Source organism: Anas platyrhynchos, chromosome 8, assembly GCF_047663525.1.
Source record: "Anas platyrhynchos isolate ZD024472 breed Pekin duck chromosome 8, IASCAAS_PekinDuck_T2T, whole genome shotgun sequence".
NCBI classification, from domain to species: Eukaryota; Metazoa; Chordata; class Aves; order Anseriformes; family Anatidae; genus Anas; species Anas platyrhynchos.
In genome coordinates this window covers 2,191,084-2,335,262 of record NC_092594.1, presented here as the reverse complement: position 1 = coordinate 2,335,262, position 144,179 = coordinate 2,191,084, and the positions used below count along the sequence as shown (strand labels likewise).

The 144,179-nt window shown below is 38.1% G+C and overlaps 2 protein-coding genes and 1 long non-coding RNA gene across 6 annotated transcripts; 1 reads left to right on the top strand and 2 right to left on the bottom strand.

The window, feature by feature from the left end:
- Positions 1–30,105: 30,105 nt before the first annotated feature.
- LOC140003041 (uncharacterized) lies at positions 30,106–63,419 on the bottom strand. Of its 2 annotated transcripts, XM_072041768.1 has the most exons (21): positions 63,351–63,419; positions 62,373–62,426; positions 62,216–62,269; positions 59,193–59,246; positions 52,800–52,907; positions 52,552–52,605; positions 52,203–52,256; positions 50,917–50,970; positions 44,252–44,305; positions 43,727–43,834; positions 43,588–43,641; positions 39,286–39,339; positions 38,238–38,345; positions 37,631–37,684; positions 37,506–37,541; positions 37,345–37,398; positions 36,358–36,607; positions 34,159–34,271; positions 33,282–33,350; positions 32,384–32,617; positions 30,106–31,855 (listed from the first exon to the last, which is right to left on the bottom strand). In XM_072041768.1, exons 1-19 carry the CDS (start codon positions 63,351–63,353, stop codon positions 33,333–33,335), a joined length of 1,338 nt encoding a protein of 445 aa, XP_071897869.1. In that variant the 5' UTR covers positions 63,354–63,419; the 3' UTR covers positions 30,106–31,855; positions 32,384–32,617; positions 33,282–33,332. The 2 variants fall into 2 exon arrangements, with proteins under 2 accessions (XP_071897869.1, XP_071897868.1); XM_072041767.1 differs by lacking the exons at positions 30,106–31,855; positions 32,384–32,617; positions 33,282–33,350 and having other exon boundaries at positions 33,357–34,271.
- Positions 63,420–65,460: 2,041 nt separating this feature from the next.
- On the bottom strand, positions 65,461–114,514 carry LOC140003109 (noelin-3-like). 3 transcript variants are annotated; one of them, XM_072041924.1, is made up of 4 exons: positions 78,226–78,371; positions 73,452–73,598; positions 70,474–70,629; positions 65,835–66,626 (listed from the first exon to the last, which is right to left on the bottom strand). In XM_072041924.1, exons 1-4 carry the CDS (start codon positions 78,343–78,345, stop codon positions 66,378–66,380), a joined length of 672 nt encoding a protein of 223 aa, XP_071898025.1. In that variant the 5' UTR covers positions 78,346–78,371; the 3' UTR covers positions 65,835–66,377. The 3 variants fall into 3 exon arrangements, with proteins under 3 accessions (XP_071898027.1, XP_071898025.1, XP_071898026.1); XM_072041925.1 differs by lacking the exon at positions 78,226–78,371 and adding an exon at positions 114,283–114,514 and having other exon boundaries at positions 65,848–66,626; XM_072041926.1 differs by lacking the exon at positions 70,474–70,629 and having other exon boundaries at positions 65,461–66,626; positions 78,226–78,386.
- Positions 114,515–114,590: 76 nt separating this feature from the next.
- LOC140003110 (uncharacterized) lies at positions 114,591–119,093 on the top strand. The gene is made up of 3 exons (XR_011811089.1): positions 114,591–114,723; positions 115,593–115,690; positions 118,962–119,093. It is a non-coding gene; the product is annotated as an uncharacterized lncRNA (long non-coding RNA).
- The last annotated feature ends 25,086 nt before the right edge of the window (positions 119,094–144,179 follow it).

The window sequence follows — 144,179 nt, the reverse complement described above, 5'->3', positions numbered from 1 at the left end:
TTAATGGCTCAGTCCTGCTTAAGCTGCTGGTACATGCAACTCAAAAAAGTGGAACATTTGGGCTGGTCTTAAGTCAAGTTGGGCTATAGGCAACTGATTTAGTTCATCAAAACTGTTAGCCCAGTAGCCATTAAGATCTTACAGTTACTCAAGTTCCTATACATGCATCTCTGGGCACGCAGTGAAAGTGGTACTTTGCTGCAACTGGGTGAAAAAAGCACCACTTACCTGTTTCTAAACCCAGGTATGTCTAGGTTTCCTTTTCTTGGGGTTAGCAGGGCTTGCAGGGTCCACAGGAGAAATGCAGAGAGCTTTCGCCTGCAAAAGGCTTGTATATGCCAGACCACCTACAGCAACTTTCCACTGAGTTCCCTCTACAGCTTCACTACAACCTTTACTGGGAGCTGGGGTAAGGAAGGTCTCTGGAAACAAACACAATGTCCAAGACAATGGACAAACGGGGATATCTACTATGTTGGAAATATACTTAATTCAATTACCTACTTGAGTCTCAGCGGATATAAGAAAGAATTAGACTGTTCAATCTGTGTCAGGAAAAGTGGAAAGAAGCTGAAAAGGAAAAGAAAAAAGAGAAGAGTGGAATAAGAATGTTTAAGGATTTTTTTTGTTTGTTTTTGAGAAGATTCAAGTTTATTGTCTCCTGGACAAGTATATTAAATCCCTTGATGTTAACTCGAGTGGCTTGTGAAGGGTCAAAATGTGATTTAGAGGTGAACTTTTCCCTTTATTCAGGGTAAAGGGTGAAATTTCTGTGAGCTTGGTTTGATCAAGTCACAGATTAATATTATCAAAGATGTATCTCTGCTTCCTCTGCTTTAATTAAACTTTTGCCTTTCATGTTACAGGTGTATCAACTGTCATTAGAAGGTCATGGAAGAAGTTGGTGACAAGAAGCAATACCTACAGTTATCTGCTCTTGGGACAGAGATTTTCAGGCTAACAGGGAGTCAGCTGTGGACAAATGATTTCTCCAGAGAAATTACAGTGAGGTGATAGATATTTTTTGATTGGTTTTGTAGAGCAGGGTTTTGTAGAAGTGGGATAGAGTAATTCTCACTGTTTGATTAGGTTCACCTCTTTGTATTTGAAAATATTGCCTTCTGCCTGAGCATCATCCCATTCTGCTAGCAACTTATGTAGACTAAGTAAGAAGAATAGGGTTTCTGATGCCTTTTCTTTTATTGTGAAAGAATCCTGTTTATGTAGGTTTGGATCTTGTTTTGCAGTCAGCATGCTATAGGGCATACTGAGATTTAACTGCACCCCATAAATAGGACAATAAAATGCATACAAACTAGACAATTTAGGGAAAGATATAGCAAACTTATTTATGCATCCTGGCACGTCATTTCATGTGCTTCATCTCTTTGGAGCCTTCCTAGATTTACTTTTCTTTTAATGTATTACTCATTCTGGAAGTGCTATTTTTTGTGCCTTGCTTGCAGTTAATTTTAAAGGCCTATTTTTAACTTGTATGGATTGGAAAGAGAAACGAATGGGGGAACAAGGATATAAGCTCCTTTTACTCCAAGGTGAGATCTTTGAAATCCCACTAGCCATTTCTAATAAACAGCAAAAAGAAGTAATGGCAGATTTTGTCAGGATCAGCATGCAAAACACTCTTATATTTGCTTGCTGCAGATAAAAAACAGGCTAGTGAATTCAAACCAATGAAGTAATGGAAGGACAGTTGCTAAATGAAGAAATACATGAGAAGTATAACAGACTGCCAAAATGAAGATAAATGTATTTGAAGGCTGAAAGAATAGAGACTAATTTCTAATTTTAAATTAGAAATGCAAATATTCATTTATGTCTAAACTATAGATTACCATTTCCAGTTACTTAGATAAATAACACAATTCATACAGCTATTTAACAGCATCCTAGGGTGAATTGGTGATGAGTGAAGAGTGAGAGGTTCAGCTCAGCTTGCCTACCGTTTTAGAGTTTCTTCAATAAGCTTTACACAACCAGTCTGAAACTGAGAATCAGACTCTTACAGGAAAATGAAGACATCAAAAATCATTAGGCTCAACATGTAGTCTACCAGTCACTAATTGTCAGAAAAGATAGCTCTATATTCATAATGACATTAATTATTCTATAACATGAACAGAAATCTTATTCAAATGAAGATGTAGAAAAATACATTCTATGGCAAGAGATGGATTGAGTAGGAAGCCACAGCCCTGGAAGTGGAGGAATACAGTACTTGAATTGAAAGAGCAATGGCTTGAAAGAAATGTTGAGGGCTGATTCAGAGGCGTATTTTTGCCAAATAAGATAATTTCCAATCCTGTACTTTGGATATTGTCAACTCTATTATTGATTTGTAAGGAAAGAAGATAAAACTGAATAAAAAGTTTTGTTTGATAAAATCTCTCTGAGGAGTATTAAAGTACAATCAAAGTGGTTTTGCTCTAGACCTACCTCTGATTTTAGTTGTTATATACAGCAAATAGACAGAAGGAATAAAACAGCAGTTTTTCAGGAGAAATGTCTGTTTTAATAGACTTTGTATACTTAGCTGTATTTTTACTGTTTTGAACTTAGAAAGGACAGACTTTTGAGGATATTTCTAAAGTTTTAATTTCAATGAATTATTATTATTTTGATGATTTTTTTTTTTTTTTTTTTTTTTTTGGTAAGAACCAGTTACATTAACTGGATCATAAACTCATTTCTTGGAAGGGGTGATTTTTCAGACTATGCTTTTGGTAGCAAAAAATTGAGCAGTTAAAAACATCCACAGTAACCAGGTAATATATAATACTAAACCAAATGAACAAAATCTAAAAGCTGGTTTATACACTGAAATAATTAGAATAGTTCAGTAAGAGGTAAAGCAGAATAAAATTCCTAACAGTAGCAGTAGTTGCAAATTGCCTATCTAAACTTTAATAGAATAAATCATGGTAACTGAATATTTTCTCAATTAACTTTACCCCCTTTTCCCAAATTGTAAGAGAAGGGGGAAAATGCTTACTGAAAGCCTAGCAAAGTACCATGTGAAATTAAGCAAAAGGTGAGAAAAGAAACTGAGAAATAGTGAATCTGTCTTATAATATGTTCCACAAACCATGATCCTGGGACAGTAAGAGTCTGGGTTTCAGGCCTAATTTTCAGTTTCTGTGGAGGACATGAGAACTCAACATATGGCTTTTCTTTCTCAAAGCCCCATGAAACTTTTAAAATTAGAAGGGAAAATTAGTCATTTTGAAGGACAACGATAAATTAGAGACTGTTCGTCTTTTTTCTAGCTGTAGCTGACAAGCAGTGGTGAGAGTTACAAAAGATCTCTTTGTACAGTCAGTCTTGCTTCCTGGATGCACAAATTCTTTAGACTCCTTAACACTAGGAATACAAGTATGGACTTTTTTGTAGGAACTGGTAGATACAAGTAGATATAAAGGGCAGGGGGATGGTAGATACAGACCAAAATTTTTTAGGGAATTGGAGTCAGCTACACAAAGTTAAAATTCTGCAAAATGTTGGCGATATTTTGGTGAATTTTGGTTACTGTTGTCCAAAATGCCTTTCAGTCTCTCTCTTCTGTCCTTTGACTATTGTACTTGTATTAAACTGTAATATCTCCATCCTTAATAAAAGGTTATTTGTAGAAGTAATATGTGGTTGAATTTTTTTAATGACTTGGGTGCCACCTGGATTAATTACAACATGAAGGAATATTCTGGATCAGAAGGTCTTATACAGAAATCAGAAATCTAATCTGATAGTAACTTGTTTGTTCCTTGGGTTCATAATTTTATGTTTTCTGATTTTAATAGTAACATGCACTAGTACTAGAAATCACTATCACTTATCCCAATGGCAATGGATCGATGGAAAATGTGACCACAATATCATTCAGTATGAAAGCCAAACTGTGAGTATTCGATTGTTATGCAAGAAAAGAGAAGAAATGAAATGAGGGAGTAAAAAACTAAAACTTGAAAAGGGAAGAAATGAAATGCTAAAACTTGCAGAAGGAGGCTGGTGTAACGTGTCAGGGAAAGAAGATGCCTTTCTCATCTTTTTTTTAGCCTGCTGAGGCTTGTTCATGATCTGGCCTACTAGAATTGAGTGTTATTTGTGCAAGCTAAGTAATAAATCTGTCAGTAGAATTTTTCTTTAATAAAGGTAATTTACCATGTGTTTGAAACATAAACACAGAAGAAAGTATAAGACATAAAAGGATAGAAATCTGAATTAGAGCTTGATCTGAAGTGTATTAGATATACCTGCTGAATTCAGAAAATTAGGGACTAGACCCATATGCTAACCTGAATAGACTCTGAATTCACTTGAACAGAGTTCTGTTGTGAAAGAAGTGACCCCATCAACATGATACATGTATATGCCAGGCTGCAGAGCTTATACATTAGGATGAAATTCAGTGATGTTTTTTCAGAGATGCAGCTCATTACTCACACCCATGGAGTGGCCCTTGGGATAGTTCTGAACACCCCTAGGAGCTTTATAAATTAGTGCACTCTGTCTCTGCCTACAGGCCAGCACCACTGCCCAGATCTCTGTAGAGCTACCTGCTACGGTCTTGTTTTTGAAAAACTGTCCCATTCTGTCTCATCTCAGGCATATTCCTTTACACAGGGCTTGTGAGGGAGTTCTTAGAGAACCACTATCATCTGTCTATCTCATCAGTACTTTATGCCAAACCAATAATTTTAGTTAGTTGAAAATTATGAACAAAAGCCTCATCCCAGGAGAACAGTTTTGATGCCTTCACATATAAGGAGAAAAACTGAATGATACTGGTGTATTCGTACAGCAAAGAATAATTGTTTCTGAATAACTTATCAAATAAGATATAAATACTTAAAATACAGTTGTGTAGCAGATAGTAGAATGGTTCATGTTGCAAGACTAGAAACCTTGACACTTCGAGTTTAAGCTCTTGAAGAACTTGTATGTGAATGATCTGGTGAGATCATACAAACTGCAAACAGATCTAGGTCTCATATAGCCACAGTTGAATAGTAACATTAACACTGCTGTGGAGTGCTGGTCTCAAAATTCTCTGCACCTCTTGGAAGAGAAAGCAATCATTGTAAGAGACTTTGAGCTGTAGACTCGACTGGGGTCTTGTTAAATATTTATTTCCCAGGCTATCATGATAGATACTATCAACACCTTTTGGAAAGATTTTCTGTTTATTGTGTGATATGAACATCATGGACTTGTCAAATCAGGCTGCAAATAACATGATGGTAACAAATATCCAGTGCCTCCACAACAGATTTCATTTCCCCATTTCCTTTCTATTTACTTTTGAGAAAAAATAATAACAATATATATATATATATATATATATTATATATATATATATATATATATTATATATATATATATATATAATATATATATATAATAACAATATATATATACAGAGAGGGAGAGAGAGAGAGAGAGAGAACAGGCAAGTTATTCCTTCACAGGAATTTCAGTTCACAAATTCTGTAATTCCTGCTAACGGCTGTGAGATAGTAGGAGAGAAGAATCAATATTTAAAAGAATATATCATTCAGAACTGCTAAATACTTCCTGTCTGTATATTTTTCCTACCTGACAAAAATTTGCTTTCTACAGTTTAAAAACATTGTTCTGAAATTTTCTTAGAAAACCTATGGACTCTAGGAGATTGAGAAATGTATGGGAAAAGCAACTATTACAGGCTTCTCTTTGGGGCTCAGACATTCAAATTGATCTTATCAGCAACTATGAAATACTACTTGAGAGTATCTTGAGGTAGCATAGTATTGTGTCTTCATAGTGTTGGAAGAAAATACCCAGATCACAGATTATCTCAATTAGTCCTGAGACATAAACGCTAAGTATGATCATTGAGAGAGAAGTACTGAACATCTGGTATCTTGTCATAATGGTATCATTAGCTATGAAAATTACATGAGGATATTATGAAGTATATAGCACCAAAAATATTGAATGTTTAAAAGACAAACTTTGAAGGAATGGATGGAAGAGACTGATTAGAACAACCTGCTGTTTATTGTGGAATGTTAGAGATGCTTATGAAATAGGGAGAAAAGAAATCACATTTATTTCAATAAAAATAAGGATAAAAATTTTATCTGATGTGGCTAGAAAGAAATATAGGAATAGTTAAAAATGATAAAATTAAGTATGTAAAAGGTGCAGAGTATCTCGTACATAGCAAGGTAGGACAGAACATTAAAAAACTGCAAAGATGGAAAAATAGTAATGTATTACTACTCTATTTTATCATCACAAAGTAGCTTTATCATAAATGTTTTTCTCCTAAAAATAATCTAGCAAGATAATAAAAATATTATAATACTTTTTTGTTTTTTCAAAGAGTGAAGAAACAAGAGAAAAAACAATAAAGATTAGTTCACACTCAATGAACAGATAGTTGTCAAAAATAACTTCCAAATTGGCATGAACATCTATTTATCTCTTTATATCTAGAGTGAAATATTTGGAAATGGTAATACAGAAATTATGGAGGTCCTGCAGTGCTATTGCTGGTAATTGAAATCTGGTAATTTTTATAACCCAACCCTAAGAAATTGCAAAATGTTATATGTAAGGGCACCCTTTGTAATATTCTTTGAGGGGACTTGAAACAAAAATGAGAAATCCATTAGTTTCAATGCAGCTGTGGGTTTTGTTAACTGATCTGGAGGTCATGGGATAAATAAAATGTTACATGTGAAGACAGAGAATTCTTTGGAGCTGAGCTGTAGATAGGAGAACTCAGGTTACATTTTAAAACCTATGTAAATCACTTAAAGACATTGGCACCAAAACAACACAATAATTAAGCAGCAGCCAATGGGAAAACATGAGACAACAATGTTGATTCTCAGTCCCAGAAGTGATTTGGGCCCTTTGGACTGTATTTTCCATAAAACAGGTGAAGTAAATTTTTTTTTTTTTTTTTGAAGAGTCTACTGACTTTCAGCAGAAGTTAGACACTTGAAATACATTTCAATACCATAGGTGAACCATTTAGAAGCAAAAATGGAATTTTAGCAATGTTTTCTTTACGAAGATGGCACTTAATTGCTTCTTTTTCCTTGGAAAGATATCATTCTCTTTGTGAAAGAAACTTATGCTTAAGGATGCTTCAGTGTATGTTTCCTTATAATCAATATATATATTCAGTATATATTTCCTGATAATCTGTATCTCAAAGGCAGATAGGGTATCAGAAAAGTTGTTTCATGGGAAAAATAATGCATAAAATGAGGGAAGGTGCAACATCATAATGAAGCAATTATTTTGTAAATACAATGTGTGTAAATGGGGAAAAGTGATATTGCAATGGTGGAGATGCTGAGCTCATTTTATCTATTTACTGGAAAGAACAAAATAAAAGTACAGTGAGCAAAATATTCATGTTTTCAAACTGGGTAACAGAACAAATAATGAGAAAAATCCTATCATATCTAGAGGGATTAAGATAATTTATCTTCTCTCTTTCCTTTATGCCAATAAATTATTCTGCTGTGTGTCCCGAGTACTAAAGGTGAAGTTTGGCGAGATTTCAAAAATTGATTTCTCTGTACTTCATCATGCTTTCAGATCTCTTTAATGACAACTTCTTAGATCAAAGTCAATTGGACTCTTCTGACTGTCTAAAATAAGATGGTAGCTGAAGTGTTTTACAGAGACATAACCAATGCTTTCAGTGAGTATGTCACTAGTTTGTCCTACTTTTTTACAAATTAAGATTTCTGATTAAAAGAATGACCACATTATTATCATTTCTGAAGTATGTTCTATATATACAAGAAATCAGCCAGTGTATGAAAACCTGTTATCATCAGAAAAAAATAAAATCATTTTTGCTAATTTCCTTTTTTAACACTAGGTACCTACCCTATGTATCAGTATAATTTTCTGATTTTTCAAGAAAGAGGATGAAATTTTTTTAATCTCTGAAGGTGGTGAAGGTGGTATTACATTACAAGGTTGGAAAAAAAAAAAAAAAGTCCTTCAAAAATTGCCCTCTGAAAAACAGCTGCATCACAACTAAAAAACTAAAAAAAAAAAAATAATCTTCCGTAAGGATGCTCACACTCTCAAATATTATTTCACATTACATTGGCTGTGCTAGAAACCTTTTCTTTACCAAAGGCATTTCCATGTTTTCGCTTTCTCATACATATCAGATAAAGATTTAATTACATTGTGATTTATGCTTTTTAGGAGAGTCTTGATTTAGAGGGGAAAAATAAAACCTCAGGCTATCATCGTTGCCAAAACCAGCGACAGTTCATATTCAGAGAAGTGCTGTCATCTGTACAGTCACTGAGTGCTTCTAGTCAGACTTATTTGCCAAAATGTACCTAACTGGCCTGAGATGTTGGGATCCAGGAATCTATTTCAACATTTGCAAACCTATTCAAAATTCTGACTGATTGGTTACAAGTAGGTGAAATTCTGTGTTTCACACCTGCATGTTATTAGAGCTTTCTCCACTGACACAGCAAGGGAAGTTAGGCAGGCTCATAGGCTAACATACTTCAAATGCAATGCAGTTCAAAACAGATCTGTGTGAGATGTAGGAGTTTTAAAGTATCGTTGGCAGTCTGGGCTTCGAATCCTTATTATTTGGCAATTTCTGTTCTATTATGTCGCTAGAGCCAGCCATGTCTGGCTTATTACATGAAAGCTGGCAGCTTTTAATGAGCGCTCCAATCAGAATGGCAGCTGCTACTCAGCAGTTGGGGCTCCAGTATTGTCCAGCTGGGTATATTACACATTTTTACGCTTTTCTATGTAGCATGTTTGCTGGAATGAATTTCCCTTGCTGCATTGCCCTGCCAGAACCCATTCTTATGACAAAATTTCTAGTACCTGGCATTACAGTTTCTCAGGAAATGTAAGCCTTAAAGCAAAATCTGAATATTTGATCATGGGAATACAAGACAGATAACCTACATAAGAGGGAATAAAGTGGTTGAAAGGAAAGGCTAATTCCATTCATGTGTGATCTTTATATAACTTCCCAAAACCAGCAACATGGTGAGAAGAAAATTGCTGAGTTGCTTGCTGAGAGGTAATTGCAATTCTAGATTTTTCATCACTTTTGGAAAAAGCCAAAATTATTTGCTAATAACTAGTACAGAAATAGTGTCTGAAAGGCATCAACATCAACAGATAATGCTGTCTCTTCTGGTACATAGTGAAAGTAAGATGTGGCATTCCAGGTACCTGTGCATTCTAGGGTTCACAGTCAAACTTCAGTTATTTAATTATCTTAAAACTATGAAATCTTCAGCTGGGTTCCCTTCTTTTTATACTACATTTCTTGTAGGTATACTGGAGATCATATGAACTGAGTTACAAAAAAACTGATTTTTTTGTAACTCAGGTGTACATGTGGGTTTTACCTGTCTTCTAGTGTAAGACTGAAAGCATGTTCCTAGGAAATGTTGAGATAATAACTCATCATGTTGTACTAGTGCGCTACTAAACAGCTGATATGTTTCTAAACAGAGGTGGCTACAGTGGTGAGGTAAAATCCATTGCTTTGGTGAAATGATCCCCAAAGTTTGATAATGTTATTGTAGCTTTGCATGATCTTTTGCTTTTCTTTGGGACAAAATGCTATACAGAGTTAAAAGGTTAGTACTATCTATTAACAAGGCACTTGTTTTTTAGCACTGAAATTGTCCCAAAGCAAAGCAGAAGTTAAGAGAGACAGTGAGATGCAGATGAATGAAGACTCTTTCCCCCGTCTCTCTTGTCATGGCTTCCTTTTCTGTTTCTCCTTTTCCTTTGGCGATAACACTTTATTTTCTTGGTCTGGGAATTTGTAAAGGAAAAGGGGAAACACAATGCAGGCTGGAAAAGTAATTAACTACATAAAAATGAACCAAACCCATCATCTCTATCATTGCTTCCGTTTTAGACAGTATTTATTTTAGGTAGAGACAGCATGATATGGAGAAAAAAAGAGCAAATATTAGCATAGTAAAATCAGTTCTAGGGGAAGATTAATAAAATCTCTGTATCTATCTCCAGACCTCACCTCTGTGACAGGATTAATTTAAACATTACAGCTTAGCAGTGCTATTTGCTTGATGACAACAATCACAGATGTCTCCAGGGCTAAATATAGTAGTAGAACTAGTTATTTTCATTTATTTACTGAAATCATAATAAAACTATGTTTTTATTAACTTTTTATTTATTTATTTATTTATTTTTCCTACAGGGAAGCTCACATAAGTTTCTCTAACCAGTTCTTGTATACAGGTGCTTTGGAATTCTTTGAAGGAACTTAACATAACAAAGCATATCTACTGTTGACATTGTTTCGTTTGGTTTGCTTACAGACATGAGACAGATAGCAGCATAAAAGCTAGCACATCTTTAATAATTAACTTGACTGCCCAATTAGGAAATCTCTTTCACAAGACTGCTACTAATACTTTGTATTGTACTATTTTAGAGACTAGAAATCACCCATTAGATTATATAGTTATACAAATTCTGTAATCTACCCAAAGTGCAGCTGGGTACCAGAGCCATAATGCATAGCTGCACACACAAAAGCCTTGAATTAATTCAATGTGTAGCATTTCAGCTCAATATATCCTAATGCAGATTTGAATTTTCAGGGAAATAAAACTTGATTTTCAAAGTAATGCCTGGCTGCTTGACATGTCGATACATTTTTTTTAAAAGTATTCATATTTAGAGTTTAGAGTGTATTTTAATTAACATTGCATCTGTATTCACTGCAGCTTTATTTTTCTCCAGGGTTTGCAATTGTTATTAAAAACAGCAACCACAACAACAAAAACACAAAAACGACAAGGTATTCTGACAAACCCATCTGCAAGAAGTCCTAAGGTGCAGGAGAAAGAACAGTTAGAAAAGCTCAGGTGCACAGTCTGCATTGTTTCTTGGCTTAGATGCATGAAGGACTTTACACATTTATGTAAAAAACACAGCATCATTATTGAACAGCTGTGAGACTATCACTAGAGACACAAATTTCAGCAAGGAATATCCTCCAAGATTACAAACATCCTTAGATTTTGTTCTTAGAAGAGAACAGTCATTCTGGGCACTTTTCTAACTGTGCATCTGAAATAAGGAGCCTAGTATTCCAAATAAAGAGTAGAAATGTACCTTTCCTCCTCTTTTTGAAAACAAAAACAAAAACAGAAACATAATTATTTTGTTTATGAATAATAAAGAAAAAAAATGTTTTTGAATATAAGAGAAATTTCCAAATCATATGGCAAATTCAAGGTTAGAATGGGATGATTAGAATGATGATGCCAGACAGATCATTGAGCTTTACTTTAAATTTTGAAAATATAATCTACTACACAGTAAATAAATTTAAGACCAAATGTACTAAGTAGATCTGGATAATTCATTGTTGAGAATATTCTGAGGTGGTGATATTTTGTAATTGCTTCTAAGGCATGTAATTAACTGTGCCAGTTACAAAATGGTACATTAATCAGTCCCCAGATACGAGGTCTGTGCCACCAGCCAGCAGAGCTACCATATGTTGATGAGATGGGCAGCCAAGCAGTAACTGGAAGACATAAATTAAAAATATGTGGATAAGGAGGAGATATGTGTATAAGGAGAAAGGATTTAAAGGCAACATGGAAGAAATAGGCACAGAAATAACATGAGATAATAGTATTGCTTATGGACACGTTTGTGCACATAGGGAATGGATATGGTCATTGAATTCTGAGTCTGGTTAATACAGATCCTGTTTTCTTGTTTTATAGTGAAATTGCCACAATTCAAGTATTCTTTCTGAGATTCCAGTCAACAAACATGGGAAAATCCCAATGCAAGGAAAGGATTATTGCTACATATGTGGTGCCTTTGATATTAACCAGTTAGACAAGCGGAACCATAAATCTCCAGATTTTAGAAATATGAACCATTACAGCCTGAGCCAATTCTTCTCACACCAAAAATGAGTCTTTTGCTGTAGTTGAAACTGCAGTGGACTCATGATTTATTTATTCATTAAAGAGGTAGAGCATTCTTCTAAGCTGGTTGCACATGTGCCTATGAGGGAAGAAAGCTGAATTTCATGCAAGGGTTCTCTCTACCAAGTCTGCATTAAGGTGTGCTCTCAGGTAGACAGAATTAAGTATCAGTTTCTTGGCCGCTGGCAGTACAACATTGACACAACTATTAGAGAAGAATTTAATAACTATTATAATTTTACTTGCAGAACAGACGGGCTGTCCAACCAGTTACAAACCCTGTCAGCTTAAAAATTTTAATACAATGTCTTAATATAAAGGGTGCTGTAATGAGAGAAGTAAAAGAAATGTTCTTGTTATAATTTAAAGGATTGAAGTTGAAATTCTAGGGAGGAAAATCCCCAAAGGATAATATCTTTAAAAGAATTGTATTACATCAAATTACCACACAGATTATAAAATTACATTATTATTTTTGAAAAGGAAATTACAGTTGATGCAGGGAGCCTTTTTGAAATACTCAACCTTTGCGCAGAGTTTTGCTGTGATAAAGTAAATATATCCCACTTCTTTTAAGGTGACTTGTAAGGAAAAAAAGGTATGGGTCTCCTTTTTTTCCATTAAGTATGTATAATTCAATGGAAATGCTGAAATTGTAAAGAAGGTTGAGGATTGCATATGTTTTCTTACTTGAATCCACCCCCCCCCCCCCCCCCCGTTTTTTTTCCGTTTTTGTTTGTTTGTTTTGTTTTATCCTGTATTTTGGGGGCTGTGCATTATTTACACCTTTTTATCAGCACCCTATAATCTATTTGGTTGGATGATTCTTGCTTAATTTCAGCAGTGCAGTAGGGGGTCACTGAATCACAGACTTGTAAGGAACCTCTGGGAATCATCAAGTCCAGGCCCCTCCTTGAGGTAGGATGGTAGAACTATTACTAGGTTGGTCAGGTTAACCCTGCTTTGTGTTGCTGAGAATACCTCCAGGTGAGCAACCTGTCCCTGTGTGGCATTACCTGCCTAGAAAAAAATTTCCAAGTAACTGTTCTCCAGCTTGTTTTTCTGCTTTCAATCTCATGTTAAGCTTGAGCTTTTGAAGGGGAAAAATTCTTGCTGCTTAAATTTCAATTCTGTTGATCTGCTACCAAAAAGCCAACAAAATATTGTTTTGGTTTGGTTTTCTTTCAGTGAATATCACAATATAATCAAGGAAGAAAACATTATTCGTAATAACTCTGTTATTTTATACAGACCTCAAACATTATTTATTTATTTATTTATTTATTTATTTATTTAGGGAATAAATAAAGTGAGGTTTGGGGGTTGGGGAGAGGAAAATGAACAGATTTTCGGGATCCTTTAAACATTGAAAACAAGCTTTTGTTTCCTTATATGCAAGAGACATTCTTGATCAAATCTTTTATTTTATGTTTTCAAGTAATAGATGAGATAATTAAATAGTTGTTAAGAAAAACAAAACAAACAAACAAAAAACTTCCAAATTGGTATGAATATCTGTTTATCACTTTATATTTAGAGTGAAATAGCTGAAAATAGTAATACAGAAGTCCTATAATCTAGTACCAATTAGCTCTTTGGAATCTTTTTACATCTTCAAAGAGCAATGTATAAACTAATCCTAGCTGTATCCCATGGGTACAGTGTTCTTATGGGAACTGATTACTGGTGGCCTAAGGACTCCTGCTTGCAGTATGTGTTCTCTCCCCAAACTTAAGTACTTCAACAAAGGACTGTAGCTACCCGAGTTTTTTCATGACAATGAATGCAAGTGTATTAAGGCATCTGAATGACTTCAGAGACCCTCCCCCCCCCCCCTTACCTGTCTTCACAACAACCTAATCTCAATGATATTTATGGCTTTGTAGTACTCTGGGTTTAAATTAATTTCATATGTTAGAATCCCTACCATCTCAACATGGAGTTTAAGATAATTTCGTTTTACAAATTCTCAATCATTTTATATCCATAAAGACAAATCAAGAGAACCTTCTACTCAAGACTCAAATCTTTTAACACATTAGAACCAAGATGAGCTTCAACAAATGGTGGCAAGTCACTCAGGTGCTTGTTTTGCAGCTGAGTTAAGTCTCTGGCCAGGAGTTTCTGTCACTGGTTTTGTTTTCTTGAAGCTGAGACCCCCATATAATCTGAAATCTCCTGTGAGTTTCCCCCACAGAGAACCTAACGGTCAATCTGTAACTAATGTCAACTCTGAACATTCAACGAAACATGATAAACAGATGATTTCTACATATGAAGCCTGTAAATCCAAATAACTGTTTAAATGATTTAGTGACTGATATTTAAAAAAAAATCAGCTCCCTGTCTAATAACAAATGTGACTTTATTATGAATACTGTAGTGTACCTTTGAGCAATGAAATTATTACTCATGCAAACAGCTTGTAAACTTGCAGTTCTTTCAAAAAGAGAATTTTGAGAACAGGTACATTGGAAACTAGTTGCATGTATTTATTTTTTGTTGTTATCTGAGGGTTCTTATTTATAATAACAAGCAAATTCTATTTGACTGGTGAAACAGAATGAGAAATACAGGTCTGGATAATACATTCATCTAGTTTGTCAGGCTGAAGGCTGATATGAAGGTCAGTCATATGTGTTTTTTCATCTATAAAATTACTATTATTACTATAAAGTCTGTAATCTAATTTGGAAAGAAAAAGGGTTTTCAGATTTCTGGTTATAACTTAAAGGTTTTAAAATAAGTATGTGTTTTTGTTTGTTTGTTTGTTTTAAGTGATAGAAACAATGTTTTATATATTAGTGTCCTTGCACCATTTTTGATCAAAGTCATCAGAGCCAGCTCCATTTTTGCCTTCAGTGTAAATGCTGACAGAATCAGAGCATGCTGTCCTACATGAGCTTGTCCCTGGTTTGGAGAGATTACAAGGGTAGTGGGATAGAAATCTCACTATATCTGGTTGATGCTTTTATTCTCTCCACCGAGAATGGAATAGGCCAAGATAGTCAAGGCATGTAGATTCAATGCCAAAACTGGAATGAGTCATCAATAAAATTAATTGTTCAAGGAATCTAAAATAGCATGTATGTATATAGAAGAAGCAGATTAATTTAGCAGTTAGCAGTGTAGGAGATTAGGTCTGATTTATGTATTTTCATTTTGGGTTCAGAACTGTAAGTATAAATAGTTAACCTGGGAATATATTTCTTCAGAAGGGTGTGTGTAGGGGGGAAGCTCTCCAAAATGGTGTCTAGATTTATTTTATTTTATTTTATTTTATTTTATTTTATTTTGAGAGCTTCTTTTGGAGAAGGTCTCCAAAATGGTGTCTGGATGTTTTTCTGGATAAAACCAGGTTTTCATGGAAAATAGGTACAGGTTTTCAAGGAAATAGATACAGGTATATCATCCACTGGACAATGTTGCTTACTCACAAAAGCTCAGTTTGTGGTTGTTGTGGCTAGAACTAGTTGGGTGCTAGTTGGGTGCTATTTGTAATTTGATCCAGATGGTGGATTGAGGTATTCTGAGTCTGGGTAACATCAACTGTTATTTCCAGTTCTATGTCTGTGGTTGTCTCCCTGTACAGATATGTGACTACTATGCCAATAAGAAATTAATAATTTCTAGGCTACTAGTTCCTTATGCATTTTGTTGCAGAGTTCACTTTGAGCATTGTATTAACTCCTCTGTGGCTAATGCAGAAGAGAGTAAGGTATACAGAAAGGAAGGAGTGCATATAGGCATCCATCTTCAATGAAGATGTTTCTTGTTATGTGGACATTTTTAATCTTAAATGTATTTCAGTGAAAAATGAAAATGACAAATGTTTCTAAAACATGCCCACATCTGGTCTGATCTCAGCAAGTCCTTCGATTCCTCAAGTCCATCTGCTGCTGCATGGTGACGAAGCACTTTTTAGCTATGCACAGACCGCATGAGTTCTTATATACGTGAGCTGAGAAGCAAATCTGAGATACTGATAAAAGTTGGTTCTTTACTGAAGGGAGGAATATTTAGTCAAATTAGCATATTTCCTTAGGTGTGCATTTTTGAATTTATGAAGTTCAGTTCTGTAAAAAGCAAAACTATCTTCTTCCATTCATACCCTTAGGCCTCAGTAGTTACGTTATCTTCCATTATGAAAGGTTGGAAGCCAAGTATTCATAGTAAAAAATGCTGTAATGCCAAAAGAAGCAATGGATATGTTCACTATAATCAGTATTGGGGACAAATTTAATATATGGACTTTATAATGCTGAAGGGGATTAGGTTAGTCTAGGATCCTGACTCCTCAATGACTGACACGAGCTGCTTCAGAGTATAAAAACAGCGGCTGGTACTTCTGTGAGACAGTATCTTCAAGAAAAGTTTTCCTCTTTGATCACAGTGGCTAGACATTTTAAAGTTGCTTCCAGTGGCCTAGTGTTTAGATGTTTTGTTGCATCTTTCCAAGAACAGAATATCTTGAACATCTATGAGATATTCAGATACAATTCAAATGTGGTCTCAAAAAAGAATCTATGTTTTGTAAATACGGTCAACTTCTACAATAATCACTGAATACCAGTGCCAGTATTAATGAGAAAAACAGAAGGTGTCAAAATGATCTAGAAAGCTTTTAGGCCTACTAGTCTCTTTAGCAAATTAACAGTTTTAAAACAGAACCTTTTCTGATGCTCATGCAGTTAACACAGTATGTTATATGATGCTGGTCTTGTCAGAGAAATATAAGGATTTCATTATAACAGAACCACTTTTACTGAGAATATCTGATATTTTCTGATTGCTTAATAACTCAGATTTCTTCTGATTTTCAATCCTGTAACAAGAATTACAAGTGAAATGACATGTTTCTCATGTGTTATTTTTTTTTTTTCCTCTTTCTTTTGATTACTATGCAGCTGCTTCAGAAATTGTTTGTCTGCAATGGCACATTTGTTTTCCATCTGAGTGTTCCCTTAAATTGCATTTCATCCCTCATTTATATTTCTCATCTACATAATGTTAATGATAATGTTGCACACACTGATGCATTTTCTCTTGTTATCATCCACATGACTCTTTCTGATTTCATTTGACACTATATTAAGGTAGACCACAGTCTTGTTAACAGTAATAAGGACCAGAGATGGTTGAGTGCTGCTCTGAATGAAGACAAATGACCAGAGGGAAATGTAATGAATATCTACACTGCAAAGCAAAAGGTCTGTCTTAATGGCCTGAAATCAACTTGTGAGGATAAGATGTTTTCACTAACATATCATTGAGATGGATTTGATTGATTCAGCCAATAGCTTGCTAAAGGTACTTGTTTATTGTAGAGAACATATTTAGGCATAACATTTGTCCCTTCAAAACTTTGAAATAAATAAAAAAAACCTACCAGCGCATCCTACGAGAACAGATAGACATAGAAACATAGAACATAGAAAGTGGGCAGTTCAGAGAATTGTTTACAGTGAAACTGGCTGTGAAATCACAATAAGATTTTCTCTAGTCTAATATTTATGTGTTGCATAACTTAAAATGTCATCTGCTAGATAGCACAATACACTTTCCAGTTGCAACAAGCATTTATACAAACACTATATTACACACAAAGAAAAAAAGAATGATAATGATTTTATCATGGTTAATGGAGCTATAGATTTCAGCATGATTGTTCAGCATTTCTGTACAGAGTTTTTTTTTTTAAGTTACTAAGACAGGTGATGATTTGGAAGGAATACTAGTAGCAAATAAATTTAATGCTTGAGAGATGGTTGGAAAAAATACTTTAAATCCAAGGCAGCATTAAAAAAGGTGGGAATTCTCAAATATTTATTTTATACTTCTGCTAAAATACAAAAGCATCACTGACTTTATATTTTCAAATATATTTTCCTTATTATATTATTACTATGTTGTGTGTTTAGCAAGTGATATCACTGTCTACATGGACAATTTCATCCAACATTTTTACACAGAAGACTCGAGAGAGGTGTAGCATTAATGTATCAAGTGTTTTTATTCTGTGCCTCAAGAACTTTCTTAAGAAAGTTGGGCCACATATTTTCCAAGAATTCAATGGCAACACAGGATATCATTGCTGTGACTCATTTTTGACAACTTGTATGTGTTGGCCAAGGATTGATACAACCAAGAAGCAGACTTAAAAAACAAAACAAAGCAAAACAACAACAAAACAGTTTGTTTAGTTTTGTGTTAAGAGAAAGAAGATATACTGAAAATCTCTTTGTATATCTTTCAGGATGGGCAAATCACTTTAGGCAACAAAGTCTAGTTGGATGACTTCCTATGGCACACACACATTGACTGTACTTGCTATTAGATTAAATGGATTCTTGTATCATGTATAAGTGCAAATACCAGAAATTTTAAGACCCCACTACTGGAACTTCCTGTCAGTTTGAAAGTGAACAGGGAACTGATTCACATTCAGATGCTGAGAATGTCAGTAATTTAAAACAAATGGTGTTAAAGGTGGAACATCTACTCATGTTCAGCTCAGTCACAACATTACTTTCTAGGATTGCTATGGTAGTGTAGCACGATGAAGTGTATACACACTACTAGAGTTCAGGTTATCTGTGACTAGTGGTTATAAGACCCTATTGGTCCAAAGCAGCTTGTGTGTGCTATGTTATATGCAAAGAGACAACACACTAAAAAGAGAAGTGCAGTAAGGGATTGATAGTACTGAACAAGAAACTCTTGATTGATCTGAAAATAAAGACATTGTATAAAAAGTAGAAGCGCGCTTGAGAAGGAGCAGAGAGGAATGGCATAAATATGTGCAACAGACCCAGGAAATATGAAGTCACAAGTTTAATTGCATCTGGAACTTAAGGACAATGAGAATTTCTTAATAATTCCATTAAAAAGGAAAGAGGAAAAAAGAAAATATAAATCTGATGCTGAACAGAGAATGGGAGGAGTAGCAGATAACAGGGAGTAGACTCATGCATTTTTATGTCATTCCATATAAAAGTGAATTATGAAGTTCAGTTTTTCGTTTTATTTAACAGGGGAAAAGCAGACCAGAAGCAGAAAAGAACCTTTTGTTGTTGTTGCTGTTGATACTTTAGACAGTGGGGTGGGTTTGGCGTGAAGGCTGTAAAACAGAATTCAACAATAAGTGAAGTCCTACTCCTGGAAGAAGACATTCCCTGTGCAATACAGATAGTCTCATTGTCTGTGCGTTAGCAAGGCAGAAAAAGATCAGCACTTAAAATGAGTCATAAACTCAATATTGGCTCGGAATGAGAGGCTGTTTCAAGAAAGAGGTTGTCGTATATAAATCCTATGATATAATTATTCTCTGTTGTTACAGCTGAGATTTCAGCTGTCTAATTCTCTAATTCTAGCACCTCCTTTTTTTTTTTTTTTTTTTTTTTTTTTTTTTTCTTCAAAAAGAGGTGTGGATTAACTGAAGAGATAACCAGAAAAAAAATAAAGAGAAACATAACAAGATCAGGAACATTTCCTATAAGGAAATCACTTAAACATTGGTAGATATTCAAACCTCAGAAGAACCCAAAGTAATAGACACAAATGTTTTTGAGTATGGTGCAAGCAAATCTTTAAAAATACTTACATAAATTACATAAATTAAACTATTATGTTAATTTCCATTGCAAAAATAAATAAATAAATAAATACAGGTCTCAATCCTAGTAGAAATCACCTAAATCTGACATGTTGACAGAAAAACAACCACAGATACAGACAGTACTGAGTGAACACTGCTCAGACTGTGAATAACAGATGAGCATGACAAGCTCAGGGACAACAAGGACTTCACAACAATTGTCACTCTGCTGCACAACATGGACAACAAACTTCATGGAGGCAGTTGGAAATGAGCTCGTGTTCCCACCCCAGCAAGTTTTTCACTGCTGTAGCACACGCTGTGTCTGCACACAGGCTGGCAGCGTGTCAGCTCCTGCCTTAGGATGAGAAGAAAAATCTCTGATTAAATGTAGAGATGCCAGGAAGCAGGCAATTCTCTGTCCATTCTGTCAGCACAGGTCTGCAATTTAATGACATAAATTCCTACCCTGCAAATTTCTGTTAAAAAGGTATTTAGAGAATCTTTGCTTTCCCACTCAACTATCTCCCCATTAACACTCTTTGCTCATGCCCAAATGTGTCCCTTTTTCAATCAGGCAGGACCCATTAAATGTGTGGAAAGAGGGAGAAAAGAAGGGCCCCTGCATGCCAAAATGGATCTGCTCAGGGAGAGGAAAGTCTCTAAAAACAGCATTTCTATGCCCCAAAATTCAGTCCCACCTGCCTCTTCAGAGAGACTTTGGACTTGGCCTGTCTTTATTTCTGACCCTCTCTGAAGTTAATTTCTTCAGGTTCCCCATTCCCATTCCCCTGTTATCCCCTGATTTTGAGGTATCACCTATGCTTTTTTCCATAAAAATGAGAAACATAAGCTTGTATAGATGATTTTTCCTTAAAAAAAAAAATAACAGAACTCACTATTTTATTTTTATTTTATTTTATTTTATTTTATTTTATTTTATTTTATTTTATTTTATTTTATTTTATTTTATTTTATTTTATTTTATTTTATTTTTCTATAAAATCAATCATAATGCTAGTCAGATCAGAAGCTCTGGAAACCTTCACAAGTTTTCCTGGCAGGTCATAACTCAAAATAATTTATATTAGCAACAATTTATGATGATTATTACAGAATCATAGAATGGTTTGGGTTGGAAGGGACCTTAAAGATCATCTAATTCCAACCCTCTATGTTTAACATTTCTATAGAGTTGTGTTCTAATTTTTACTGACCCTGATCCAGTGGGAAAGTGTCAGCCACTAATGAGGAAATTTTCTTATGAAATATTTGTTGCTTTTAATCAGAAACAATAAATGGTTGTATTTCAGTTCATGGCTAACAGTTTCTATTCTGCAACTCCTTGATAAACTGATGCAAAAGAAAATCAATAGTAGCAAGATAGGAAGTATAAAGAATGGTGTTCATAAATGTCTTAATAAACAGAAGATTGCCAGTTACATTCAAATTATTCCTCTAATTGATGTAGATTTGAGAATGGGAAATCTCTATACAACTCCTGTGGTTTGTGTCATAGTGAAAATAAGGGTGAGCTTTGTAAAAAATTTAAATAAATTTTGATATTTTTGTTGTGTTTATGCATCAGATGCTACTGTGAATTCATTTTAAAAATGGTCCATGTAACATACTACATTCAGAGACCTATTCATAAAGTAACTGCCACGCTATTTCAAATTTTGCTAAATATCCCCCTGTTCCTGCTAATGATTCTGAGCAAGCAGGCTGCTTTACCCAGAGAATAAATATCAGAGACCTTAACTACCCAATGCTGTTCTGCTGTTTATCATTTGAAGTGATTTTTATTCCCCCTTCCCCCCTCCGGGACCACAGTCTTTGAAAATTTATTCTCCTTAGTCTACCTTTAAATCTCTAAATAAAACAGGTGATGTAGAGAGCTGCTTGCTGATTCTCCTTGGTACATAGCATTCCTTTGTTTGCTGAACACATCTGAAACGCTGAACTGCTGTTTGGGAATGTACATTTTTAGCAGATTTTCTTCTCCAAAACCTTAGGCCAGTAATGAGCAAGTAGTGGAGTAAATAAGCAGGTACTTGACTAGCCAGTAAGTGCAGCTACTGGTCTTTATGCTAGGGATGATTACACTGTTTCCAGCAAGTGTCGATTTTGAAAGTTATTGAGGGGGATTTGGACTTCCAGGCCACTGCAAAATGATCACTGAACAGTCATTTGCTGGAGACAGTCACTGTTATTATGACACTAATCCCACATCCCTTGAAAGCACTGAAGGATTGGTATTGATTTTTCAGTAGAATTTGCAAAGGGCCTGTGCACCTGACAGCAACTGGACCGTATCATTAGACTATCCAAGGGACTTTTCATCAAATATATTTCCAAAGGTAATGCTAATAGGAGAACTCTTAACCTCTGAATCAGAAGAAATATGTGCGAGGGGTTAGTATTTTAATGGAAAAAAACTCCAAGAAACAGCTGCTAAAAGGCTGTTTGAAGTTATGGATCATAAATTAATCCTCTGATTTGTTAAGGAAGCACAGTGACAGTTTCCTAATTAATTGATCTGATTGTTCCGAAGGGTGCTGGATTCCTTGTATTCACAAGAGTCTCTGAATAGGAAAAACCTAATTCCTGGCTCTAAAACAGAGTGGACTCCCAACAAAAAGAAAAGCTCCTTTACTTGTGGCACCTGTGGCAGCTGATGACACAGCATGCCAAGTTGATAATCACAGACTGATTAAAGAAAGCATTCCCAGGGTTCTATAATGAGAATCAAGTGAAAACATCAGAAAACAGTTTTGAGTTTTAGAACTTTCCTTTCCTAATACAATCTGGTAGTTATCTTGACCACCTTCTAGCTATTAAGTTTACTCAAATGCTAGTCACCTATTGTAACTGCTACTGAAAAAACGCTGATGAATAACTTCTACAAATTTGTGATATTTCTTGGCAAGTGAAAAATGTTAACATGAAAAAGCTGACAAATTTTTATGAGTCTAGAAATGCATTTCTGAAGAAAAGGATCAAAGTTTTCCCAGAAGTTTGCCTTTAAGAAGTCAAAAAGTTTAAAGATATTTACTTAAACCAGAAAGCTTTGCATGTGTTTTGCTTGTAAATAAAGGATAGTATAGCACAAAAGAAGTTTATTTAAACTATGCATACAAATTTGTATGAATGCCAGTTGGATTCAATTTATTCTGAGTTAATTTGAATTAACTTGATGGGTCTTTTGACACAAGCTGTACTGACTAATTGTTGCTTATTTGGGTAAGCTGTATCACTGAGCATGGCAATCAAAAGCTCAGCCAGATGTTCATATTTTCTTTGATTGCCCACAGACTTACGTTTGAAGAAAAGTCAATCAGCAAAATGATTCTTCTTAGCATCTGTCAAGGTATGGATCGCATTACTGTAATGGCATTTGAAATAAGCAGAATGTCTCTGATTCCCCTTTCACTTACCTTGGCATCAGCCTTCAGCAGTTCTCTGAAGTCTTGGTTTAATATTATCATAAAACATGGAAATAATGTGATATTAGACCAGATTTCTTTATCTTTATAAGTAGCTGATATCAGTACAGTGAAGAGTGAATATACTTTTATTCTTGTATGTACTCCTTGTGAATCACTCCTATAAAAGTATCTTTTATATGTTTTACACCGGTATGTATTTATGATGAGTTACTAACTATGTTTTCCAAACATCAACTAAAATCTTTTAATAAGCTGAAAAAAATGAAATGTATTACATCATTGTGTAGGAAACCTAAGCTTGCTGAAGTAGTTTCTTTAGATTTACATTGAAAGTTTTGGAGAAATATACACCAAGCTTTATATTTATAACACAAGCAATATTTTCAATTCAATAATGTTTTCATGAGAGCATACTAGAGAATTGTGTTTTTGTTTGTTTGTTTTTTCCTCCTTCTTGCATATTTTTTTCAGTAATTCTGAAAGCACCTAACCAATGTAGATTTTGCATTTTTAGGAGGGATACAGCTCAAAGCTATCTTAACTTTTTTCTTCTTTCCTTCCTAGGTGCTTAAAATGTGTGCTTGCATTTTCTGAATAACTAGATTCTAGTTCATTAAGAGTAAGATTTTTTTTTTTCTGCAGTTCATGTAAGAACAGTTGTAATATGTAACACGTAACAGGAATTCATGTTTTACAAATGTGTTAATGTAAATTATGCATGGTCTGGAGTCCTCTCCTGCTCTGTCATGTTTTAATTTACAATCCCTACCTGCCTTTCTGGCAGCCAGATACTTTAAGCAAGAATTATCATTTCGTGTCTCTCTTCAGGATAACCTTCACCTAAGACAATTCATAGCTAAGGGAAATGAGAGTCCAGAGCATACCATATCCATTAATTTATTGCTTGTCTATGGGTAGAACTGGTGCAGATCTCTTACTTTGTTGTATGTGTTACACCGAAATGTCCTAAAAGTGTGAATTTAGAAGAATCCTTGTCATGATCCTTAAAGTTGAGGGACGGTGGACAGATGATTGCTTATTCTCAAACATCTCTCTTAAAAGCTGTGATGAAATGTCATTTGATTTCAGAAGTGCAAAAGCAGACCTGTGAACAATAACTGGACTGTGTGCTTTTTCTTCCGTTTGAGTAATGAATTCTGTACTTCTATTTCACACTGTTTAATGGTGTCATGTCAAAAAGATGAATTTAACACGACAGGTCAAGATAATAGGGGAAGGATTCTGGAAGCATTATAATGGGTTATGAGCTCCAGCAGCAATTAATTTTGGGGTTGAGTTTACTGAAGGAAGCTCCCAGGCTATCACAAAACCCTGAATGTAGCTTAGTTTTCAATCAAAGCTTTCAGAGGAAGAGATTACATGAAACAGGAGCTACCACATTCACCACAAAACTGATTAATCTGATTCATGTCTCCATGGAGGACTTTTCAGTGGAAACGTCTTTAAACTGTTTCAAAACTAATGACACAACTTCCTGTTGAGTTTATGCAGAGTTGTTTAAATACTTGTTAGTATTTGCATACCTGCTGTCAGAGGTCACACAGCTACGGAGGCTTTGCAGAAGTGTGCAGCCTTTTCTACCACAGAAAGACCTAGGTAAAGGATTAATCTTAAAATTACTAATTACTCCTTTTTTTTTTTTTTTTTTTTTTTTCCACCTTTACTTTTAAAAAAGGTTTCTTGTGTTCATAGACAAGCCACAGATAGATGCTAACTCATGGGCTGCATGTCATTTGTTTGACGTGATAGGGGAGAAAACACAAGTGTGAGAGGTGCCACTGACCTCTGTGTGCCATGGGCAGCAAAGTAAGACTTGAAGGGAGGAAAAGAACCCTGCGAAATAACATCAGGATCACGGGTAAGAGGGAATTGGGGTGCATCTCTTTTACTCACACACCCCTGCACGCGCGGGGGCTCAGAAATTACCTCACAAGCCTTAAAGCTGTCGCCCCTGAGGCGAGCCCAGCCCCTTGCCGTGAAGCGGTGCAGACGAGGAGCCGGTAGGCGCCCTCTGGCGGCGGCTAACGGCCCTAACGGCCCCGGCTAACGGTCCTAACGGTCCCAACGGTCCCGCGGTTTTTACCTCCACGTAAAGTGAATTTTTTAGGAGTTCTATCCGAGTTACCGAAGCCTTGCTGTGAACAGGCTTTGCAAAAGTACCTCGGTGTCTTTGCTTCCTCAGAGTTGTGTGTCTCGTTAGGGTTAAACGTATCATTTCAGATACCATCGCAGCTGAGTTCTGCTTGGGTACTGTGTATCCAAATTTGCTGTATATCTATATGAAGTATTTATCGTTGTGCATATTAAGAAGGTTTTAACTAACTGCATGTGTATGTTTCAGCCTTCAGCTTGGCTTTCAGATTTGTGATTTTGCTTTCATTTTACTTTTATAGTAGATAATTCTAACTTACTCATTAAATTTAATGAGTAATCACAGTGGCTAGCTGCTGTTTCTCCATGGTACGCTTGTGCATACAGTCATCAGAAAGATTATGCAAAACATGAGAAATGAATGCACACATGCAGAACTCATAATGATTTGAAATAGTAAAGAATCATTTAATCGGGAAATTTTTCAGGTTCATGTGTACTTTTTCTTTTTTTTTTTTTTTTTTTAATTATAATTTACTGCTTTCTCCAGGGAAATTTTCACACAAAGATGCGACACTAGATCAAATGTGGTTCCTCAAGATATTACGGCTTTGTTTTGAAGCTGATGTGGTTCCATGTGGTTAAATGGACCAACTTTTAGGAGGAGGTTTCACAGTCATCAGCATGAACCCTGTTGTTTTCATCTGACTTTGTTGCAGAGACAGTTCTCAGATAGAGTAGCCCTGCCTGACCCACCTGCATCTCTGGTAAAACACAGGCAATGAAAAAGGCTGCTTAATTTCTGTTCCTAATGTAGATATGTGGATTACTCAGATTAGTTTTATGCTTTATGTGTCTGGTAGCACGTTAATGTCGCTCTGCGTAGATTTCCAAGTCTTCTCTTCCTCCCTTATTTTCCTCTCTTCCAAGTACCTGACCTTAAAAGTTAAGCCTCTCGTCCTCCATTTTAGATGCCCTGTGCTTTTCAGTAACACCATAAAATTGGCTGCTCCATGGGAATAAAGAGCTCTGACGAGGGAAAAAGCTGAGGGAATGCTAGAGGTGAACTTAGAAAGGGAAGGAGAGGAAAGCAAGGGACAGACAGGCTCCTGCAGACATTTGTGACACCATGTTTCCCACAGAGGTCTGTGATGGTTGCTACTCCTTTTAGGTGTGGTTGTTATGTATCAGTTTTGCTGCTACCTCCTAACTAGGTGGCAGGTGCACCTTTCTGCTTCATAATGACTGCGAGAAGCAAACCTTGACCGCTGCTGTACACCAGAAATCACATAAGATGCTCCCAGATAGGGCCATGATTTCTCACCCTGTAACCCAGGTTTGAGGAGAGGAGGGAGCCAAGTCCTGCTAACATCATTCATTCTGTTGTACATGGAGAACTATTTTTGCTTGGTTTTGTTGTACCTTTTATATAGACCCTTATTTAACTGTCAATACTGTACTCCTGTCCCCTTGTGACAATATTTGAGAGAAGGAAGCTCTTATGTCAGTAAAAATAATTCTAAACCTTTCTACTTTTCATGCACTTACCTTAGCTGTTTTAATGAATGGTGCCTGCTACAGAAGTCATTCAAGTCAGTGCTAATGATCTGCGTGACTTCACTTGCCTTTCTGTATAAGATTCTGAGTAAAGTAACAAATAGTAAATCAGTATGTTGGTTTCAGAAACAGTAACTATTAGAATGGTGTCTGTGATCCTGAGCTCTGTTGACAATCTCAACGTTTAGTAAATATTTCCCAGTTAAAAACTCAGGTTTGTGGCTCTACTCTATATTTATTTTGCTCTGGGAGGTACAGAGTTTGGAGGCTGGGCCCCTGCAAGCCACGCACACAGCATCAGGGCCTAGTGCTGTTACAGAACTTGCTGTGCTGTGACTTGAGTATCTCTGTGTATGAAGTATTTTAGAGTGAGATGGGAACTGAACAGGAGTCTTTGGTGTTCTTACCTTGTCACTGGGATGGCCTTGGGGCTCTGGACAGCTTTGTTGTTCCAGCCCTGTGGACTTGGAAAGATTCTTTTAATTATCTGTTACCTCCTCGCTACAGTGAAAACACAGCAGAAGATCTAGTTTAGAGAACTGAGACTAGAGCAAAAATGTTTTTCTTCTTGCAAAGAATTTTGCTGACCATCACATAAGGCACATAGCGAACACAGAATCAGTAGATGGCTTTGCATGCTGTAAAATAATTCTGACGAGTACTTACATTTTTCATCTTTGATGTATGCAGAGGGAGACATGATAAATGTTCCAGCAGCTATTCTGTTTACTGTATCATTTGAAGAGTGCTTAATTTCCCATTTTCTTGTTATCTGTTGAGGGCTTGTTGACAGTGTTTATGGCAGATATTTTTTGTTTCAGAATCATGGAGGAGGTTGAGTCTCCATGCTGAGTCTTCAGTTGCTCTGAAAATACGAGCTGAGTATGAGAAAAAGTGGTAACATTAGTCACTTGGGTGTATAAGGACTGAGAATCAGAAAATTGGAAGCTACTACCCTTATTAGATTGTAATATCTCATGAAATATATATTAGACGTTGAAAGGCAAAGAAGTGGTCAGCATTATCCACCATAATGCAAATTAACAAAAAGTGATGAAAGGAAATCTGATAACAGGATTGAGGTTTTTACTGGAGAATGAGCTCTGGTCTGAACAGAACAAATGGCATGAATAAATGATGGCATGGCACAACCAGGAGAGGGAAAACATACATTGACTGCTTATTTGCATACTTTATCATAACCAATTGACTGGTCCTTGATTTCTTGGTCATCTGCAATTTATAGAAATTATGTTTTAGTAGTGCATAATGTAATTGAGGCAAATTGGATCAACCAAATTTTAATTTTCATCTGTGGTTTAATCACTGGACTAGTTCGGTTTTGTTATGCTTCAGCAAGATTTAGCTATGATGTCATTGTGATGTTTTTGTTTAAAATAAATAAATAAATAAATCTTAGACCATACCAGGAATCAGTGAAGACAGTTAGATCCCAGTCCTGATGCTGAATCCTTAATCCTGTCTGTCTTACTGAAGTTAGCTGTGTTTTGATGAGGATAATGTCTCTCCACCTTTGGGAAACTGGAAACAAAGTCAGGGTCTGGCAAAAGTCTTGACAGAACCTAGACAAAATATGTCCATGGTAGTATTGTGGGCTTTGGTGGCAAAAGTCTTGACAGAACCTAGACAAAATATGTCCATGGTAGTATTGTGGGCTTTGGCTTCATCCTGTCATTAGAACAGAGCCTTCATTCTCATAGCTGAGAAGAAAAAAAAAGCCCAATTTTGGCTAAAGCAGCACATCTGCATGTCTATATGTTTGCAGCCTTCTTCACTGTAATAATCTTTGATGTCCTTACTGAAAAAAAAAAAAAAAAAGGAAAAAGAAAGAGTGTATAGCTTTAGAGCAGCCTACTTCTTTGCAGTATTCTTGGCATTGCTTTTTACCAAATCAACAATGAGACTTTTTGATAATTTATATGCCTAGAAATGGAGCACAAATATTAATGGTTTGGGGTAAATATAGTAGATATGACATTCAATATCCTGTCTTTTTCATTTTCAAGTTATTTTTGGTGTCTCATATCATAGTGGATGTTCATTCACAAGAAAATGTGTGTGTATAATAGAAAATCAGTTGCTATCATGGCATCTCCTACTAGTCATTAGCACATGAAGCTCTATTTTGTAATTAACAAGGTTGTCTCTGGGGGGAGGAGTCTTAAGTAAATAATTGTGCTCGCTTTTTAAGAGAGATTATAGCTTTTTATTTCACAAGATGATTATTGGTCTTAGGCATAATGACTGCCTGTTTAGAGTGAAAAGATTAATTGAATTTTAGGAAGTTTTACAGGAGATGTGCTGATCATGATGAGTTGATATTTTCCTATTCTGGATAAGGAAGAAGAAAGAGAGAGAAAGAGAAGCAGCTTTACGTCTAAATACAGGACAGTTTATACTTCTACAGGCATGGCTTGTCTTTTAGATCTCCATCATGTGTCAATGTTATGCTGGACAGAACATTGCCCCCGTCCGTAATTTTGTTTGTTGGCTTGAGGGTGCTGTGTGTCTACTTGCTGCATTTCCATGCAACATTACAGTGACATACTTGTTTGCAGTGAGGAAAATGTATGCCGTCTCCACTATGGCTTTTCTCTGTTTAAAGAGAGGCTCAAAGCAGCCTAAAGCAATACGTTCCAGTCTGGTCTGCGGTAGCATGAAACCTCAAGATCACAGAACATCCAATTTCTGTTTAGTTAGCTTCTAGAGGTAAAGTCCAGCTGTCATGTATTTCTGTGATTAAACAGGTTTTTCACTTGAAGTGTGAAAAAAATTGATCCTTATTTTCTTATAGGCTTGCTTGAAAACGGAATTTAACTTGTGTAGTCCCAGGTGACATAAGTCATGTCTCTACCTTGGACTCCTCACCAGTTCTGCTTGAGCTAGCTAAAAGAAAGTACAGGAGATGTGTTGCAGTATGTTCTAGGTCATGGTCTAGTTCTTGTCTTCTGTTTCCCATCAATAAATAGGGTCATTGGTCTACCGTGTGGGAGCCTATAGGGATAAGAATAAGATGATGAAGCACTCAGACACTGTAGCTTGCAAGACAGTGTCTGGGTAAAGAAGTTCAGGATTCGGTCTTGCATAAGACTTTTGATAGTACTGCATGGATTTGTAGCTGCAGCGGTCAGCATTAAGTAAATGTGAAGTTAGATAGATCAGCCCCTGCTGTGTACTGCCAATAAATAGCAGGATCAGTATCTCCTCTGGTAACATTTCTTGTCCTAGCACTATTGCTCGGTACCTGGCAGGATATGCAGTAAGATTGTTTTTTTTGAGGCTGGATGGTCTGGAAGCAGAGTGAAGTTACAGTAACGAGAGTGGGTGAGGTCTGGACAATGAAAAGAAAAAGAATGGCCAATCCAGGTAGACAAGACTTGATTTTATTAATAAAATTTGTATTTTCCTCTTTGAGGTGACAGTTACAAACTTTGGTTCAAAAATAAAAGAAAATATGAACAGCAAGAAGTTGACCTTTGAAATCTCACTTTTACATGTATAAACGTGCATGAGAAAGAACCAGTTGGAAATGAGCCAGCAGAAGCTAGTACTATTTAATTTAACAATTTATAAGAAATAGAAACAAACATTTATTTTCAAGTCTTACATATATTATGAAAAATAATTACAAAAGGATTTGTGTTGCAAAGTTAAAATGTAATTTCTACTTACAGCTACCTGAATAAAATATTCAGAGGGAAGGCCAAACCAACTTTTTGGGTGAGATTTAAGAGCTAATGGTAGCAGTTCGGGTCAAAGACAGCTTTGTAGGAAGCAGTCCCCTATGTGTTGCTTAGCAACTATGTAGAATCACATGACCTAGACATATTGCATCCCTGGTCCTCAGTTGAAATAACAGGAAAAAATAATTCATATTAATGGGACAGGCAAATATTGTATAGGACCATTCTGTGGAACTTCTAGTATCCAGTTCAAGAAGCAAACATCCATTATTGCTTACATAAAAATCTAAGTAAACACTGCAAGAAATCCATAAGTAACTGTTTTGAATCCAGTTTTAATACTTATGCAGACCAAATAAGCACAATGGAAACAAAATCAGATGAGAAACGTTAAGAAAAAAAAAAAAAGAAAGCTATATGAATGATTTAATTGATACAGATTTTAACAGAAATTTTTTGTTTATTTTTTTTTCTTACTTGTTTCCCCTACCCAAAAATATAAACTTGTTTATTTTAGGTATATACAGGATTCTTATGAAATTCTGGAATTAGAAAAGAAAAAAACGTCTGAGGTATAGCACCATGGAACACAGCACCTTTGAGAGTGCTTTCATTATTGAAATTCATCATCACGGAGTAATATCAGCAGAAAAGGGATTTGAGTGTGCTGCTCAAGATCTTCCAGTTTTGCCACCTTAAGTTTTTTTGGCGACTTCAAATAACAAAGCTCTTCAACAAAAATATATACAAAGGGATTTTATTATTAATCAAAAATGGAATTGGCTTCACTGGCAATTACATCTTTATTTTTTCAGAATACATACACGGTATTGACAATGTAGTTTTGTAATTATAAAATAAGAGCCAGATGCAATTCAGAGACACATGCAAGTTTTGGAAATGGACAGAGAAATAACAGTATAGTACTGTACATAGAATAATTACAATTTATTAAACACTTTCATAACACCTCTGTTGTAATCGAAGGAGCACCATGTCTTTTTTTTTTTTTTTTTTTTTTTTTACAGCACCAAAAGAATTCAAAGGGTGGTGTTGATAAAGTGAGCTCTATGTTGTCTGTCTGTGCCACAGCATTCTTGCAAAGTTAGTTTAAGTCATGTGATTCTGGCCCTACGAGGGCAACAATAACTTTCTAGATGAGACACACATACACAGCAAGACATTTTCTATGCCATCCTTATTCAAAACTTGCATGTGGCAGGAAGTGGGTTGGTAGCACCAAAGTGCAACATTTTTGTTGATTTGATCTTTGTCTTAAGTTTAACCAAGGAAGCAGACAGGACCAACCTCAAATCCAAACTTTTGGTTCTGATCACCAAAGTCATTGATCATCACATCAACTATAGGCACTTGGTCTATTTTGGGTGTGTTGATTTCAATCACGGTCTTTCCATAGCCCTTTCTTGACTGTTAAAAAAAAAAGTAAAAAAAAAAAAAAAAGCAAATGGTTATATATCAGAGGAGTAAACATGCTGTAGCTCTCCACACTGTACCTCTGTAGTGTGGAATTAATAAACGATTACCTTTCATGCATCAGATGATACAAACTGTAAAGTTTATATTTTCATAGGATTTTATTTATAACGTAAATATATTTTCCTCATGGACTGCCCCCTCTTGTTATGCTAGTTTGCTTTTAATATTGTGGTCATACTAGCAAATAGTCTAGTTTCAGCACATTGGTGCTGACAGCCTGTATTCATGCCAGGTTTGTTCCATTTCTGTTGCTTGGCTTACAAAAATAATAATGACTTTTGTTCATATATAAAAATTGAATAAGTGAACTGCAATTAAAAACTACTAAAAGGTAGTCTATTAAAAATAAAGCCTTTAGAAAGCTTTTTGTCAGGGGAAAGCTGTAAAATAAATGAATGTTTGATTTCTATTTTAATCAAAAGGTTGGTTTTGTAAAGAATATTCTGAACGTCTACTTACTGCACAGCCATCATGAAGCGCTTTGATGTACGGATTGTTGTCGTAAGACATCTCTTCATCATTTGATCCTAAGAACCTTAGTGCTTTGTCATAGCTGTCAGAAGATGCATCATGCCAAGCTACGGACTGATGACAATTGTAAGTGAAATTTTGTCTGGCAGAGGCACTCAGTAGTTTAAGGAATGTCATTTGGACCATATTAATGGAATTGCCTTCAACATCCAAATAGGAAAGCTGGAAAATAGAAGAATTCACATGAACATTTATTTGTTCCCTTTGTTAAAATGCAAAACAAAATTATTTTTGACAGAAGAACCACATAACTGTCCTTAATAAAAAGTAAACCGACACATATCATTTTATGGGGTTTTTAAGTTCAATGAAGCTATGACTCTGTAGTTCATGTCATAGCAATATATTTAGGACGAAGAACTATATATTTTAGCTTTGTTCTAATGGGCAAGACAGAGAACTACCCCTATATAGCGAAGAACAGCAGAATCTCTTTGGGAATCTGTTTTTAGTTAATTATAAAGTTATGTCAGCCTGCAGGCTCATTTTTGCATATTCAGTATATTTCCAGTTATTTAGACTGAAGCACGGGATTTGTGCTGCAGCTGCTTTACTTAGGTTCAGTGGTAATGTGTGGTCTGCCAGAAGCCAGATCACACTGTCAGCTGGGTGGGTGAGTACCGGGATTGTTGTGTGTTTGCTGCACAGTGGCAGGTGCCTGCTGTCCAGTGGCAAGAGGCCATGTAACTGCTACAATATCTAGGGCAAAAGAGCTGGAGCTGAGAAGTATTAAGTTTCTTATTGTTTATATTTGATCCTGCCATTGATTTTGAAGGATTTTTGATACTTGATTTGTGAAAAACTGGATGCTGTAATGGCCACTTACAAGTTTGCCCCGCTTAAATTCACTAAACCAAGATCCTGGATTCTCCTTTGGTCATGATGAAATTCTAACCTGTGTGGTAAAACAGTGGAAATATAGATATTTAGAACATATGTTAACAGATAAGTTTTTAAATTACCTGGGACAAATTTCACATAAGATAGTAAAGAATGGTTCTTTCTGAGTTCTCAGCCTCTGTAAAAACACTAAAATAGGATGTTTTTCTGGTATAGAATGCCTTCAGATTAGTGACTTTAAATGGAATCCAAGGTGATAGCTTATAAAGAGGGAGAATTCTGTTTAAAGGAGACACTGTTGTCATCTGATAAGATTCAGGTAAATTGTTAGTGTAAATTGTTCCTGTGAAGAGTGTCTACAGTAGAGTTTTCACTGGTGTTGATTCTGATAGATCTATCTCATTTGGATAAGCTTTTAGAAAGCCTTCCTCTATACCATATACCACTCAGGGGTAATTTATACCAATGACAGAGGACACTGTTTATATACAGCGTTCTACATATACTTATAAATGAATAGATATAAATGAACTCACAAAAGAAACATAGTAAGAGTTTAACTTTTATGTGACAAACTCTAGATTATGCATTTCAACCTGTCACCCAGCTAGGCTACATTATGTAATGCAGCGGAAGGTTAGCAAACAGGTGCACAAAAGCTCTATTTAAGCAAAAGAGTAGAAATGCTGTTTGTCAACTCAGTGTACCATTTTACTGCTTCATTCAAATTTATGCAAATTTAAATGTAATCAGAAAGACAGTTATATGAAAATGTGACAATGTAATTATCCTGTTTAGTTCAACATTGCAATAGTATAGTAGGATATGTCAACAGCCAACTGAAAACACAGATTGGTACTTACTCCTTCAGATTTCTTATCTGGGTAGATGCAAGTTTCCCCACCTGCTGTGAAATTGCAGTACACTTTGAAGGAGTCTCCAGAACAGCCCTGGTTAGGATCAATCCAGTATTCCCCTAAAACATAAAGAGAAGATTTGCCTTTGATCATAAAAATGGTATTTGGAAGATTGTAGTCAGATTTTACTACCTAATAGCCCTCCAGAGAATATGGTGAAGTTATCTGAATGATGTGAAAGCAACCTGTTCTTTTCAAAGAATCACAGAATGGTTGAAGTTCGAAGGGACCTTTGGAGGTCATCTGATCCAAACCCCTGTTCAAGCAGGCTGCCCAGGAACGCATCCAGGTGGCTTTATAATATCTCTAAGGAGGGACACTCCACAATCTTCCTGAGCAAGTCACCTTCAGTATTGGTCAGTCATCATCACAGGAAAGAAGTGCTTCGTGATTCTTTGATGGAACCTCCTACATTTGTGGTTTGTTGCTGCTGCTGTTTATGGAATATAACACCAGGATCAAAGTCTACTTTTATCTAACTCCTTTTGTTTCCTTCCTTCCCTTTCATTCCTTCTGTTCCCTTCCTTCTTTTCCCTTTCCTTCTCTCTCTCTGCTTCTCTCTTATTAACTGTTTTTGTCTCAAGCCACAGGTTTTCTGATTTTTGCCCTTTCAATTCTCATCTAGCCAGGTGGAAGGGGGCAGTGAGCAATCTGCTGTGTGGTTCATAGCTGCTTGCAAGGGTTAAACCACAACAGATTGGTATGATTGAGGATTCCGGCCCTAGAATGCTAGGGCAAGTAAAGGCTGGGGATGAAAGAGAGGTGCAGTCAATCTGAGGTCCATTTAAAATCAGCACATTTTAAAATCCACTATTCTAATTATAACGATGATTTCTGTGATGTGGATCCTTATCTCCAGATAGTTTCACAGCAGGAAAGCAAAGATTTTCTGACACTAATGTTCTAATCGACTTTCAGGCAAATAGTAGAGGTTTTGAAGAGGCATGACAAATCCTTTTACTGGTTCTGTATTCTGAATACAGAGCATAGAAAAATCATTTATCATATTTTTAAAATTCTATTTATTCAGGCTGTATTTATTGAAAACAGTCTTTCCTACATGCAAGCCTTGCCCATGCAGAATTTTGTATTTTAATGACTGCATTTACTTTTATTTTAACCAGAATAAAATTCCTTTGATTTGAAGAAAGCTCCAAACAATAAGCAAATACTGTTAAATGAAGAAGACAAACGTGTTTTATAAAAACCATTCATTATTACAGAGGTATTGAATTGTAAAATATGTACTTTTTATATAGCGCACACTGCTTAACTACTCCTCAAGGCAACCATCTGTTTTTATCTATCTAGAGTGAAAACAACAGAGTATTATTAAGCTGTCAAAATCTATTTTTTCTCCCATTTAAAAACAGAAAAATATTGCTCTGAACTGGGAAAAAATATCCATTGCAATAGAAAAAAAGTATGAAAGCTTGAAAATTGTGTGAAGGTTGGCTTTCATTGAAAACTTTTCCAAAGGGGGTAAATTCAGTTATAAAAAAAAGAAAACAGAATATAATGAAAAACAGTCCTTCAGAGCACAGTGAATTCACACTATTCTGCATTTTTTTATGCTAGTGCTTAGTAGCATTAAACAGTACTAGAGAAACTTGAATGTCCATTTGCTGAATGACATGGAACTAACAGAGGCCATTCTGGACTGAATTATTGTTTCTAAGGATAAAAGAGTAGTAACTTCTTGAGAGTATAATATCTGTGCTGCTTCCTATATTATACTAAGCAGTTGCTAAAATAATTGTCATTTCTTTTAAAAACTAGAATCTATGCAGTATGTCAGTATGCTGACATTTGTGATTTTACTTTCATTGATCTAAATGGCATCAATCTTTTATTCCTCTCCCGTTTAGATAATTCTGGAAATGCAAGGCCTACCTTCCTGAACAATCTTTTTTTTTTTTTTTTTCTGGTTTTGTATTTAAAGAATAACGGCTGTTACCAACAGAACATATCTATACTCACATTTTATAAACAGAACCCTTTTATACCTGCAAAAATGGATTTAGTGACACTGTATTTATTGAGCAACTATATTAACCATCTATCAATAATTAATAATTCTGCCAAAGTATCATAGCAGATCATAACTTCAGCCTTGTTTGCCTTCATCATGCAATATTAACATACCGTCTGGGAAGTCTGGGTGGCAGAGTTGCAAGTCTTTGCAAGTTCGGGCTGGGTTGTTCTGAGTGCCCATTGGATACTTCATGTGTTCAATGTCTTGTTTCAGTGAATTCAATGAACCAAATATCTCTTCCATGCCATCGGAATAATCCAGAATGTTATCACCAGCATCAGACACCATATAATCAGGAGATCTTCTAGTCTTTTTAGGTGACTGGATTGGCAGTGGCTGGATTACCTCACCTGGAGGACCCTGAATGGAAAACATATGTTTACCGTTTCTGTTGGTTTTCCAGATGTGTAAATACACAGAGGAAGACGAAAGAACATGACATGAAGATGCTTTGAACAGAGCTTCTACAATTTATTTATTTTACTTATTTCATTCATATTTATGCCAAAACAGATCGTGGCAGACCAAAACATTGTTTTGCTCTAAACTCATCCCACTCCATTGCTGTTTGGGGAAGAGTATGTTGCCCTCATGCAAGTGAAGAACTCATTTGTGATTGCCTTTTCATCCCCAGCAATTACCTGAAGCAGAGGCATAGCCTATAGCGAACAAAACTGTGGGTGTTCCCTATGATAAAATTTTAAAATTCCACTTGGGGTCTATAAAGCAGTACTTCATTTCAGAAAATTGAAACAATTCATTCAGATTTTGACTGTTTTCATTTTAGATTTTTATGCTATGGAGAAGAAGTAGTAGAAACAGGAGAGTATTAACAGCAGGAAACTGAAATCATTCTGTTTTCTGTGCTTCCATATGATACATTAAATCATCATTGCATTTTTTATTATTTCTAATGGATTTTTTTCAGAGCAGACAATGTATTTATATGTGTGGTGGATTTCTGTTTCCTGACAAATTTATTTTCAAACAATCATTAATATGTTCCTTATCTGCAAGTTCACAAGTGTTGTTTTCAAAGCCTGTCAAAACAGGTCATGTCAGTACAATGTGCTTTTATGTCAAGTAAGAGTTCTTACTGGAGGACCAGGTGGACCAGGTAAACCACTGTCACCCTTTTGACCAGCAGGGCCCTATAAAGGAATGAAAGAAATGTAATATTAACCATATTACATAATGTTAAAAAATAACACATGGAAATTAAGTACAAAGACAGAAAATATGGAGGAGAATTACTCACACTGGATCCTTTGGAACCTTTTGGACCTTGAGGACCCTATGGGGAAGAACATAGGCACATAGTTGGAGTATCTTCCACACAACATGTGAGTGTTTTGAACAGGAGGACTGGATGAAGTAACTTACAGGTAAACCAGGAGGACCAGGGGGTCCAAGTGGACCAGCAGGACCAGAAATTCCCTAAGAAAGAATAAGAGAATAAGTCCAGAAATACATTTTACATAGTAGACTGGATTCAGAAATGCATATGTATCAAAAAGGTAGTCCTAGTAAGTGTCCAGCCCTGGTGAGTTTTAATTTAGGCTATTCGCTAGTGTCCAAAATAGTCTTTGAAATATGATCTGACAGTTTGAGTTGCATATATTTGTTCTCATGCTCCAACATTTATAGTCACAACTCTGTTCACGTTCAGATCATCTTTGAAGCCTCAATTTTTACATAGAGGCTTAAAACATGACTTTATAACCAGGAGAAGAGAGGCTATTCTGGGTAGTACATAACAAGATTGGTGCTGTTAGTGTTATCTCATCCCTAACTTAGGTGTATGTTTCCTCCTCCTGAAATGCTCTATGACCTGGTTTTAAGTTGTATAGCTTCACTGTGTTTGTCCATTGTCTAGGAAAGCTTTAACCTCTAGGAGGAAAGTCTGGTGTTAAGTGTTTATAGTAACTTTATATGTCTCTTTCAAAAAAGACATGCATATAACTTGAATGAAAGCACATGTTTTACTTACTGCGTCACCCTTGGCTCCAGGAGACCCCTGTGGGCCAGGAAGACCCCTATCACCCTTTTCACCCTGTTCTCCTGGAGGTCCAATCAGGCCAATCAAACCAGGATGTCCCTAAACAAGATAGAAGAAAGAGTGAGAACTCAATATATATAAAGTAGATGTGCTTTGCAAACACACAAATTAAAACTTTCAAATGACATCACAGTTGCTAGTTATCAATTAACTTGAAAAAATTACTCTGTGAGCATATTAAATGTTAGTTGGCTTTTTAAGATTATTTGCAAGCTGTGAATGCTTATTCAGTGAAAGAGATCAAAGTGCACCATAGTCCTTTCTGAAACGGATGCAGAAATAATAATACCTATAGATACAGATTACATACCACCTTTTATATTTTGATACTTATAAGCATATTACAGAGTTGCACATTGGATTCCACAGGTAATAGAGCTGTATAAACAGCTGACCTAACCATATAAACAAAAATCATAATTCACAAGATATATTCATATCCTTTTCTCTATACGGTTCTTCCCTGATGAACAAGCAATCAATAAATTGTTGGGACTCTATTAGAAAATGGTATTCCAGATCTCTCGATCCATTATTTCAAAAAGAAAATATAGCTGAAAAATATTTGCATTTTGTTGTTATAAAATTAAATTCTCTAATAATTTTAATTTCCATTTATTTATTTATTTATTGTGAAACCAAAGGTTCTCTTTACATCAGTTTTTGGAGTTTTCATTGAAAGGAAAAAAATTTGTATGGTCATTAGATTACCATACAGGCAGTAATGTTTTTCTTTCTACATATCTCCAGGATATCAGATGTTACTGAAAACTTCACAATTACCACGAAAGCTATGGAAAGCTGATCGATAGATAGCTAAGGTTGTCTTGCTTTCTGATACAAAACAACAACAAGTAAAACAACAAACAAACAAACAAAACACCACAGCATTTCTTTCTCCTAATTTTATAGTCCTTTAGACTGGGCCAAAACAACAAAGGTACAAACAATGAATAAAAATATAGACATTCTCATATACCTTCTCTCCTTTAGAACCTGGATCTCCTTTCAGGCCAGGTAAGCCAGGTGGACCCTAAATAAAACAAGGGAAGAAATGTAAAAGTAAGTTTTTACATACTGCACAAATCATGTTTTCTTGAAATATTTTAAAGGCAGAGTAATTCAAACTGTGGAGGCATTCAGTGGTTGATGGCTGTGATTTAGGGCTCAAGATAATATTGATGTGTATGTTTAAAAAGGCATAAAGATGCTGCTGTAGCATTTAAATTTCTCTATAATTAGAAATCTATAAAGAAGGAAAAGGTCAATTAAATTTTTGAACTGCACTGAAAGCATTCAGTAAGCTATATGATATTCAAACATTTCAACTGAATTTTTGTTGATTAGCTTAATTTTGCTTGTGTTTACATGATATGCTTTATTTTTACTTCCACCTTAGTTGATGTACCTATCCAGACAGTAGTATGTATCTTCTCCAGTTTCTTATTTTAGCCCTTTATATCATAAGACAGTATAAAATATCCCTTGTTTTCTACCAGTTTACTACAGCTCAAAAATATTATTGCAGAATAAAAATCAGATTGTTTATAGTAACTGCTCCTCAATATTTTTTTTTGTTGGAGAACTACTTCATAGTTTGATTCCATACTTAAGGTATGGAATCATACCTTAAGAGGCTGAGAGTCTGATTAACAGGAAAAAAAAAAAAAAGATTAAAAGTGAGAGTAATCCAGTTGACATTGGTGGTTTTATTTCTTTCAGATTTACAAGGGTTTTGACTTAACTGGTCCTGAGAAGGTAGACATGCTGTGGAACTATCAACATACTTAAATTAATCAATGATAATGGATCTGTAGACTACAAACTCTTCTAAAACACATGCTTAAGTAGAGTTCATCTATTTCCCCAATCATATGAGAATATTCGGCTACATAGTATGCACTTGTAGGGTATCCTGGAAGGATAGAAATGAATAAAATATTCACAGAGCAGTATTTCAGTAGGCTTTCAGAAGTTCAGAATTTCTACCAGTCATTAGTTTGAATTAATGTTTTGAATATGATGTTCAGAATTGCAATCAGTATTTCTGACGTTTTAGCCTCAGCTAACTTAAGGGGTCTTAATATTTTCCTGTCTCTAATAGCAATCCAACCTATGACCATATTAGATTTTTAATTCCTTGACACTGTTTAGGAATTTTAATTCAATATTCTAAAAACTTTTTATGTGGTGGAATATAAGAGAAACATTATGCCCTATTTTGCTACAACCATTTTCTAATTTTTAAAAAGTTAGACCCCTTGGAAGTTAGAAGATACCTAGAAAAAAATTAAAACTGATGACATAAAATTATAAGAGAATTATAAAATTTTATAAAATTTATAAAATTCACATAAAATTATAAGAGAATTTGATAGTGTGTCATAAGCATGTACTTATATATATATATATTTATAGATCTTATAAATGATACAATAATATTGAATTTTGAATATTCTTGAATTACTGCTATACAGACACCATTCCAAGATATTTTCTGAGGTTCATATGAATAGCAATGATAGCTTTCTACAATTTGAACAGAATGAGGTGAAAAATTCAGGCTATGCAACGTATATGCAAGTACCAAAAAGATATTCATTTCTCAGAGGCTATTAATCTCACACTGAACATGTATGCATTAGGAGCTGAGCTGCTAAACTAAGTCAGTATCTCATCACTATTAGTCTCCTGCTGGCAGTGGACATCTGTGAAGTTATGATATGGATAGCAGTAATAAGTGACCTTTTCAACCTGGCACAAACTCAAAAGTGCCATAACACTTCATGTACAAAATATTATTCAGTGTGTATCCTTTCCATCTCTACTTCAGAATATCATTAGATGCAAAAGCCCAGACAAATACATAATTCATGAATAAAAGGTGAAATTTTAAAGCCTCTGGAATACAGAATCAGGCATTCTCACCTGCAGTGTATTGTGCTCTACTGTAAATCTACTCTCATGCTCTTCTCCTGATAGCAAACTGCTGGGGAGGAAGGAGACCTCATCTCAACAACATTTATGTTATAAATTTTACTTACTTAAAAAAAAAAAAAAGTTTAAGTTGCAGCAGTACATCTAAAAAAGTTCTTGCTGAGCTGACAAGAAGCCAGTGCATTTGGGATAGATAATACGCTCAGCTTCATATTTGAATTGAATGTTAAAAGGGAGATTTTGATTTTGATGATGTATTTGGAGGCTTTTGGTGACTGACGTGAGAAATGGATGTTTCTTACTGCCGAATAATGTTTTATTGGACTCTAACTTCTTACTGGGGAATGCTCTCTGGAAAGATTTTCAGTTTGTGTATATGGCATAAGAGCAAAAACTTTCAGTGTTACTGCTACCCAAAGACCTGTATCCTCTTAAGGCCATACAGGAAAAGAAACATGGGATTTCCTTCACATTTCATACACACAACCTTTCCTTTTGCCTTTAAGAATCATATCATATCTGAAATAGAGGATAGGCCCTTAACACGTAGTATCCTAAGGTAATCTTATTATCCATGTTAGCATAGTTAATCTTCAAAATAACAAAGAGTATATTTTACTAAAATTTAGTAAAATTTAATGTGATAGCACTGCTCGCAGACTGTAAGATGTCTTCAGAGCGTAACTTTATTTTTTTTCCACCTAACTTTAACAGTTTATGTTTTGTTTTGAAGTTACTTATTCCCTGTGTGTCATTCAACTGTGATAATATAGGTAAATTCTACTTCAGTGAATTTGGAGAGAAAGAGAGATAAGAACTTTTCACTAAATTGGATCACCTTTGTTTGACCTGTGAAGAAATAAAATGCTGGCCATATAGTTTGGATCTGAATTTCTACACATAATGATATCAATATTTTGTAATTCAAAATATTTTTTGAATATCATCAATATTTTGTAATTTGTGCTCACAGTGCTTTTTTTTTTTTTTTTAGTTTTGTAGAAAAATGTACTAAAATAGCAAGTGAAAATAGAAATAATGATATAATTTTATAGTATGTTATGTCATCTAAAAGCTTTCCTTGCTTTAATCATATTAATAACACATAGCAAAATATACTTGGCTAGTTTGCCATACAATGTTCAAGGCAACCTAACAAGAAGGTATTTTGTCCAAGTTTTACAGCAATTAGGTCAGTGCGTAGAAGTAATTTACAAAGCTACCAATAACTTGCCTTACAGTATAAACAGTTCTCTAAAAACATCTCAATATGCTTTTTAGGACTAACAGGTTGCTATCAAATTTATTAACCAGAAATCATATAAACTCAATTCTAGCTGAAATAACAGAAAAATTCCTCATGAAAGGTGACTTTGATTTTATCTAACAGCATGGTTAAAATTGGAGTTGCATTATTTTGCTCATAGGAACAGCCAATGCAGATAACTATTTTGTCTGATATCTTCCTATTTGATCTATACTGCTTATGTATCAGCAACGATATTTTATGAGTCTCACAGCTGCACCACTCAGTACCTTCTGCTACATTATAAAACAATGTTAATGTAAAGAGCATTAATATAAATGCTTGAGAGCATAAAGAAAACGAGAATGGCCAACAAAGTGTATGTCATTCTACTGGCATTGCTGTAAGCAAAGGGGGTTGAATCCAAGAGAAATGGGGTATCCAGCTCTAGCCAATGCTCTAGAAACCGGGAGCTTGGTTCATTCAGACTCTTTTAAATGCTTTGCTCATGAATTTTATTTCCTGGGTCTGCCACAATGAAAAACAGACTGGATGCTGCTGTTCATTTTTATAAAACTAGCATGTTTTCTTCTTAGGTAGAAGTATCTTTTTGGCCTTACTTCAGAATTAATCTTTTTCTTTCTCTAAAGAATAGATATGATCTAATCTTTTCCCTAGGAATAATGCTTTCATACACTGGCAGTCGTTAAAATCAATGGATGTATAGAATTTATCACTGTTAAGGAAACAAAATGATTTAATATATTAAGCTTTGCTGATGTGGACACTAAAGTAGATTTTTTTGATAGTAAGCTTCACTGGTTTTATTCTGAATTCTACTGCGGGGATTTCAGGAATTTGGTTTTATACTGCCTTATTTCACTCTTTAGCTGGTATAAATCAATATAGCTACCTACTGAAGTAGAGCACTAGAATGAAGGAAGTCATATGCATCAGTTTCTAACACGACAGAAGAATAGAAACTTTGTGCTAAGAACTGACTTATAAATTATTTTTTCTGTAATATACACAGACATCTTAATGATGTCCTTTAAAAGTTTCCTTTTCTGTTCTGATACTGAATGGAAAGGTACTCACCAGAGGCCCAGGAGGGCCATCCTGACCTGGTGCTCCAGGTAGACCTTGCTCTCCCTAGAGAGAACATAATATTTGTGTTACTGGAGAATATACGAGAAATACAACATTTAAAATATTATTATATGTTCAGTTTACTCACCACAGGGCCAGGAATACCTCGAAGACCTTCCGGGCCAGGTTTTCCTGCAGGTCCCTGAGGACCAACTGGACCCGTTTTTCCAGGAGCCCCTTCTGCACCAGGTTCACCCTAGAAAGAACATAAGCAAGAGGTCAGAAAGGAAAATTGGACTAAGATTGGCACAGTAGCTGCAAAGTGAGAACAAAGTTTCCTCAATCCATTTTTCAAAAGATATTCCAAAACAGTGTTCCAAAACATTTTTCTGAATGAAATTATGATAGCCTCATATAAGCAGGGGGGTTTCAGCAAAGCATGCTTATCCTTCTTTTCCACAGGGGTGAGCTAAGTTGGGCCTGTACTGGTCAGAGTCCACCATGGGCTCTGTTATGTACTGCTACTAATTCTGGATCCTAATTTGGATTTTACAGTTTACATATTATTACTTCAATAAGTTTCACACTCAGTGAATGATAAGCAACTTACTTTTCATTTATATATAATTTATATTTTCATGCTCCTACTAAAAAAATAAAATGTATGTGTTACCTTTGCACCTTTTTCACCTTGTCTGCCTTCAGCGCCAGTTGCTCCAGGAGGTCCCTGTGAAAGATAAAGACTGAGCTCATAATCTGTTTTCTAAGATATTTCTACAGTGAAAAAGGGCCATTTCCACTGTATTAATGAGTAATAAATGCTAAAAAATACCCACAAAATTATATTTCTTTCTAAAAGAATATGTATCACCTAATATCTCTGACAGGTAAGGTTAAAAACAAAGAAATATCTCGGAAAAAAATCAAAACAGGTTATAAAAGTAAAAGTATAAGAACAATGCTTCTTATACATATACAATTACAGTTTCAAATTTGCTTTGCATTGTATTATATCTATTCACTGTAATCTATCCACTGATTTCAAAAATCTTGCATTATACAATGCCCAGAATGGCACATACTTCTTTATTCTCAAAGTCAGTTATACGCCTTTTAAATGTGTTTGGAGAGCCAAAAGTTGATACATGCCTCAATATTATCCAGTAAATGTGAAAGAGAAAAAAATAAATCACATGACTAGTGGTTGTAAGGAATGAATAAAATACACAGCAAACAAGCAGTTCCTGGTAGTAGGTTTCCTGCTATTGCTCTACAAAAGCTCTATTTTACTAAGAAAGTAGAACTTGGTACTGAAGGAGGATGTAATAATGGGTTACATGTAAGTTTCAGGTGAAGGCCATAAGACAGGAGTTGCTGGACAGTAGTCCAGCAGCACTGTGTCTACCTATTGCTGATGTCACCCATCTTTAATTTTCTTAAGGTTTCAATGAAAAATAAAAAAGCATTTTTTTTTTTCTGCCAGAACATCACAGTTTAATTTTCAGGTTGGGGGATTAATACTCATAGCCTCAATTACGAAAAGAGGCAGTATCTAGAATCTAATGTACTGTTCTTAAAATGGCTCTCTTACATATACTTAGTTTAGAAAGATGCACTCAAGGTTATGGACCAAATATTTTCCTACAAGGTTAATTTTTAGCCTGGGAAATGTTTTTACTACAAATAGTTATTTCTTGCCATCCAATGAACAGCTTAAAGCAAAGGGATAGAAAAGGGACCATAATCAAACACAAAGTGATTTTCTGAATTTATAAACTAACCCTCTAAGAATAATCTATTCATTAATTCAACAGTTTGTAATGTAGAAATATTAAAAAAATGTTCTAAGCTAAGCAACAGAAAAAAAGGAAAGCCAGCTATTTCCATTTACTTAGTCCTTTTAATTTCATAATAGACAAAAAAAAAAAAAAAAAAAGTGAACTCAAGGCTTTGGATCTCAGTTTGATCTAATAGCTTTATTTATTTATTTATTTATTTATTTTTGGCTCAATTTAGACCAAAGCTTTTATAACCTGTTATAAATCACTGCCCACTATTATTTCCACATACCTTGAACAACTCCACCAGTTTTTCTTTCTACACATATTTCTTCTTTTTACATACGTTATTCCAGAAGAAAAATTTGCATCAACATTGTTACAATAATAAGTCTCTGATGTGTAGGTTGTGATAGGTTGGGTGGATCACAATTTGCCGTGATAATTTGAAAAACGATTATCAGGTTATAAAAAAAAAACACACAGGAATATTTTAGAAGTAGAGTGTATCTTTCTTACATGAATTAATTTACATGACCATTGTCTTTACTTCTAGGAAATTCCTTTAACTCAAGTTCACGTATCAGTTATAACCTATCTTGCCTAAGAAACTAAAAAAAAGTGTGATAGTTTGTACTTAAGAAACGTCTCTACATAATCTAGAAACGCAGCTGCAGCTTGAATTAACAGAGTTCAAAACACTGTGATCACTAAATTGCGAATACAATGAATCATGATTGCTAAACAAAGAGGGTACATTCATTATCAAACAGTGCCAGTGCTGCACCAAGCGCAAAGCAGCTAAATGAACTGCACTTTCTAACAGGCTGTGATTGCTGGCATGGCACAGATGGTGCTTCTACATTGAAACACTGCTAATTGTTATTTAATTTACCTTCCTACACTTGAGTTGTTGGAGTGTCTGGTAAATTTAAGGTGACAAAAGATCTCGATAGCAATAATTTACATCAATGCATGGCTCCCCAACCTCACCACCCAGCTACCATAGTGATTGTTACACTTTAGTTTGGATGTATTGCCTTATACAGAACTGAGAAGACAAAAGAATTTATATAAAAACAAACCTGTTCACAATTTTTGTTACTTGAACCTACTGGACATTTCTGTCTGTTCTTCCATATCTATGATTTTCATTAAAATAATTTCAACTTTTTTTTTTTTTTTTTTTATAGCTATCTGTCCTCTAACCGAAACCATGATTTCCAACACAGAAAAACATGATCACATTTCATCAGTCTGCTAAGATAGCAACCTAGTCTGCCATATTTTTAGGTATTTCATGTATTTTCAATCACAAAATGGCTTAATTTTTAAGTGGTGTGTGCATTCTGCTGAGAGAGTATGATATTATAGAACAAATATATGCAGAACTTCATAGAAATGCTTATTATTTTTTCTAAATTCTTCAACATAGTACATAAAGGGAACTAACCAAATAAGTTTCTAGTTCTCCAATTTTAGAAGTTGGTTATGGTGCAGTATTGACATCTGTTCCTTTATTGAAAGCAGGCAGTGCATGCTCCACATTAGAATAACGATGTATCTAAGACTTGAAATTCTTTAAATTCTAACTTCTTAGAGTAATATATGAACCTTAGGTGTATGTGATCTAGACATATAATTGAGTCTAATAAAATGGCCAAGCAGCTAATTACACAGCTGAATGGCCTAGCACACCGAAAGGCTGAGAGAAACGTAAGCAAAGCCTTCCTGTGTCGACTTTTATCAACTGGGTATGTTATTTGTTGTAAGAATGGATAAGAAAATGAATATTGTTTTATGGTGCCTTTTCCTCATGCTGTTTTTGTCATTTGTCAGATAGAAATCAAAGCATTCAAACTATGCTACCCATACTATGTTACCCAGTACTCTACAGCAAAACAAAAAAAGTGCGAAGAGTAGGTGCAAAGAATTAAGTTCCAGAAAAAAAAATAACAGCATCATGTTAACTGTAGAGTGATTTAGGTTTTGTGTCTACATTTCTAGACAAGCAGACATTGGATCAGGAAATATTGACCTACGGAAGCCTTTTCAGATGTTCCACTTTTCAGAGATGAGAACTCACTTATCTCCCACATTGAAAGCAGAAACTGAAAAACATTCTACCTCTCCAGAAATTCAGTCTTCATACATTGTGCTGTTGGCCAATGCTGATGCTGTTATCAGCAACAAGAATACAGCAGAGAACTCTTACTGCAATTTGTGAATTCCTTGGCTGATTCAGATTGCTCCAGGAACACAGTTAACTTTAATGCAGTTTTTGCCTTCAGAGCACTTAACAACACTTTCAGAATTACCCCATCCTTCTGTGGGGCAAGTTTCAGTCTTCTTTTTTTGGCAGACAGAGAAATTCAGACAGCAATACTACAAATGCTTAACACACATAATCGGAAAACAGTTGGAAAAGGGGTTCCTAGTACCAAACCTATAATAGACTACTTGTCTGTTCAGCTTGGAAGGTAATATGCATATATGCAAATGCCTCGAGTTTTCTAGAGAATCTAGGCTGACTTCCATCAGTGGAGAACTTAAGAGATTTGATGGTGTGTCTGACTTCAATAATAATTATGGCATGCTTTTACTTCAACACTACTTTCATTCACATTCTGCAATCGGTATTCCAGTAGCTGACTATTTTTAACTAATAAAGATCAGTAAATGTTTCTGAGTACATCCCTTTTATTTTAGATCTATATCCTTTGAGGTTATATAATACAAGACAACATTTTTAAACCAAAGAATATACATTTTCTCCAAATACTTCCAACATTTACTCCTGAACTTTCATTGTTAGAACTATCTCTTCTTAGAAGTTATAAACCAAGATAGAACCTACATAGAAGAAAACCTGTCTTGACTATCCAGTTAAAGCGAGGTGTGTATATATGTAGCTATATTTTTTTTCTTGTGCATTCAAAATATTGAGTAAAGCCTTTTGTTTCATTGACAAGATGCTCCTTAAAAGAATTACTATTTCGGAATTCTCCTATCATTACAGTTAATGGGAGTTTTATCGCTGAATTCAAAATCAGAGTTTAGTCAATACTAAAGTAGTTCCTGAAAGTCTGATCAAATTAAAATGTATTTTAAAATCTGTCACTATTTTGTTGCATTGATCCTCTCTTCTGTTGAACTGGAGAATATGGCCTTTTGGTTGTTAATGATAAAATCAATTTGGTTGAGTGTTTCCCTTGATGGATTTATGATCTAATTTTCTAAACAGTATGTGCACAAATCCATGGTAGATTTGCATGCACAATTGCTATAGTTACTTGCACCATAACTAGTTAGATGTATAAAACCTTCTGAACATGTATTTATCTGATTTGGTCATAGCACCTTCATTAAAATGGTGTGTCCTTCAAATCTGGATGAAAGGACACTGCCTGAGGTTTTTTTTGAAACTGATTCTACCATGCTGTTGTGAAATGAGTTCATCTGATTCGTGTCAATATGGAACAATGCTAGGGCCACAAGGTATGCTGGATGTGACCTTCTGTCTTACATACCCTTGTATAACCACAAGTCTAAGCAAAACAGAGTGGTTAATGTATACAGTTCTTGTATCTTGCAAAGGAATAGTCCAGCAATTTGTGTCAATAAGAGAACAAAGGGGTTTCAGAATAACTGCTAACTATTATGACTATTGCATGGAACATGATATCTGGCCAAGAGATTAAGGTGAAAGGGAAAGCTGAAGGATGACTAAAAGACAAAGCTTGCAGGGGACGCTGCACAAGTTTCTGACATCTGGCCAAGATGGACAAAGGAGAAGGACAAGAAAAAAAGCCTGGGAGGAAGACTACGAGCCTTCAGCACAAGAGACCCCCAGAGGGACCACCAGAGACTGATACGCATGCACCAGTAGGAGGGTTTGGATTCTGGGAACTAATTATAATAACCCTGCCTTTTCTAGAAGTAATAATGAATATGTAGTAGCCTAGGAGCATAAAAACCAGCTGCCTGATGTAACTTGTGTGTGTCTTGGTGGAGCAGAGACTCCCGGTGCACCCAGCGCTGTTTGCTTACCTCTATTCATTTAATAAATTGTAAACTTTGATTGCAATCCTATTTGGGACTTAGCCATTTATTACACTACTGATGAAAAATAATGAAGAACATTTTTTACTGTTCATTCTGCTAGCAAAGTATGAAGCCTTCAGTTATTCACTGTTTATCTCTAATATGACATCAATACCATACAGACTCTCTACAAGCTTGAAATGTTCGGGTAGTCAAGTAATGTAGAATGTGATTCTAAAAACTTCAGAATTTTCTTCAGAATACAGGAGTGAGATTACTTGGCAATATTTAGATGGAATCATAGAACAGTTTGGGTTGGAAGAGACCTCAAAGATCATATAATTCCAACCCCCCTGCCATGGGCAGGAACACCTACCACTATAGCAGGTATCTTACCGTACATTTTTCTTTTTTTTCTTCACAGTATTCATAAATTGGAATTGTGTCAAAGCCCAGGTGACAGATGCATTTGCATTTCTGAAGTGTTTTTTACCTAGCTAGAAATAGCAATATATCCTATCTACTAGGAATGAACTACTGCCTTCCATATAATAAAGTAGGAAGTTCTAATCTGATGTAGAACAAACATACTAATTGAATTATGGCTCAACTGAATATTAGCAGTTCTAGTGATAAGGTTGTTAATGCTACCAAAATAATTTATAATATTTTAAATGTTTTGCAAGCTTGTGGAGCAAATAGATTATTGTGTAAAATAGATAAAACTAATTAGGCATGTCAGTTCACTCAAGCCCATTAAATAGAGCAATTTAACACATTTTGTTAAATAGCTCTCAGCTTACATTTAATGATGCTCCCCCTATCTTTTTTTAAAGTGTAAAAACTGCATCTAATTGCTGCCTGAGAGAGATCTAAAGGTTGATACATCTACTACAGTTCTGTAAGTATAACATTATTTAGTGGTTTTGATTAACTGTATTTGTAAAGCCTGTGAAGCTTCAAAGATTTTAGAAATAATGAAATAGCTTCATAAGCTATAGAAATGTCTGCTTGTTAATTCTGCATGTGGAGGGGATGACATAGATTTGTGCAGAAGTTGTGTTCAAATTATTTTATTTCATAAGTGAAAGACACCAAAACAGGCACTTTCTTTCTGTTCTCTGCCAGCAGTCATATGTCTAAAGATGATGTCTAATATTACTCTCATTGTCACACTCCTATTAGCAAACCAGGAAAAATGCTAGTTTCTTACCCTTGCAGACACTGAATTCACTTGGGTGAAAAAAAACATGTTATTATAGACAAGTATAGACACTTCCCCATGTGTTTTTGTTCTGCTTGATGTTGGCAAATAAGGGCATTTGTGCTGATGGATATATACCTCTCGTGATTTGTCATGATCTAAATGCAGCTCTAAATGTAACAAAATTTACTTCTGACAATGCTTCTAGACCACCTTAAATTTACTTAATATTACAAGTAAACAAGTAGCTGAAGTACTCTAGAACATGTCTCAGAAAGGGAAATGTACAGGAGACAATGAGAAATGACTTACCCTCTTTCCAGGTGGACCAGGTGGGCCGGCTTCACCTGAAGGACCTGGTGGACCCTGCAGTGGAAAGTGGTAGGCTTAGTGGTAACGAAAGATAAAAGTTATAGTCCTTCTTAAATTCAACATACGTCTGCAATATGTTGATCCCCTTCAATAGACAGAAAGTCTGTTGAAGTTTATGTAGTCCATAAATATACATACAGAAATGATACTTGCTTAATCAGCAAATACTTTCTTAGGGTAGTTTTTGGAGATTTTAAAAGGTTTTGTTAGTGTACAAAATGCAACCACTCTTTTCTTTTCCTGCTTAAAACAAATCATTTCAGCCCAGAATGTGGCTGCACAGAAGTAGCATATGATCTTAGACTACTGCCTACCTCTATTAAGAAGTGTTTCTTGTGTTTTCAGGTGCTCAAGTTGCTACTTTTGCTACAGTTTTCACTAACATCTGTAAAATAAATGCCCCTATGTGGTCTTCTATTGAAAATCTTTTGTGCACTGATAAGCCATTTGCCTACTTCATTTAGGTTAACCTGTAATAATCTTTTAAATATTTTGGGGTTGCTGAACAGTTTTTTTTTCTTCATGAACACAACACTCTAAAAGTACTTATTCTTGAGTAAGACATACAGATGCTCATCCTGAAGTTTGCAGGTTAAACCCCAGTCTATAACTTAGTTGCAACCATATGTCCAATGTACTAACATTTTTCTTTCAAGCTGTACTGTATTGTACTGTATTTCCCTGATAACTAGAAATTCCAGAGCTGTTAAGAGACTTTCCAAAATGGAAGCCCTAGCTTTTTGCAACAGAAAATGAAATTCATAATGCTTTAACATAGAAATCTCCAGAAAGGTAAGAGCTTTTATGATTAATATGGGTATTACTCAGATAGCTTTAACATGAAATACAGCAGAAATTCCTAGATTTTGCTTCATTTCAACAAGTGGGCTAATGAAGACTATTTTGCTGCAGCATTACTTTCTTATGCTCAGAGTTGCTCTATTTTTAGTGCTTCTCAGCAGCTCCAGCACAAATTCTTAACACATCGTTTGTTTCTACTTCTAAAAGAAATTGACCTCTTGCTTTTGATTGTGTGTATTATATAGATACTTCTATCTCTACAAGGAAAGAATGAGATATTTTTTCAGTACGATACAAAAAAAGGAATCCATTTAGAAAATATTTTTTAAGAGCATGAATTTATAGAAACCACTGATTCAGCAAAAAGTACTTTCTTAGCGTAGGAGAGAACATGCAGCCAAATCAAAATGAATGAAACAACTCACAGGTTGACCAGGATCACCATCTTCACCCTTCTCTCCACCAACACCATCTTGACCCTACAGAAATCATGTGAAAATAAACAAAAGACAAAATTCAGACAAAATAAGTAATTTACTTTCATATATCAAGATAAGAATACAGTTTTTCTATAAGGAATTTTTCTAAGGACAGTCATTTTCAAAACTTTTTAAAGATTTCCAAACCTTTTGTTAGATTTAAGAAATATATGAACAGCCAGAACAACTGCTCTGACAAGAAAGACCTCATTCTCAAACAGAGAAGAGGTGAGAGTAACTAGAATTCAGTGAAAACTAAGACCAGGACCTAAAACTGTTCTTAAAATACACTTACAGCTGGACCAGGTTCCCCAGGGGGACCAGGATCTCCAGGAAAACCAACCGGACCCTAAATAAGTCAGGAAAAAAAAAACACACAGGAATATGTCATCCATTGAGAAGCAGACAGCAGTCAATAGAAATGTTTTGTGAAGAATATAATGAAGTTAATTCAAATGTAGAATTTAATTTGTAGCTCTGTATTTAGCAGAACTTCAGCAGTGCTTCACAATGCTTTCTGTTAAAATTATTAAGCTTACTTACTGGGTTACCCTTAGGGCCATCATCACCTGGAGGTCCTTTAGCACCTGGTGGTCCGGCTGCTCCGGGTGGACCAGCCTCACCTTTTTCTCCCCTTTCACCTTTTGGACCCTGTAGAAATCATGTGAACACAAAAAATATTGTCTAGGAATTGAATGCCTAAAAACACATTAGTGGCAAAACTGTTTTTCAGATCTGGACAATGTTATTCAATAAATGGTTTGCATGTGAATGGGAAATCAGGCCCTCAGCCTCAGATTGGAAAACCTGTGTATCTCAGGTCTGACTGCCAACATCTGCACCCAGATGCGAGTCTGAACCTATTCTGCATCAGTGAACTGTTTCCAGAGAGATAAATACGTATATAAAAGTTAATACTTTGGGAAGAACAAATAGGTACTCTTTTACGAAATCTTCACAGCTTTATTGTCTAATTGTTAGTTGTGGAGGAATCGTTAAGTGAGGCAGGACATGTGGATGTTGAGCAGTTTGGAGACAATGGGCTAGTGAAGCACCGAACTCAACTCACATGAGCCTTGGCACGTATGCAGCTGGCTGAGAGCCAATCAGGCTCAAGGACACGATGCCCTTGGGCCATCGGGAAAGTCCCTAAGGCGGGACAGGTAGCCAAAAGAAGGAGGACCAGACTGAAAAGCCCGGGAAGTGTTAACCAATCCTGAGCTTAGTTTCTGCAATATGTATGAGTTGATTATGTTCAAACTAGATAAAAGACGACTGAGCTATCCATTAGAGTTGAAGTTCACTGTTCACTCATATTGATGTGCTGGGTCTTCCTTCCGTCGGCAACAAATTGGCGCCCGAACAGGGACAATTCTGAACGGGATTTGGACACTGCTGGCAGTGATCCAGGGCCACGGTTGGACGGAATAAAGGAGAAGCCGGTCCTGCAACGCAGCCCAGGAGGTGAAAAGCACAAGAATCCCCGCACCCGCGCCGGGAAGGTGAAAAGGACGTGGAGTCCCCCGCACCCGGGAGTGGATCCCGCCGGTCGCGCGTCACCGAGATCTGCAGGTCGGAAGGTGGAAGGGAGTCCCCGCACCCGGGATGAGCCTATTTAGGGTCCCGCCGGAAAAGCGCCGCCGAGGTCTTTGCAAAGGCTGCAATCGACGTATATAAAGGTATGAAAAGATAAGCGGCGTATTATTTGCTCAAATGCTTTTTAGAAAAGCGGAGCATTTTAGATACAGATTGTAGAAAAAGATTTGCCAGGGTTATTAGTATATGGGATAGCTAAAGGTTGTTTTACAAGTCCTGATACAGTTTTTTGAACAAACAGAGTGGCGTAAATTTGGAAATAAATTGTTTGATGATGTTAGGAACGATGTTAAGTTTACTGGGAGATTTGATGAGGCCATGGAGAATAGTGGCTAATGCATTAGCCACACATAAAGATGAACAAAGAGTTGCCGCTGCTGCAACAGAGTGGTCAGGACCACCAAGAAGGGTTAATAATGTTAATCCACAGCAAATAAATATGGAAGGAACAGATTGCCCGTTGCCACCTTCCGTTAGAACTTCTACTATTGCACAGGGGGCCTCGGGAAAATTGGAGGTGCCTGTGACAATGTCCTCTGATACAGAGGAGGAGCTTTCATTACCAGCAGCTCCAACCGCTCCAATAGAAAGTGAGGAAGGAGCAAGTGAAAGGACCAGTGCTAACTCATTTCTATCAAATATAAATCCCTTCACAACGGGGGAGCAGGGAAGAGAAGGTCTGCAGCCATCGAAGGCCTTTGCTGTTACGCCCCCTGTTGACCTGAACGTGCCTTTTGACCCAGGCCCTATTGGCCTTGAAAAGGAGCGATGGAGGCAAATAGCAAATGAGGCAGTGCGTGGAGGAAATGATGAAACGGCAGCACAGTTAACACAAGCTTTTCCGGTAGTATACTCGCCACCAGATGCACAGGGGAATGTGACCATTAATACGACAAATTTATACTGGAAACTATTAACTCAATTACGATCTACAGTAAATGATTCTGGTTTAAAGGGGGAACCTACTCGGCAAATGTTAGATTATATTTGGGGAACTAATATATTGCTCCCTGGGGACATACGTGGTATAATGAAGCTGATCCTAACACAACATCAACAGCTTCTTTTTAATGCGCATTGGCAAAGTGCTTGTCAAGAGGCAGTAGCTGTGATAAGGGCACCTGGAGATCCGTTGTATGGTGTCACGTTGGAGGAATTGATGGGACTCGGACCATATTATAGATTAGAGACACAAGCGTTGCTGGGTCCAGACAAAGCCAAAGAATCAATGAGATTGGCTCGAAGAGCCTTGGACCAAATTAGAGAGCCAGGGGGGATACCATCCTATATGGGCATCAAGCAAGGAAGGGAGGAACCATTTGGGTTGTTTATTGATCGAGTAGCAAACGCAATACAAGCGGCTGGGGTACCTGATTATCTAAAGGGCACTATTCTAAAGCAGTGTGCAATTCAAAACTGCAACCCTTCAACTCGTAGTATATTAGCTACGTTACCGGGAACTTGGACAATTGAGGAGGGTTTAGAAAGGATGGCTCAGGTACCCGTGGGTCCGCAGGCTATGTTGGTAGATGTAATAAAACAACTAGGGAATAGCATGAAAGAACAGGCACAGGTATTCAGACAGACTGCACAGCAATCGCAGAATCAAGTATTCGCTGCCCTTGCTCCTTTGCAAACGCCCGGAGGCCGTCCTACTGGCCGAGGGTCTTCACTGCAACCGCGTTGTTTTCGCTGTGGGATCACCGGACATAGGAAATGAGAGTGCAAAACGAGATCAGTGTGGTGTCATCTGTCGGTATGGTGCGTCGGGAAACAGCCAGAGCAGCAGGAAGGACCGCCCCGCGATGACACAAAAAGCGGCCTTTACCACAGCGGCCGGAACAACACCGTTTACCTCCGACCAGTCACCAGAGGGAGTCTCGGCTTGGATTTGGCAACAGCAGTAGATGTAACGCTATTGGACTCTAAACCCACCAGGGTAGGAACAGGAGTTATGGGACCAGTTACTGTCAATGGTGATCCTGTAGGAGCTTTATTGATCGGAAGATCGTCTGCTACCTTGAATGGATTACAAATATTGGTTGGACTTATAGATAAAGACTATTGTGGGGAAATACAGATTATAGTTTCTGCAATGTTTCCTCCAATGCATGTGCCACGGAATACAAAGATAGCTCAATTAATTCCGTTGCCACACCTTGCGGCATCTCTACCACCGATGGTCAATAAGGACCGAGGACTTGGAGCATTTGGCTCCACAGGAAAAATAGCGTTATTAACGCTTGGCATGCAGCAGAGACCACGACAAAAAATCACAGTATGTTTAAAGGATGAGAAACTGCAAACTGAGGCATTGTTGGACACTGGCGCAGATGTGACAATAATCAGTGCGCAAAGTTGGCCACCACATTGGCCTACATTCGAATCAAGTCTACAACAGAAAAATGACTTAACACTGACCTTAAAACAAATGGGACTCATACTTGCACCGGAAAAGGTTCAGGAGACAAGTCCCTGGAAGTTTTTGGTTTGGAAAATTACAGATTCCACCATTCAGCCTCAAAAACTTACAATCCAATCAAATATCAAAACTCTTAATGATGCTCAAAAACTGCTGGGAGATTTACAATGGATCAGGCCAGTAGTCGGGATTCCGAATGAACTGTTAAATCCCCTTCGGCCGTTATTAAAAGGAACTGATCCTGCTTCAAAAGTGACACTATCAGAAAAACAACAAGAAATACTACAACAAATCGCATCTTTGATCACAACGAGTGTCACGCATCGACGTGTATCTGACAAGCCACTCGATCTTACCATTCTATGTGGCTCAAAATGCCTGATGGGTGCCATAACACAGCAAAAAATAAAAACGGGGGAGAAGGGAGGAGAAACTGTGGTATTAGAATGGATAGCTCCTCCGTTACAACCTCGATGAACAATTCAAGAAAAAATTGCAACATTAGCAGAATTAGTAAAGAAGGGGAGGAATCGAATATTGCAAGTGGATGGGGTTCCTCCAAATATTATCTGGTTACCCATGAAGCCAGGCGATTTGGAATGGTATATACAAAACTCTGAAGAGTTACAAGCTGCACTACTACAGGATGGCGCTACTATAGTAGCAAAAACGTTACAATCAACTGCTCTGACATGGATGGAAAACCAGAGATGGATAACTAAGCCAAAACGATCGTCTATCCCACTTAAGAATGCAGTGACAGTTTTCACTGACGCAGGAAAACGTTCTGGAACTGCTGCAGTGACTTGGAAGGATGAGCATGGTTGGAAACATCAAATTTTACAAGCCCAAGATAAAGACTCATTACAGGCACTAGAACTTCTTGTAGTAGTATGGGCATTTATAAAATGGAGAGATGTTCCGTTAAATGTGGTATCCGATTCCTTATATGTAGTAGGCATAGCAAATGGTATAGAAGACTCAGCCTTGAGAGACTTAAAAAATGAACGGCTGTCAGAATTAATAATCAGTCTACAGATCGCCATAGCTCAAAGAAGTGAACTGTATGCAGTAATACACATAAGGAGTCATCAGTGGGAAGAAGGCCTGGGAGAAGGCAACGCTCGAGCGGACCGACTAGTCGCCGCAACAGCCACTGAAGCACCACTGTCACCCTTTTGCAGAGCTCGGGAGGCTCATGCTATTTTTCACCAGAACGCTAAAGGACTTGCGCGGGCTTACAAACTGTCTAGAGCTGATGCGCAGGCGACAGTAAAAGCTTGCCCAACGTGTAGTCACTACAATTCGGGTGTGGGAATCGGAATCAGAACAAACCCGAGAGGGATTAAAACCAACGAAGTGTGGCAAATGGACGTCACTCATGTCACAGCATTTGGCAGATTGAGATATCTGCATGTAACGATAGACACTTCTAGTCACATGATTTGGGCTACACCGCAGCCTGGGGAAAAAGTTCGGGATGTACGACGTCATCTTGCCAGTTGTTTTGCAGTAATGGGAGTACCACAAACCATAAAGACAGATAATGGTCCAGCCTATGTTAGTGGGCCACTTAAGCGATTTATGGAACTGTGGGACATTAAGCATATAACTGGTATTCCACATTCACCAACTGGTCAAGCTATAGTAGAAAGAGCTAATGGAACAGTTAAGCAGTATTTGGAAAAGTTTAAAGACATTACAGATATTAGAGAGAGGGTGGATAAAACCTTATTTGTTCTCAATCATTTGTGTGTATTTGGAGATGATGAGGAACCACCCGTGACACGTCACTACATTAAGTCTGAAAATGATAATAAATGTATTATGAGAGTACTGTACCGAGATACGAAAACGGGACAATGGCTGGGGCCTGCTGATGTGATTTATATGGGGCGAGGTTATGTGTGTATCTCTTCCCCTACAGGGCCAACCTGGGTGCCTAGTCGGTGTGTTAAACCAGCCATTGAAGAAAAGTCATCAAGTACGAATAACAGCAACCATGGCTGATCTAACGGCACAAGGGATTCTGGTTGCGTTATCTTTGACAATGACGGTTGGACGTAATAGTGCCATCCTAAGCAAAATCGATCCTCAAACCAATATGTGGGTCACTTGGGCAAATTAAACCAGACAAAGTTCATTTTGCCTATTCCTCGCTTCTGCGTCTGATCCTTTTGTTGATGAGTTGATTATGTTTGAAATGGTTAAGGGATCATACGCAAAAAATTGTAGTACAAGATAGTTGGTTTGAAGGTTGGTTTAAATCTGTTTTTGGGAACATGGGTGGATGGTTTTTTCTTCGTCAAAGAGGAACTTCGTTTTCTACTTACAGTTATATTGATTATAGTTGCTGCAAAATAAAAACGGGGGAATTGTGGAGGAATCGTTAAGTGAGGAAGGACATGTGAATGTTGAGCAGTTGGGAGACAATGGGCTGGTGAAGCACCGAACTCAACTCACATGAGCCTTGGCACGTATGCAGCTGGCTGAGAGCCAATCAGGCTCAAGGACACGATGCCCTTGGGCCATCGGGAAAGTCCCTAAGGCGGGACAGGTAGCCAAAAGAAGGAGGACCAGACTGAAAAGCCCGGGAAGTGTTAACCAATCCTGAGCTTAGTTTCTGCAATATGTATGAGTTGATTATGTTCAAACTAGATAAAAGACGACTGAGCTATCCATTAAAGTTGAAGTTCACTGTTCACTCATATTGATGTGCTGGGTCTTCCTTCCGTCGGCAACAGTTAGTACAAGATGTGGCTATAATTATAAGGATACAAACTGCATTTCAAGTTCTTCACTGAAAATTTAAAGACAACATACACAATTAATCTGATTAAATGCTTTCTAAAGCAAGCACTACCAGATACCTTTGTTAACCATGATACAGGTTAGTAAGACAAAATCAAAGTACTCACGGATGTTCCAGATTCTCCAGGAGGTCCAGGGTTACCAGCTTCTCCAGGTTCACCCTGTACATGTGTAAAGATAAATTAATGAGTCATCAGGTAGAATATTTCTATGAATTTATTCTGTTACTACATACTGTTGCATGCTTATTCATGTTAACAGCTTATAGGAACTGTCTTTTATTGAGACTACCTAAAGGCAGTTGTTACATGTGTTTTTGCAGAACTGGAATCTGAAATTTTTGAAAGAATCTGTCAAACTAAGCTTTTAGTGAGACAGGAAGACAAACTTTCCCTGTGGGCTTTGGAAGTTCTTCCCTTTTATTATCCCATACATTACAAATTTCCTGTTTGTCTTCTTCTTTTCTAGTCACAAAAAAGCCAAAGAAGTATATTGACTATGTATATATGTATATTTTCCCTTTAAGATATATTTTTGCCTGGAAGTAAGTCCCTACAAATAAGAAAATACTATTTGGAGATTAATTTCAATTGAGTAGAGACATTATTGCTGAAGCTACTGTTAAAATAAATAATTACATAAAGAAAATCTATTAGGATAAAGTAATAGCATAATCGTTAGTAAAACTTTTACCACAGGCCATAAAATTTTTTTTTTTTTTTTTTTGAGCCAATACAAAATATTATACATGTAAAAGATTCTTTGTCATGGTTCATTTTCAAATTTAGTTATGACTGATTATTTTCTAGCTCAGTGGACTGATAAATAAACCTTTATATAAACTACTCTGTTAGTAGAATGTTTAGCTAATAGTGTCACAGATACACAAATCTGTGAAAGGATAACAGAACTTGCTTTCCAATTGTCATGGAGTGCTGCGGTAACAAATAGATTTTTATTCCAGAGGATTTTTTTCAATTTGTGGTTGTTAATAGGGGATTTTTCCCCTCATTTTCTCATTAAACTTGTGTATCCTTCATATCCTGTATGACCTGCATGCCCCTGTGACAGTTCAATTAATGCAGTGTGCATCTTTCTCATTTCTATGCAATGGAAAAGTATAAATCATAAAACATGAAATTTAAACAAACCTCATACTGTAGATACCATTTTTTTTTTTCTTATAGAAGCTAACGTCAACGTGATGACCTCACTAGGACCAAAACTTGGCCAAATGTAAATATTAAGTTAGATAAATGAAATAAGATATGACTACCCAGGTGAATTCCAGAATAAGGTAATTAACAGATTATCAGAATTTTAGGGGCAATATTAACATACCCTTTAGAAAGGACACTTCTAAAGGGTAAAGTTGCCTTTAGAAACTGTGGTATGTTTAATTAGACACACTTAATTTTACAGTGATCTTAATGAATGATCCCTCTTAGTACTTAAAATTGTTTATGTGATAAAGCATATTTTAAAATATGTCTGGTGGATGGATACTTCAGGTCAATAAGCACTGAGTATTCTTTGTAAGAAAATTCATAATCTTCATTTCCTTATTATTTTCTGAACAGTAGTTTTGCTTTCAACTGACGTAAACATCCAAGGCCCAGCTTTGCAAAGTTTTGAGCAATTTACTGGATATTTAGAATATCTTTATGTTAGGCTTTTGATATCAAATTAGAGATCAGCGTGTGCTGGTACATTCTGTTTTTCCCCTTTTTCTTAATTATAAGCAGAACAAAGAGAATAATGGCTGGGCGGAAGCTGGTTTTAGGTGGTTCTGGTTGAGTGTAAGTCTCAAAACTTCTAGACTGCTCCATGGAGGATACAGGCATTAATAATGCAAGGCTACATGCATGTTTGTGCTTCAGATTTCTTTGAACATTTAAACCTTCGTGTGTACAGCAGGTGAACAAACAAGCTAGCTAAAAATACATGGCACTAAATGTGTCAAAAAGTGTTTATAATTTGACAGAAGGGGTCTTTGTATTAATGATAAAAGATCTTCTGCTACTCCTCAACAATGACAGGAAGGATGCCAAAATATTTTTCCAATCAGCACTGCATTATATTATCTACAGTATGATATATCTCCTGAGGGGGGGCACAGGCCAAAGTATGCCGACATAATAAATAATAACAACAACAATAATAATAATACATTGGGGGAAAAAAGTATGTGGGAAGAGGAGGAAAAGGGAAAAGGCTTTGGTTTTGTTTAAAAGCGTGAACAGTCCTCCTATTGCAGTAACACAATGTGATAAAAACAAAACTCCTCCTGACAAAAACAACTCTCCATTATTTCTCAGCTTGCAGAACTCATTAAATGGAACTGAAATTAAGAGGAAAGGAGTCTTAACTAGGAAAACAAACAGTCATATGCTACAACTCGAGAAGGAGGAAGGAAGTAATTAGAAGAAATAAAACCTCCAAAATAATATATGTGGAAGCTTCTCTGTATGAATGCAGACAACACAGGAAATAAGCAAGAGGAAATAAAAATGACAACTAGGGATACACAAATCTGAATGTCATGTTGAATTAAATTTAGTGGGATGATTGTTGGGATTCTAAATCTGTTTCCAGATTTTCAACTAGCTTAAATCATCTTCAAACCTTTAACTTTATTGGAACTATATCTATTTCTATGGGGAACAAACACATATTGATGTGACTTTTGCTTCACCTCACAGATATGTTTACCACAGTATCTTATATTCTTGACCTTCCAGGTAGAAGGCTACATGATATTCTAAGCCACAGCAGTATAAAATAATACTGTTGAAGCCAATTATGTTACTTTAAACTGTGTAACCAAGGAAATCACCATAGCCTTATACTTACTAATCATTCCAAAAACTACATCTTCTCCCCCAAAGCTCTTGCCTAATACTTAAATAATTTTGTGATGTAAAATGTGAAAGAAAAAAAAAAACAAACAACAAAACAAACAACAATAGTAAATCAGCCATTAGAAGTATTGGTTGATTACTATTAATAATTATTAATGAAAGATATTTTGGAACTGTAACATATCTGTATAGCACCAAAGAAGAATCAAAATATATATTCCTATTCCAACGTTTTCTCCTTCTAGGTATGACATAATCAACATTCTCACCTTTTCACCAACACCTCCAACAGAGCCAATTGAGCCTGGTGGGCCTTGGGGACCCTGCAATGATACAAGATGTTATTTCAAGTACAGTTACCCCAAATATATTGCTTATTACTGAATTTCAAAAGGAATTTAAAGAGAAAAATAGATTAATTCTTACATCAGCTCCATTAGGACCTTGGGGACCTCTTGGACCTGGAGGACCAGGTGGACCCTGTATCAAAGAGACAATTTGGTATATTTAAAATCATAGAATAAAAGTCCAGTGGGGCTTCTTTGGCCAACTATAAATCATATCTTCAATCTGTAAGAGACTTTTAATCTTCACAGTGCTACAACAACAGCAGGGCTAGATTGCAGCCCACTGCATGAGTTCACAAAAATATCCAAGATACATAGTACATGAGCTGAAAATGATATAATGATTGTGAATCATGAGGACTTGTTTCCCTGTGCATTACCTACATATCCCTTCCACTGCACAAAGACCTCAGAGTAGCTTATCTGTCTGGTAGCACCCATATGGCCGTAGTGTACCATGGTGACTACAGATGGGCAGTAAAAAAGCAGGCAGCCTTGGCATAAGGTGTTGGAGGCACACACAAAATGTAGATAGCTTGCAATTCTGTCAAGACCAGCACAGAAGGCATTGTGACAACAGCATAAACAGTTGAAGAATGTAGTCTCAAGATGACCCAGAGAAACAAAACCAAATAATGTTTACCATCTTTTGTCATACAATTACAGTCCAATGGAAAATGTGCCATTGATCCCTGATGCTATGGTACAATGCCCTGAAGTTCCTATTTCAGAAAAGCAGTTCCAAATTCTTCAGTGCAGTGGTGTCTTTTCTCTTTCTTTCCTGACCCTGCTTGCCACTATCCTGTCAGGCAAACTTGGTTGCTTTGCTACCTACTTTTCAGAGTATTTTCTGAAGTTATATAAATCTTTATCTTAGAGTTAAGATGGATGCAGGAAAGCAAAATAAATCCCAGAGGCAGTTCAAAATGCACAAATGTTTCATGCTCAGGCAACAAATTCAGGAGTAAATTATCAAATTGTGAGCTACAGAGAAAATACAATAATATAAAGATGATACTCATTGCCCCCAGAGTGACCGATGGGGACAAAGTCTTACCATTGGGCCCACATCACCATTTTCACCTTTTTCACCTGGTGGGCCAGGCAGACCCTAAAACACAGGGAAGATATATGAAAACTATTAGTGGGTTATCTGGAATGATGAGATATAAATCAATATAAAACAATATATATATACATGTGAAACTTGGGCAGGGAAGGGGGGAACAAAAGAAAACCAAACCAAAACAAACCTATTTGTAATAAATAAATAAAATTAATTTTTCATATTACAGCAAATGTATATGTAGTCCTGGGATGTATAAACAAGGTGAATCAGAAAATTAAAAAAAAAAAAATAATGGACACACATAAATGCTAGGGTGGCTGACTTGAAAAAGTGTCATCATTATCCAAAACCCAAGTGGGCGTTTGGATAATTTGATTTATGCTATGATACATATATATGTCAACAAAACATGATCAATGCAGCACAGTGAAGTGGCATGCAAAGATGTCTAAGCTACCTCAGTATTGGAAGCCGTAAAACTGCTTTAGCAAGGTGTCCACTGGAGGTAATGAATCCTGCTGAGAGGCATTGCATTGCGTTATGCAAACATTCTTACAAGCAAAGTGTCCAAGTTTGTCTAGTAACAAACATCAAGAGAAGGAAACTGTAGATGATGCTAATACTGATACCTAGCATAATGTTCCCCCAGCTAGAAACACTATCACCACTAAGCTGGGCAATCCTAAATGTAGGTTACTTGGCTTCTGCATCAAGCCAAGGAGTCCAATAGCATTGTAGTGATTTACGTTATATTAAGGTCTGGTTTTAAGTTTCATCTCCAGTGTTCTGCTACTTCCAAAGTATGTATCAAAATATTACCCACCAGATTGGAAAGGGCAACTTGTCATCTTAGCTACAAAGCTGTATAAAAATTAGGAAGTACGAACATAGCCAACACCATATCTATTTCTCAGCTGCCCTCCTACTTTGACACAATCTGAACAACAGAAAGACTTGTTAAAATTCAGAGGTATACCTTTTCTAAAAATGATGTATGTCTCTGTTGTCTATTACAGTGAAAACTTGGCTGACCTGTCAGTGCCTTGTGGTTGTTGTGAAAACTTATTTATTATTAAACATTCAACATGAAAAAGCCAATGTTAACTCATCAGATACTGCTGTTTTTTTGTTTGTTTGTTGTTTGTTTATCTATCTATCTATATGTATGTAGGTATATCCATTGCTTGTTTTAAAAGTTGCAATCTCAGGTACTGATTCTTCTAATTGTTTCTGTAAATATTAAATTTAAAGCACATTTTACACTGCTTGCAGAGGCCATATTTATGAAACCTCAAAGGCAATTAAACATTCAATTGATATTTATGTCTTTGAAAATATTATCAAAAGCCATTCAATGAACACTTAATTGTAACACTGAAAATTTCCTACTGATTTCACTGAATTGCTATTTCATTCATTATTGGACATGGCATTTTGGGAGTCTTTTCAGTTCCTTTTGGCAAGATGTTGTTGAGGTGCTTGCTATTTTTATATTTCAATATTTAAGTAAAATTGCCATAAACTGTGAGGTAACTTAAATATGTTAGTAGAGTTTTTCAGATTTTCTTGATTTTCTACTCCTTTTGTCAGAAATACCCTTCTTTAAAAATACTATAAAATATATTTTGAACAGCAACGAAATTCATAATTAAGGTAATAAATATTCAAAATAACACATTTTCACTTTTATGAACAAAAATACTTTTCCTTAATGACCAATTTAAGTATTATCACTAGAATTTAATTGAAATAAGTGTAATAGAATTACCATGGAATATTATATATAAGAAAGAAAAAATTACTCCTCGATAGTTCATTATTACCATGAGAACTGCATTACTTGATAAAAGAAATTCCTAATTTCTCAGTGATACTTCATACAATTAGCATTTTGGTCCACATACATAAAAGACAATCAGAATCAGAAAAATAATTCCTCTCTTTAAGCTAATTTATTTTTATCAGGTTTCTCAAAGTCAGTGCGTGCATTCTGAGGGCAGACTTTGCATCATGGCTGCAAAGTGGGTGGGTACCAATTACCCTGCTTGCGTAATGGAAGTTAAGGTTGACACTTAACGATACTTCAGACTTTTAGTTTTGGTAGCTAATACTGAGCTAGTGCTGATTTTTGGAGATGCTGAACATCAACTTTTTCTAACAAAAGCCAGCAACATGAGCAATAAAGATGGAGGCTGCCTGATGTAAATCTAGTGCAGTGCTCATGATGGATTTTTGCTGTGTTTTCAAAAAAAAAAATCATGCTTCACTCCACTAAATTAGATATAATGCTAATTTTGTTGTGTTCCAGATGGGAAAGTGGCATATCTGTCTTAATGCTGGTATTACAGGTCTAAAGACAGTGCAGTTGGAGTGGGCTCTCAGGTGTCATAGCAAGATTTGTATCATGGACAGTGCCAAACTGATTCCAGTCTACTTCTGACTATTGTTTTTTTCACACTGATTAACCAAAAATGACTTAAATAGAAAAGCCCGTCTGAACTTTTTAGAAAGAACCTTTGTATCTCCCCAATGAGTTGTAAGTCTCTTAGATTTAAAGTTGCTATCTTTTATAATTTTCCATCTCAGTTCCTTTTGTATAAAGTAGGGTAGGTAATTATCTAAAATACGTTGGCGCAAATTTTGAGGGGTATGACTAACCTTAAGAGGAGTTACTCTTGACATTTTTTAGGGTAGCACAGATCAGAGTATGGAATTAGAGAGTCATTGAGATTGGAAAAGCCCTCTAAGATCATCTAGTCTAACCTTTTACCTAGCACTACCAAGTCCACCGTTAAACCATGCCAGTAAGCACCACATCTACACATTTTTTGAATACCTTCAGGGATGGTGACTCAACTACTACCCTGGCCAGCATGTTCCAATGCTTCACAACCCTTTTGGTGAAGAATTTTTTCCTAAATGTTTTCTTAATTTTCCTGAATATAGCTCAGACTTTCATCAAAAAAGAAAACTTCATCCTGCTATAGAGAAAACCAAAAATGTACAGCTGTGGGATCAAATCTGACAAGAAACAGTAAACTTACTGAGCTTTTTCATGCAGTCTCGAAGCCTGGTTTCTAAACTGAGCACCCGCTGGTGTAGTTCCTCATAGTCATAAGCACCAATCTCTTCTTGAATCCCAGTGAGTACAGTAGACAGATTCCTAATTTCTTCCTTGAACTGGGTGATTAGTTTGGCATCAGTTTTGTATTGTTCCAGAACTGGGATCAGTGGCAGGAGCTCATCCATCTTTTCTTTCAACTCCTGTTAAAGGTAATCAAATGCGTATTAGAGCAGTTTAAAGGAATTAAATCCTCTTATTCCCTGTTATGTAATATTTATGCCTGATTATTAAAATGACTCAAAAATGACTATTGATTTTAGTTAGAGCTATTATTTCAGTGTACTGTGAAAGTCTTAGAAATCTCAGAATTAATGGCAGTAAGCAGTAGACAAAATGTGTGAGATGATAGTTTATTTCTACTGAGGTATATGATTACCTTCCAGTGATCTGAACCAGACCTGTTGAGGGTCTGACTTTCCATCCAGAGGATATAAACCCCCATGGACTGTATCTTCCTGAGAAAAGGTGATTAGACCTGAACACCTGGTGACAGTCAAAAACATCACACCTGATCTATAGTGGGTAAGCTGTTCATTTTTATTTCACTCCTTAGAAATACTGAGTTCATTTTTTCCTAAATATCTGTTGGACCCTGTTTAGTTCTGATCTGGACACAGTGATATATACCTCTTTCTTCTGAAGTGAAAAATCCATGGTTCTTAAACTGTTTTGTACTTGTGGTACTTCTACATCACTAGGTGCCTTTGAACTTCCTCAGGCGTTCTTTGTTCTGGACTGTAGCAAATCATTTTATTGCTATGTGCAATTGGTATTTTGTCACCACTCCTGTTCCTAAATATCAATTAAGGAAAGCAAGGCTCCACTTGGGAATTCTTGGTTGCCCCTTTCTCAGACTTTTGTCATGTACATTGAGAATTTCTCTTTGTAACTTATAATGACTGCTTATATTTTGTTTTTGTAATAATTCTTTTAAATGCAGTAAACTTAATCTTTACTAAATTAGTCTAGATTGAGGTTATTTTTTTCTTTCTTTTTATTTTTATTTTATTATTATTTTTTTTCTGTAGATAACCTCAATAATCCTTGCAATCAAAAGGTTTTGCTTTATGAAAAGCTTGTAGGTTTGCCCTTGATTTGCATATCTGTTTATATTTTGAGAAAACAGCAGGACTTCTGTGAGCAAATGCCAGAGGCATGAGGAGATGCAAGCCTGGACAAAACAAGAAAAAGGGTGGAAATAGAGACTTGTTAGGCACTAATATTAGGTGATAGTAGAGACTGAGAATGGATGAGGACACACAGGGAGAGGCTATTGAAGAGATTAGAAAATGGAGTCCTGAAGGAATAGATGGAATAGTCAGCAGATTAAAAGGGAAAGCAGAAGAGAACTAAATGGATGCCCAAGCACAAAGAAGAGGTGCAGAAGCAAATGTGGTCATTAGTTAGTATAGTCAATGAGATGCACGGAGATACGTACAGTTTGTTACATCACTCGTATAAATGGATGCAATAAGCATGGTAAAACATTTTCAAAATAAATAACATAATGTCAAACAGAATGCTTTTCTACTGAGGAGATGTGAAAGAAGCTGATAGTCAGGGTTGGCATTAGATTTGCTTGAAGATCTGCCTCTGAGTTTTTACCTCTCAAACGTGTTCTAGAACAGCTTGAGAGTTTTACGTCTCTTCAGTGCTCAGCTCATCCATGCAGTTTTAACAATGGTTTTCATATTGGAATTATTATTTGCTCAAAATAAAGGCCTATATGTGGAGTTGGAAAGAATAGTTTGCATGCAGGTTATCTTAATATCTAGGAAGTGGCATTTTAAATTACAAAGAGATATGTTGTTATAAATGGATTAGAAACCATCAGAAGTTTTCTTTGTATCTTTGGCTCTGTCCTCAAAGGGTCTTCCAATTATAGAATATTAGCAGAATTATTGAGGTGGACAGGAAGAAATGAAGAGTTTTTGTCTACAGTTAAAACTATTTTTTATTTGACTATCCTTATTAAAAATTCATCTTGAGCCTAATATATCTGTAAAAAACAAACAGTTGTGTCTTTCTTGATAACGAGACTAGGTTTTGTGATGTGGAATGCACAAAAAGCCAAAAGTTTATATTTGATTTTGAAATGATGAACTTAGGCTTTGGTTCTAGGGGCAGTAAGCAGTCAAAAATCATGGGTAAATCATGGATGGAAAAACAAAACTCAGCAAGATGATGAGTTTAGGAGAATTAGTGGAGGTAACTTATTCCTGACAGAATTTATGTCAGATGAGGTATCATTTGAGCAAACTGCTGTAACTTTTTTGGGGGGGACCAAATATCTTTTGCCTGGCATGAATGCTGATTTGACAGAAATATGACCATATTCTCAAGTGTGACCTGGATCAAATTTGTTCTATTTGGCTCTCAGAAACATGGAACCATAGCATAAAACATCCCGCTTCAGTAAATGATATAAAGATGTTTTTGGCGTTTTCATGAAAAACAAAACAAAACCAAAACCATAGTGTTTGCTGACGTTCCTAACTTGTTGCTGTGATCCGTGGCACAGGAACTAAATTGTACTGCAAAATGAATGGGTGGTAGGCATATTCTGGTGCTTTGCACCTGCTGGTGTGAGGGGTTTTGTTATATCAAGAAGTTCCTGTGTCTCAGGTAAGATAAAGCACTGGAATTTTAGTAGGCTGAATTTCAGAAAGCCAGCAGCATGTTGTGTGATGTTGACCTTCTAAATTCCTCTATCATTTGATTGGCTGGAAATCTGCTTTATGCTCCTGGCAAACTATCAAACTGAGGTTAAATGTCTGACCAATATAAATGCTGAATATTTAAAAGGTTAGAATACTGCAGGAGTCTGCTACCTTTGACATCACATATCAGACAGTCAAATTTTGATATTTTGTTCAAGAAAAACTATTATGAGGATAAAGAATATATAATGGCATTATAGAAATGTGTTGTAGCAATGAGTGATAAAAGGAAAAATTGCAGAGCTTTACTACCTGAAAATTACTAGAAGAATGTGTTCAGCCTCCTATATGAAGAGTGATGACAAAGAATAATGTTTGGTAGTCAGATCATTAAAGTATTTAATTCCTGATGCTATTAAGTCCAGAATATTCAGTGTCTCTGGAAAATAAATTAGCTATGTAATTGTTTAGGTATGTAACTTTAATGCTGATTAGAAAAGTATGTCCATTTTGTGTTTCATGAAGGGTTTAAATATAAATTTTGTTAATGTAAGCTTTGTAATATATTTTTTAGATTCTACCTTGCTGTCTTGCAACCTGAAATACTGTTTATCAGACTTGATATTTGAAGAACTTAACTATGTTTTTGTAAATTTTTCTCCTTAAAAGTACTTCAGATAGGTGTTTTTTTTTTCCTCTCAGAATACACAAAGCTGTTTTGTAATCTTTGCAACTCTCCTTCCTCACAAAAAGATTGGCTTGTGTTTTTTTCTTGTCATTAAAATTCCTTAGAAGTCTTTTTTTAATCATACAGATGCGACTGGGAATGATTGCCCTCCTCCCCTATCCCAAACTCAGAATAGCAAACCTTCAGACACGAAATTAGATCTTAATTCTACTGGATAAAAATTACAACAACCTGATTTATTATAGGCTTTCTTCCCTTCAACTGCAGTGAATGTCAGGCAGCAGTAAAAGTGCAGAACTCTCTAGTTACTTGCTATTAATTCCATTGGATCTGCCCATTTATCACTGGAGCTTGAATGAATATAAATTTCTCAGTATGACATGTACAATGATACAGGAAAAACAGGAATCTGTTTCTAGTGACATATCTCCAATATCTTAATAATTAATGGTTACTTCCTAGTACAATTAAATTGAACAGAGCAAAAGATTATTATCATAAAGGAAATCTTATTACGCTTTTCATTTTAATGTTGCTCTTGTATGAACATTTCAAGCTGAGATCTTAGCAGTCCATGCATTGCTGCTTAGTACATCGCTTCCAGCAGGCTTTCAAAGTTATTGTTAAAATAAAACCTACTTGAAAATGCTTTGTCATTAATGTCTTCCGATCATCTTCAATTTGCCGAAACTTGGCCTTCAGCCCTTTCATTTGTGTTTCCATTTTTAAAACATACTGGAAATCCCTCTGAGTCCGTAGATTTAAAACTTCAATAGATTGGGACATATTCTGAACCTGTTAAAGAAGAACACTCTCTAAATGCACTTTTTGTTGCTTTACTTTTTTTTTTTTTTTTTTTTCCCTGCTCAGATAGTTAAATGTCAGGCAATAAAATGTACTTATGTCAAGGCTTTAGCTGTGAGCCATTTATACCACAGTATAGGTTTTAAATTCCATAACTGCATGACAGTACAAAAATTGGGGAACAGCGCTAACAGAGGGCTAGCGGGACTGAGATCTTAGAGCCACTTAGTATTTGGATAGTTTCTTTGAGGTAGAGAGGGGGATCCTTTCAGCACCATTTTCAATGGGCTGGAAAAATGCTGTTAATTGTTAGAGGCTACTTTGTCTTTTGTAGTAGATGCTGCCTGTTCTTCAGGATGCTCCATGCACCATGTGTTTCCTCCTCCACTTGAGGAACAGGACTAAGATTAGGAGAAAATTTCTGGGCTGTTACGAAGAGTGTGATTTTCATACCTAGTAGGCATTGGTATAATAATTCACTATAAGGAATACATGAGACTGTCCAGAGATAAGCTGGGATGGGGCCATCATTAAATTGGGATTTGCTTGTGGTTTTACAAGTATAAAATTAGAAACTTCAGCCAATTGTTTTAATAGTAGAAAATCATTTTTTATAGATAAGTGACTGTTCAGGAAACTGTAGTACTGCAAGTGACCTCATTTAGCACTTTCACTAAAATGAGGCAAGGACTTTTCATCTGGAGTTAATTATATATCTATATAATATATATGGATATATATATCTATATATAGATAATTATAATTATCTAGCAGTGCCTATTATAAAAGCAATGTTTTTCCCAGTCATAAACATGACACATTTTGCAAATGCAGTTATTATTTGACAGTAAGTGTTCCGTCCACTAAAACGGGAAAAAAGTGGACTATGAAAAAAAAAAAAAAGAATATTAAGTGCTGTATTGAAGTTTTGTCTCAAAAAAAAAAAATTGACCTTCCTAATAAACCACAAAAGTAGCAGTACTCCTGTTGTCTGCAAGAGCATGTAAAATTTAAACTAATATTTGTATTTGAAATTAATATGTTGTAACCTACAGACTGCGGGGATTCAGAAAAATATATACTTAAAATAGTACAAATCAGCTTTTGGACGGTTACCATTGGCAGTTCCTAGAAGTATTTTTAAGTGAAAAAGTAACGTTTTTATTTCTTCTTTGCTTTCCAACTGTTGAGCAAGCAAGTAGTTCTTCGGTTTTGTGGTGACACACATGGTCCACAGGTCTGTAGGTATTTTTGTTGACACACAAAGCCACAGGTTTTTCTCTGTGACTTCATTTTGTACCTGTTCTCAAGCTGCATCTGCTGAGTACCATGAAATCTGTAGGAATGGTGAGTAAGAGGGCAGGCTTGTTGTTAAAGATGAAAAACATTAATTAGGCTTAAAAATTACTGGCTGTTTGGCGGTCATAGCTAACACGTTTACTGAATTAGGTCTTATCCTGAATTTTGATCGTTCCTACCTCCTGTCATAGATGGTAAGTGGAAAGCCAACTAATTGAGTTTGGCTGGGATTTTTATCAGTTTTGGAACAATATGAAGGTGGTGTGAACCCCATTCTAGGAGACTCTACCCTCACCAACGTATTTAGCTTGGAAAAATTCTGATGTTTTATTTCCTTGGGACCCTGAGATGGAAAAATAGCTCATTAAAACCTGTTAATATATTCTGTGGAGGAGAGGGCAAGGAGAAATAACTGAAGATGGGTATCAGGAGCAAACATGACTGCCTGTCCTCCCATCTCCTTTACATTTCTACTTTCTACATTTCTACTTTTCTCCTTTACATTTTACATAAGTTGAAAAATTTTCTTCTGAGAAAGGGATTGTTTTTGGGAAGTTTCTAAAACTACTTAGTTACATGTCATGCTATGGACTCTGTCAAAAACTGAAATTAAGTCCCTCCTGAAGTTCATGGAGGTTTATGAAGGGAACATCTGCTGGATTTAGCATTGGAGTGATTTTTCTATAGCTGAAAAAATACTGAAAATTGTATGCTGAAAAATGCATTTTTTTGGGGGGGGTCTACATTTTATGTTGCTTTCTGCTGTTGCTGTTCAAATGCTCTGTCTCAGTCCCTCAGGGTATGAACTACTAGCTGTTACACAGTAACTATAAACTTGGTTACCTACACAGGGAATGCAGAATAATAGTTTGTGTTTTCATGGTTGCAGTGTTTTTTTCGGTTCATACAAAATAACAGTTTACCAATTTTAATATATAAACAAGAGTGGATAATAGTGGGAATAAGAATTGGGTTGTTTAGACAAAATTTGCACCACCGGAGAATGAAATAAATAGTATTAACTGAGGAAATAAGAAATAAAAATAACTTAGAATTGTTTCTCATCTGTACGGTCTGCTTTGATGGTGCTGTCATGTCTGTATCTCATTATTTGCTGATAAGAGACAAGGAATGACCTTCAAGAGACTTACATGTTTGAAGCAGGAGCTGTAGTTTAAATCCCACAACAACGAGGAAGTTTAAGGTGGGATTTGTAACTGTTTTGACACAGGGAAAGTCAGTCCTGTATGTGTGTAAGAAAGGGTTTGGGGAATGAGCAAGAGAAAACGCAACTTCAGTTTGCTAGATAAGTGGCTTGGGTTGACAGAGGTGTGCTATGAGGGAAACAGACAAATTACGATAAGTGGTGAAAACACAGGTAGGGGATATACCCTGAAGGAATGTTTTTATAGATAACGCTTCAGGGCACCATTATATATTAAACTTAGAGAGGCAGGAGTGGATTTCCAGGGAAGTTCAGTGATCAAAAGGAGAAATTCATTGGGAAGACTTACCTTCTCTAGCAGCTGTCTAAGTTGTCTGCTCTTGGCATCTCTTGAACATAGGTTTTGTTCAGGTGCAACAACAGTACAAATGCAACGGCCATCAGGATCCTGGGCTGAACTATAAACTTGCCACCCTTCCTTGGGGCTAATCTGAGTCTGTAACACAACAACAACAATAAAAATAAAGGGAACAGAATAGATTTAATTGCTGTTTGAAAACACCACCTATTTTTCTTTATTGTTTGCATTATATATTTGCAGTGAGGTTCCTCCTAGTCATCACTCATTATCCTCTTAACTAATTAGGCTGGTGATTTTGCACAGTTTTGCCATGTTGCACATCTGCAGCAGAGTCTCTGAGCATTGTTTCCAGTGTGGGTGAGAGCAGTTTCCTGTTAGTGATTCAGCACAAGTGGTTGATGTAATTCTTTGCAGAGGGACGGTAAGGCTTTTCATTAACAGAGAACAAATATGTCCTTTCAGCTTGAATGACTTTTACTTTAGACTAATGGAAACAACAAAGACAGAAAAGAACAAATACAAAATCCCAAAGAGAAAGCACAGTCTGTGTGACTCACGCAATAGGGAATTGGCTGGGAAGCGGTTCTGGAGGTGTGTTAGCAGGTTTGCAGCACAGAAAACTCTTCTTGGTTGACTTCAGCTACACGTACACCAAAGGGAAGACAGGGGCAGTACTGAAAAGTACTAGGTTAGTTTAGATGATCGGGGGTGATGGCAGGCATGGCACAGGGCAGGAAAGGCATCACACTGTCCTTTACTGGCACAGAATTTTAGGAATTCCGAACCTGTTCTTTTTCAGCAACCACCACCACAAACAAGAGCAAAGTAAAAAACTGTATTTCAGAGCAGGCCAACACTACACTGCCTTTAAAACTCATGTGATACCTTGCAAGAGTAGGTAACTGTCTGCTTAATGGGATTTATAGAAATGCACAGCATCAGAACGAGACAAAGCACCATAATCAGATGATCGAACAAATTCAGGTGAGGGAATGAAAACTAATTGGCACCAGAAATATTTTGACTGTTTTCAGGCTGTAATTTCAAGCTAATATTCTGCATTATTCTTTTCTAATAATACTATATTGGCTGCTGAATTTTACAGTGCAGTTGCTAATGGATGACACTGAAATATTTTTGGTCTGGATAAAGTTGGAATAAATTAATTTTATTCTGAAATTCTACTCGGTGTCAGCACAAAGAGTGATTGTTAAAATTGGCAAGCTTTGATATTGATGCTTAGTGAGGAGTAAGTTGCATAGTTCCGTGCCTCAGAAAAGGTGCAGTATCTCTGTAGACTGAGGTCAGACGGGAAGGTAGCAATATTTTTCTGAGTATCAGCGCAATGTTAGAGAAGAGCATAGACTTTTTGTCCCCCACAGTGTCTATTTTGAAGAAGTCATTGAAGACAGCAGTGACCTCTTTTACTGTGGAGTTAACTAAAACAATTCAGAACTGTATTGTTCCCTTGTTTTGGAAGGAAGAATAAGGTATCATAGCGTAGATGACTAAACAGAGGACAGTCAAACCTGGGTTTGACAGAAAGGCATATCCAAAGGTCAGTGCTAAATTGTTGTGCTCTTGCAGCCTTAATTTTTAGGGCACAGGTGATCTAGTTTAACACATGGAGAAGAATAAAATCTAACCAAACTTACAACTGGAGAGATAATTTAAATTAGATTTGAGCAGCTACTAAAATGGCAAGCTAGAACAATTGAAACCTTATAGCTGGTGACCCTTTGAAGTGTAAGCTCTGTTCACAAGTTTCCATGCTGCTCTGTAGAAAGGCTGCCCAGTGTGCCCATACAAGAGCAACCTCTTGTTGAAGTTCAGGAGCCTAAAGCTTGCAATCATAATTCCTACAGAACAGAAATACTCCGTATAGTTTATGAATAAACTGTGATATTTGCGATACCTGCTATTTTTGGTTGATAGCAACAGATTTTACTGCATTCAAGTGAATAGAGTTCTCTGCAGTTGAGAATGGATGCGATAGCAGGATTGTGCATGGTCTGTAGTAAAGCAATTACAGTCCACGCTGTGTTGTCAAAGGTATTTGTATATGCTAACAATATGTATTGGTGTGTTTTGTCTGAGAAAATAATGTTTATTGATTAATTTGGCTGATATTTTCTTATGGCACTTAACGTATATCTTGATTTAAAAAAAAATAAAAAATGCAGTAGCTATTTGGGAAAATATTTTTCACAGTGAAAGACCTTCAGGCATAATATGAATGCGTTGTGATGGGCTGCCCATGCAGAAATGAGTGCTGAGACACCAGCTCCAGTGTGGGCTACATTTTTTTTTCTGGTATTCTTTGTTACCTGTGTGCATGCTATTGGGGTACCTTTGTTAACTAGGATGGGTAATACGAATAATTACAGAGAAAAATAAGCATGTGCAGGTAGGTGCACTTAGCTTTTTTTTTCTCTCTCTCTTTTTTTTTTTTTTTTTAATTTTCTTTGTCATTTAATGCCTATCTCAAGCAGAAACTGCTGTGCCACATGGAAAGAGCTAGAATGCATCAAAACCTTTTGAAAGCTGCTGAATCTAGTCTCCAAACGCAGGCTTACTGCTGACAGGCCTTAGTCAACAAACGAGAAAAGAAATAACGAGTGGTGAACAGCAGCAATGAAGACAAATCATTCTAGTTCTTGGAAATCTGGGGAAAACAGAAGAGTCTCTACAAAGAGCCATATTAATCTGCCTTGGCAGGCTGCTGAGTTACAGTCACTTTACTTACCTTACAAAGATTAATTTTTTTCACTTGCACTCACATTCTGATAAAGCTGCTATAGCTGCCTCCATTGTTACTAGTAATTGGGCAAATGGAAACACGTATACTCAGTATCAGTGCTTAAATAGAACAATACTTGTCAGTCGTAGGATTTTGGTCCTGGGAGTGAAACGTTGCTGAAGAGGGGGGTCTTTCCCCTGACCCTACATTTCTTCCAGCAAGGGGAGGAGAAAATGTTAATAAAGATGGGGAGGTTTTGCTCTTTTTTCCTGGTGCAAGATGTGCAATTTTTGAGCTGTGTATAGGAGAGAACTTCTGGAGAACCGCTTGCGCAGCACTGTTCACTAGAGAAGCTGCCAGGGGATGACACTAACTTGACAGCTAACTTTAATTGACTGCTGCCAATTAAAAAACAGGTAGTGATGACCACAGCATCGCTGAGCACCTGGGCCATAAAGTCTCAGCTAGAAGCTGAAGTTTAGAAAAAGGCAGCAGAGTTGTGGTGCTAGTTCTATAACAACACGCCACCTGATTGAAGATGGTATTTTTTCCACTTGGCAGATGTTGCCAAGCTCAGATAATCGGGTTTTTGTGCTTGTGTCCCCAGCTCTCCAGGCACTCCTGCTAGCCCTCTTGAAACCCAAAATGTGCATATAACTCCAATGTTTGAGTTTGAAGAGCATTACTAAAATAATACTCAGGAGGCATTTGTAACATCAGTGTTCCGATGAAGCCAAGGGAGGCATGGCAGTTTACACTACCTGGAATTTGAAAATGACAATATATATAATCATATATTAGTGTGTAAATATACATATGCCTACATGTTGCAACAACAAGTGTGCACCTCTTTGCCACTCAATTGCAACCTTAAACTTGGATTTAAATTAGATAGGGAACCTTATTTCTTATAATATCACATTGCCACAAGAACTAGCAAACTGTATTGTAGGTCAGTGGGCATAAACTCCATTTATAGAAAACAAACTGGAGCTTTTCCTTGTCTTTTCACCTTGATGCTCTAAAACTTATAAGAATTGTTTCTTACAATATAATTAAATTTAAAGTAGTGGTATTTAAAGTCTAAACGAAGTGACTTTCTGCAGTAATGCTTTTCCTGTGTGCATATATTCAATTAATTAAATGTTGATTAGTTAATGCATTTTTATTTACAACTGAAAAATTAAGTTCTGTATATTGTGCTCTACTGTACAAACAGTTAACTATATCTTTTACATAACACACTATCATACAAACATCTGACTGCAGTTATAATAAAATTGTTTTACTAACCATCTAGAAAAAATGTGTTCTAGTTTAACTTACAGATAACTTATAACTAGGATAGTGTTCCTAGCTAAACTATTACTTTAATTTTTACACTTTTCATTAATAGCTAATCACAGCTTTTCTGTAGGTCTTAATTAACAGAGGCTGTTGGATATGAGCATCAAACATACAAGCTGATATTTGTTATTTGTACAATTACCTTTCTAAAGTTCTGATACCCAGCTTCCTAGTACCAATTTTATTTTATCAGCTATTTATTTGCTTAACCATGCTCCAATAAAGGAAAAAATAAGAAAGGATCAGGCTCCTTGAATATTGTAGTCAATAGCTTATGTATAGCACTAATCAGACAAAAATTAAAAAGAAATCTTCTGATACCTGTTTTCCTTAATAATGCAGTACATTTTTTTTTTTCTGGAGCAGTAAACAGGCAAAATATCGAAGCAAAAGAAATGGCATTGCTGTGCTATTTTTAGCATTTCACCCTCAAGATGAAGGCATTTGTTCTTAAATATTTAAGGATGCTATTTTAAAATCTTTTCTTTCATAGTAAGACCACAACATGCTCACCAATGTGCAGATTTATGATGCCCAAAAAGAAGCATGCATTAAGTGATGATAGGAAGATTAGTACTCTAAAAAGATTCACAGAGAGGCAACAGAGTAAAGCTTTTGCTGGCACTTATATTTGCTCAGCATTCAGATGGATTGCAACACATCACAGCTACTTACTGAAGTGGGTAGTCTGGTGGTATTTAGTCCTACCAGAGATGGGAGAGTTTGGGACATCCAGTTAGAGATCATTGCCACGGTACTAAGAACAGCACCAAGCTTCAGCAGTGGAGGGCTCATTGCTGTGGAGCTAATGAGTTTTCATAGTGACTGATTATCATCCCAGTGCAGGCTGGCGCTGAGAGGAGCACACGACAGCCTCAGCGGGGAAGGAGAGCAAGGTACCCAGATTGAATCATCTGTTAAGAACACTCTTATCTTTATTTGGTCTCTTTCTTTGCTCTTACTAACAATGCTTATCAGTATTTATTTGCTATTTATGACTGTAACACTTATTATAGGACTTGGCAGTCCTTTACATGCTAATAGCCATTGCAGTTTACAGTGGGAGATGGGATGAGTGAATTACCTCTTTATAGGTGCTGGAAAGTTAATTAGCACTTCATTAGTTTAGTCCTTGCAGAATGGACTAAAACAGTACATTTAGTCATCCTGTCTGAAATTCAAAAGCACAATCACAAAACTGAAACAAAGAAAACAAAACAACAAACAAAAAACTCCCTACTCCCCATCGCTGTTTTGGTAGAAATATGCTCAGGTATACTTCAAAAGATGATACAGGAACTATACTTGTCCCGGGGGACAGGGGAAGGGTGAGAGCTGTAAGCATGCCCATGAAAAGACAAAGGCAGGCATTCCCAGAAACCTCCCCAAATACCCCTTGATTTGTTGATCTCACATAAACTACAAACATCGGCAACTTTATAATTTGCAAGGCATGTTAAGATACATGTTAAGATAGTATTTAGTGTTTTGTTTTTATTTTTTTTTACTGTGCATGTTTTACACTGAAAATTTTTGCATTACAGGGCTGGCAGACTCAGTGTGTATTCACTGTTGTTAGGAATAGAAAATAAGTTGTGGGTTGCTCATATAGCATTTGGAGGCTTCTCTTGGCTCTAATCTGCTGTTAAATCTGATGTTCTCTAGTGCTGTAGACTGATCTCCAGGTTCAGTAGCAATTAATCTTTTTCAGAAACTTAGTAACTGTGGGGGAAAAAAGTATATAAATCATTGTGTTGAGGTAGCTTTCCTTTTCTTTCTTTTTTTTTTTTTTTTTTAAAGAGTTATTTTAAAAAGAAGAAATGCTGAGCAGGGATTTCTAATGGCAATTATTTTAGAAAGAACTTGCTTAAAAATTTGCAGAGATGGACTACTGTGTGTGCTTCCTGAGGCAATTATGGATTTAGTTTGTTTCTGAAGTTGTGTCCAAAGGAGTATATTTTTCTTAAAGAACTTTTAAAGTTTGTATGAAGGAAACCTGTAATAAAATGGAAAGGGTTGCATTTTAGAGCAGTGTGCCATCACAAATGCAAACTTCCTATACTTACTGTAAGTATAAACTTATAGTTTACGTGTAAACTTAAACTTGTAGTATCAGTCCTGCAAACAATATTTCAGATTCTTAGGTCTTGTACACCGAAGTCAGGCTAAATTTTCTCTTCCAACATTCATTTGGGATGATTTCAATCTCTTGTTTAACAAAGACACACGGAAAACTAGTTTTTAAAAAAGAAACAGAAAACCACGTGGAGGGCTATTATCTAATCTTACAAGGGGTCTTCAGGCACAAGGATTCAGCAATGGAATGAATTCACAGAGAAATTCCTCGCATCCCAACGTTATATATTTTCTGGGAGTCACACAGTAAGGTGAGCTGCAAAATGTTTCAGGTACTCAAAACAAAAACACGCTGAATTCACTGAAGAGGTGCACTTGAAAACTGAAAGAATGAGTTTATTTGTTTATATGCAGATTCTACACAGAAAAATAAGCTCTTTGCTAATTTCCATATACATATATAGACATGAAAGTAAAAGATCTATCTGAAAAGGATAAGTTAAAGTGTTAAACCTGTTGTAGATTTAATTATCTGATGCATGTTGAATGCACACACTTGTGTGCATTTTGACTTATTTCACATATTTTGGCAAAACTTTTGGGACAAAATAATGTACAAGGGCCATTTTCTCCAAAGAATTCAAATTGCTTTCAGATTATGAGTCAATAGCAAATAATTCTGATGTTTGAATAAGAAAGCGTTGTGATTCTTTTGTTCAGTTTGAAATAAACAAAATCCCAGGGAAAAAAAAAAAAAGAAAAGAGTTGCACTGGATCAGTCTCCTTGATTCATTTAGTTCCTTTTTTTAGCAACAGCCAGCAGCAGATGCTTAATAGAGGAGCGTAAGAGAGCAAACATACTGCAATACTTTTCTTGCTGTAGCCTTCCAGCAAAGTGTGGTGCTTACAAGGCCTGAGGTTGTAACTGTGTTCAGTGGCCTTTCCAGGAAGCTTTCCTCCGTGAATTTCTCATCACTTTTTAACTCATCGGTAACTTGGGGTGGCACATCATCTACTGATATGGAGTTCTGCGGTTTAATTATGTCCTTTGTGAAAAGTATACTTACCAAAAGTTGTGATTAGACTGCAATTTTAAGAAATGCTGTGTTTAATTCCAGTCTGCTATTTTCCAATGAAAAATGCATTTTTGGTAAGCATAACCTTGATCTAATAGCCAGAACATCTTTTGGTTACTTAGTAGAAACGAAAAAAAAATCATCAATGAGACTGAAAGGCTGGTCAGGCGTTACCTCAGCAGAAGGGCAGAGTGAGTGGAGGTGTTTGAGTGTCCAAAATAGAGTTCCTGTACCTATGGAGATACTTTGTGGCTCAAAGTTGGGTTTTGTCCTGTGGAGCAGATGGGCTTGTGTTCAGGCTCCGTTTTTCCCCTCTGAGCATGAGGTTGCTGTGCAAAGTAGTATGGCAGAAGTACAAATAAGATCTTTTTAACATGACTTGAAGGATCAAGCATAACATTTTCTTAGAGCAGCAAGAGACAGAAAATGTAATGGAACATCACTGAATTCAACCTTCAGCATTGACTTTTTTTTTTTCTCTTTCCCATTTTAGGGTGTAGTTACATAAAATGTAAATCACAAATACAGAAAACTAAGGCTATAGAGCAGATATGTGAGTGCCATGTCATCAGAATGTTGAAGACCAGAACAGCAGCGATGTTGGACCTTTAACACCTCTAAAGTTCTACGTAAGATTAGAAGGGAGTGAATTTCAGTCAAGTGCAATTGCCCAGGGCCATGATTTCAGTCAGCCTACAACATAGCATACAATGTAGTATCATGAAGAAATGTAGACAGAAACATAATAATCATTTTTTCTCTAATATGATTATAGGTGCAGAATTCAGATTACAATATCCAGGCCCTAAAAACGGAGAGAAAACATCTGAGACAGTTTTCTTCAACAAGAAAACTTAATGGTCCATGAGAAATCATTAAGACTACTGATGAAGGAACAAGAAAGATCTGCTCTCAAGAGGCCCCTGCATTGTGTAAAGGTATTTACAAACTTTGCAGTGTTAAAACTGTTAGAGCAGCTTGTCAGAGGCTGGGCATTGAGCAGACGGTAGGACACACATTCTAAATGCCTGATAATCCAAGATATGTGTACCAAGTGCATAAGAGAAAAGTAGAGTAAAGCCCTTATGGTATATTAACATGTGCACACCATAGTTATGTAGACATATTATCATGTCCCTATACTTATACATACAATTTATATTTATTCAATAATTTCAATGGTTACTTTTATCTCTGAAATAATGAATATCCTATAAATTTCTTCCCCTTTCCTGTATCCCCATTTGTTCTGAATGACATCGAGAGTCAGTCTCTTTGCTGAATTCTTGCAATTACTTGCCAGCCTGACAATTTCACAAGTAATTATTTTATTTTATTATTATTTTTTTAATTCAGAGCTGAATTATCATTTCTCCATGTTGTATAATTTTCTCATATAGGTTCTTCTGAAGCACTTCAGCATTCTCTCTAGATCTGACTAACCGCAAAAGATTCTGCTGTTCACCAGTTTTATCACCTTTTTTGTTCCCGTGTTCTTTAGAGGTTTAATATGCACACGAATACCCCCAGTTCCAACACATTTCCTAGAACAGTCATGCTACATTTATACCACATTGAGCTGCAGCTGTTTATAGTTTTGTTTTTCTTTTAAACATTTTCTGATCCACAAAAGACCATAGTCTGTCCCTTCCTGACTTAAACCTTTGACGAACTACATTGCAAAGACAGTAACTTTTCTGAAGTTCAGATGAGTAATTACTGCTAATTATCCTTAATCCCATGTATTGTCAGCTCCCACAAAGAATGCTGTTTGTTTGGGGGCACATGATTTTTTCTACAGATGATATGCTGCTTGGCTTTTGTGTATATTCATTATATTCATTACATACAGAATATTCATTAACATATTTTAGAATTTTATTTTCTTCCAACTAGTCTGCCTGCTGAAGTGAAAACCTGCTGATGTGTGGTTCACAGTATTGCTGCTAGATATGTCTTTAAAGGTAGCATACCAGGAGATTCTCCTCTAGTATTCTTTCTGGTTCTATAATTGCAAATTACCATGCAGGTGATATCTGGATTCCCCACGGTGCTGAAGTTAGATCTGCTGTAAGTGCATAAGGGCTTTAAAGCACATTTGCACTGCGGTGCAGTGACGTGATTGCAGATTGTAGAGAGATACGAGTCTCCTAAAGCAACCCTAGCCCAGGGATTGATGGTAGTGTAGCTTACACTGGAAAGCTGCAAAAATGCTTTTCTAGGACCTTAAGTATTTAGAAGCTGTGTCCTATGCTGCTGCTAGACTTTTTTTTTTTTTACATAGGCTACACCTTTCCCCTAAACATGGACTTGACTTGTGCAGCATCAGCATAGGCAATATTTCTTATGCCATGCACCCATTTGTCAAATAGCTACTCCAGAGTGGTATGCAAAGGAACCCATCCATGGGAACAATTAAAATATCATTTTTCCTAAACAGTGGAAGTGCTCACTGGAACTACATTTTATTTGTGTTCTTATTAGAACTGGAGGAATGCTTTAAAAAACCTTTCTGTTAAAGAACAGAAACTTTGAAATAATTTTAGCTTTATTTTGCCATAAACGTTTGGGGAAATTAAAAAATGGCAAGCAAATAGAAAATTTTCATGAGAAACATACTTGCAATCATATATACAAAGACCTTTTCAGAAACCATAGAAAAACTGAAGGGTTGTTCTCATCTAGTTAGATCATAAGTTTTTGTTTTATTTCCTATGTTTCACGGAAGCTCTGTTTTAAAGAAAAAAAAGTGCAATTTCACATTTCCAGTTCTTGATATGCTACTAAGAAATAGTCTTATGAACAAGAGCTAGAAAGCAATAATGCTTCTAAAATCTAAGCACTATTCTTTTAAAACAAGTTACTGGGATTTATTATTATTATTTTACTGGCATAGTAATTTTCTCTTTTTGGAGCCAAATTATCTTAGAGTGAAAGCTAAATTATTTATACAGAATGACTGCACGTGCCATATTTTTATCTTATATGGAACTGTCTAAATCTAACAATTTCAGTGTTGTCAGCTGAGATACTTGTATGCCAGCTTGGTACTATTCATTTATAAATTATTTGCAGTGTAAAAGGTATTACTAAGGATAGCATATGAATGCCCCAATTTATTGCTATTAAATAAGAGGTATAAGGCTTTTCTAGTCTATGATATTCAATTTACTTTGAGTTCCTGTTAGATTTTCATATGGTTTAAACAGGGTCTAATATAAATGAGAATACAGCCCTACTTTATGTTGTCACGTTGAAGTATGATAAACTCTGTATAATAAAAGTAATTAACATCAGTATTAGGAATATTAACAAAGTAAATGTTCTGAGAGTCATAAATATGGGAACACACACACAAATGCATAAAAATGTCTAATTATATCCTGGATGGAGGAAGAGGAATAGTGACTGTAAGAAAGAGGAAATAGCTAATTCAGTAGCAGTCACTTAACCCTCATATCATCTTATAAATGTGTGTGAAAAAATATGTTAGCCTCCCAAACAGTTCTTAGAATTGAAAGCTGTATTCATGGGTAAATGCTACAAAAAAAAAGTTTTATTTGGTATGAAAATATATGACTTCTGTATAAAAGCTTTGCCTAAAACTGCATTTTATGTAGACAGAGATCAAAGTGATTGCACAGTCACGTCTCAGATTTCTTAAATAGTTTCCTTTGAAGCAGAGCAAAGTCAGGAAACTTAAGCCACTCTAAGTTAGTACTTTGACAGGTTAGGTTTAGGAATTAAGCTCATGCATGGAAGTCACAGCTTCCCATGGTACCGTGGTGTTGTTCTGTAGCGTGTACTTTCTTTTTCTTCATGTAATGTATTCTGGTGGTGGCTCAGCAATATGTGGATTTAAAAAAAAAAAGTGCATTAGTCATGTTCCTGAGCACTGGTAATTATTCAAGTGAGGCTAATGTGTGTATAAACCCAAATTCTCAAAATTTGAATAGCAATTACAGTTCTTAGTCCACCTTCAGCTCAGTGAAAGCACATCTTTGCCCTTTCAGTTCAATTCTAGTTCTCTGAATTTAGAAACCCGGGGGAATCCCGAGCTGCTTCATCTAACTCCATTTATGTTCAACAAAAACCTCTGGCTCGGCAGTGTGACTTGTAAGTAGTAATGTCCAGGCTCTTTGCAAGAGTGGATCGAGAGGCGTGTGGCCTTTCTGGAGAACATTCTTACACCAGCCTTGTCTTTGCCTACATACATGGTAGTTACTCTGGTCAGGCATCTCCACTGACGGGAGGAGTATGAGGGGAGGGCTTATGAGAAGTCTGTTCTATCCTTATCCTTATACTGGTGCTCGAGGTGACATTCTTTTTAAAGTAAGTGGCCTTTGTTATCTGTTTGTTTATTTTTCAGGATGCTCTTAGTCCCTTTGAATGAAGGGACATTGTTCTTGGAGAGCATTTTCATTTTCTTTCTCACCTATTCCCTTGTGTTGTGCAGTTAGCAACCCCCAAGTGCACAGAGTAACGAAGCAGTGCGTCTGCAGGGGGCTTAGTGGGTGGTGTGAATTGCTAGAAGTGAGGACTAACATCTACCTAGTCGAGAATGATGAAAGATTGTGCAGAGTCCTTTCCCCCCAGCAAAGGCTGAGAATCTGCATGCTTTGGAAAACCTTGAGGTCCCTCCTCTTGTCGTGAGCGACAGGACACAGGACAACTGGGTGCGATGTGATATGCTCCTGGACCTGGCGTTGCTTGGGCTCAACACAGTACTGCAGTTTAATTCTTTTGAAAACCGCTATGGCTGCATATAAGGATTTATGCATAATCCCTCCTGCGGTAATCCTCTTGCTTAAGGCTTTTAACCACTTGTAATTTTTCCCGTTCTCAAAATACGTGTTATTCTGCTGGGGAGTGAACAAAGCCTCAGTGATGTTGGCAGCTGAGGAAGCTGGCTTTCACAGAAGGTAAATTTAAAAAGGAACTTGGCTCTTCTCAGATATTCAAAGGCTGAAATTCGCTGTGCAGGTAGATCATATAATTCTGGAGTAGGGCTTGTGCCATGAAAATGAGTGAATTTGTTATAATTTAGTAAATTCAGTGTTTTAGATGGTTCTGAATTCACCTGCATGTCAGAAAACAGAGGGAAGGTATTTTCTAAGAACAGCAGTCCATCCCTGTGAAAGTGGCTGGTATAACTGAACCTTCTTCAGGTCGATGTGTGCTTGCAGTGTTTGGCAGTCGGTGATTACAGGGAGCTGGCACTGTTTGCTCAAAGGCAGGAGTGTGGTGGCTAGGGGATCAAAATGGCAAATGTTTAAAGCTTCTATAATCCTATGTACTACAGGATTACAAACATTCGGACTATGAAAATAGTTTAACTGCAAAGAAGGATGGATACAAAGAGGGAATAGATATTTATACTCTATTTTAAGGGAACTCAAAAACCCTGTGTACATTGCAATTTGTGGGTAAGGCACTCTTCCAGTAAAGAGGTCTGACTTGCCATTCTGCAGTTTAATAAGCATAATGTAGAAATGATTGCAACTATACCGTTCTTTTCTGTATTTTACAATAGTCTGTCCTGGCCAAGCAAAAATTCTGTTCTGAGCTTTTGTCTTGCGTTACTACATTCCAAGCCAAGGTTTACGTTTTCTGGCATTGAATACATCACCATATACAGAATAATTTTGTAAAGGCACCAAGAGGTTAAACAATAAATGTAAAGACTATTAAAATGAAACTGGAAAAAAAATGCTATGTCTTAGCCAATTTGTCAAAGTGCTGGTGCTGTTAAAGCAATTAAATAGCAATAAGAAAGCAGTCATGTCCATCATTGTTAGTTCTGGAAATCACTTTTAGATTTATAACTATAATAAAATGATTTAAAATCTCTATAAAAAGAGTTGGTTTGACAGAAATAGGAAGAAGCTGAAGAAAATATTGCAGTGGTCGAGTGGGAAGTGGGAACCTGAAGAAACTACATTTCACAGATGCTTCTTTTCTTACTGACTTTTCACTTTTGATGGACTAGCAAATTATTGTTCATTGGTTTTCTTATGAATATAACCCATAGTCAGTCTGTCACAAATAAGGACAGATGGAGGCCACCTCAGCTAGTGCTTTGGGATGATGATGTTCATCATTTTCACACTAGATGAATGTCATTGGACCATTTGCAAGAAGTAGGGTTTTTTCTTTAATGAAACATAATGTAGGGGGGGAAAAAAGATGAAAGTACTTTCTCCAACTTGAAAACATGTTTGCTCTAGGAAAACTTTTGCTGCCTGTGTACTTCTCATAAGGTTTCTTGCAGTTAGGGGAAGAAAAGAGTAAAAGGAGCAAGGAAAGTAGAAATATTAATACATTACTTAAGTGATCAGTCAGTAATAACAAGAAAAGTTGCATGATGCATAGACAGTACGTAATTTTAAAGAAATTTGCTCTGTGAATAGTAATAAAATAAACAAATACTTAGCTGTTGCAGTTTCTCTATGTTAGATTATTTAGCAAACAAAGTTCTGCAGACTTTAAATTTGCAGTGGGCAATTTTTTTTTCAGGCTGAAGGCTGTTATTAATATTTTAATGAATTATCTCCATCAAGAGCTCTGTTTCTTTTACTACAACATGCATGTTTTACAGATAATAAAAGTCATTTCCTGAAAAGCACTTCAGCAAAACCCAGCTTGAATTTATGCCAGGTTTTCATGGAAGAATTTAAATGGAGTTTTAAAATGTGCTAAATTTTAGCTCTGGAGTAACTTAATTAAATGACAGTCACTTTGCAAATAGCTTTTGCTCATTATAGTCAAATAATCACAGTCAGTTTAAAGGAAAAGCGTGACTTGCATGATTTGCACAAGAGATACATGACAGTTCTTTTGGCTTGGATGAATTACTTAATTACTTTTTTAAGCTGTGCCTCTGGACACTGAGATCTTTGATTTGTTGTTCAGTGTGCTCAGGATGCAGATGACTTATCGCATGAAATGAGTTAAAGGGAAACTCAGTAGATAAAGTTAGCAACATGCACATTTTTTCATTTATAGTATGATGAATTAAAAATATTTTGGATTGGTACAGCCCAAAGCTGTTCAGCTCTGTAAGCTGTTGAATGGCTATAATACTATCTGCTGGAGGTGGACAAACATCAGCATCATAAATGTAACATGGAGTTCCTGAGCCTTCCCAAAAGGTAAAAAGAGCTTTGGGTGGCCTGAGCTATATTAGTAATAGCTCAGTAATAGTTTATTAATTAGCAGTAGCTCATTAGTAATGTTGGTGCTGAAATTCTCCTGAATGAAGTAGTAGCTACCTTTGATGATGTATCTGTATTTAAACATATGAAGTGTAATGTTGTTCTTAGTTTCTGAAAATCTCAGGGAAAAAAAAGAAAAAAAGATTGAACAACCTTTTTTTAAAAAAGCTATTATATCTAAACTATTGGATGTTTAAAATGTTTAACTTCTGGTTTTTTTTGTTTTTTTTTTTTTTTTTTTTTTTTGCATTTAACCAAATAATTTTTCAGAATATTGAATAACTCAGAATTGCACAAGGTCATTCAAATAACTGTTGTGACTTTCAAGTTGTTTTGGTGAGAATAATTTTGAGGAATCCAAGTAGGTGGTATGCAGAGGCTTAGATTAAGTGCTGGTAACATTCATTAGAAAATTATTATGTTCTTTATTAGACGAGCTGATACAATTAGGAGAAGCAGTCAAGTTTGTTTTTTTTTTTCTTTTTTTGTTTTTTTTTTAGGCAAGTAGCTGAAGCAGTAGCAGAAGTTGTCTCAGAAGCAAGAGCAATCTTCAAACTTCTCAACTGTTTTTAATTTTTGGAGTGGTTCTTGCTACTTTGGACTGGAAACTGAGCTTGTGTTCCCAAGAACTCCTTGAACACTTTTTTTTTTTTTTTTTTTCTTAGTGAAATAGTTACTTTGCAAAGACTACAGAAACATTAGAGCACATAGAAGGACAAAGCTCAGCCATTTGAAAATGCATTGAAACAGAAGTGCGCTTTATTGGGACTGGGTAAATGATTTCTATTATCAAAGAGTGGGAACACCAGATTTCCTCACAAAGTCTGTCATGCTTATTATGCTGTGATGGCTACAGCAACAGTACTGCTACAACATGGAAGCCAGAGTGGTGCTCGCTGCTGTTCCTTACTCATGACTTTGGTGGGCTTCAAGTACTTTCTCTGAAGTCACAAAATGCAAGTGACTTTAAATAGTGATATTTGGAAAATAGGCTGCTTTGAAATTACAGTACATGTTTACAAAGGAATCATCAGCTTAATATTTTAAGGCAGAATCAGAAGGAAGACTGTTACTTCCATGACCCTGTGATGAATATTGCTTCTTAATAGAAGAGACTGAGAAGTTGAGATCCCCTACTATAGAACATCGAGTAGCTTTGCTCACCAAGTTTAGCACAAGTAAAAATATCGTATTTCTTTATGCTGTCTGAAGGATTAAACAGAATTCTTCAGAGAACTGTCACCCAGTGTAACACCCAGCAGAATTTCATAGTGATTAGAGGTTAAAAAATAAAAATTCTGATCTTAAAAACACATATATGGCAGCCTATAAAGTCCTGGAGCAGTGTGTTTAGTTAACATAAATCAGGTGCTGTTCTCTAAATACCATATGTATCAACCGTACCAACTTGTAAGAGTTGCTTTAGGAAAAGGATAATCGCTACATGGTCACTATGTGCATCTATACTTTATAAAGAATAGCTAAAACTATACCACAATGGTATAGCCACCGTGGTGCCACCTCTGTGCTTTTACTTAAACCATTCCATCATTTCTCTCCAGCAATGCGAAGTTAGAAAAAAAAAAATCTCATCAGGTAATAGTTACTTTGCAAAGACTACAGAAGCATTAGAGCACACAGAAGCACAAAGCTCAGCCATTTGAAAATGCACTGAAACAGAAGTGCACTTTATTGGGACTGGGTAAATGATTTCTATTATGCAAATAGAGATAGTAATTAAATAAGGACTGTATATCAAATTAATAGAGGAGCACAGAAAAAATGGAATTTCAGGAGCAGTATAAATATAATTTGCAAAGATACACAGATCATTTAAAAAATATGTAAAAACAAATCTCTTATGGATCACTAAACAAGAAAAGCTGTGTTATCATGGTGACACAAAAGCAAATCTGTTCTACTTGATTTTTTTCCAGGCAAGGGGAACTGCAAGAATAAAGTGACGTGGGCAAATGCCATATGCATAGATGTGAAAAGGGATGATGAGTTACAGTTATTAGAATACAAAACAAAAAAAACTAGCAACAAGAGGAGAAAAACTAGTGGAGATGGTCAAAAACTAGTAGGGTGAAATACCAGATTGTGTGGCAAATATTCAAGTGATAGCTGGTCACATGGAATGTGGCATGAGGTTTATTCAAAACAATCAGTGAAGATCTTGTTAAACAAGTTTGATATAAAAACAAACATTTTGGAATGCTACCTTTGAATTAATTGCTAATACATTAAAGAAGCCAGTCCCTAGGTTACAAATGGCAATGATCTGGGGAAGGCTTTCAAATCAGGTCATTACACATACATTTAATGGTTTATTAATAATATGAATAGATATTTTGGGCTGAAAAACTTTCTCATTTCAAAGGGATGAGAATAAATATCAGTTTAGACACTTCTGTTCTTTTGACAAATAGGTAGAGACTTGAAAAATTCTTTGGTCATTGTACAACAGGATACTGGATATAGCCACACTATAAACACAAAAGTGAGTCTATGGGAATGGGTTAGTGCCTGGGAAAGCAGACCACAAACACACACTTACTGGTGACACTCAAGCAATCTTGTTTTATCCTGAAATCTAACTGAATGTTTTGCTGCTGGCAGTCTTTCATGTTTGCTTATTGTTAAAATACATGCTTGAGCTGCATAGAAGCTGATTGCAGTATGCGTGCTTCTTGATTCTTCAGAACTTGTGGTTATGGTTTCCTAAGCAATATAAGTTGCCAGATTTTTTTCCCTTAGCAAATTGTTTTATCCAACTCTATCAGTTAGTTTAATGAATTATATGACTTTTTGTTCGTTTTTTGCTTGGCTCATTTACATGCTCCTGTAACATGGATTAATTTTCTGTGCTGCAGTTTGCTTTGTGCTTAGAACAATTGATTTCGGAATCAGATTCCCAGGTCTAGATCTCTTTTCACATGACTCTCCAATTTCAAATCTGTCTCCAGATTTCCCAACTTTCCTAGCAAAATCCAATATGTTAATAAGGTGTTGTAGCTTGAGGATACCCGTATTAAGAAAGCATAGACTTAGATTTCCTAAAGCCCAAGCCTTCCTTATGTGGACTTCCCTAGTAGTTCCTTGAGGGTATGATTAATTACCTAAAAATGATTCTTGGACTGTGCAGTATGTTTAGAATAACAAAACATAAAGCAGAATCCCAAGCAGTGTGCCTTGATGACTTTCATTCCTGCTACAAATTTCCAGATGTTTACAGGAAAATGTCATGGCTCTAAATCCCTTGAGATGATTGTCAGTCCTAGAAGGAAATAAAACATGTAGAATTTGTAAGTATTTATTCTGAAATACAATAAGATATTGTATTTTAATGGAGCTCATGTGTTTGATGCTATCCCTTCTCAATGCGTATAGTTAACTTGAAACTTTTAGGAAATGAAATGTTAGTAAAAGTAAGGCTGAGGTAAACTGCTTTTAGTGGGCTGAAATAACAATGACTTGATTATGAGTATAGAAGAAAGTATGTCTGACTCCTGCAGCCTTAAATGGAGTATTTTCCTGAGCCTGAATTGTGGGATCACAGGCAATTCTATACCTGAAAATATCAGAGCAAGGAGGTAGAGTGGAGGAGGTAGAAAAGGACTGGTTTATACAGAAGATGAGAGGAACTTCAGCACCATTTCTCTCCGTTCTGTTCTACTTTAGGGATAAAGTTGTAAAGCCAGAGTTACAAATATAAATATAAAGGTTACAAATACTGTCTAGCTACAAAAGCCAGTTATTGTTTTTGTTCTTTCTTTTTGTACTTTGTGCCTTTGAGGAATTAGCGTTTAATTCAGAAGACTTTGTTCCTGTGTTGCTGCAAGTTTATGTTGTCCTGGACTTGGTAAGCAGGCCAGAGCCAAACGACACCAATACAGGAGTGAATGCTGGGAATCAGGAGATCAAATAGATTCATCACAGGAATGGCTGGATCTCTTGATTTGACTTAGAAGTGAGGTATTAGAAGTCAGATGCATTAAGTATGCATTTAAGAGGGAATGAATGGAGTCTCTAGTGCAGCTCGCTTGGCAGTCACAAGAATGTAATTATAATGGCTTTTTAGTAGGGTGGAAATATCCAATTTCCCCAAAGACCAATCTGTCTTAGCAATGCAGACTTTCTGACCTCACAGTCTAATGCTTACTTCACAAGATGCCTCATTTCTCCTTATGTAATGAATTGGAAATAACATTGTTTCAGAGCACAAAATGCAAGTACTGCTTCATTAGACAAAACAATTCTTCAGGAGCTTGCTAAACAGAAGAAGAGAGAAAACTGGCCCTGCAGTCTACCCATGGACTTAAAATTTTAAGTATTAGATAATTGTAGAGAAGATAATTAAACATATTACCCAGCACTGAGATAATCCGGAGAAAATTGGCTAAAATGACCACACAGACCCTTTACAAATGAAATAGAAACTGAAAGGATTGACAGTGGCAAATATCAGTGTTTTGGAAAAGAAAAGCATCCCTGAAGGAGAATATGGCTTATCAGATGTTGAAGGACAGATGATAAACCCCATATTACTTACAGCCAAAGGCATATGAACTGCAATGCAACTGTAACACGGTTTGCTGTTTCATGCATTGTGCATGTAGCTATTAGGATAAAAGCCTTCCAGCATTCTGTATGGACAGTTACATTAATGCACAAAGTCAGTCTTCAGTAATTTTGAAGAAACTAAGAAAATTCACAGGCTGTATTTGTACTTCAGTTTTAGCCTTCTGGGTCTGGGACACAGTCTGCCATCTATTGTAAAAGGGGAAAAAATATACTACGTAGGCAAAGACTTACAAGATTACATGAAAAATAGGGAAGAAGGAAAACAGAGCTATCCCAATAAAATAGCAAATTAAAATGGAAGGAGATGTATGCAGTAATAGAATAACCTGAGATTTAATGGATAATTCCCTCTTTTCAGCTAGAGGCAGTCAGGGTAAAGAAACAAGAGAGGCAGTAGGTGTATGGGCTTAGAGCAATTGGTGGAATGTAATTATGGAAAGCCAAATGAGGTAATATTCTTTATTCGTTATTATAGTGACCCTTTTTAATAAGATTTTTCCTCAGTCTGGCATAATATTCCCACTAGGTAATATATTAACAATCTACGAAAAGAAAACTACTGTAGCTGAAAATTGAACCCTTTCACATTGAGGCAGAATGAAACAGAAGAGTAAGAACTGGGGCTGACATAATTCAAGAAACAGACACCTTCTGGTTTGTTTGGATGCTTTGGGACTCTCAGGCTGTCCTGAGCCGGCTGAGGAAGGATGTCTCTGCATGAAGAGGTCTCTAGGCTATAATAATGTGACTCTTTTGCTCACTGTTTTCCTGGACCTCTAAGATGATCATTTGTTGGTGTTGTGTGCTTCAGTCAGCTCTGATTTATGTTATGACAAGCAGGTTCTCCTGGCAACACCAAGACTTCAGTAGTGCAAGTGATTTATTATTATGTTAGTCCTCCTCCTCTGGTCTTTTATTGGATATGTGTCAATGGTTCGTGAAAAAGCTGTAATCTTTAGGAAACTGCAGCGCAAATGCCAGGTTCTAGTGCTAAAATACAGTTTAGAAGGAAAAGGAACAGTGTTACCATTTCTTCTGAGTTCCTTATCAATAGTAAAGGAGTGTGCATGTGTCACTAAAAAGTCTTGTGTATAGTGTTGTTTTTTGATGTTTTTTATTCCATGCATAAAACAAACAACCCAAGTTAGATTTAGTTTTACTGAAGCATAAATTTAAATGTGAATAACATTTCCTACAACCAGTACCCAGTGAAACCTCTTTCACTCCTACGAAAAACTGGGGAGAGTTTCCTGCTACAAGTTGACTGTATTTCAAGAATCAAATTATGGCAGAAAACCTCTTATTTCACCATACAGAGCCATGACTATTATTGCTTTTTTTTTTTTTTTCCCTGCTTGTGATACAGTCTTTGATATCTTCTAATTAACAGAATATGCTCCAGAATGTGAAATACAAATTCTGCCTCTGCTCATAAACATAAATTATGGGTTACTCACAGGAACTGAAAAGAATACTTAGAATTGAGGAAACTGTGTATGGAACTTCCCAAAGCGTTTTGTAAAACACAATATGAATTTCTAAAAATATAGGACATTATTATCATCACTCAATATATTGGTATTTCAATGTCACATGATCAAATAACATTGGTTTCAAAGATGTGTACTTGTGTTTAGTGAAACAGAAGCACTGAGGTAGACCTTTCCAGGCACATGTGTTTCCTGTGCTGTGCAGGTGAGAAGAGCACTTCCAGAGGGCAGCAACACCCCAGCTTCTTGCCCTAGACCTTCCACGGTGCCGTAAGAGGGAGGATGCATCTGTGAGAGTGGCTGAGGTTGTTTTAATACAAGTAGCTTCATATCAATTGAAATATAAGTGCTCTAAGAAACTGTTGTGGGAAACAAATGGAGAGTCACTACTGTATTTAAAATAGAGTCATAGGATAAAGTATAACTATAAATATGGTATATCTTCTTTTATAATTCAGGCAACACTAATGAAGAAAATAATGAACTGGAAGTAACTTAAAGCCTAAAGGGAGCACAGGGTGTGCCAGCTGTGTGTTCAGAATAAAGTTTGTGAACTTCAGGCCACACACAATTTACAGCACTGACTGCATGACTGTTTTTCCTCTCTCTTCCATAGCACCAGCTTTTAGATCTGCTCATTCCCAGTGGCACATTCCATCACATACCCCAGTGCATAGTTACAAGTTGCAAGTGACAACTCTGTAACTCGTAGATGATAAATTCCATCAGGTGATTTCAGAGACTTCAGAGCAAAAGGAAAGATCTGCATGGCCTGAAGTCTTTGTTAGTTTGAGGCAGATTTGCTCATTTCCAATTTAAGGAAAAAGGTCTTATGACAGCCTCTGTCAGCATAAAGCACTCAAAGATAATTCAGTTCAGTTGTATTTCTAGGATGATGCAGGGCTCAGAGTTTAAGAGAAAATGTACCTGAAAAAGTCAAATAGAAAGACTGTGTTATCTTAGTATATGTAAGTTAGCCATGCCTCTTAGCTTCTCGTCAAACCAGTTGTTACATTTTTATCCCTTTAAGACTTTCTGGTTTGTGTTCATCTTTTCTTTGTGTTTGCATGTGTGCTCAAGCTATGAGCTGCAGAGATGGCATAATGAAGGTTAATGGAGCTCTCAGATTCATGTAACTCATATGAATTAGAAATAACTACTAAAACAGAGAAGGCTCAACAAAATCAATTCTAAAAATACTTCATGCAGAGCTCATAATGGACTAAATAACACTTCTAAACAGCTGCATTGTGATTTTGCCAAACTGAGATAAAATAAATGCCAAAGAAGTGTCAGAGTGAACAAAGGAAGGATTCCTCCTGTTTCCCTTTACAAATATTTTTTCCACATTACTCCTTTAGTTGTCAGAGATGGAGTAAGAATAGAAACAGGAAGAAACACTCAAATCCAAGCAGCTCTGGATGATTCCCTCCTTCCTCCAGTTGATAAAGGAATATATATTCCTGAAAACTCTCATCTGAAATCAAACAGTATTCTCTTCCTTATTTTGTTAAACACTGCAAGCATTAAAAACTCAGCCTTATATTATGAAATCAGCTATGTGCCTGCTGAAGGAAATAAGGAAGAATGAGTCCTGTTCTTCCCACAGAGAGCTATACAGAATTACAGAGCAGGGAGGGATTCAAGAACAGATATAGCTTTGCCTTTTCTCTCCCCAAGATACCTGCCCTTGCAGATGAGCCAGTGTGACAAGAATAATAAATTTTCTTATCACTAATAGCTATAATTAATGCCATTGAAAGGAAAGGGGGAAACAATTATTTCTTTGTGCTGTTCATGTAATAGTAAAACAACGTAATGCTCATTAAGAACTGCATCCTGACAGTGTAATTTAGATATAGATGACCTATATAGTTTCCAAAGGCTTAATCTTATAATGACAGGAAGAGTGCTCTTAGATCATCCGGAAATGAATTGTGCCCTACACACTAGAAAAGCTTGAAGGGTTTGGAACACAAATTTCATTAAGGATAAGGGATCAATTTGTGCCACTTGGAAAATAATTCTACTGCACTTTCAACTTCTCAGGTTCAGTCAGTAAAGAGCAGACTAATTTTACAGTAGGATTTCATGATAGGCATGCTGTGGGAACTCCAGGGAGGTGGAAGCTGGCCCAGCAGCCCAGTTAATGAGCCAACCTCCCCAGTACCATGGGATTTCCTCAAAGGGACTCCACAGAGCTACCGCATATGGGTTACTTGTAGGTTATCCAATCTCAGGTTCTTTGTTCAGCGAAATTTTAATTCACAGAAAGACATTAAGCATTTAAGACCAGAATAAGTTGGACTGAACTCTTACCATTTCATTGACTTTCACTTACAAATTACTCCTTAATTTCTCTTTGGTAGTAACAATAATTTTAATTTAAATATCAACTTTAACCTAAGGATGTCATAGTATTTCAAAATGGTCAGTCCAGCCACCCCCCCCCCCTCCGCCCTTCCCCCCCAAAAAAAAAGCAGTTCTAAAAGCCTCCAATATGACATGAACATTGTGACAATGTGTTCTTGTCATGGGGATGGAGCTACAGTTAAATTCCTGAAGCATGGGAGTGACTGCAATAGTGATAGAACTAAATGTCAAGTTTGTTGGTTGTACTGGAGTACTCCTGTGATGAAATCTAGCCCATAAGCTGTAGGTTTGGGATAGAAGGAGTGCCCTAAACATGATAAAAATGTATGCTCTGTGTGACTCTCAGCATGTCTATACACTACTTCATAGTGTATGAAGAATATATGGGCATGTGTGAGACATCACCTAAATGCGCTTTGTTTCTAAATTATGCAAATACTAGTCACTAATGACACCATTACCTTATTAAATGTGGTAAAGGCAGTCAGATATTAATAATGTGAAACAATTGTTATGGAGAGCTAAATCTCTAAACTCTTATTCAGTTAAGGATTGAGGATTTTGCTCCATATTGTCTCTCACTAAATGTACTTTCTTGACTGCAAGTGTGCCTGGTAGGAGAAATGGTGTTGCCTGTCACTGTGTAGAGAGACAAAAGATCCCATTCCATTTTTCTCATCCTGCTATTGCACTGTTCTCCAAATAGTCTTTGAAAATTGAGATTCAAAACCACCATATTTGTATTTCATGGATTTTCAGTCCTAGTGTTAGCAGATAGGGAAACAGTGCCTGCATGATAACTGACAGGAAAAAAGGAAGAGCAAAATCTTCAGTATCAACGAGCCTAGCATTGTAGGCTTTTCTGTGTATGAAACACAACTCTGAGCTTACCTTAAGGTGATCATCAGTGGTGCCTCTGAGTATTAAATGAATGCAGATTATGTAAGTTCATCTGTCTTTAAAAACAGAGCCCTGCTGTGTCTTTAGCTATTTGGGAGCAAACCTGAGAGCTGTCATCAGAATACTGCCTTGTTTACACACCCGTTTATGGGATGTTAGAATTTTGTTCTCTTGGACATTGCTTTTGCTTGTTGGCTCACCAGATACACAGAATGAAAACACTCTGGGTGATTTATCCCTTCCAAAGCATAACAATTCTGTTTACTGTCTAGGGGAAGAAAATCTTTATACATGTCTGGTCAGCTCAGAGCAACCTGTAATAATGGACAACTGTTTGTCACAAATGGTAGCATTGTTTTCTTTGTTAAAAATCTTTCAAGCAGAAGAGAAAAGATGATCAAGAATTTTGCCGCACATGAAACAGTCAGACTGCTCTTTAGTGCTAGAATGGGTGACAGAAATGCCTCCCAGAACATCGTTTTATTTCAGTGTAGTATTACTTTACTGAGGAGAAGGGAATGTGGGCTGGGAGGTTAAATGGTGGCCTGATTCTGTACCATTCCCTGAGCTTTTTAGTGATGGGTAGGTGTCATTCCACGTATAACCAGTAATTACTGGCTTGGGGATGGCAGGATCACCTTAGGACTTGGTAGCACCACAAAATTATGGCAGAGGTTGGTTAGGGTCAGACCCTCAACTGGTACAATTCTGCCTGCCTGACTGCTAACAGGGCTTTTGGGCTGGAGCACCTTCCAGCTAGAAGCAGAGGCCGGAGAGAAGAGAAGATGATTTTATGTTATTCTCTTGTACCACATACAACCTGAACGGCCAAAGCAAAAGGGCTTATCAGAAGGGTTACAGCTTCTGGCATCCTTAGTAAAATTCTGGTCTGTTCTTGGAAATATCCAAAGTCACAGAATGATTCAAGCAGTATGCTGTCTGCATTGATCTGCTGTGCCTGGCTTCTTCCCTTTGGGCACAGTCACTTCATCTGGTGTTAATGAAGGAATTAATTTCCATTCTCCCTTTCCTGCAGCACTCATATGTTGGCTTTTACAGTTCTCAGTGTAAGAGGGCTTCCCCGTCAGTCCCCCTTTTGAATCTTCAGAAATCCCAGAGCAAAAGTAACTAAGCAATCTGAAGTTTGAGAAACTTTCAAAAAGTTTTATTTTTTCAGGCACTAAAAGAAAAAGAGCTCTGAAATAGGAAAATAAAATCATTCTTTCCCCCAAGGACTTGCTTTGGAGTGCAGTGTGATTGTATTTTTCTGATACAATGTCTTTATAACTTTCCAGCATAAATAAATAAAAGCTGTAAAACAGCTCAGGCCTTTGCCTCCCTTGGGTAAACAGAACTTTTAGAATCAGATGCCTGTCTGATGTTCTGTGGTCATAAGTCAATCCCTGGTCTTTGCCTCTATTTGCCTGCTGCAGTGCAGATACTGTTTGCAACTATCGATCCTCAAGCAGAAACATTGGCCTAGGTGTTCTAATGCTTTTCAACTGTACCTCAGACTAACTTAACTCCAACGCACGCCTTTTGTAGCTACAGCATAAGGAAACTTATGACTTTGAAATTGTGCTATATGCATCCCCCATGGATCCCAAAATAGCAGTCTTCTTTACACTTTCTCATATGGAAGTTATCTGTAGTTTATTCTGCCTACTGTAGGATTTCCTCAGGAGGAAAAAAAAATTGGACAGACACAGAAGAGGATGGGTTAGCATCTCCCAGGAACATGATTAAAGATTTGGTTCAAGTTCTTTTAGCTTAAAGATTGAGTTCAAGACAAATCTACACACCGTATCCATTCATAATTATATATTCACTTACATATCCCATATAATAGTTATATAATAATATTACATATAATAATAATACATAAATATATGTTATATAGTAAGTCCATGGTATGGTATTTGTTTCCTAGATGGATGAGAAAACATAGAAGTTGCCTTCTTGCTTTTCTGCGAGTACTGAAGCTCACAACTTTGAAATTGTATGTATACATATTTTAGTGAAAATCTAATAGAAAAATGGTCTTGAAATAAACAAAATGAGTAAGATATAAAATAAGTAAGAATTTTATATATATATATATATATATTATATATATAAATTATATATATTAATATTATATATATAAATATTAATATTAATATTAATATTAATATTAATATTAATATTAATATTAATATTAATATTAATATTAATATTAATATTAAATTTTTATATATATAAATTATATATATATATATATATATTATATATATTTTGTAAATATTGGTGGTATTAAGGTATTACCTTAATGTTTGCTTAAGTCAGTGCAATGTGAGAGAATACTAAGACTTAGAAATGCTATTTCATGTCTTGGTAGCAGCAAAGAAAATGCCATTTCATCTTAAAGTAGTGTTTTCATTTATGACAACACCTAATGAGACTTTTTTCCTTCTGTTCATGAATATCCAGCTATCTATCCGTATAGACACTTCTTTCAAAGATCTATATAATTACAGAAGAAAAAAATAAGCAAATAAAAGTGAAAAAAAAATAAATTTAAGCAGCTAATTATTTCCACTTATCCTTGTAAACGTATTTATGTAATTGTGCACATTATTTAAAGGTTTGAATAAATGACTTCAAAGTCTATTGTGGCATGAAAGTAGAAAAGTAGCAGGAAAGAACATTTTTTTCCTTGTTGCAAGGTACTTTAAAGTGATGGCTAAAGAGAATGATAAAAACTTGGGAGCAGCTGTAAATCATACTGTGTAAGATTCTATTTCAAATAGATTGTAGCTTGTTCCTTGCTTTGTTTGTTTTTTGACACACTTCTCAGATATATTTTGAAGAAAAAGCAGTTACCCCTTACTCATTCACTCTTCCCTGCCACTGAATAGTACTTGATATTTTCCTGCAAGGTTTCAGTGACTGTACCTTTTCTATCCCTTTTTATCCTTGAGTCTACGCAATGAGTCAGAGACCCCTTGCCTATTTTCTCTGCTGTCTTCCATAATGGTATGGAAATACTTTTTAGCAAGAACTTTAGGAGAATACATTTCCCTTCCCAGCAGTGAGTAAAAACAGATATTGCTTTGTAAGTGTTACTTAAGTGATACTTACAGGTTCTGATTTTGAAACGTTAGATAGTGGAATGAGAGAGAGGTAATTGTTTCCACATAAACTTTGGGTGGTTCTGCTACAAACAGTAGTAGGGAATATTGAGTATTTATACTCAATACCTGAGTATGAATAACTGGGAAATAAAAATTGCAGTAGTAGAAGTGTTGTTGTATCATAGGCTTCTAAGAAGTGCTGAGAAACACACTGCCAGCAGAGTTAAAAATAGACTGCACTATATACTCAAAATAAATATAAAGATACTGTGATCTAAACAATTTAACAAAATTAGCTTCCTTTTTAACTAGAGTCAGTCTAAACATAGAGTACTATTTTCAGCAACATTTCCATAAATAGTTCCTGATGTGTAGCTTCTATGAATAATTCACAAATCTGAATACTAAAGTTTGAGTTACTCTGGGTTGATAAGCCATAAAATGTATTGATATTTCTTTAATGAGCAGGCAAAACTGTACATATGCAAGTACAAATTATAAACTCGTTGTCAAAAATATTTTACAATATTCACATAACGTTCTCCTCTGTCATTAATTTTGCTTGCTAAAAAAGGAGCACAAATATTTTTAAGCTATGCTTGTTTAAAACTGGAATGAGTATTTGTGGAAGATTTTATTTCTGGTTTTCTTCCTATCTACTGTGGACACTGCATTAGGAAAGGAAAACATTGAATCACTTCATCTTGTTCATCCTCATTTTCTTTTATAGGCATCTTGCACTGATGTGCTCGTCCAGTAGGAGATCATCTTTGATGGGCATGGGCTGGCTGACTAGTAATAGACACAGTAACATATTCTAACTCAGGATTGATTGATCTGGAAGTGAGAAGTGAACCTAGCTTTGCTACTGTGGCTATTTGCTGGCCAAACAGTAACGTATTTTTAAATTAAATAAATCCCAGTTCCAATTTACTTTGGTACTGTATAGACCTATTTTTAATATGCTCTTTTATTAATAGATGAGTACCTTTATGAAAGACAAAACAGTCCTGAAGATACGTTTTTTCAGATACTTAAAATTTCAGTGTTTCCAGCAGAATTATTTACTTTAATCTCACACTATGTCATTTGGCAGGACGATTCTTTCCACTGTTCAGTGTACTTAGTGCCTTTTTCACAGTGTGCCCACTGTTCAGAACAGTGTGCTAACTTATACCTGCCATCCTTCTTCCCATCACCAGCTATCACTGCATCACAGCCTGCTATTTAAGATTGATCTTGTAGTCTGCCCTATAGGATAGTCAGATATCTCATATATTTGGCATTTATAATGCAGGCATTGTTCCAACAACATGCTTCAGAAGAAAAAATTTCTATGTGCCATGTGACAACTGAAGTAGCAAAGAAGTGTTTGAATGCATTTTTCTGCTAAACTGACTTCCTAAGCTTGGGTTTTTGAGAGTGCTTGCAAGCTGTGAGCCTTGGGTATGTGCTATGGCTACAATGCCACATTGGACCAGTTACGGGCATTTCATCAGGCTGCCCTTGGACCTTGGTTTCAGTGGGTGACAAACCTGAGGGGAGCTGCAAAGATGTCTCACTGCTCACAGGCCAGGTCGTCTCTGACTGATCAATGAGCAAGTCAATCCTTTGGTGGAACCCTAAGCACTATTTAAAATAATCAAGGAGATTATTTAAGACATTTGTTAAGCTCGTGTTTAAACGGGTGGTGGTAGGTATGCTGATCATAAGTTCCTCCTCCTACGGTCACTGCTATTTTAAGCAGGCTTGTGTTAAAGCATGGCCTCCTCACAGCAACAAATATATATATTGGGGGCAGCGATACCCCGCCTGTCATGAGACATTTTAGTTTAACTGATATTAATTGGAGTAACAGTTTCAGAGTTTGGATACATGCCCTTGCAAGGATAGCTGAATGTCCTTCCAGTCCAAGGAACAAGTTATCAGATCAGTCTGTTTTGTCCTTTTTAAGTAAAATTAGACAAGTATGGTGCATGAACCAGAATCAACATGAATTCTTGACATCTTGGGATGTCTTTCTTAGCTGCACTTACATGTAGCTCAGAAGATTTGGTTTTAATTTTTATTAAAATAAATTTATTAAATAAATTAAGCACATTAAGTGACTTGGAGACAACTGGAGGAATTTGTCAAAACAAAATGCTTAGGGGTCTCCTAAAACTGAAAAAGATCAAAAAGATTCCTAGAAAATGAGGCCATTCTTTGAAGGCAACTGAATATAGCAGAAGCAAATGCTTAGCAGCTAAAAGGGCTTATAAGGAACACAGCTGGTCAGAAAACATCCCGATTGCAAACAAGGAGTATAACAGCATTCTGAAAGGTGAAGAAAGGAGAAAACTAAGGGCTTTGGTATGAAATTAACTAATAATAGCATATTTTGCACAGAAGAAGAAGAAAAAAAAAAGATAGAAAAGAAGGATATCACTTGTAGTAGTAGTTTATATTCCTAAAAACTATGAATGTTTGGGAAACCAAAGATGAGATGATATGGCAAGTCTTCAGAACCTGAACTGAAATACACGACAGTGGATAAGAAAACAATGATATTTTAACAAGAAAAATATTGCCTAAGAGACTAATTTCTGGAGAGAGCGAAAATAATTAGCAAGTGAAAAGATAACATTAGTGCTTAAGAGTTAGGGTCAATTAAAACAGTCAAATCACACAGTGCAAATGTTTTATGTCCAAGAATACTAATGAGAAGGAGAAAGTAAGCATTAGACAATACTTAATTGCATGTGCTTCAGGAAAATCCCCAAAGAGAAAAAACATGACTGTTTCTATTTAACAGAAGAATTGGGCAGTTAGGTCATATCAGGATTTTATCTTATTTATTATTATTATTATTATTATTATTATTATTATTATTATTATTATTATTATTATTATTATTAAATTTTAATTTATTTTTATTTTTTATTATCTACCACTATTGTTACATTCATTTGGAAACCGATTTGTGGAAGCATTTGAGAAAACATTAACTGGTTGTTCATTTCCACTGTATGGAGATGAACTCAGTAACTTAACCTGCTTAACCTTATGTCTTCATTTCTGCAGCATCCAGCCTCTCATAGGAACATGGTCAGCTAGAGCAGGTTGCTCAGGGCTCTGTCCAGTCAGGATGGACATCTTCAAGGATGGTGACTCCACAGCCTTCCTGGACAGCCTGTTCCAGTATTTGATCACCCTCACAAATAAAAAGGAAATATTTTTTTGATGGAGCACCAGATTGAATTTAAAGTGTAGCTGCTGAAAGGCATGTTAAACATCATACCCGTGGGTATTAAAAAGGAACAGGGTTTATCCCTCAGATACTAGCCAGGAGATGGATTCCAAGTCTTAATACTGATTTCCTACTTCTGGTGTGTGTCAGAATTATCTTCTATTGAATGAGTCAGAATGTTCAGTAAGAAATCTAAGATCTTTTTTTTAGCTCAAGATTTTATAGGAATGTTAGTAAAAAAAGGGAGTTTTCAAAGTTGAATGAATCATTCAAAATTGTTTAGAAATAAACATATAGAGATATAGCTTCAACTGCATACTCCTAAATAAATCTCATTTCTAAATGGAAGAGAGCTATAAGCAAGAGCAATTTATTCTATTTTTGACAGTCACCTGTGGATATAATCTGAATACCAGTAGCATCTGGTATTTTTTTTCTTCTGTATACACAACAGAGGTGAACCTTACCATTAGCGTAGCTTTCTGACTTGTCAAATCTAAAGCTTAGCAAATCCGAATACTACAGCTACTGCCAGTATTACATCAAGATCCTTCTTTCATTTCCCCCAAAATTTCAAGGCTCTCACTATTGCCTAGTCGCTTCTTGTACAGTGGTTGTATCAGAGACTTCTGCAGGGGTTTCTTTTTGCCCGGTGCAGAATTCCACGAACTATTTCCCGGTGACACCCACAAAAGCAAAGTTACTGGTCTGAAAGCACGTTGAGTAACTGCTGTTCAATATAAATCAGTTACCAGAATAGCAACGATGCCCAAACTGAATAAAGTGAATATAACGTTGTAACTGACACTTTGAACAAGGTTTTTTGTGTATCTGAATAATAGACACTGATTTAAAAAGTAAATCAATGTGTGTATTAGGAAGGGTAATTCAAAAGAAAAGTATGTCGAATGATGCTGATTCCATAGGACATGTAATTTTACCTAGAAGCCAACAACCACAATTTTGAACATTCTTTGAACAATGAAACTTATATTTTAAAATAATTCCTTGGCTAAGCTGAGGTGTCAGACTCAACTCTATTTTGCAGAAATCTTTTCTCCGAATAAGGTGTTTCCAACAAGCTCTCCATTTGTTGTCAGTTTGAGGACTATTTGTGCAGGGAGTGTTGTAAATAATGCACAAGGTCACAGTTCTCCAGGAATGTCAAAGCTTAGCAGTTCTGATTTTGTTGACTTTTTTTTTTTTTTTTTGCCATTCATTTCTGCAGTAATCTTAATGATAGACTAATGTGATTATTACTTAATAACATTTTTTTCTTTATTAATTTAGTTGAAGCTTTTTGTCATGTCTGAGCTTATGTGACTTTTGTAATAGGATACCAGACTTAATTGGTTGTTGATTTCTCCTGATCTGAATTACCTATTAGATATGAAAAGTTCCCTACTTTATGCTTGGGAAGGATCTTGTTCGTTACTCTGCCTGATATGCATCTCAGGCATAAATACCTGCGATGACAGCAAATAATATTGATCTGAAATCTCATTATAAAGGCAAACCAGTCACCTGAATTTTTCATACCATCATCTATATGATAATTCATATCACACTCAAAAGTTAAGATACTTACCTTCAGGGCACAGAGCTGAAAGGACCTTTACTGTAAAAACTAGAGGACAGCAGGATCTGTGGTCATGTTTAGTACAAGTACTATATATGTACTCTTGCAGTGGCAAGGTTGAAGAATTAGCCAGCTCTTGCTAATATGCAAGAAAAGAAGAAAAGCAAAGAACAAAACAAAAAAAAAAAAAGGAAAAAAACACCCTCCAGCATTACATGGCTTAGTAAATTATGATATGTAAGAGAGATCTTGCCTTTAAGACAATTTCTTTGTAATTTTTCTGCCAAGCTCACATGCCATAGCCTCTGGAAATTTTATGACCATGCAAACAGAATGAATGTCATAAGTACGATCCTGTGTATCTTTAGAATTATTAAAAAGTTGAGAATAGTGCAGAATAGTGAAAAAGAAGACCATATCTCCCTTCTAAAAAGGGCAGTGCTGTGTAGATTTAGTGCCTTAAAATGGACAGTGAAAGGTCTAATGAGTTTGGTGAAGCAGAGGTGGAACAGGGATGGGTCAGGAGGTGATGCTGGGCCTGGGGCAATTTGCAGTGTGGTGTTGCTGGGGAACTTCAGCTCTTAAGAACTTGGATTCAATGATGTTAACAATAGATAATTTGAAAATAATGATCTGCCACTAAGCTACAACTAATGGGCTGTCTTTACCTCTACAAAATAAGAACGATGAAATGCCTATTCAGTTCAGGGGGTTCACTTCAGCTCTGGTTCACTTAGACCCAGAGCAGCCAAAAATGAAAGCAAATTACTGATAGCTCACATTGAAAAGCAGGTAAGTTTCACTACAAAATTACATCTAATCTGAGAAAGCTAATGCAGTTGTTGGAATCGCAGTCTGTACTCCATGTATTGTTTGTTTCTTGGTAAAGTATCTTGGTGTTACAGCTACACTGTTTACTTCATATTTTCTTGGAGAAGTCTCAATACCGTATATTGAAAATGCTCAGAATCTTATTAGAAGGTGGATTTGTTAGAATACTGTGTAAAAGGCTATATGAAAAAATGAATAAGAAAAAAATAATTGCAGTACTGAGGCTAGGACTTGCACAGAACAGTTTAATTTGAGTAAATAATGATGTAGTAATATATTCTAAATACATTGAAGTTTGTATATCTATAAAACCAATTTTAAGACTAATGGCCAAACTCAAATAGCATTTACAATTTCGGATGTGGAAAATCATAGAATCATAGAATCATAGAATATCCTGAGTTGGAAGGGACCCTTAAGGATCATCAAGTCCAACTCTTGACACCGCACAGGTCTACCCAAGTTCAGACCATGTGACTAAGTGCACAGTCCAATCTCTTCTTAAATTCAGTCAGGCTCGGTGCAGTGACCACTTCCCTGGGGAGCCTGTTCCAGTGTGCAACCACTCTCTCTGTGAAGAACCCTTTCCTGATGTCCAGCCTAAACTTCCCCTGCCTCAGCTTAACTCCATTCCCGCGGGTCCTGTCGCTGGTGTTAATGGAAAAAAGGTCTCCTGCCTCTCGACACCCCCTTACGAGGAAGTTGTAGACTGCGATGAGGTCTCCCCTCAGCCTCCTCTTCTCCAGGCTGAACAGGCCCAGTGCCCTCAGCCGTTCCTCGTACGTCTTCCCCTCCAGGCCTTTCACCATCTTCGTAGCCCTCCTCTGGACACTCTCCAACAGTTTCATGTCCTTTTTATACTGTGGTGCCCAGAACTGCACACAGTACTCGAGGTGAGGCCGCACCAGCGCAGAGTAGAGCGGGACAATCACCTCCCTCGACCTACTAGCGATGCCGTGCTTGATGCACCCCAGGACACGGTTGGCCCTCCTGGCTGCCAGGGCACACTGCCGGCTCATATTCAACTTGTTGTCTACCACGACCCCCAGATCCCTCTCTTCTAGGCTGCTCTCCAGCGTCTCATCGCCCAGTCTGTACGTGCAGCCAGGGTTTCCCCGTCCCAGGTGCAGGACCCGGCACTTGCTCTTATTGAACTTCATGCGGTTGGCGATCGCCCAGCTCTCCAACCTATCCAGATCCCTCTGCAAGGCCTTTCCACCCTCATTCGAGTCCACAACTCCTCCAAGTTTGGTGTCATCAGCAAACTTGCTCAAAATGCCTTCTATTCCTACATCCAGATCGTTTATAAAAATATTGAAAAGTACCGGCCCTAAAGTGGAGCCTTGAGGGACCCCACTGGTGACCGCCCGCCAGCCTGACGCAGCCCCATTCACCATAACCCTTTGGGCCCTGCCCGTTAGCCAATTGCTCACCCATCGTATGATGTTTTTATTTAGCTGTATGCTGGACATTTTGTTATCACCTTGAAAGCAATACACTGAAACACATTTTATAGTATTTTCCTAAAGCAGGAGTTCTAAACAAACAAACAAACAAACAAAGAAGCAATGGGTTCATTAAAATATCTTTAAACTGCATTTTTTAATAACATGCACCAATAGTTTAACATTATTTACAATGTAGTGATAGGCACTTAATTGTAGAGCTCACGAAGATGCAGTCCTCTGAACAGAATCTTTTCCACTTGTTCTACCTGTTCCCCTTCCCTTATGAGTTACTTAACAGCTGCAGGAGGATGTTAACAGTATTTCCCCAAACCACAGGAGTGAAGTGGGTTACTTGCTTCCAGCATTTGCTTAAGCTATTGTTCTGCTGATGAACATACGTTTTTCAGTGAAATAATAAATAGAAGGAATAAAAAGATTAAATCTGCATTCCACAGTTGCAAGGATTTGTTTGTTTAGATGGCAGTGCAGCAGGCAGATGACTTTGTTCTTGAAGGAACTGAAGGATGAAAAAATTACATTTGTGTTATTTGGGGCTGCTTGAAGTGGTTTAATTTAAGTGAGAAAGGCTCAGAAGGGGGTCAGAATATTAAAATTATTTTATTTTTTTTCTTGAGGAAGAAGTTTTAATAAATACTGGATGTTTTGTGAATAATTTCATATTACATTTTTATTTTCTGTGGGGAAAAAAAAAAGTACATAAAGTGCATACAGAAGCAGCTAGGTAAGAGTTTACAAAATTCCTACCTGCAGGCCTGGTATTTCCTATGCAGCCTCCTTTTGGCTATAACTGAAGTTCCAAGTTATGATTGTTTAGTGAGTAACATACAAATATGCCTGGCTGTTTCTTTTGCTTTTGTGATAGGTCAGCTTCTGTCATGAAATTGAAGAGGGTATAGGATGGTATGGAAAAGCATATAGTACGTGTGATACCACAATGAAACTTCAAGGAATCAAATTGCTGGGTATACCCTATATACCTATACCCTATACATCATTAACAGAGTTCTGTCCTTAATGTTAACTGCTTATACCACCAACATTTTGTGTTCACTGTCACCTCCTCTAAGTATGGAAGTTGCGTGGTATGTTGAGTTCATTAATATGAATCACTCGTATTGTGAGAAAAAATATTAGGAAACTATTTCTAGAAGGTGGTCAGTAAAAATGAAGGCCACGGGTCATTTAGTTTTAGTCTACACAGAGCTAGCTAGACAAATGGTAACGATTTCCTTTGTCCGGTACACACAACACACGGTATTTCCCTGTTAATAAAAAATCTTTTAGAACTGCTCCCAACAGGGATAAAATAATCTGTGTTACTGTAAACAAGGTTACATGCCTCTTTTATTTGCATATTAAACAAGTTATCTGCTGGCCAGTAGTCCAGTTTGCCACAAAACAAGTTTAAAAATACTGAGAAGTGAGTAATAAAAGCAGGACACAGTAACAAAGGGCCTTATAATTTAGTATTCTGGTGTCCTTTCAGGCAGAGACATGAATTCTCTAATTTCAGATAAACCAAGGTTAGACCTTAAACACCTTTAATGACAGGAATAAAACAAAGACACTAAAAACAGTAACATTTTGGAAATAGTTTCAAGTGTTCTGATAAATTATGCTGCTGATAGGAGTGCAATTACCTTTAAGATTGGAACCACTTAATGAAAATAACTGAAGCTGCAGTCCATGCTCGGAGTGAAGTGTCTCTGATTTCTCTATGCTCCGACATAACAGGTAACATCTGAGTTCACTCCTTTTTTTCTGAGATACATCTCTCAACACTGTGCTCAACTTTAAGAAACAATCTAAGAATTGTCCTAGGCTTCACCATCACCCAGACATTGTAATGTGAATTTTAAATTCCCAGAGGCAAATGCTCCCTTAACTTGTCATGCTGAATTCCTTCATTTTGAATTAATTTTATCTCAGCCTGTGAAAGGTATAAAGTGGCCATCAGTGGTGGATCAGTGTCCTTCAGATAAATAATGTGTCATAATCAGAATTGTTAAAGTTGCAACTTTTTATCAATTTCTGAATAAGAGTTCTCCGCAAAGTTGTACACCTTTGCACTTTTGTTTTACTAATATTCTTACTTCTTGGGTAAGATGTGCCATTCTTTGCAGTTAATAGGCAGTGTGTCCCAGAGCAAATATGATGAACAGAAGAATCGACTTTCTGAATGGCTGGTAAAGATAATTTAGTACTGAAGTAAGAGGAGTTATGTCCTCTAGAAAACGTATTTCTTTCTAGTATTAGGAAAAATTCCCAGTTGACTGAATAAAGGAATGGCTAAGATATTTATCATCCATTTTTTCTTCTTAGCAAACTCACCAAAAACATCATTAATGCCAAGACTAAGTATATGAAGATTGATGTTGTGCACTTCAAGGGTTCTTAAGAGATCCCCTTGTGAACACATTAAGATCGTTACCTCTTAGAAAAATAAAAAGTCAGTAAAAAAAAGCTGAAGGAGGCAGATTCGGAGCTGTCATATTTTGAAAAAGATTTTTTTGAAAAATGACGGTCAGATCGATCAGGTGAACAGCAAATTGTTCTGTTCTGCAGGTGCACCAAGTGCACATTTATTAGCTGACCATGTGGAAAGTAGTACACATGACCTCATTATGCTAAACAAGTACAACATAAGCTCTTTGATCTTCTTTGGGCATTCTTGAAGTACATAAAAACATCTAACTCTTGAATGTTTTTCTATCTGTAAAGCTATCTGTGTGTTCCTGCATGCTGGCATTCTCCTTTGTGGAAAGAGTTCTGTATTTATACCCAGGCATACAAAGTCCTCACTTCTCTCAATTTCATCTTAGACAAGAAATCTACTGCCCTGTGAAGTGAAGCAGTACAATAGATTGACGTTTTGGTGAAAGATGGTCTTCAAAATACTATTGCTGCAAAGATTTACACAAGGATTTTTAAATTTTACTTGGTTTTCAGTGAAGATCCAGTAAGAACGCTGAAGTGATGCCCTGAAGCATTTGTGTCATACTAAAGTATTGAAAAAGGGTATTTCAGTGCCCAAAGTAAACTGGGGCTTCTCTGAGGATTTCCTGTTCATTTCTTAATAGGTCTCTTACGAATTGCAAGGATTTGAACTGGAAATTTATAATTGCTCAATCTGTAGGCAACTAGAAACACATTTTTAGAGTTATAGCTGGGTGTTGTTTCGACAGCTATTAAACTGCATTTCTGCAAACTGTTACCCATTGACTGAAGTTACTGGACTGAGAGTAACGTATCTGGGAGAAGACACGGGACACAGACAGCTCTGGACTGCTCTTCACTGGGTTTTGAATCACATTGCTCAGAAATGTTAAGGCAAGAGTTGACCATATATATTCAGCAATTCTTTATTTAGAGCATTCTTAAATCCTGTAGGTTAAATAATTCTATACGATTTTCATATTGACTAATGACTAATACTGTGGAAAACAGTGTCAATTAATTTCCAAAAAGATAATGAGATTTCCACACAATTTTGTGCTGTATTATAGTACTATGACTCAGTATTTCCAACAAAAATTGTGTATTACGGTAACCCTTGTTTGTACATAATATCCTTGTTATACACTCTCACAGTAGAGATGAATTAAATTATACTCTGAAGCAGTGTTAAAGTAATGCACTCTTCCTACAAACAAGTTCTGTTGGTCTCTGGGAAAAAGAAGGATTTTAGCAGCTAGTTGCGTAGTCTGCTGATGTGTGAAAATTGTGGATTTTTGAAATCTAGAAACATGGCTGTTCCAAAGATCAAACTGCAGAAGGTACGAATGCACTCAAAAACAGTTAACTTTTCAAATTTGCTTTTTTTTTTTTTTTTTATGTTAATGCTCCCAAAGATCCTATTATCGCAAGCAATGAACATAGACAACAGATGCTTTTTGCAACTGTCCTTAATGATACTACACATAGCTCCCGTTTGGGACTGGACCCACCAGTCTTCCTTTGAAACACTTCTTTTGGCAAAGTTCAAAGAATAGAAACCCACCAGGTGTAGGATATACAACCATTATAAAAATTAAAGACATAAATTTTATTGACTGCATTGAAAAATACCTATTTTCAGATCTGTTTAAATCTTCAAAAATCAAACTTAAAAAACAGCATCTAGACCTGCTGAGCTTGTTCCCTGTCTGGTGCAGCATTACATTACTCTAAAATGCTCACTTGGTTATACTGCTGTGGTTATTTGGATATAGCGATCAAATGATGGCCACCAAAATAACACTTACAAAAGAAATCCACTTTGTATACTACGAAGGTCATTTCAGAAAACTCCAGGCTTGCAGAAAAGCAGCACAGAGATGCCATCTAGCAGTAACTCTTAGAAATTTCCTAGTACTTAATAGATCATTCTTTCAAGATACTGCTTTTGCATGTAGGAGAAAGGAAAGATTTTATATTCCAAGTCTTTTTATATAGTTGGCTTCCTGCTGAATATCTAATCATCCTGCTGGAAATAAAACTTTACTGAAACACATTATAATGAATAGTTTCCTTGTATTTTTCAGTATAAATACAGAGCAAAATTAGAATCAAATTAACAGATGTGACATTTTAATAAGTGTCTTAAAATTGATATTCTACAATTAGCATTAAGAGTATTTAAAATTAATCATTAGTGAGCTGTCTTCCATTTGTTAAAGGCTAATTTCCAGAGCAGGTCAATATTCTACATCAAGCTTAGCAGAAAAAAAGACATAAAAATACAACATGGGCAATAAGTTACTGCAATTGAAATAAAATTTTAATGTGCCAGAAATTTAAGAATAAACTATACATATTTTTAGCATATATTACCATAAGATGGCAATACTTAAATACTTTACAATGAGTAGATAACACAGTAAGTTTAGCATAAAACCCCTGTCATAGTAAGAGTGCCTGTGGACAACAGTCTTTAAAGTCAGTGATAGCTAGTTCTAAATCAAAGCTTTTTTTTTCTTATTTTTTTTCTTGGAAATATTTAAAAGTAATAGATGAGTTACAGAAATTATTTCTTTATTACTTAGATATTATGCAGAACATTAATAGGAATGTACTGTGGCATGCTTTGAAACATCTGTCATGATTTATTTTCATTTGTGTGTGTCAAGGGCATCTAAAAAGTTGTGTCTAGTCATGAGCATGTTGCACAATTATTTGTAAAAGAAGGAAATAATCACCTCATTGTTTCCTAATACTAATTTCACGTAATATATTTGCTTCCAAACCTGCAGGGCAGAACACTGTTATTCCATTTAGCATAAAGTAAGCTAAATACCTGAGGATTGCTTCCATTTTTAAAGTGATTTCAATCATAACTTGTATTTATTTGCTGAAAACAAACAAACAAAACCAAACCCACAGACCTTGTAGTCATTTTGCATACATCATTTTTCACAGAAATACATCAACAAAACTCAACTATCATCTGTCATCTATATGTGGCACCTTTTCATATGCTTAAAGTGGAGCAGTATCTTAATCAAGGATCTGAATAACCATTTGTTCTCCTGTTTTAATTTCTGAAAACCCAATTTATCTCTGATAAAAAGCAGACTTGGATTAAGGGGCTCTTGTTTTTACATATTCTTAAGGACTTTAGAGCTTCTGGCTCATGACCTCTTCACGGAGTTAAAAGGGCCTGCAATGAACATTTTAATATCCCTGAAAATGTCACACACAGCAATGACTAAAAGGCCATTTTTCTGCCCTCTGCACAGTGTGCCACAGCACAAAGGACTAGAAGCAAAGTTTCAGAGATAATTTATGCAGTTCCATTCCAGTGGTGCATCCTGCTTTTCAGTGCTCGATGGTAACAGACACCTATGATGGAACATTTCTTCCCAGTGTTGTTATGGGGCATATCTCTGACACCTAAACTAAGCAAAATTCTGCCAGCTGAAGGTCATCCACTTCATTAGTGGTTTTACTCTTCTGTGGATAGACAGTGATACAAATTGTGTTTATCCTGTCTTCAGGCAGCCTCTTTGCCTGCAACAGATCTAAGTGTACCAGAAGACAGAGCAATGACTGGAAACCTGTGATTGCGATGTGGCCATGTGCTCGGGCTCACACAGCTGAGGAACTCCTGTTCCCCGCCTGATACGAGTCTCTGCAGAACACAGCGATAGCGATGCTGTCAAATAGCTGCTATTTAATATCAGATGGCTATAATTCATTATTAGCTAATGTTATTAATCATATATCATCTCCTTTTATGTTGTCACCGTATCTTATGATTACTGCAGCTGTAAATCTGTTTTTCACCGAATTGCTTATTAAGTTCTGTCTTTATATTTTCGTAGGAGGAATACCCTTTTCACGCTGTTGGAAATTCCGTGCGTATTTTATACGACTATGTCAATTATTTAAAAGGGAAAAGCAAACTGTCAGAAGAGCCAAATCCTGTCTCGCGGGGCTGCCTGGCACCCGAGCGGTGCCGCGGGGGGGACATTCACCCGCACAGCGGAGCGGGCTGCTGGGGGGCTGCCCGCAGTGCCCCGCGATCCTCTCCCTCTCCTCACTTTGCCGGGTAGGAGGCGGCACGGCACCAGGAGGCGGCTGGCAAGGTGTGAGCTCCCGCAGCGCCGCAGGCCCGCCGGGTTCAGCCCACCGCGGCGATTTCAGCGGCGCAGCGCGGTGCTGCTCCTCAGCCACCTCCTCCAGACCCGCACCGCCGCGGCTTCGGCACCTGCCCCGGGGGAGCCCCGGGGGAGCCCGGGGCCGCTCCTGCTGCCGCGATCCCCCCCGCCCCGGCCCGCCGAGCCCCGTCGGCCGCGGCACCCGGCCGGCTCCTACCTGGGCAGGGTGCAGGGCGGCCAGCAGGGACAGCAGCAGGAGCCTGGGGACGCTGCCGGGCGCCCGCATCCTGGCGCCGGGGCCGCCTCGCCTCGCCTCTCGCCTCGCCTCACGCCGCTCCCCCCGCGGGCACCGCGCCTCCCGCCGCAGCCCGAGTGGAAGCGGCGGCGGCAGCGGCAGCCGCCCGGGGGCCGCTCATTCCGCGGGCGAGCGAGGACGGCGCTGCCCGTGGTGCCGGAGCGGCTCCGCTGCCCTGCCCCGGCCCGCCTCCGGCCCGCCCCGGCCCGCCCCTCCGCCAAACTTCGGGCCCGGGAGGCGGTGGCAAGGATGCGACATCATGGCTGCCGCCCGTCCGCTGCCCGCCCGCCCTCAGGCGCCCCCTCGCGGGGCAGCTCCTGCGCGGAGGAGCTTGTGGCGGCTCCGTCCTGTAACAAAGCGCTGGTAAAATGGGTTACGGCTTTAATTAGTTGCCCTTACAGCGCTCGAGTTCACGACCCATAGTCAGCATAACCTTAGGTTTCATGCGTTAGTGGTTCTCAGACGGGCTGGGGCACGCCTGAGGTGCAGCTGGAGAGCAGCCGCCCGAGCCCGCGCTCCGCTTCACCCGGGGGCTGCCTGAGGTGGCTGCCAGAGCCCCAAGGGGCTGCAGAGCCCCGGTACCAAGCGGCCCCAGCGGGGTGCCCAGAGGCCTTGGGGTGTCCCCTTCCGTGCTTTCTCAAGGGCTTCTCTCCTACAACTGTTACTGGTATTCGTTAATTTTAAATACCTGTTTTATATGCATACAATACTGAGTTCCTTTTTTTTTTTTTTTTTTTTTTTTTAATCTGATAATCTGATTTGGCCAGAGAACTTAAGCCTAGCTGGTCATCAGAAAAAGCGAGTCTTCCTGCTCGCTTCATCCTAGTAGTTGATGACCAGGAAACATTTCTTCATTCTCTCCGCACAGCTCTATCCTATAGCAGCAATTCTAAATGCTGTTGTGAACTTAACAGTATTTGCTGTTCTGTTTGAAAGAGCCCCGGGTCCTGGATGCGGTGTAAGATTTACTAGCTTTTATTAAAACACATACAGCAGTTCCAGTATTCAGTGGTAGCAGACATCCTTCTCTTCACCAAAACCAACCTGAGGGTAATTTAAGTACTCACAGAGAGGAAATAAACTTGGAACTGATGAAAAGATGTCATCTCATGAAAAGATGTCATCTTTTCTGAGGGATTGGCACATTTTTACTACTTGGGGCTGATTGAAAAGGAAAAGTTTCCATATTTTCCTATTACAGTGTGATTGGAGCACCATTCCTCTCTCTTTAGGAACCTGCAGGAGGCTTCCTTTTCATCTTCCCATGAAAGTAGAGGAAGAAACAGCTGCTAACTGGGGACTGAGCTCCTGTGTGCAGGCAGTAGAAACAGTAAGTAGGTAGAGGATTATTTGTCTGCGTCCCCATTGTTTTGGTTTGATTTGGTTTTATGGGTTGGGGTCGTAGGAAGTGAAACGAAAAGAAGCTCCTTTTGTATCAGGCTTGGTATTAGGATTAAAGAGGAGAGAAGGGAATTGATTCAGGGAAACTAATAAGACAGACCAGTCGCTTCTGTTGTGAGATACAAATAAGTTTTCCAGTTTTGCATGGCAAAATGTATCAGCTTTACTGTTGGCATGTGTTTGTTGTTTTTGGTTGGTTGGTTGGTTTGGTTTGGTTTTGGTCTTGATTAGATGTTAACTTTTCTGGGGTCTACATTTTCCCTTTGTACTTTTTCAGCAGCTACCACAGAAAAGCTAATGCTGTCATGGATTTTCAGGTGCTGTGTAATCTTAACAAAGAAAATAGGATCAAAAATATTCTTAAAGAAAGAAGAAAAACATCACAATAAAAAACAAAATAGCAGTGCAAAATATTATTTAAGGATGTTTTTAGGTACAGTATGTTGGTGAGTTCTCAAGCCCAGGAGAGTGTTTTGGTTAAGTGCTCATTAGAATGAGTATGAAAATGGCACTGTTTTCTAACCTGTTTCCAAATCTACAAGATTGGTGTCTTATGTCTTCAGGAGTTCTGCTGAAAGATACATGTAACAGAATCTGTTCTGCCCACATGCTATCTGAAAGGATTGTATATCAGTGGCATAATAATTGGATCAAGGATGCCAGTTTTCCCTACAGTGATTTATTATCTTTCTGCGTTCTGAATTTTTTACAGGATAAAAATAATCAGGTTTGCTTTTGTGAGTGAATCAAAATGTATGTTTTATGGTAAGATGACTTAGAGAAGACTTCTTTCAGTCATAATTGTCTTTTTCAAAGATATGGTCTTAAATTTCTATGTAAGGTAGATCTGCAAAGTGTGGATCAAAATAATAATAAACTGCAGAATTTATGAATGAGTTTCTATTGAAATTCTATGAATTTACAATGGAAAGAGAATACCCTCTGATACATACCCTATTTTAGAGTTTCCATCTATAAAGAAAGTACAAAAAGATACAGAAAGGAGACTGGTTTCAGCCATTTCTATTCTCTATGAAATAAGGATAAGAGCCGATCAAGGGGATAGCTGCGTATATGTGGCTTCAAGCAAAGGTAAAGTAACAGTACCAAAACACCAAAACTCTGACAGTTCTCCAAAGGATGAAGTGAATGGTGTTTTCAAAATAGCCCATTTCTTACAAAAACAAAACAAAACAAAGAAAAAACACACATAGATTCTAAAACCACAAAGGTAGATATAAAGGTATTTAGAATTTTACTAGAATATGTCAGTGACTAGTTCTTTAATTTTCCCTTCTCTTTCTTCCTCTACACTTTATCACTTTACACTCTTCTTTTCCTTCCTTCCTTCCTCCCTTCCTTCTTTTTTTTTTTTTTTTTTATTGTAGATGAAATTGGCAAAACGTATGAACTATTAATCATGGCATGCAAACTTTCTGAGGAGCTTCAGAAAAGCTCTATGTTTGCCCACTTCCTCATGCTGCTTGGAACATCTGTCTATGAAATCAGTAAAATATTGAAGAGTACAAGTTAAAAATAAAACAAAAGCTTCCCAAGGCCCCCGAAAAAAAGTGAGACATCAGATCTCCTGAACTCTTCAGATACTTTTCACCTGTTATAGAAACTAATTTGTTTGGTACATGCAAAAGCACCAAAATGTGTTTTAAAAGAATACATAAGGATGACATAAAGAGACCCCATTCTATTCTGTTTGATTTTAATGGTTCATTACAGAGAAAAAGAAACTACCTAATAGACTAACTCGTCCATCCTCCTGCAACCTGACAAGTAATTTCTGAGTCAGAAAAGACTGCAATCAGACTAATGAAAATTACTGACAATTGCTACCTGTAATTGAGTAATAATTGAGTTTGTTAAAACATATCTGAAAAATTAAACAAAATTCAAGCTAATATGAGAAGGTTTTGTTTTTGCTGTGTCTCCTATAGTGGCAAGGGAATACCTCATTCTGAGCATTTCCTTCTAACAAAGCTTTTACTCATATCCTTAAAACCTATCAAATTCTATCTGTATGGCATTTCTTCTTGAATTCTTTGTATGGAGACAGTTGGCAGTCAGGGTAAAATACTCAGTCTTGAGAAAGAAGAAAAAGAGATATCAAAAGCTTTCCTGCAGGCATCAATGACGGCGTATTAGCAAAATGGTGGCAAGCTGAATACAGCTTGTCTAGACAGTGAAGGATATTCTCAGTGTGTGGCTAGAGTTATAACAACTTCTTTTTGACACCGTATTGCAAGAAGCATTGCTAGCACTTGGAATAAAGACAGATACTTGTTCACTTGGGTACACTGGAAACTGAAGTTGATAAATTGGAGGTAGGTACTGAATTATATATAAATATGTTCCAAGTTCTGCAATCTGAATTTGACAGCTCAAAAGTACTGACTGGAACTATGATAAAAGACGGCATATATACACATACCTAGAAAGATACTACTAAAATTATTTATGGCAGGTCATGTCTGAAAGCTGGTTTTAATTGCAGTGCTATCAAAGGTTTTTCTAGAAAAGAAAATATTTTATAAAATCTGTCTATCTTACACTCTCACTGATTATTTTGTGGGTGTTGAATATTCCACCAGTTCAGGAAGGTAGTCCAAAATTGGAATTTGAGGCATTCTCTATGTTTATGATAAGGATGAAGAATTTAGGAAATTGGGAAGAGAGGGGTTAAATACTGACCCTGTTGACTTTAATGAAGGTGAAATGTCCTTGGAGAGCATTATTACATCTCACATTAAAGAAAAGATTTTGATTCGAAGAGCTGAAAATGAGATAAAAATGAAAACAAAAACTACTATCGATGCAGAAGCTGAACTTCTGTGATAGGTGACTACATTTGTAATAAACATTAGAGACACAGATTGCTTAAAGTGTTGTAAACTTGGGTGAGTAGAGGATTCAGTAAAGCACTAATTCATTGAGTTTAGTGAAGAGTACATAGATGTTAAATGAAATAGAGAGACATTGTAGGTCTCTGGACAGAATTCTGGACTACTGTAAATCATTAAATTTGCCTGTGTAGATTTTACCATCATATATATATATGTATGTATGTATTATGTATTGACCAGCTCATAATTATTTAAAAGCACACATACTTAGAAGAAATATTCAGTCATAATTATAAATTATAATGCAAACATTCAGATGAATTTTGTGTTCTGATCTGTTTTCAGGTTATGTGTGTTATCTTCATACCTGTTATATTTCCCCCAAAAGAAGAGTCAGTGCATCTAGTGTCCTATGTATCTCTTCAGTGCAGAGATTTCTGCTGGACTGGAGAAAGAATAGTTTGAACAGGACTTGCCACAAAGACAAATGATCTTAAGATTTTTTTTTTTTTTTTTTCTGTAAGACAGTAAGCCATTGCTTTGATTTTTAATCAGTTTCTGTTTTAAAAAGAATATAGCAGTACAGAACTCTCTGCGGTACTATTGCAGTATTTGTGGTTCTGTCCCATATAGCCAAGGATGCTTGTTATAGCTGATGACATAAACTCAGGTACTGTAAGGTACTCTAATGATAATTTTTTAGTTGACATGTATTAGATATTTTAATTCCAGCTGAATGCTAGAATGTAACTGATCTAGAAAAAAATCATTGTGTAAGCTGATGCTTAACAGGCATTCCCCTGGTGCTTCTGTAGAGCTTGATTTTGAATACTGATGTAGGAAAGGTATATATTGGTGTTCTTTTTGAGATCAGTTTAAGAAGGAAGACAGCTTTTTAAAGATAAATGTGAGGAAAAGAATTAAGAGAAATATTTAAAAAAAGGTCTTTCAGTTTACTTCGTACAACATTTGTCAGGTTCTAGTGCAAGTCTCTCTGTAAAGTGAGTTGATATGTCTCCTGGCAGTTATCAAATGGTATCTACTATTCTTCATCTGTGAGGTTATCCAGGTGATACACTTTGTTGTGAATGAAGACATCTGCAAACTGGTGCCAGGCAAGTCTCAAGGCAGTGTTTGCTGTGCTCACTGACAGATGTACTGGGTTGTCTGAACAGCTCAGCAAATTCAGCGTCCCACAATGTACGGTGTTATTTGTTTTCTGTTTTCTTATTACAATACAAAATTTAGGAAACCATAACTTTTACTTTTTTGTTTGTTTGTTTGTTTGTTTCATTCATCCAGTGTTACCCCAAATACATCTTTACTGTTGGCTCTAGTTTTGTTTTGATTTTACTCCTACCCAGTTTCACAGCAGGAACAGAGGAACAAATTAAATGATTCTATTCATTTCAATGAATATATTCTGAGTATATTTTTATGGATCAATATAATATGTGCTATATAGCTTTAAACAGTTTTACCTACATACAGTTTTATGTATAAATAGTTTGGGGCCATTTTGAGGTATAATATTATTTACAGGAATAGTAGGGTACAAATCACTCAGTTTTCTAATCTGATGTGGTTTTGTTGAAAATCAAAAAGAAAAAAGATTATGGAAATAAAAAAAAAAATGGTGATAAGAGATATCTAATTTTTTTCTTGAAAAAATGGTAGCCTGTAAAAATGGTAACAAGTTTTCTCATAATTACTTTTTTTTTTTAAGTCAAGCCAGAGGACAGCTTTTTAAATCAGGGTGACACTGAAGCTTGACAAGTGAGGTGTATAAACTATGAACCCCTTATGAACATCTGCACTGCATGAGTGTTCCCGTAAATCTCATGAGCTTTTTGAATATACCCTAGCTCTTGCTGTTAAGCTGTGGGCTCAAAACCAAAGTTTTAATGAATACTCTAAGATAGTTTCCTTTTCCATTTTAAACATGTAGGTCAAAAAATCCTAAGATACTACCAGTTCTCTTTCAGAACCAGAAGACTGTCTTTATTTGACTTGTTAAATAAGCTGTGAATGAGGGGTTTGGTAGCATATTTCTTGGAAGGCTCTACACTACTTGTCTTCCAGAGTAGTACAAATCCCTGGCTGTCATATTCAGCAGATGGCAGCATGCATGTTAGTCGGCTGGGTATCTGCTCGTATCTTTAAGCTGCCATGCCATATTGACTAGCAAAGTAATTAATTTGTCAGTGTCTTTGAGGTCAATCGCACTGGAAGCTTCCTGTCTGTTAATGTAAAAATATCATCTTTACCCTGAGGGGGCACTGTCACAGCAGGTAGGAATTAATTGTGGAATTATATCAGTTTATTCCTAGGGTAGAACTGTACTGGGAGAAGGAAAACATATCAAACCACAGGAGTGCAATTCAGGACTACAGCATTTAAAACATTAAAACAAGGGTTTCATGTTTGCACTTGTGCATATCAGAATCAGGGCCTGAGGATTATGCAAAGCTCATGCAAAGCCATGCAAAATACATATGTCGTGACCAAACAAATGTCTGTGTGGGACTTTTTAAGAGCAATGCCTGTGTGCTTTGAATTCGGCCAGGTTTTTTGTGTCCTGCCAGATCAAGTGTGGTGTAGTTGCCATACTGTCAACCCCTGAATAAGATCAACGAAAGCATATGATAACTGTTTAAGACAAACTGCCAGGTAAAACAAACAAACAAACTTGTCTTTCTGATACAGACAGGGCATTGAGAGGCTTTGCATATTAGTGTTCATAGCCTTGCAGAGACAGGAATAATGAGATACTGAACAGAAAATCTGGAACAACATGTGAATTTTTCAGCTACGGTGAATTTTGGACAGTGGCCAGTGCAATGTGGGCATTTTATCACTTAAATATCCTTTTTGTAAATAGCACCATTTCTAGCCTCAGTATTTGCAATCATTATTAAAAATGAATCTTAGAAATGGGAGACATAATGTTGTTTTTTTGTTTTTTTTTTTTTTAACATAAATTTTTCATCTGTCAGTAACCTCATAGAAGTTTTGTGAAGAAAAGGCAATGGGGAGTTATGAATCTCTCTCTGTAAGTTACTGCATTGCAGCTATTGCTATAGAATAAATATTTACATTTAAAGAGAACAAGCTGAAACTTGGAATTTCAATTTCATAGGGAATTGACATTTGTTTCTTCCTGAAATAATCAAAATATATACAAAACATTTCATTCAAAAGTACATTTCAACAAACAGGTACAATTTTGTACTATTACTGAGTTTGGGAAGTTGTTTTACAAGTAGCTCTTATGGACTTTCTATTACTATGCACTTCCTTTTAATTCCTTAAATTTTTAATGAAGTTTTTAATTCTAATAATGCTTTTCATATATATATTACATATTATTTTCCCAGCCAATTGATTTCTGTAGTTAATATGGAGCGTGAGCTTAGCTGAATTTTCTGTAAAAGTCAAGAGCAAACTATTATGGTATCTTTGACAGCATTTAGTTTATACAAGGGAAAAATCAGTGTTCCTGTTTTTATACAAGTGTAATAGTTTCTTAACCAATTAAAGAATACTGGAGGGGAAGGAAAGCTTTATTTAAATAATAGCTTCAATTTTCCTTATACTTAAAAGCAAATATTTGCTTTCTCATGTTTGAGCCTGTTACAAAATAAATGCTACAGTTCAGAATATTAATGTAGCATTAGAAGAATAACATGAAGAAAAAAAAAACAACAAACAACAATTGCCTATAGACTAGGAATTGCTTAAGTCTGTTCACAGTTTTGGTTAAATCATTTGGCTAAAAAAAAAACCCACAACAAAACAAACAACAGTGTGGACCACTGCAAGCTTTCAGTTAGATTCTGTTAATACCTGTCCCTCAGAAATGCTGAGATGCTTACAATCAATAGGTTCTTGGCACTGATCAGTATTACTGAATATTTTGCTTATAAACCCCATTGTAATGGAAATTCTGTTTACATTATACAAATGGTTAAAACTGTCCTAATTCTTATAGTCAGTTTTTGTGCATAGACATTTGATACTTATACGCAATTAAGCTTAATAGGGAAAGAGGAAAAATTCCTGATTGGGCAGAACTGTGAGTTGAGTCAGGAAGAGAATGATAAAAGGCTATAAATTTATAATGTCCTAAAATTCTGTAAGTGAATTAGTTATTTGGAAAGTTACTGAAGTACCTGATGTGTTAATAGAATATTTTCTATGTGTATATATTATTTATTAAATATCTCAGTGCTATATATTACAGAGGAGACACACAATGGTTACAGAGAAATAAACTTCTAATAAGTATGACAAAGGTTAAGATAACCCTGAATCTTTAGTTGAGAAGATGCTGTTCCCATCTGCCAAGGAACATAGGACTTATGCTATTAAGGTATAAGGCTTATGCTTAATAGAACACAAAATACTTATAAATTATTGTCCAGAGAAAAAGTGATGCTTTTTAAAGAAAAAATTTATAACTATATAAGTATTCTAACTATATTAGAATGTAGTATTCAGTTGCATTTAAACACTTTTGAATTATGATTCAGATAGTGGAGTAACAGTACTTTTGAAACAGTAGCCTGACTGGGCTAGAACATATTTTTTTTTTCTTAGTTAGATGCTGTAAGAATGTGGTTAGGTATATTCTGAAACATAATTTCACAAAAAAAAAGTCTTCACCTAGATGAAATTGGTGGGCATTCTACGTATTTTAATTGTTTGAAAACAATGAAGTAGAGGCTCTTGATTTTATTATTCAGTCTTCTAAACTGAGAAGATGTTTTGTCTACATAGATTTAGAAAATTAATTATTTGAAACATTATTCTAAAAACTAAAACTACTTGAGACTACCCTCTTTCAATAAAAGCTCTGCAGATATCATGCTAAAAGTTTTATAATAGTCTTTCTTTTTTTCCCAAAGTGTTAAATTGTAGCTTTTGAAAACATACTCAGGATTTTAATGCAGCTTGAATATTAAGTTCATTGAGACTTGACTAAAACAAGAAGGTCAAAACAGGATCAAAGACACATATAAGATAAAAATCAGGTATAAGCAGTGTAGGTGCTTTCTCAAGAAGTTCTGCATAGGACAACAAAGATTAGTAAAGATGTCATAGCTATCCAGGCTAGCAAGGGGAGATATTAGAAGCACTTATGTAACATTTTGCTGTTAATATTTCAGCAGACTTCAGATTATAGACTCGGGCTGATTGAACACTTTCTATAAAAATTATTGTTTTGTGTGTATATATATGTATAACTTATGTACACACATAAAAGACCAAATGAAACAGTTTTCATAGTTTTGGTAAAGGACTTTCAACCTTTGTTAGGAAAAATATTGTTTGTTTGGTAATTAAGAGCACATCACATAGAAGGAAATTTTTCCTGATATTTTCTGACCTGGTCACTTAAAGATATTTTTTTTTCTTTAAAAAAAAAAAAAAAAAACAAAAAAACACACCTTTGAATAGAAATGTAGAAGATGTTTACACTGCAGATACTTATTAATTTTATATGTAGCAGTGGTAGTAGCAGTATTTATATGTGTAGTGTTAGACATTGGAACGGGCTGCCCAGGGAAGTGGTGGAGTCACCATCCGTGGAGGTCTTTAAAAGACGTTTAGATGTAGAGCTTGGTGATATGGTTTAGTGGAGGACTTGTTAGTGTTAGGTCAGAGGCTGGACTCGATGATCTTGAGATCTCTTCCAACCTAGAAATTCTGTGATTCTGGAAGTAGAATTAAGGTACGAGAAGGGGTGGGACTGTGAATGGTATAAAAAGAGGGAATGTGACTGAAGCAAAAGGTTTGAGTGATAAAAAAAAATCTGAGCCATAGTCAGAATAGTGTAAAGAATTGTGTACTGTTAGGGTACAAAAGCTGTTCAAGATGTCTTGGAGAAAGAAGCAGTTGCTCTGCATGAACACACATCCCCTGTATTACTATCGTAAAATAGCCTCAGAAAATACATGCAAGCTAAACTGTCAAAGATGTAGCCTCAGGTGTAGGTTTACTTAAATCTTGCCTTTTACCTGTGGTGCCAAGCTGATAAGTGCATAAGCCTCCCCATTTTTAATTGGTTTACATAATAGCTAATGCACTCTTGTCTTCTGGATTCTTTCCTAGGCTAACAGGCTCAGACTAACAGTTATAAAGTTAGTAAATTGGGAACAATGGGACTGAGTCTAACCATTTGCAAGAAGTTGAGGATAGTTTTTAGCAAGTGAGAAACAGTGCTATGCACAGATCCTGGGCATTATTACTATTATTATTGCTGTTGTTTTCCTATTCATTTCAGAGGGATAATTGCTGGAAAAATGTTCATTTCCTATCAGTCTTGCAATGAGCTGTCCATACTGTGTACTGTCCATTCACAGTTCAGATGTGTGCAAGGTCAGGCACGATCTAGTTGTAGTGGTCTCTGCACTCTTCTTCCAATTGTATATGTTGGTGGTGGTTTGGTACTCCTTCAAATCACAGTGGTCTAGATCACTGCAAATTAAATAAAAGATTAAATGAGAGCTCCTTATTTGTATTTGCTCTGCTCTCTAAGTGTGTCATGTTGACTTGTACAGACTAGGTAGTAATTTTTATGTCAGATTAAATACCCTAAATACAGACAGTATATGAAAACTAATCTAAAAGAGGCTTATAATCACTAGCAAAATGGAAAGCACAAAAGGTACTCATAAGCCTAAGTATATATCATTAGGACCTTTGCATTAGCAGACATGAGAATTCATATACTTGCTCTTTTATAGATGTTTAATGGCCCTAAGGGAGCCAAATTTTACCTTCCAAATTTGCTTGCAACTATGAAGTTCAGATTTCTTGCCTTTTCCAGCTGTGTTGTATATGAATCACCACAGGGCTATGTTAGTGTGGGATTTGCTAAATATCATGAATTCCTACGGGGAAAAAAATTAGGAGAAGGTGGTGATTTCATCAGCCCCACCTTTGACTATCTATAGCCTGCTCTTGTTGGGAGGGTGCTGGGGTCCTTTGGAAGGCATGTCCTCTCTTGCTTGGGAACCTGCCCAGGGGCTTTTGTGATTTCAGATCTACAAAGACGTGGCATGCACTTGCAGGGTTAGGAAGAAGAAATAAAAGTCATTGATCTAAGGGGTAGATAAGGAACATTCCTTCCACTTTTTTTCCTCTGAGTTGTCTGAGTGAGGAAGCAGATTAACGGGTTGCTAATATAGGGAGTAAGTTTCTGCACACAAGGTGGAGTATGTACAAAGCTTGTTTCTCCATCTTGAGAGAAGGGTGTAGCTTCCACCCTTACACCTTGTGATTTAGAGGTTGGCTGTTTTTTGTTTTTTTTTTTTGTCAGCTGTGTTGTGTTGGACTCTTTGGGGAACAGGAAGCTTATACCCTCATGTCCAGTTTCGTGCAGGTTGGCCACTTTGCACCACCTTGTCTGGTAGGAAGATAGTTCAAAATGTCTGTTTATCAGGCTGTCCCAGCTCGGCCAGAAGGGATCCAGAGCATTAATAAGCTATAGAACATGGCGTTAAAGAAGAGAAGTAGAGTTATCACACTGTAGTCAGAGGACTGTGCAGTCTTAGCAGTGGGTAAAGGGACCAATGACAATTCTTTAGCCAAGGGAAACAATCGAATAATAATCCACAACCTTTGCTGTATGAGGCAGTGATGAGTAGTTCCCTGATGAATTAACAATGTTTCTGCTTAGTTAACCATATCCCTTGCATGTTGTCTTTCTTTCCTCCTGTTTGGCCAACAATTTAACCCTAACTACCTTTTCTTGAAACTAGTGCTTATAGAAGAGGAAAAATTTTCAGCTACAAAAATAGCCATGGAATAAATGTAAATGTAATTTGAATTTTGGAGGAATACTTCAGGAGCTCTATCAAACATTTCAGACAAAAGTACCAGAGTCAAGGCCCACACCAAAATATGATAGAAATGGGTTCTTCATAATTTAACAAGAATACTTTTGTCTTTATTGTTATTTATACATAGGTTTGAGTGTATGTGAATGCACGAGTACAGGAATATCCAGGAATTTATTTCTGCTAAATGTAAATATTATAAACAATTATTTTGTACTCTTAAGTGAACATGGTAGTATAGTAAATCAAAACATAGACTTTAGTTCTGAAGGCATGCGATGAAGTGCAGTTCAGTTCATGAGTTGAATGTGTTGGATAAACTAGGATTCCTCAGTCCATTACTGAGCTGAGAGATCCAAGTTTTAGTATTATGTAGGACAGTACCTGATAAATTTTCTGATCCTGTACTATGCACATTAGCATTTTAATTCTAAACAGAAAATTGTAATTTAAATTGATTTTTTTTTCTGATGCTCAATGGACCAAACATTTCCACCATTGCTTGTACGTGGAAAAAAAATCTCAGTCTTTCAGCTTAGAGACGGTGGCAACAATGATGAAAAGACTGTATATATTCCAGCAAAAGCATTTACATGTTTAAATCTGGTAAATATTTTTTTATGATGAAATCGAGTTAAAAATTAAAGTAGAGAAACACTAAAAGGGGATATAAAATGTTTCCTCTCTGAAAACAGTGAAGTGTGTGCCACTGAAGAAAATTCAGTGGTTTTGATCTATAATTCAATTGTTGCTGCGTCATTGTTTCATGTGCATTTGTAAAAATAAACCAAAAGTCTTACAAATCAACTCAGAACTAAAATCTCATTGTTTAGATATACATGACAATGCCCACTATCTAATTGCTGTATATTCAAAAGGATGGTGGGGCCATGGAGAGAGAGAGAAACAAAACAACTTCATTATTTAGTGAAAACAATAACCTATAAGCAAGTCTGGTTTTTGTTTATTGACCGTCCATCTTAACAGCTACATAGCCACAAAGGAAATATCTTTCATTTAAGGCACTATAGAGAGAGTTCTGTTTGAACAGGGCTTATTGCTTACTATCCTTCATGAAAAAATGTGGCTTTTAATGAAATATGCATAAAAGTCATTTCTGATATATAACCTACATAATTATACCTGTCCTGAGAGGCTAGGTTCAAAAATTATTCTATTCAGAATAATTAAACTCCCCCTTTGTATTATTTCTCATTAATTCAATATTCTTCTGAAAAATAAAGCTCCCACAACAGTTTTAGTAATCAGCCTTTCAGATTTATGAGCTATTTTTATGCTGGTATTGTTCTATAAGACAAGGCTCCTTGATCAATTGCTAGGTAACTGTTTCAGTCTTTTCCCAACACCCTGCTAATCCAACACATTGACTTGTTTTTAATTGAGTAACTTCAATATGCAGAAAATCCCCTTTGTCATAATTCCAGAAACATGAACGGTATTTTATAAAAACAATTATATAAACTTAATAATTTTGCACCTCTTAGTCCCCAACTTTTTCCTGTGCAGAAAAAAAAAAAAGTCCAAAACATAGAAGGGAAAAATTAAAGCTTATGGTCATTAAAACTATTGACCGAAGTGCAAGAGTAATTTTAATCAGAGGTCCACAAATCGGAAAGCTGTGAGATAACTTTTTGAGAAACCTAAAAGTGATTCCAGTATATTCTTATGAAAACATAAAAATACAGATGTTTTTCTCATCTGCAAGGAAGTGTTACGTCTGAAAGATCATAAATGCACATACAATGTGAATGTAATAATAATAGCTAAAGAGAAGTGATTCAGGCAGTAACATTTTCAGGTTGAAATATGGAAGAGACTGCAATATATCTTACGTATAATTTAAATATTGACTTAAAAGTGCTCTCTAATCTGTCAGGTTTGAATGCAGCTAAAAATGTATGGAAATGTAAGTAATTTTGCAAGAAAAGAGAACTATTTCACATTCTGCCTCTGTTAACTAAAGTACTGTTACACTTATTTCACTAATACTGAAATGAATCTGACACTTGTTTACCCTTTCATCCAGTTAGTCTAAGGAGGACTGTAGATACCTCTGAAAATTTACTATTCATTACTGTCAATTTTTGCAGGAATTTCTTATGTTGTGTTTTTGTGTGTATGTGAAAGAGAGAGAGCGTAGCCTTTATTAATGAATTCTGGATCCCTTTCCACTCTTGTTTATATTATCTGGCATATTTGTATTTCTTTTAAAGTGAGAAAAAATTCATAGATGCTTAGAATATTAATCTTCCATAATCAGCTGAGAAATTTCATATTCTATACTGTTAGCTGTGTGTTGAGAGATGATGAACAGCTGCAGATAAAAGGCTTTACCTTTTTTAAGTGTAATATTCTTCCAGGCCTATAAATTAAGATTATTATTCATAAAAAGTAGTTCTCAATCTGTTCTTTTTTCAGCTGGCAGGCTTGGTGTATGCCCATACTTAATAGGTCTTAGCAGCTGTCTGTATCTGTGTAACAAGCTTAAATTCCCTACACATAACACCACTTACATGGTAATCCATGTAATGAATCCAGTTATTTATAACTATTTTTTTCTAAATCAAGCTTTTTTTTTTTTTTTTTTTTTTTTTTTTTTTTTTTTTTAAGCATGATAAACAGAAACATTTCAGACCTGGACAAGACAAGATGTATTCTTTGGTTGACGTTTTCTTCAGTGTATGTATCAAAGCTTTAAATGTTTTGCCTGTTGCTCAGTTTTAAATGAAAGCTTGTCTTAGATGCAATGCCTATTAAAGTGGATGTTTTAGTGCATCCTGATTTTTTCCATGCTTTCCCCAAAACTGCAACATTTCCCATATACACAGTGTAGTATGGCTTCCTGTGCTGTTGTTAAGTTGAAACTACTCCCTCTTCCAAGTACAGTTTCTATCTAGTATGTTTGGCATTCTTGTCACATGCTACTCATCTTTCCTGAATGATGTTGAGGTGGTATTAGGTGATTTTGTGTTTGCTGTATGTTACCATATGTTGCATTTTATTTTGAAAAGACCGGCAGATTAGTAGGAATGAAGTCTTCTGATTATTTTTTAATGGATGGATACTGTATTCTATGTCAGTTGGAATGCTTTGGAGGGAACAGAGTGCATTTCCCTTGATGCTACTGATATCTCAGCTGGGAAACTTTTTGAGGTGTAAATTGTTTCAAAGTTCTCCTTTTCTCCCATCATCATTGACAATTATTAAAAGAATTGTTGATCATCGAAAGGAAGAAGTAAAGTAAGAAATATAGCAGAAAACAAACAATAAAAGAAGATGGGGATAAAATCATATGTCATTTCTTTGTACTTAGTGGGAAAATAGGAACTAGAAGGAGCATCAAGTCCAGTGCCCACAGATGTAGGCATAGGCACAGTCTGAAGGCCTGGTTGGAAGATTCACAAAATACTTATGCTGCAGGCTCTAAACCAGCTCCCTGTAACAATGACAGTGCTGTGGTAGAGATGAAAGAATGTAACTCTAGTGTGCTACGAGTAGAGAATGTGAAGACTAAGTGAGCTTTGTAATTTTCTGAAAATACAGTAAATACCCTAAAAAGCTGTCAGATATGCTCATGCCCCATTTTGTGGAGGATGATGAAAAAAATTACTATTCTGATATGGAGACGGAAAAAAAAAACAACAACCTTTGACTGTAGCTGGCAAAAAGAATGCAAATGGGTATTGAATAGGATGTTATTGAAAGTAGTGATTAAGGAGGTATTGGGGAGGCAAGGACAAGGGGACACTGTGTAAGCTTTTGACATGCTGCCAAGGAGTACAAAGGGGAAGGACAAGAAAAAAAAAAACAAACTGAGAGGAAGACAATGTGCCTTCAGCATGAAAGACCCCCAGAGACCGCCAGGGGGGACCACTGGAGACTGATACGCATGCTCCAGTAGGAGGGTTTGGATCCCGGAAGTTAATTATAATAACCCGTTTTTTTTAGAAGTAGTAATGAATATGTATTAGCCTAGGAGCATAAAAATCAGCTACTGGATGTAACTGGTGTGCGTCCTGGTGGAGCGGAGGCTCCTGGCGCACCCAGCGCTGTTTGCTTACCTCTATTCCTTTAATAAATTGTAAACTTTGATTAGAATCCTATTTTGAAGACTGAGCCATTTATAACACCCCCACTCCTATATGACCCCCTTTCCCCTCACCAGTTCAACTCCTGTGTGCCCGCCAGACCCCCACTGTCACTCACATGTGCCCCCCAATGTGCAGCCCCATGTCCCCCACCCCAAGCTGCTCCCCCCACGTCTCCCCCACAGTTTGCAGAATCACAGAGTTGTAGGGGTTGGAAGGGACCTCGAGAGCTCATTGGGACCAACCCCCCTGCCAAAGCAGTTCCCTACAGCAGGATGCCCAGGTAGGCCTCCAGACGGGCCTTGAATATCTCCAGAGAAGGAGACCCCACAGCCTCCCTGGGCAGCCTGTCCCAGCACTCCGGCACCCTCTCTGTGAAGAATTTCTTTTGCCTGTTGGTGTGGAGCTGCCTGGGCTCCATTTTGTGGCCGTTGCCTCTTGTCCTGTCCCCACAGACCTCTGAAAAGAGGTTGGCCAAATCCCTGTCTCCCACGCTTCACATATTTAAGCACATTGATGAGATCCCCCCTCAGTCTTCTCTTCCCAAGGCTGAACAGCCCCAGGTCTCTCAGCCTCTCCTCCTAGGGAAGATGCTCGAGGCCCCGTATCACCTTTGTGGTCTCCGCCGGACCCTTTCCAGGAGATCCCGGTCTGTTTTGTACTGGGGAGCCCAGAGCTGGACCCAGAACTCACGAACTGGATTCAGTCCTCAGCACTGGATACAGTACAGTTCTCCCTGACTGTGTGCTCCAGGTGCCCCCAGCCCCATGTGTCCCCTTAGCTCTGTGGTGTTCCTCCCCCAGAACCCCTACATCATGCCCCCAGCACAGAACCTTCCAGAGTGGCCCTGCCCACCCAGCCCGGCCCTGCCTCAGCTCTTCCTCGCACCTGAGGGTGATGAAGGCTCTGCACCCCCACAAAGGGAGGAAGGCTTGTAGCTCCCGGGCCTTCCTTTTTCCCTTTTTAAAAATGGGGGCTATATTTTCCCTCCTGCAGTCAGTGGGAACTCCTTAAATGCACTTCCACAACTTCTCAGGTATGAGGGACAGTGGCTTAGCAAGTCCACCGGTTCCCTCAGGACCCGTGGATGTACGTTGAAGACATGATCGTGTGGGGCAACACAGGAGAGGATGCTTTTGAGAAAGGGGAGAAAATAATAAAAATGGGATGGGTGCCTTTTTCACATCAAACAGAGTAAGGCGAAAGGATGTGCACTGGAAATGCATTGTTTTAGGAATAAATTGGCAAGATGGAGGTCATCAGCTCCCTACGGATGTGATCAGTAAAGGAGCAGCTATGCCCATGCCCGAAGCCTCGCAGACAGGTTCTCGTTGCGCACCTGCGTGGGGGCTGCCACCCCCTCACCTCCCTCCTCTGCACCCCTTGTGCTGAGGCTGTCGGGGCGTATTTGGGGCCAGCACATGCCATATAAGGGCATGTGACGTCATCCCCCCTTTATGACGTCACAACCAGGCACAGTATATAAGGCCGCGCTCGCGCCCGCAGAGTTTGCAGAGTTTGCTGCTGTGCGGTGCTGGTGTTTGCTGAGGGCTCAGAGCCTGCTGTCCCTCTCAGGCCCAGGCCGTGCGATTGCCGGTAGCTTTTGCTGGCAGTGTTTGGTGACTGTTCGCCAATTTGTAATTCTTTCAACGATGTCCCGGGGTGGTGTTGGCCAGGGACCCATGGTGTCTGGTCACTCCTCATCCCGTCGGGGCCCAGCGCGACGCCCCAGCAGCCCTGTGCAGCAGAAGGAGCACGGGCAGGAGCTGGAGGAACTGCGGGCCCAGCTGGAGGCCGAGCGTCTCCAGACCCAGGAGCTGCAGCGCCGCTTTGCTGATGAAGCCCGTGACATAAAGAAGCGGGCAGAGCAGGAGCGGCAGCTCCTGGCTGACAAGCTACGCTCCAAATGGGAGCAGGAGCGGGTGCGCGAGCTGCAGCGGCTCAAGGAGCAGAGGTACGAGGACCTGAAAGTGCGTCTAGCAGAGATGACAAATGAAAATGCCAGACGTGCAGAAGAAAATTCTCAGCTCCGCGGGCAGAAGGATCGGATAGAGGAGGTCCAATCTGAAAACGCTGCTCTGAAGGCGAAACTTGTGCAAGTGACAGAGCAGCGAAATGCTGCCATTGGAGAGGTCAAACGTCTTCAAACACAACTGAAAGATGTGGGTTGTGAACTGAATGCCATGCGGCAACTGGCAGAAAAAAGGCAACAAGAGGAGAAAGACCTTGAGGAAACAAAGCGACTGCTGCACAACAAAGCAGAGGAAGTTGAGCATTTCCAGAGGGCTTGGGCAGAGCAAAGAAGGACACATGAGGAAGACATGCAAGTGGCTCAGGCGCAGCTGAGAGAATTCGAGAAGCAGTATCAGCAGCAAAGTCAACAATGTGAGCTGCTCTCTCAGCAACTTGAGCAAGAAAAAAGAAAAAAATCCAACCTTATCACCTCAGAACTGCTCCAGGTGACATCTCCTGCCACAGCACAGGCCTCTGCAGAGCAGTCCCATGACCTTTGCAACCATGAAGACTGCTATGATACTTCTGAGAAGGCAGCCGAAGCGTTGGCATCCCACACAAGTACCTCAACATCGGATGCCGCACACAACAGCCCTGGTTGCAGCCTTCTTTCAGACGAGGGCCCTGTGGATGAGACCGGAGACTCAGGAGTGGAGCATGTGTCCTTCGAACTCCCGTCCCTGGGACAAGGACTGCTAAAACTTCGAAGATTTTTAGCTCGCTTTAGCTACAATCCTTTTGAGGGTCCTAATGAGCACCCCGAAGCAGAGCTTCCTCTGACTGCAGGAGAATACGTTTATGTACTTGGAGACATGGATGAGGACGGCTGGTTTGTGGGAGAGCTGACGGATGGCAAACGAGGATTTATCCCCTCTAATTTTGTAGAAGAAGTTTCAGACGACGAGCCAGTGACAAACGTGCCTCCAGAGCTACGTGATCTCCTGCAGGATAGCGACGATGAAGAGAGGTTCTGCAGCAGAAGTAGAAGGAAGAAACGAAACAAAAATAAAGAGTCTTAACCAAGGAGTCTGTGTCTCTTTTGTCTCCCCCCTTCTCCCTCCCCTTCCACAGCTTTTATTGCTGAGTGTGACGTCGCCGTATGCACTATCCCTTTGGTCTTTTGGGGTCAGCTGTCCCGGCAACGCCCCCTCCCCACCTCCTGCCCACGGCCAGCCGACTGGATTTGGGGCTTGGGGGGTGGCAGAGGGAGGGCGCTGTGGGAGTCCTGGTGCTGTGCTCAGCAGCAGACAAAACACATGGGTGCAGTATCAAGTCAGTTCTAGCTACAAGTACAGAGCACAGTGCTGTATGGGCTGCTGTGGAGAAGGTTGAGTCCATCCCAGGCAGACCCAGAACACCAAACCCACCATGGTGGGGATGGGATGAGCAGGCAGGGTCTAGAGGGGTGGTTGGATCCCAACCAAAACAGTCGCCAGGGGGGCTGGGAATGCTGGGGAAGGTGCTGGATGCTGTGGTGGGAGCTCCTACGCTCACCCACCGAGGGGCTCAGAGGGACGGCGGTGTCAGGGGGAGCCCAGACAAGTCCCTGCCGGGCTCCTGCCAGGCCCATCGCAGGGGCCATCTGCCCAGCAAAGGCCCATCCACCCAAGTCCAGGGGGGCACAGGAAGGCACCATGGCAGCGGGAACCCAAACCAAGGACTCCAGCGGAACGGGCACCTTGTCCCGGTCCCTCCCGGGGCTATCCCAGCAGAGCCACCAGCCCCACTGCCAGGAACCCATCGCCGTGGGCCCTTGGGTCACCCTTCCGACTGGGGGGTGTAGTACACAATAAGTGTTTGTTCACTGTCTTTTGTATTATAAAAACAAGGAGTTCCCTTTGAGGAGCTGGAGTTGCGAAAGCTCCCTGCTGAAGTAAGGAGCTGTATAATGCTTGGCTAGACACTATGAAAATTCTTTTGCTTAATGTAACAAAAAAGAGAACCCCCTCCCCTTCTCTCCTTCTGCATCTCAGTTGCCTCTTTTGTTCAAAGACCCTGCTGCAAAGCTCATGTAACCATCTCCTGATAAGTTGCTAACCTAGTGTATCAACATCCTGCCTTCCTGTCTCACACTGGGCCAACATGACCAAATAAAAAAAGAAGTTGAACCACAAAGCCGAGGAAGACTACGGCCTTCATCTTCACGACCACCAGAGGGACAGAGACGACCCCCTAGCAACAGTGCGCGCAGTCGCAGAATATACCAGGATGTGCTGCGTAATCCCGGAATTACCAAGATATAAGAAGGGACCCTGGCGGGGGTGAGATGCGCGCCGTTGGCGGAGCCAAGACTCCCCGGCTGCCCATCGCATTTCTCCTCCTTGGGAGGTTGTAGAAAGCAAAGAGGTGGCCTCTTGGCCTTCTCTTCTCCAGCCTCGACAACGCAGGTGCCCTCAGCCTCTCCTCACAGGACATGGCCTCCAGCCCTTTCACCAGCTTTGTTGCCCTCCTCTGGATGCTTTCAAAGACGTTCACATCCCTTTTATATCGTGGAGCCCAGAAGTGCACACAACACTCAAGGTGAGGCTGCACACATAGTAAATACCACAAGATAATTAGTTATTAATTAATTAGTTAATATAATTAAATGCAGCAAGATAATTAACAGCTGGCTTTACTGGGTTGAATGCACTCCAGAGCAACGTGAGGGACAAGGAAGGGGGATGCTGGGGACAGTGGCGTGGTGTGACAAGGGAGATCCTGGGGTCTGGGGGCTCTCCCGTGCTGAGTTTTCACCTCCTTCCCAGCCACACAGTTTGGGCAGGTCCTTGTGCACATGGACACCACACAGCAGGAGATAGCTGGTGCTCTCAAGGACAACACCGTGCTGCTGGCAGAGGTGAGTCTCAGCAGCATGTGCTAGGGTGGGAGGGGTCCCCATCCTGTCCCCCCTGCTCACTCCTTTCCCCACTGACCCCCCTGCAGGTCCAGAAGACGATGAAGGAGAACCTGGCCATTGCAGAGGACAACCTTGCTGACATAGAAGCCCGCATCAAGCGGCTGCAAAAGTGAGAGCACCCTGGAGCACCTCCCTGAGCATCTGCATCCCCCCCCAGCATCGTGGTCCCCTGCCTGCAAGTAGCTGTCCCTGTTTGTGTGTACCTGGCAGTGCTCCCCTGCACAGAACGGGGCTGTGGAGGGGCCCTTCCCAGCCCTCCATTAGCACCCAGGGGTGGGTCACTGCCCCCATAGCTGTGGTCACACTGAGGTCTGTTTGATGCCCTTTGCTAGCCCCACACACTGGTAAGCTGCCAAGCAGACATTCAGCCGGCGTATTTGGCTTTGCTCCATCACTGTTTTCAGCAATAAATATATTGCTGCTTCTCTCTTACAAGGAAAGTGCACGATTCCTTTTGCAACACACAGAGAAGCACAGATTTCTGAGCTGGGATTCTTGTTGTTGTCTGATATTGCTCACTGTGGGGTGCATCAAACACCCAGCAGGCCACCAACTGCTCGGCAGCATCATGCAGTCAGCACTGGCCATGCAGAATGTCTGCCCTTCCCTTCCCCACTAATAAAAGACCGCGGATTATTGGTAGGGTTATTGATAAAGGGCTGCAGTTTATTGGTAGGGTTAGAAGAGAAAGGGTCGTGGTGGATGGCTTCCAAGGGCAGATGCCAGCCCTGGAGGAAGGACCCAGTGGAGGATGTCCCTCTTCAGCAGGACCAGGATGAGGAAGGCGAGCTGCAGGCCGGCAAAGGACAGCAGAAATCTCCTGCAGAACAGAAGGTTCAGACAGAGCCAGCGAAAAATTTGTCCCAGCTCTTTCCAACCATCCTCTTTAAGCCCTGCCATGGGACCCTGTGCCGTGCTGGGAGCAACAGATGCTGCTCAGGAGTGGGGTGAGGAACCTGCCTATCCCTCTTGGCTCTGTGGTACTTTGAGGGCCAGGGGAGGCTGAAATCCACACCCCACCTGCTTCCCCGACCCAGGAAACAAAGAAATGCTGAAGCAGTTCATCTTGGAGAAGTCAAAAGCTGCCTAATGCCTTGGGAGCCACAACCTCCAAGAGCAACTCACCGCAGCCAAGTAGTGATTCTGTGCCTCCTTGATGCCAACTGTTCATCCTACAGGACAAGGCAAAGCAGGGCCACGTGTTGGGGCACGCAAAACTGGGAAGGCACTGGGGGCACTCAGACCCCCTCCCTCGTTCCCACTGAGATGAATGGCCCCATGTCCTCTGGGGCCGAGTCCAGACCGTCCCCCCCAGCCCCACAGCAGTGGTATCTCTCCTACCAGCTGCACAGCCACAATCTCCTGCATGCAAGTCTTGGGCAGCTTGGCTGCCTGCATCCTCTTCCCCCTGTTACAGACACCACAGAGTTTCTGGGCTGCGATAAGTGACCTCAGCCAGCATTAGGACTTCCCCCTTGACTAAGGTGGCCAGGAGGGGCACAGGGTGCTGCCCAGCCTCTGCTGGAGCAGGGACGAGACATCTCATTGTCCCAGCACCGCTAACAGAGGATGCACTGCATCCTCTGCTTCCTCCCTGCCCCAGGCCTTGGGGGTGGGGGGGCTCTGACAAGAGGCTGGGAGCTGCTCACAGTTGTGCAGCATTGCTAAAAGGAGTCAAGAGTTGCTCTGAGATGCTTGGAGCTGCTTAGGAGAAGGCAAAAGGCTCTCCAAAGCAGGTGTGAAGAGCTGAAAGGAGCCCTCAAACTGTGACACAGGTGCCTGGATGCTGTGCAGATCCTCCCCACTGTCTACCCCTGGTCGGGGTCAGGGCCCTGTCCTCACTCACGTGGCAGTTTGTGTTTCAACAACCTCCTTTCTCTCCTGGAGGTGCTTAATCTCCTCCCTCAGCGCCTGGAGAAACAAAGGACCAGGTTGTGAGTCCATCACCTGCTTAGAGGGGGCTTCCCCCCCCCCCAAACATGTTGATCTCCCCTCCCTCCTGCCCTCAGGACCTTGTTGATCCTGGCGCTTTCAGCAACAGCCTTTTCCAGCTCTGCATGCGTCCGTTTGCACTGCAAAGCAACCGGGACACATGGCATGGAGTCAGGGTGGGAAAGGGCATCCCCAGCCTATCCCCAGGGCTCTGCAAGGCCAGGCCAGAACCAGGGTGGCAAGCGCTAAGGCATTCAGGGGCTCGCAGCACTCCCCAGCAGCTCTGCCGTGCCCCTGTTGGATTTCTGCCTTTGGGTTACAGACCTTGAAGAACTCCTCCAGCGCTGTTTCCAGATCGGCCCTTGCCTGAGCGACCTGTGCCAACACCTCTGCCATGTTCTGGCTGCAGTGCAGAGAACCCTTCACACCCTCTGCCTCCATGGCTTCTTCACCTGCACGTCACAAGCCAGCACAGCATGAGGAACATGGCCATGGGCTCAGACTGAAGCACCAGCAGCTCCCTATCCTTCGAGTCCTGCATCTCCGTCAGCTCTTAATTGCGGGCCTACATGTGCTCCAAGACACCTTCATGAACCCCGGACCCTGCACCTGCACAGCGTGCACAGGGCTGCTCGACCCGTGGGCCTCCCTGAGGCCACCTCCAGTGTCCGCATCCCACCCTGTGATGTTACCAGTGCCCACAGCCCCTGGGACCCCTTTCCTTTGCCCCCCTGCCAGCCTCAGCTGCCCCACACGGCCCTCCCTTGTGGCCCCAAGACAGCTGGGGGGGCTCCTGCCCGCCCCTCACTGCTTGCAGCCTCACACACAGCCCTGTTCACCCCCTTGCCCGCCTGCGGGCTGTGCGGGCTCCGGGGAGGTCACTCTGCCCTCACCCTCTTCTCCCAGTTTGGCGGCCTCACCCTGCGTGGCAGACACTGTATGGCTTGTCAGAAGCACTCCCACAACCCAGACGCAGCAGATAACCTCACCAAGCAGCCCTCCCTCTGTGGGAATAGAAATGTTGTTTTTGCAGAGTTACATTGTTTAGAAGGAGGGAATGTGGTACTGAGATATGCTTACAGTGATAAGAAAGTTTAGCAGGCGACCTAGTAAAATGCAGACAACCAGTCTCCTTAGGACAATTAGGTGAAAATCACGGTGTCAAGTCAAGTCAGATAAGTGAAGAAACATTACCACTTCAAGCAGTAAAAATGTCAAAAGAAATTTGAAATTTAACAGGCCGGCAACTGAAGACTATGCATTGTTTGTGAAGCATCAGATAGATTGTGAACCTGGATTACCCACTCAGTGGGGAAACAGGGGAGGGTCCTGCCATCAAAAGGTATATAAACTGTGTTTTGGAACTAGTAGATGCTCTCTCTCCTGATTGTGGGGCGCCCGCCATTGCAATCGCGAATAAATTACTACTTCACTGAGATCCTCGCCTGAGCCTAAGTTATTGGCTACGGAGTGTTTCTCACACCTCTACCCTTGGAGGCCGCTGTTTCACAATGACACACCATGGTGACACCATGGTGACATGGCCACTGCTGCCCACTGGGACATGGCTGGCACTGAGGCCATGGGGGACAATGGGACATGGCTGTCACAGAGATCGTGGGGGACAGTGCAAGTGCTTTGCACAAGTCCATGAAGATGATGTCCGTTGCTCTTTCCCTACTCACCAAAGCTGTAACCCCATCATAGAAGGCCACCAGATTTGTCAGGTACGATCTGCCCCAAGTGAAGCCATGTTGTCTGTCACCATCCACCTCCTGATTTCCTATGGGCCTTACCAACAACTTCTCAGGTATGACGGCCAGTGGGTGGTGAAGGCTCTGCACCCCCACAGAGGGAGGAAGGCCATGGGGGGAGCTTTGTTCCCCTTTAACAGGGAGGAGGAGAAGTCCTCCATTTTCACTCGTGTGTGCCCCTGTGATATATGTTCATCTGATTCGTGTCAGCATGGAACAGTGTTAGGGCCGCATGGTATGATGAATGTGACCTTCTGTCTTACATACCCTTGTATAACCACAAGTCTAAGAAAAACAGAATGGTTAATGTATATAGTTCTTGTACCTTGCAAAGGAATATTTTAACAATTCGTGTCACTAGAGAGCAGTTCTGTCTGTCTCTGGGTCCTGCACTGGCAATTTAATTCTTCCACAGATGTAGTTTCTTCCCTTTCCTCCCAGTGTCCCAGTCTCCCCCTCATTATAGTCAAATGATCAAATCTTCAGAAATATTCCTCAAATCCATGAGCCTATTTGCTTTTGTTATTCCGAACTCTTATTTCTAACAGTTACACCCTTTTTTGTCTTCTTTGTGGTTTATTTAGTACTGCTATAGGTGTGACTGTCCCTGTGAATGGCCTGTGAGGAATGTTTTAATTACTCGTGAAGTGTCAATAAGAGAACTATTTGTGTTTGTATGTTCTTTCTTTGAAGTCTCTGATGTCTGGGGGTTTCAGAACAACTGCTAACAACTAGTGACTGTTATGGCTTCTGAATGGGACACCATGCAAGCCCCTGATATCTGGCCAGGTGGCCAGGAGATTAAGGAGAAGAAAAAAGAAGCTGAAGGACAGCTAGGAGACAAAACTTGCAGGGGACGCTGTGTAAGCTTTTGACATGCTGCCAAGGAGTACAAAGGGGAAGGACAAGAAAAAAAAAAAAAACAAACTGAGAGGAAGACTATGAGCCTTCAGCATGAAAGACCCCCAGAGACCGCCAGAGGGACCACCGGAGACTGATACGCATACTCCAGTAGGAGGGTTTGGATCCCAGAAGTTAATTATAATGACCCATTTTTTTTAGAAGTAGTAATGAATATGTATTGGCCTAGGAGCATAAAAATCAGCTACTGGATGTAACTGGTGTGCGTCCTGGTGGAGCGGAGGCTCCTGGCGCACCCAGCGCTGTTTGCTTACCTCTATTCCTTTAATAAATTGTAAACTTTGATTAGAATCCTATTTTGAAGACTGAGCCATTTATAACACCCCCACTCCTATATGACCCCCTTTCCCCTCACCAGTTCAACTCCTGTGTGCCCGCCAGACCCCCACTGTCACTCACATGTGCCCCCCAATGTGCAGCCCCATGTCCCCCACCCCAAGCTGCTCCCCCCACGTCTCCCCCACAGTTTGCAGAATCACAGAGTTGTAGGGGTTGGAAGGGACCTCGAGAGCTCATTGGGACCAACCCCCCTGCCAAAGCAGTTCCCTACAGCAGGATGCCCAGGTAGGCCTCCAGACGGGCCTTGAATATCTCCAGAGAAGGAGACCCCACAGCCTCCCTGGGCAGCCTGTCCCAGCACTCCGGCACCCTCTCTGTGAAGAATTTCTTTTGCCTGTTGGTGTGGAGCTGCCTGGGCTCCATTTTGTGGCCGTTGCCTCTTGTCCTGTCCCCACAGACCTCTGAAAAGAGGTTGGCCAAATCCCTGTCTCCCACGCTTCACATATTTAAGCACATTGATGAGATCCCCCCTCAGTCTTCTCTTCCCAAGGCTGAACAGCCCCAGGTCTCTCAGCCTCTCCTCCTAGGGAAGATGCTCGAGGCCCCGTATCACCTTTGTGGTCTCCGCCGGACCCTTTCCAGGAGATCCCGGTCTGTTTTGTACTGGGGAGCCCAGAGCTGGACCCAGAACTCACGAACTGGATTCAGTCCTCAGCACTGGATACAGTACAGTTCTCCCTGACTGTGTGCTCCAGGTGCCCCCAGCCCCATGTGTCCCCTTAGCTCTGTGGTGTTCCTCCCCCAGAACCCCTACATCATGCCCCCAGCACAGAACCTTCCAGAGTGGCCCTGCCCACCCAGCCCGGCCCTGCCTCAGCTCTTCCTCGCACCTGAGGGTGATGAAGGCTCTGCACCCCCACAAAGGGAGGAAGGCTTGTAGCTCCCGGGCCTTCCTTTTTCCCTTTTTAAAAATGAGGGCTATATTTTCCCTCCTGCAGTCAGTGGGAACTCCTTAAATGCACTTCCACAACTTCTCAGGTATGAGGGACAGTGGCTTAGCAAGTCCACCGGTTCCCTCAGGACCCGTGGATGTACGTTGAAGACATGATCGTGTGGGGCAACACAGGAGAGGATGCTTTTGAGAAAGGGGAGAAAATAATAAAAATGGGATGGGTGCCTTTTTCACATCAAACAGAGTAAGGCGAAAGGATGTGCACTGGAAATGCATTGTTTTAGGAATAAATTGGCAAGATGGAGGTCATCAGCTCCCTACGGATGTGATCAGTAAAGGAGCAGCTATGCCCATGCCCGAAGCCTCGCAGACAGGTTCTCGTTGCGCACCTGCGTGGGGGCTGCCACCCCCTCACCTCCCTCCTCTGCACCCCTTGTGCTGAGGCTGTCGGGGCGTATTTGGGGCCAGCACATGCCATATAAGGGCATGTGACGTCATCCCCCCTTTATGACGTCACAACCAGGCACAGTATATAAGGCCGCGCTCGCGCCCGCAGAGTTTGCAGAGTTTGCTGCTGTGCGGTGCTGGTGTTTGCTGAGGGCTCAGAGCCTGCTGTCCCTCTCAGGCCCAGGCCGTGCGATTGCCGGTAGCTTTTGCTGGCAGTGTTTGGTGACTGTTCGCCAATTTGTAATTCTTTCAACGATGTCCCGGGGTGGTGTTGGCCAGGGACCCATGGTGTCTGGTCACTCCTCATCCCGTCGGGGCCCAGCGCGACGCCCCAGCAGCCCTGTGCAGCAGAAGGAGCACGGGCAGGAGCTGGAGGAACTGCGGGCCCAGCTGGAGGCCGAGCGTCTCCAGACCCAGGAGCTGCAGCGCCGCTTTGCTGATGAAGCCCGTGACATAAAGAAGCGGGCAGAGCAGGAGCGGCAGCTCCTGGCTGACAAGCTACGCTCCAAATGGGAGCAGGAGCGGGTGCGCGAGCTGCAGCGGCTCAAGGAGCAGAGGTACGAGGACCTGAAAGTGCGTCTAGCAGAGATGACAAATGAAAATGCCAGACGTGCAGAAGAAAATTCTCAGCTCCGCGGGCAGAAGGATCGGATAGAGGAGGTCCAATCTGAAAACGCTGCTCTGAAGGCGAAACTTGTGCAAGTGACAGAGCAGCGAAATGCTGCCATTGGAGAGGTCAAACGTCTTCAAACACAACTGAAAGATGTGGGTTGTGAACTGAATGCCATGCGGCAACTGGCAGAAAAAAGGCAACAAGAGGAGAAAGACCTTGAGGAAACAAAGCGACTGCTGCACAACAAAGCAGAGGAAGTTGAGCATTTCCAGAGGGCTTGGGCAGAGCAAAGAAGGACACATGAGGAAGACATGCAAGTGGCTCAGGCGCAGCTGAGAGAATTCGAGAAGCAGTATCAGCAGCAAAGTCAACAATGTGAGCTGCTCTCTCAGCAACTTGAGCAAGAAAAAAGAAAAAAATCCAACCTTATCACCTCAGAACTGCTCCAGGTGACATCTCCTGCCACAGCACAGGCCTCTGCAGAGCAGTCCCATGACCTTTGCAACCATGAAGACTGCTATGATACTTCTGAGAAGGCAGCCGAAGTGTTGGCATCCCACACAAGTACCTCAACATCGGATGCCGCACACAACAGCCCTGGTTGCAGCCTTCTTTCAGACGAGGGCCCTGTGGATGAGACCGGAGACTCAGGAGTGGAGCATGTGTCCTTCGAACTCCCGTCCCTGGGACAAGGACTGCTAAAACTTCGAAGATTTTTAGCTCGCTTTAGCTACAATCCTTTTGAGGGTCCTAATGAGCACCCCGAAGCAGAGCTTCCTCTGACTGCAGGAGAATACGTTTATGTACTTGGAGACATGGATGAGGACGGCTGGTTTGTGGGAGAGCTGACGGATGGCAAACGAGGATTTATCCCCTCTAATTTTGTAGAAGAAGTTTCAGATGACGAGCCAGTGACAAACGTGCCTCCAGAGCTACGTGATCTCCTGCAGGATAGCGACGATGAAGAGAGGTTCTGCAGCAGAAGTAGAAGGAAGAAACGAAACAAAAATAAAGAGTCTTAACCAAGGAGTCTGTGTCTCTTTTGTCTCCCCCCTTCTCCCTCCCCTTCCACAGCTTTTATTGCTGAGTGTGACGTCGCCGTATGCACTATCCCTTTGGTCTTTTGGGGTCAGCTGTCCTGGCAACGCCCCCTCCCCACCTCCTGCCCACGGCCAGCCGACTGGATTTGGGGCTTGGGGGGTGGCAGAGGGAGGGCGCTGTGGGAGTCCTGGTGCTGTGCTCAGCAGCAGACAAAACACATGGGTGCAGTATCAAGTCAGTTCTAGCTACAAGTACAGAGCACAGTGCTGTATGGGCTGCTGTGGAGAAGGTTGAGTCCATCCCAGGCAGACCCAGAACACCAAACCCACCATGGTGGGGATGGGATGAGCAGGCAGGGTCTAGAGGGGTGGTTGGATCCCAACCAAAACAGTCGCCAGGGGGGCTGGGAATGCTGGGGAAGGTGCTGGATGCTGTGGTGGGAGCTCCTACGCTCACCCACCGAGGAGCTCAGAGGGACGGCGGTGTCAGGGGGAGCCCAGACAAGTCCCTGCCGGGCTCCTGCCAGGCCCATCGCAGGGGCCATCTGCCCAGCAAAGGCCCATCCACCCAAGTCCAGGGGGGCACAGGAAGGCACCATGGCAGCGGGAACCCAAACCAAGGACTCCAGCGGAACGGGCACCTTGTCCCGGTCCCTCCCGGGGCTATCCCAGCAGAGCCACCAGCCCCACTGCCAGGAACCCATCGCCGTGGGCCCTTGGGTCACCCTTCCGACTGGGGGGTGTGATACACAATAAATGT

Excerpts from the sequence above, each read along its gene's own strand:
- LOC140003041 (XM_072041767.1), bottom strand. Across the intron at positions 50,971-52,202 it reads ATGGTGATCCTGGTCAACCT|GGTCCACCAGGTCCTTCAGG; the intron begins GTGAGTTGTTTC and ends TTTCCACTGCAG. Across the intron at positions 37,542-37,630 it reads CTGGTCCTCCTGGTTTACCT|GGTCCTCAAGGTCCAAAAGG; the intron begins GTAAGTTACTTC and ends TCTTCCCCATAG.
- LOC140003109 (XM_072041924.1), bottom strand. The coding sequence starts at position 78,345 with ATGAGCCCTCCACTGCTGAAGCTTGGTGCTGTTCTTAGTACCGTGGCA. Across the intron at positions 70,630-73,451 it reads TTAGACAGCTGCTAGAGAAG|GTTCAGAATATGTCCCAATC; the intron begins GTAAGTCTTCCC and ends CTTCTTTAACAG. Across the intron at positions 66,627-70,473 it reads TAATGACAAAGCATTTTCAA|GAGTTGAAAGAAAAGATGGA; the intron begins GTAGGTTTTATT and ends TACCTTTAACAG.